General features: G+C 42.6%; 1 protein-coding gene across 1 annotated transcript; it reads right to left on the reverse strand.

Annotated features, from left to right (window-relative positions):
- Nucleotides 1–31,673: 31,673 nt before the first annotated feature.
- Nucleotides 31,674–92,464, reverse strand: LOC147618412 (ATP-dependent protease La (LON) domain protein). Its single transcript, XM_086774851.1, has 9 exons — nucleotides 92,178–92,464; nucleotides 89,782–89,828; nucleotides 89,639–89,707; nucleotides 89,259–89,378; nucleotides 75,609–75,950; nucleotides 39,891–39,965; nucleotides 39,569–39,703; nucleotides 32,562–32,703; nucleotides 31,674–32,445 (listed from the first exon to the last, which is right to left on the reverse strand). Exons 1-9 carry the CDS (start codon nucleotides 92,410–92,412, stop codon nucleotides 32,288–32,290), a joined length of 1,323 nt encoding a protein of 440 aa, XP_086630977.1. The 5' UTR covers nucleotides 92,413–92,464; the 3' UTR covers nucleotides 31,674–32,287.
- Nucleotides 92,465–144,179: the final 51,715 nt, after the last annotated feature.

Genomic DNA, 144,179 nt, shown 5'->3' on the forward strand with positions numbered 1-144,179 from the left:
ATTGGGATCTGGAGCTGTTCAGTGCTTTATGGGCTTATCGTACATCGGTGAAGACAAGCACAGGTTTTACACCTTTTCACTTAGTGTATGGCAAAGAAGCTTTGTTACCTGTGGAAGTTGAGTTACCTGCAGTTAAAATGTTAGAAAAGATGCTAGGGCCATCTAGCAACACATTTAAAGAGAGACTCTTACAGTTACAAGAGGTTCAGCTGGACAGGATGAGTGCCTTGGAACATTATGAGAAGATGCAAAATAGGGCATTGACAAAGATAAATGAGAAGATTAAGAAGAAGGGTATTGAGGAAGGTGATTTGGTGCTACGCTATAACAGTAAGCTGGATAAAACCTTTCAAAAGAAGTTCCAAGTGAAATGGGAGGGGCCCTTCAGAGTAATGAATTGCTTTGCTAACGGCACATATCAATTGGCTGACCTTGATGGGACACCACATGTATCAAGGGTGAATGGTTTACGTCTCAAGTCATATCATGCACGACTGATGATGGTAGACAAGGATGAAAGAATTGAAGAAGTGAAAAACAGTGTCTTTGAGAGCATGGCAATGTCAGATACATTGAGTCTCACGACACTGTTTTCTGCTGACCATGAATGATCTAGCAGGCTAGGGGATGGGCAAACTATGTTAGGTGTTTTTTGGTAATATTTTCTTGGCATATGTACACACTCATGCATGGCATTTACAAATAAAGAATGTCCATCTCCAAGGGCCAAAGGGGGTATAAGGCCACATGTGAACGGATCTAACAAAAATGTGCAATGTGTACAGTTGGTTATTGGTTTACCTGGATAAATAATAAATGGAAGAAGTGAGAGATAAGAATCAGTTTCACAAGACAGATTTTGGCACTATCATGTATGGACAAGGTTGTTGACAAATAATGTGAGCATGCAAAGCATTATTTCTTTAAAAATGGATAGGGACCCGTTAGAGGAGGTCATCTACAGTACAGGTCCTTGGCACTTCATGAGAAACAAGGTATTTGGGTCCACAAGATATTATTTAAAAGGTGCAAGGTCCTCCTTGAATGCAAAAGTCACCATGGAATTAAATGCAAGGTTGGCTAAAAATAGAAGGTGGTATTGGACTACCTTAAAATATTCTTCAAATTGCCTCATTTTCAAAAAGGCGCCGTGTGGAGGTGGGGGATCTATCTGACAAGCCTTGGAGTATTAAGAAAATTGAAATAAACTTTGGTTGAATGGGCAACACTCAATGGTGTATAAAAAGGAGGGGAGCGCAGCTGGAAAAGGGAATGAGAGGTTACCCGCAACTGGTTGGGCTTGTGCGTAGCCCATGCATGGAAGAGTTGCGCCGTTTTTGCATTTCTGAGAGAGGGATGCAGTGTTGTGTTGCTACAGCTGCTAGTGTCTCTGAGCAGCTCGTGTGCGCTGAGGTATTAATGCTGTGGGCTGGTTTTTTTAAGAGAATATGAGGGTGCAGCAGTCGAGATGTAGAAGCTCAGCGCAATCAGGCATTTTTCCTATTAATTTTTATCTTTTTACGTAAAGGCCGCTGGTGTTGTTTTATTCGCTCGCTGAGGAGGCTATAATAGTAAGGGGTAATACCCAATTTGGAACTGTATTATAACTACTATTGTATTATTGTAGTAGAGGTTTTCATTCAAGGGAATCAAGAGAATAATACGAAGGAAGGTGGCAACGGCAGTCTGAGTGATCAAAATTGATGGCTAGCATCGTGTGATGAGTCGGGCGAGAAGCTGGGCAGCAAGGGGAGAGAGAGAGAGAGAGAGGGGGCACCCGTAGTTCTAATGCTCTCCATAAGCTACGTGGCCTATGTGGGGAAGAGAAGTGTGGCCCTGTAGCTCTCGGAAAGCTGCGTGGATATGGTGTTATAGAGTAGGGGTGGTTCAGCTCTACAATTCTCAAAGAAGCCATGCAATACCCAAAGGAATGAATGCATTACTTAAATTGTTTCAGAGAGGAGAGCTACGTAATTCTGTAAGTATATAGAGTGTGTGGGAAGGCTGCGTGGAATGAGTGTAATGGGAAAGCTCGCAGCTCTAATGCTTTCAGAGAGCCTGCATAGCTAGTGTGAGTAAGAGGGGAAGCTCGGACATGTATACAAGGAAAGCTGCATGTACCTTGTATGGTGAAGGAGGGAAGGAGAATGCTGCAACAAGATCTGTATAACCAGGAGAAGGGGGCTCTCTATCATGATGACAAGCCCATGCATGTAAGTGACGGATGGCCAGCTTTTGTGTTCTCTTTTCTTTTGTGAAATAACTCCTATATATAAGAGGAATCACTAGTTGTGGCATTGGAAAACCCACGTACATGATAACCAAGTTTCTGACTTTTGTGGAAAGTTCATTTGTATGAGAAATACAGCCTTCTGGTCTTGTTTTGAGAGAACATGTATGAATGGTGGTGTGCTTCTTCAACAAACAGACTGAAGACCATAAAGTGATTGTGTCTCCAGCCACACACTGCTTGTCAGGTTGGGAGAATTGAAGTTACTTACTGATGTTGTCTTTTCTTGGGAAACTGAAGTATTGCAGAAAGCTCATACTTGATGGAATGTAACCTTGTCATGTCAAGTGGTTCTCTCATCATTCCTCTGTGGTGTTCATTTTGGTTTATGGCTGTGAGCCTATTTCATAATAAGGGTGCACCCCTATATGCATATGTATCAATTGAGTAAAGGGTGGCAGATGTTGATGTGCCCATCTCCCCTTGCATGTCTTGATCAAATGTATGTAGGTTTCCCCCAGTTGCTTGAAAAAAATTGAATGAGGGTAGAGACAAAGTCTCATGCTTGAAGTGTAAATGTTGTGTCAGCTCATTGAGAAGTTGACTGGTGCCCCTTTCTCTTGATGTTGGTGTGTATTCCAAACTGTGGAAAGGCATTGCTATAGAGGTGTTCCGTGTTTCTCCGCCTCCCTTCACAACGCGATTATGATAATTTGAAATTTCTAATAGCTCATCATCGCGTTTTTCTGCAAATACTTGAAACAACATGCTATTGCATCCCTACAGTGAATTCTCTGTCTTTTCAACTATAAACAATATGTATTGAGTTTATGCAAGAAGTATGCAGCCTTGAATAGCCTAGAAAGTTACAAAATCACAATGAAATTTGTGGATGAAGAAGCATTTTCAAATTTGCAACAAAATGCGATTTGGGCTGTTTGAGATTTCTAAAGCCCTCTCCTCGCGTTTTACTGCAAATTCTAGAGGTAGCATACTTAAACATGCCTTTAGTCATTTCAGTGTGTATACAACTTGGTGCAACATGGATTGAGCCTATAGACATCAAGAAGTGATCAAGCTCTCACTCAACAGGCCCAAATAAAAAGTCTTCCTGCTTCTACATGCAGTGGAGAAAATCTAAGAAACGCATATAATATTTATCATAATATCTAACCTACATCACATCAATCAGTACCTTACCCTAATATACTATTAAACAAGAAGAGAAGGAAATAGATTGTCTTACTGACCTGGAAGCTATCTGCAGGTGTGCTGTGCTGATGATGAGTATCCTGTGCTGGGGATGAACCTCTGCTGCTGGTCTGGATGCTGATGGTGTAGAGTAGGGAGGTAGAGATGCAAGAGAACTGAGTTAGGAGGGTAGATTATTGCAAAATACAAATAAATGAGTTATTAAATACCACACGTGTGAAATATAGTCGTTTTTTAACACGTGTGGGTCCCACCCAGATCTTTTGGAATTTGAAATTTGACACGTGTGAAAGTCACTTTTTGCCTTGGAAATTGTGCCAATCATGATTTCATAATCAGATCCATTAACACTCTTCCCTCCCCGTCTTCCATCCCTGCTAGCACCCTCCCATCATCCTTTTCTTTCCCACTCTGATCACTTCCTACTACCCAACACACTCCATCCACTCTGCAACCTGTCTGAAGACTACTACCACTGCCAGATCTCCAGGTTACCAGTGCTGCAGCTCAAGTTTGGAAGAGAGCAGGAGAATCTCCAGGGCTACTCCAACAGTATGGAAGAGGAAAAGAAAGGTCAGAGATCTATACCCTTTCCAATGTTTTCTGATATATATTTCTTCCATCTATAGAATTCTTGAATCTCAGTGCCTAGAAATCTAGTAGATCACCCTAGGATTTGATTAGAGATGGATATGAATAGGACTTAGAATTTTGCAACAAAATGCAATTATAGTGCTTTACATTTTCCAAATGCTCCAAATCGCGTTTTCCTACAAATTCTGATATTTGTTTCAGTTTTTATTTCTTCCTCTTTGTTTTGCTCTCTTTTGCCCTGGGGAATTCCTCCTAATACCATTTACTGTCCTGAACATTGTGAGATGTCCCTAGCATTTGATTGGAGATGAATGTCAATAGAAATTTAGAATTTGCAACAAAATGCGAGGAGAGCACTTGACATTTTTCAAATGGTTCTGCATCGCCTTTTGTTGCAAATTCTTGTGTCCCTTTTGGTTTTTACTGTTTCCTCATTGTTTTGCTTTCTATGTCCCTGGGGATGTCTTTCTTGATGATGAGAAAGGTTTTTGCTTTGGAACAGTTGATTCTCAGGCCCCTCCTTTCAAGAGGAAGCTGGACTTTTCTGCTGCTATACTCAGACCACAGCAATCAGCAGGTGATTCATGTGTGCTCATGAAGAGAGTTGTTTGGTGATATCCTATACATTATCTAATTGCATATGTCAGCATATAGAATTCATGTTATATAAATTTTGGTTCAGGAAAAAGCAAGAGACTAGAGCAGAAAGGTGAGTCTTCCCTTTCAAAACAAAGGGAACCAGAAGAGGACAAATCTCCAGATTTGCTCCTATTTGACTTTCTTCACAAGTGCAAGGCTCAGAGGAACTTCCACATATACCACAGTATTTTCAACAGGGAGTTCACTATGAGCTCTCTTTTGGACCATCACAGAGATTTTCTTTCAGACCATTGGGATACCTTCAAACAATTGACAGAGGCAGGAAGGATTGTGGAAGGTGAAAAGGTTTTTGTGCATTTAAATCATATTGTCTCCATTGTGACAGGCTGAGGTACCATGTGAATAGAAGGTTTGACAGCCTGCCTGAGGAATATAAATTCAGCTGTAACTTGCACACCAGAAAGTGTAGAGTGCTTGAGGAAAACATGGCATTCCTTATGTACATTGTCTTCCAACAGCAATCTCTAGAAGAGCAAGGGCAGGAGACTAAAGAAGAAGATATATCTGTAGCGGAGGTAAAAGAGGATATTCCTGTGGCAACAGATATGGCAGAGCAGGAAGAAGATATCAACCTCGAGGATGAGGGGCTGCAAGTGGCTGCTCTTGACCTTTTTCAACTGAGGACTGAAACTCTTAGGGCAGCACAGCGAGTTGAAGATTTTGATGTTCAGAGCAGCAACTATGCAGTGCCCATGCTTCCAGGTGTCTTGATTGGTGGTAAAGATTATGTTTTCCTCCATGATATAGAGTGTATGTTCAATTTGAGGGAGGACTATGCCATTTCCCTTATTGCCCAGGCTTCAAGGCTTGACAAGGAGGTTGGCATAGAGAATGACCATTCAATGCTAGCTTTGGAAACAACTTTTGATCCTGCAGAGGCCCTTACTATTTGTTTCAAAGAGGCTGAAAATTTCCAAGAGCCAGATGAAGCTGCCTTCCAGCTCACCCAGGAAGCTATGAATCTCTCAGCATTTCATACGGAAAAACTTAAAGAAGAGGCTGGACTGGAGGGGAGAGGAATAAATCTTTGGAAAGATGAACTTCTTGTTGCTAATGAAAATGAGAAGGTATGATATTATTACTTCAAATCAAATACTTTATCTTGTGTTTAAATGTTTTGTAGTTATGTATTATTGTCTCACTCCAATCTTTTGATACATGGCAGCTACAAATTGAGGATGACACATTCCTCCAGAGAACAAGTGGAAGCAGGCCGGCTGGGTTTGGCAAAATGTCAAGCCTAGCTCATTATATTCATGATCTAGGCAGTGCTAAGATCTTGATTTACCATAGGCAATTGAGCAACAATGGAGAAGCCATTGTTTACTTCTTTAAATGTTTGTCTAGGGTTTTAGGTGGACATGATCTTCCATGGCAAAAGGAAAAGATCATTTTAATAGAGAGGTTGTCCGCCATAGATATATTTGGGGATTATGTGAATAAGCAGGCCTCTAGGGCCATAGATATATTTGGGGATTATGTGAATAAGTAGGCCTCTAGGGCCTCTTACTTTTTGTCTTACACTTCTTATGCATTAGCATGTGGTGTTAAGGAGCCCAAATGTCTAGAGGGCTATGGAAAACACAAGCTCATAAGGTTTCGAGAGCCACCCATGATTGCATCAGGCCACACAATCCAAGAAGAAGAACACGTGGAGATAGCTGAAGACAAGGATACCCCTCTCAGACAAGCAACAGAGGCAAGCATTAATAAACAGAAAGTCGACATCAAGCCAATAAGGAAGAAAAAGAGTCCAATCAAGTTCAAAAAGAGAGTTCCGACTTGCAAGCCTTGGGAGTAATAGGATTTAGTCATCAAATATAGCACAAACATTATGTTGAAGTTGAACTGATTTGTACAAAGTCTTTGATCCTCATCAGTTCCTTGTCCGTACAGACGATCAGTACCTTTTTGCATTTGTCCCATCACCGTACGACACTTCAGTACTCTTCCCACACTCAGTAGCTTCTAAAAGCGTTTGACACTCAGTTCCTTATTGGTAAGGATCAATAGTGTGTCTAGCATAATTAAGTAGTATTGATTGATTTTTTTGTGTGTAGCTCATGGATGTATTGATGCTTGTTAATATAGATCACATGTTTCACAAAAGAAATACTTTTGATGGAGTCTCAAAACATATAGGCATAACACCAAGAGTCACTTGTTCCACAGAATAAAAATCTATTGATTGAGTTTGAAAACATGTGGACATAACACCAATAAGTTACAAACTGCTATTCATGTTTACTTGTCCATTTATGGTTTCTAAATATCTTCGAATCCCTCCACTGTCTATGTCTCTCTACTGCCATTGAATTGTCCAAAGTTTGTCTTTGTCTTTGCTTTTGGGCTAGAATAAAAGCAAGCTTGACTTTGGAACTAGCAACTTTTCTTTTAGCATGCAGCCTTTGTAGAATGCCTCGGTAAAACCATTGGAAGACTTCCTTCAGACTATTTGCCTTTTGACTCCCTCCATAGTGTTGTGTGTGTCTGAAAAATGCATTACGTGCCATGTAGTGAGACTTCTCCATGCCTTGGGTAGACCAAATTGCTGGGCATCCATACTTTTTGACAAAATAGGGAAGGTGGTTGTAGATGATATGTTGTTTTCACAAAGACATAAGAATGCATAGTAAGTTATAAAAGAAAAGAGGATCACACTTAAGTAAAAGAAGAAGACATCACTTTACCATGTAGTGAGTTATATTGCAGGCTGTCCATGCGTCTTTCATTGACTTTCCAAAATGTTTAATTGCCTCTTCAAAGTTCTTGTAATCACTCTTTGTCCATGTTACATTGTCACAGAACATGAAGAGTTGATCAAGAGACCTCCACACCTCTGTCTTCACATTTCGTGCTTCCCCATCTGCCTCATGATCTTTCACGGCATTATGGACTTGCTTCCACAATCCATAACTAATCCTTGAAACTGTTCTACCTTGCCTTACTTGCTTACTATTGTGTTTGGGTCGAGACAAGAATCTTCTTGCCTTAACACCACCAATAGAGGGCTTGATTGGTACCTCCTTGCCATTGGTAGACTTTTTAAAATCCTTTGTGATATGAACATCACCTCCATGTAGACCTATATCGGATAACACTTTTTCCAATGCATGAAGAGCATCCTTTCTATTTCTTTCGGGACGGAGTTTCCAAGCAAATCCAATATACAAAAATACCAATTTCTCAATAATTCGACATAGAGCATGCAATGTGCATATGTGAACATTACATAGTGGAAAGTCAAGAACTCGTCAAGAATGGCCTTGAAGTCAGGGTCAACTTTATCTCTATTAGGTGCTCTCTTCCACCATTTGGAATCCATTACTTGAGCTAATTCTTTGCAGTAAAGACAAGGAGACTTTGAGTTACCTCCTTTACTAACGTTATACATGCACTTAAGTGTTTTAAGATCCCCCGCCATATGCCACTCTACTTGAAAATCACCTTTTCCTGCAACATGGAGATTCTCTCCTTGCACTTGTCTTTTAATTATTCTTGGTATTTCCGTCTGGTGAAACACCCAATCTAGTGTTTCATGGTCTTCTGTCTTTACCTGTGATTATACAAAACAAAAGTCTTACTATAAAAGATTTGAAAACATTGACTAAAATCAAGTACGAAATAAAAAATGATCATACCTGGAATGAGCCCAACCACGATATGTGTTTCTCCGACTGCACACTAAAATACTTCGAACTCGCTTCATTCAATGATGTATCAAGTGCTCCATTCATCAATGTGATAGTAATCCTTTCCATTTTCTTTTCCTTTACAACCTCACACTCATCCAGTTTGATAACAAATTTCAAAATGCCTTTGCACTCTTCAAATGTTATTCCATAAAACTCGACCATTCTTCTTTGAAGTTATTGTAGATCTACAAATATATTGTTCCAAGGGTCATACACAGTGGTTCCTTTAGCACCATGAAATATTTCTTCAATATGGATATATGGTCCAATAAACTCATCTATACTTTCATTCAAATGACCTCTTATCTTCCACACTGTTTGCTGGATTTGGCAGTAAAACTCGTTTAATCCTTTGATCTCTCAAAGTTGAGGATATCGCATGGAAAATCGAACTATATCCCTTCCTGCTAACTCCACTAACATCAAGAGCCTCTTGGATTGTAGTACCATCAACTTGATTATTGGATATAAAGTCCTCTACAACATTGCATTTGATTGTTTTGTATTTTTTTTCTTCAATCAAACCTTTTGCTACACCACAAGAAAGCAATCCTTTCATTTGTTTAACTGGAAGAAGGTTGGGATCCATATTTTCTTTTGCAGGCTCCAATAGTTTCCTATAGTAACAATATAGTAACAACACAATATGCCTATATTATTCAACACTTCCAATCCTATTTTGCATTAATGGACAAAATAGATATAGTCATTTGAGAGCATTTTTTAGTATAAAAAATAAAAAATTACAAACTAACCTTGCTTCTTGAATTCTTCGCTTGCATCCACCAGTCCCAGCCTTCAAATTTGCAATGTTTTTAATCTTCCTGCTTCGTTGTCTGTCTCCAAGCACGGTTCTCTTCCTTCTTGATCTTGTCAACTCTTTTTTACTCTTTGAATGCTCCTCAATTTCATTCTGCAAACTGCTGCTCCAATTTTGCACGAATAGCTATCTCTTGAATCCTGGCTCCCTTTTCTTGTAGGTACATTGTTTTATATGTTTCTGTAAATGCAGACTGTGCTGAAATATAACCAAGAAGTCCATTTTGTCCATCGCCCGCAAACCTCAGTAGTGTGGTTGGATTGACAAATGGAGGTGTAGAGTTTTTTACTAGACATTTTGGATATATACTTCCATCACACCATAAGTCAATATGTTGGAGCCCTTCTCTTCTCATATTTTCCCGTTGTTGAGCATTTAGCACCGTATCCTTTCGTCTTTTTTGTGCTGGAGCATATTGTTCTTCTAAGTCGATGTGAAGATGGTATAATCGCTTCTTCTGAGATTGTAACTCACTAGTATCGGCCATTTTTTGTGCTTCTGAGGTTGCAAAGTTGGCTTGTCAATCTCATAGTCTTTTTGTAACATGAATTGTGGAAGTGTGGCGGTATCCATACAATCATTAAGTTCAGTGATGGATTCTTTATGAGAGGCCTGCACACGTCGTCAAAAGAGATGCGAAATCTTCGAGAAACAAAAAAAATTAAGGAGATATTTAATGCAAAATCGTGTTAGTTAGACAAAAGATTATCTTATTCTTTTCTGAACTGACAGTTCAGTGGTCCTTACTGACAGTTCTGAGCCACGTTTCCATATTTTATTATTTTTAAGATCTTTTAGGAGAGAAATAAATCGAAAAATAGTGAATTTCTTACAGGGCCCCAAAATGAGCTCCCTTTTTCCCTAATGAGTGCCAAAGAGGTTACAAAGCAGTTGTTCAGGATGATGTTTGGAATTCTTTCAGAAGTTGTATGATTCCGACGACGGTTCAGTTTTGACCTAGAGGATTTGGGAAGACCATCTCATCCTTATTTTACAAGATCAGTAGCAAGGTGGCAAAGTACACAGCAGGAGGAGGATGACCAGAATCAGGTATTACATGAAGGAGGTGAAGAAATCGGGATGCAAAGTGATAGTTTCGAGGAAGAATTTTCGAGGAAGAAACGGAGCCGCATACAGAAGAATTCGATGAAACGGAGAAATATCGTGGTGAACCATTAGAAAGAGATGTGTTAGAGGAAAATAGGCAGACAATTCCGCAATTCATAGGTGCAGCAGTATTACAACAGGCATTATTGGCTAGGAGGAGATTGCAGTTTAATCCTTTAAAACAGTAGGGAGAAGAGCAGTGTTGGAAGCACCTCGACCACCATCATCGGGGTCAGCATCATCATCATCATCAGCATCGACACAGGTAGGAGGGCAGTTATCCCCAAATACGCTTCAAAACATGGCGGCGGCTAGAGCGGATTTACACGTCAAGTTCGGGACCTTTTCGGGAAAGTCTAAAGAAGACCCTAATTGCCCACGTAACTCAATTTGAGACAAGATGGCAGGCCAGAGGATTTGACAGAGTATATGATAAGCAAGCTAAGATGCATCAGTTTGAGGCAACATTGCAGGGGGCAAAGCCATGCAGTGGTTCAGCAATTTTAATGCAGGACATTTTGCGGATTACAATGCATTGAGGAATGGATTTTTGAATCGGTTTTGAAACGAGAAGACTCCGAATGAAGTGCTTTCCAAGCTTAGGGACATTAAGCAAAAGAGGATGTTTGTGGAAGATTACGCACAGAAGTTTAACCAGTATCTAAATAGGCTCACGAATGCGGAGAGACCTACGTATGAAATGCTGGCGGGATATTTCATGAATGGGTTGCGCAAAGAGCTACGGAATGCAGTAGTAGTGTTCAGTGTGATGAGGATTCAGACACAGATTCAGATAGTTTGGATTCGGAAGAGGATTCAAAACCGGATAGTGATGATGATTCAGACACTGATTTAGGTTCAGATGGGAACAGAAAGAAGAAACACAAAAAGAAGTCTAGTAAGAAGTCTAGGAAGAAGCTAAAGGATAGTTTGGTTGAAAAGATGGTAGAAAAGAAATTGAAGGAACTGGGAGTCGAGCAGTAAGACAACTCACTGTGACATCTTTGATAAGGATGGCCATAAGACAAAAGACTGTTGGTATAATCCAAATTTTAGGGGAGTAATCCCTGAAAGGATACAACAAAAGATTCAGTAGAACATGGCGCAAGCCAATGGAGTTTTTTTGGAAGCTTTAGGAAAACAGAGATCATTTAACAACCAAGGATGGCAAAGGTAGCAGTAGTAGCCATATTCAAACTGGAGACCACCATTCAACTCTAGAAGATCACCATTTAGAGGAAATTTCAATCAAGGAAGTCGACCAAGATTTGGCGGATGGTAAAATTTCAGACCATCATGGGGAGAAAATTGGGGTCAGCAAAACAGAGTTGGCCACAACAACAAAATTGGCAACAACCACCTAATTGGAATCAGCAGGGCTGGAATCCGCAGGGTTGGAATCAGCAAGGGTGGAATTAGCAGGGACCTAGTGAGTAGTTACCTTAGTTACCTGCACCACTTGCGCAACAAGGAGAAAAGGATAAAGCACCACAAAGTAATTTGATAGAAGTAGAGATTCCTCAGGATCATGGGACAAATTAGGTATCGGCGGATTGTTCTCCTGAATGTGATTGTTCTCAATGTCGGCTAGAGGATCCGGAAGTGATGGTTGTTACACGTGCTAAAGCAAAATTAAAATCACCTTTGGATTGGGAAGAGCAGGAGGATGTTCGTGTGATGAGGTAGTAGAAGAGACTCTGAAAGCATAAAAAGAAGATTCGATTCCGAAGGGAAAGACGAAGTTACTAAAGAAGGTGGAGAGTAATGGGAAAAAGTCAGAAGCATTGTTTCAGGAATTACTAAATACCCCAATGCATTTCACATTGGATTGTTGGTTCCAATATTCAGAGAGCGATTTTATTCGGCCGTGAGGAAGTCAAAAGTTTCAGAAATTTTGAATGAATTGGAGCAAAGTGTGGGGAGTTATCAGATCAGTCTCTTGATGATGTGGATTTTACTATTCCAACTATTCAACTAGAATTTGATGATCGAATGTTTTGCTAGATGGCGGTTTTGGAGTGAATATTTTGTCAGAAACTGAATTTTTGAAGTTAAAAAATGCAAAGTTGGAACCAGCATCATTTCAAGTGAGGATGGCGGATCAGCAAAGGGTTCAACCAATTGGAATGCTTAGACACCAATCTCTCAAAGTGCACGGATTGCAGTTTCAAGCAAATTTTGTTGTCTTAAAGATGCAAGATGCAAGGAATGCCTACACAATGTTGTTGAGAAGGCCATGGTTTAAAATAGCAAAGCTCAAGCAGGGTTGGGAAAAGAATGAAGTAATATTGAAAAAGGGGAAGAATTTGGTAAGATTTTCGATGGGTTCTAGGAAGAAGTTGTCGATGTCATTGAAGCTGACGATCAATTTGGCAGAAGAAGTCGAGGATGATGAAGAGGCCTGTTTCTTGGCAGCTAATCCGACTGTAGTTCTTGTATTTGAAGTAGATGTGGAACAGATTATTGATCAATATGCCTTGTAGGAAGAATCAAAGATGGTGTCTAGTCAACCTGTGGAGAAGGGTTCAACACAAGATCAAACGTAGAAGTCAGATAAGGGTTTCCAAGATAACCTGAAGGAAGATGGAGATGTTGCACCAAAGGAGGCAATCAGTCGAGCAGAGTTTTTGTGACAAGTTGATGGACAAGATTTCAAGAGTCAAAGAAGATGATCTGCTGGATCTAAATCTGGGATCAGAGGAAAATCTAAAAGTAGTCAAAGTCAGTGTCCATTTGGATGAGGAATTCAAGGAGGATTTGAAGGAATTGTTACAAGAATTCATTGATGTGTTTGCTTTGGATTATTCTAATTTGAAGGGTATGGATCCTGAGTATAGGTCTAAAAATTGATCTTTTAATAGACTTTGTTTAGTTTAATTGGGAATGGAGTTATACAGTATATAAATATTAGCAATAAAAGATTTCTTGCTAAGTGCATCAGCTGCTACTGCTACAGTTCCTTTTTCCTAGCCTAAATTTAATTTCAAAGTCATATTCATGTAGAATTTTGATCCATCATCTCTGGTTGAGTAAAAATCCATTTTAGACTCTTGTGGGTGGGTAGGCACCAAAACATAAATTTGTTGTCTAAGTAAAAAGATCTCTAAAGTTTAAGAGCATGAATCACAACTAATAGCTCCAAGTCATGAGTTGGATAATTCTTCTTGTATGGTAAAAGCCTCCTAGATTCATAGGCTAAAGGATGGCTATCCTGTATTAGATTCATGGGCTTTAGGGTGACCATCCTATATTAGAACACCACCGATGGCCTATCCACTCATGTCTACTACTACGGGGTTTGAGAAGTTGGGAATTTTCAAGATAGGGAAGTTACTAAAATGACTTTTATCTTGTCAAAGATACTTTGATGCTCTGAAGTCCATTTAAAAGAAGGCAATTCCTTTTTGAGCATTCTAGTAATAAGCAGAGCAGCTACCTTGGCACAATTTTTATACAAAAATAAGGCACCAGTCTGTTAGTCCCAAGAATCCTCCAACTTCCCTAACTAACTGAGAATTGACTTTGGGATCGGCCAACGGATGACAAATTCAACCTTTTTAACCTTTTCTAGGCTAGGAGTGAGTACCAAAAATCCCAAGTAAGCAAGCTTATTGGCAAAGAATACACATTTTCTTTTCCAAGCATGAAGCTAATTTTCTTATAAGATCTCTAGTGCTTTCTAAACATGATTCTCGTAAGATCTCTAGTGCTTTCCAAACACGATTCTCATGATTCTCGTAAGATCTCTAGTGCTTTCCAAACATGATTCTCATGTTTGGTCTCATTCTTAGAGTAAACAAGAATATTGTCAAAGAAAAATAGAATGAGACGATCCAGTTTGTTCTCAATATATATTGGCCATTGATCTGATTAAAGGTTGCCTATGCATTTAACAATCTAAAAAATGGCATATCCAGAAACTCATATTATCCATATCTATACAAATATGCATTCTAAATATATCTAGCTAGTTCCTAGCATGCTCTAAGAATAGAAAATAATTAAATAAATAGATTTACAATAGGTCTAAGGTAAAATAATATAAAACATAGTAAATATTTTCTTTTTCTTTTTATCTTCTTCTTCTCCTTCTTCAATCACCTTTTGCAGTGTGGCAGAAACTAAACACATCACTCACGAGTCACCACACTAGGCGCAATAGAATGCTCTAGAGAACAAAGTAATATATAAGATTGTGGAAGAATAATGGCATGGATGTGTGGCGGAAACTAAACACATCACTCACCACAGTAGGCGTAATAGAATGCTCTAGAGAACAAAGTAAGATATAAGATTGTGGAAGAATAATGGCATGGATGCTTAAGATTTTATGGTCCACCTCTTTAGATCTCTCCAAAACTACATGGTGGTCTCAGATTTTTAAAGAACCACTATACATGGCGGGCCGCCGGCTCTGTGCACCTTTCAAAGAGCCTCTTCACTTAAGTAGAGATTAGTCTCTATTTTCATGACTAATCTAAAATTTTTATGTGTAATTCTCTTCTTACTCCATTTTTGGTGATTGTTGTTTAATGGTTTGTGGAAGCTCATCAATTTTATCCTCCAATATTCTACATTTTGGATGTCCCAAAACAGTGAACTTTCTCACTAAACCACTATAACTGAAGGATTAATTTTTGAGTAACTGTTAATCATGCCCTAATCATATGAATCCTCTAATGTAAAACATCTAAAGCCAAAGAAGAAAGGGAAGAATTCAAAAACAACAAACCCCATGGTACTATCATCTTGCAAAAAGTCAAGGTTTTTCAAAGTTTTTGTCTTCTAACATGTATCTCTACGGTGATGGGGGCTTTTAGTTTCTAGCTTTGCATCTCAAATCAGTGTAAGGTTTTAGACACTTCCCTTTGTCTTCCAGTGCCAAGAGGTAAGGCCTACCCAACATAATGGCTAATACAACTAAACTAGATAAGTTTGAAGGGTACAACTTTCATACATGGGGCAGACAAAAATTAAGTTTACTCTCATGAGAAAAGGGCTATGGGGTGTAGCAAATTGGATCGAAAAAATGTCGGATGAGAAAACTTTATGGATTGGTATGGAGGAAAAGGATTTGGCCATCATAGCCTTGGGACTAGTAGGTGATACTTATATCCATCACATAGATGGAAAGGACTCATCCAATGAGGCTTGGAACACGTTAGACACTCTCTTTGGAGCTCAATCAAAGAAATCTAAAATCAGCCTCCTAATTAAATTCTTTGAGCTAAAATTGAATTCAAGAGCGTCACTCCTGACTTATCTAGACTACATGAAAAATATTCTCATACAATTGGCTAGGATCAAGAAAACTATTAATGAAGATGTAATCACAGCCGTCCTCTTGAAAAGTTTACCTTAAGAGGAGTATGGTAACATAGTTAATACTCTCACTAACTTGCCATCACCAAAGCTTATGAATGTGGAAGCATCCCTCTTAGAAGAAGATGCAAAAGCTAAGCAGAGGCAGGGTATTATAGATGGTGCCTTTTGTAGCTAAGAAGTCCAGCAAAGGGTTATCCAAAGGATCAAATCCAAAGAAATACTTCTCCAAGAAATTATGCAATTTTTGTAGACAATTGGGGCATCAAGAAAAAGACTGTTTCTTTAGAAACAAGGCTCAGAAAGCTAGACTACTTTGGTAGAGGAATAGTTGACAGCTCAAGTGAAGACAAAAAGGATGACAAAGAAGAAGGAGGCTTAACAAAGGCTAACTATATCAAGGATGATTGGGTCTTTCATCTAGGGCCTACCTACGTGTAGTCACCCCTCTATATCCTAAGAGAAATGTAAACATAACTAGAATCCTAGCATCTTTCACATCTTTTGGCATTGTAAACCACCATGAGTAAGACTTACTATGGGCACTTAGACAGTCATCATAACTAGATGTGTAAACACTAACTAGAGCTAGCATTGTCATCTTAGTATCCATGGATATTTTGTTGAGGGAGGGTGTTGAAAACAATACACCAAAATATACATGTGATATCAGGGATAAGGGCATATGGTCCAAAGGTCACTTTAGCCTTAGCTAAACTTGATAGATTGTGGTTTATAGTATCTAGTAGAATCTTTTGAGCATATGCTAGGCCCCTAGAGAAGAGAAAGTGGGAGAGGATATTTTTTGCACTCCAATCTAGGATTTTGGGTGCTCCCTTCGAGATATTATTAGGGTTTTTCTTAGGTGTTAATTGTTGAAGTTAGAGCAATGTGATGAGCTATGGTGGATCAAATACTAGAATCAACATCATTAACAAAGTGATTATCAAATAATGATGTGATTAGTGAGTAATTCAGATGTGATTATCAAATAATTAAGATGTGATTAGTGAGTAATTAGCAAATAGCTTAATGTAGGCATGGATAATCAAAAACTAGCAAATTCTCATTAGGCCAATGCCTCAATTTATAGTGTTTACATCCAAGCATCAAATCCCACTGATTTCTCCTTGATTCTCTCCACCTCTTCACTTTTCCCAGAATATCTCCACACTTCTTAAATCTTCTCATGCTACCCTTTATTCTCTCCCAGTAGATTCTTCTCACCTTTTCACACGTTCTTTCACATTTACAGATTCTCTTTTACAGCCTCTAACCAAGGGCTTTTTCCCGCACACACCCTATTCACTTGTATATTTCAACACCTCCCCTCAAGTGAATACTCCTAGAACACCTAGACCCTATACCAAGTTTCCCTCTTACTTGATAGTCCGCGACCAGTGGTCTAGCACACCTCCCCTCAAGTTAACTTAGCACACCTGGACCCTATACCAAGTTTCTCTCTTACTTGATAGCCCGCGAGCGACCAGTGCCTCAAGTCCCTAAACTCATACTCCTTGACACTCTCTCTCTCTATGTGTCCAAGGCTTACTACAAGTTCCCATGACCTTGACTAAAGTGCTCACACATACATCTACCACGTGGCCTACATCATCGGTGGCTCAGAGGTGGTTTTACTTTGTTGGGGCAAGTTACATTGGGTTGTGGGGTCTCTCTCTCTCTCTCTCTCTCTCTGAGATTTTCACATGGCTCCTCACTCTTTGGAGCCTCACATCTTCTCTTGTCTTCAGTCTTCTTTTCGTGGTAGCTTCTCTTCACGCGTCCATGTCTTCCTTTTCCTTCAGTCTTCTTGTGGTGCAGCTTCTCTTCACGTGTCCATGTCTTCCTTCAATGCTTCCTTTAGATCTTCTTGGTGTGGATCCTCTTCTTGGAAAGAGATATTCTTCTTCTTTCATGGCTGGGGCCATGAGCTTGTCCGTCAGGTCTTCTTGCTCCATGTGAGTAGCATGTTTAAATGTTTTGTTGACAGTTCCTTTGGGTTTTTGATGTTTATCTTGTGTCATTATACAATGCAAATCCAAATTTATGCGGGAGGTCTTACCTCTTGCCTTATTCTGGACAAGGGCAGTGTCTGATCCCATATTTACACTGATGTAATGTGTCCAATACATAATGCATATAGCATTCATTCTTATGCACATTCCCAAATGCAACTCTGATTGTGAATAATCTTGAATTTGAGTGAGATTTACAGGCATTAATCAAGGATTAAATACAAAATGATGATTATCACAAATTTATCAGCATAATTTAACCAGAAATTACATTAAATCAAGGGTAACCAATTTGTACGGAATGGTTGGAGTATCAAACCAACTCCAAATTGCAATCTGAAGTTATAGGGATCTGTATCAGATACCTAATGGTTAATTTGAATCCTCAATTGCACCAAAATATAATGATTAGTATTGATTAATCATTGATTAGCAAATTAATCCACTATTTTGTGTGCAAAAAACAGAGTATGCGGGGAGTCCAGATCTGGGGCCTTAGACTTCAAATGAGCTCAAATGCTTTTCCATCAATAGCAATGAGTCTAGTAGAGGATTAAGCTAAGAAACACAAGATTTGACCAAACATTGAATGCTTAATCTCTGTTTTACCAAGGTCACCTGTGCAGATTTGATGAAGAGCTTGGATCTCACTGTAGACTTGATCAAATTGAATTCTAACTTCACCAGCTTATAGAGCATGCTTGAAAACCCCTGGAGCTATGAGGAATTAGATTGATTTGATTTGATGAAGTAGAGATCTCAATTTTCCTTCTGAAAAACAGTGCCTGCAAAACGTGCTGCCCCCGCCGACATTTTGCATTGAGATTCTTCAATTCCTTTGAGGTGACTGTAGCCCCTTGAGTCTAGTTTGAGTACCTAAAAGGGCTTGGCCTAATGTTGAGTGTGCAAGGAGCTAGAGCTCCTCCACCAAGTGGGGGTACAGAGGCTAGTTGAAAAATAACTAAAATTTTGATTAATTTTTAATTATCTACTAATCCTAATTAATTAGATAATGGGCTCATAAACCTGATGGATTCTAGGCATGTCTCTGATACCATGTTGAAATTACAGCAATGTGATGAGCTATGGTGGATCAAATACTAGAATCAATATCATTAACAAAGTGATTATCAATAAATAATTAAGACATGATTAGTGAGTAATTAGTAAATAGCTTAATGTAGGCATGGATAATAAAAAACCAGCAAGTTCTCATTAAGCCAATGCCTCAATTTATAGTGTTTACATACAAGCATCAAATCCCACCGATTTCTCCATGATTCTCTCCACCTCTTCACTTTTCCCAGAATATCTCCACACTTCCTAAATCTTCTCATGCTACCCTTTATTCTCTCCCAATAGATTCTTCTCACCTTTTCACAGGTTCTTTCACATTCACAGATTCTCTTTTACAGCCTCTAACCAAGGGCTTGTTCCCGCACACACCCTATTCACTTGTATATTTCAACATTAATCACACCCTAATCACTTGTACTCCAACCTATATAAGAGGCTCTCATCTAATTCAAGGGTGCACAACCTCTATTATCCCATCTCTTGTGTTATCATGCTGCCCATTTAGTTAATGATGTGATCTCCATCCCATCTAGCTTGCCTGTAATTATCATGAGTATGATCATGTTGTCTCTCCATCCACCCTAATTCCAACATTCAAGAAGGTGATCTCTTACCAGGGTTGGGGTAAAAAGGCGAGCAGATTCACTACTCCCAAGCTAATAGAGATCACTCGTGCACATATTCCAAATGCAGAGTAAGATCACACATTTTCTATCGACGCATTAAACTTTTATGATATGTAGAAAAAAACATGAAGTTGGTTCACAATGTAGGACATGTAGCCTCATGGACATATTGGCGAGTGTGAGTTTCCAAATGAGAGATGCCCAGATTCCTTCCTTAGATAGAGCATTCTTCGTGTGGATGCATCACCATGTGTACTGGTTCCAATTGACCAAGTACACACTATAGCTGTATGCAAAGTTGGAGGAGGATTCACCCGCCATAGCCGGCATGCACGAGAGCCACCAAACTCTAGGTGGGTATTGTGGACGCCCTAAAAGCTTTTAGGAAGATGCACTTTGAAAAGGCGTCCCTAAGGCGGAAAGGATAAATGTGTGCCACCATGGACCCTGACCACCAACCACACGTCGTGCGCATGGCATGGTGCCTATTGTACAAGTATGTAGTAGCATAATCAATACTTTGTGTCTCATTTTATTGTTAGTATAGCGTATTGAAAGAGTATTCAAATGTTTTTGTATTAGGTGGTGGAGAAATTGTGTGTAATCGGGTATGTATTCCCGAGCACCCTTCAGACACATGGTTGCAGTCTGAGAGAGAGGAGATGGGATTGTATCCCGAGGACTACATTTATGAGCTATGGGGCAAGGAGACATGGACATCTTGCCCATAGTGGATAGACTACACTGATGAGGGGGAGAGTTTTCTCTAGGAGAGGCTAAGCAATTTTAGAGTATCATTGTGTATAGTAGCTTGTTTGTATGAACTTTGAAGGTTGTATAGGAAGGTTATATTTGCTATATGGGTTGGATGCACAAGAAAAGAAGTTAAAAAACCCAAGGAAAAGGGAAAGAAGCTAGCCATAGTAGACGAGTCTCCCATCATCCACAAAATGATGACAGCAATGCCCAAAAAGAGGACACGGCCAAAGTGGAAAGGGGAAGACAATGATGAGGATGTTGAGGAGAGCACCCCTCTTGATGTCGAGGACGATGTTAGCATTGGCAGGAGTCCCATGCAGGGGGTGATGAGCATATGATCCTGAGTGGTGAGAGCAAAGAGAATGGTATGAAGAGTCCAAAGGAAGACAACATAGAGCTATCGGGATTCAATAAGTGTGCTAAACATCTTTGTGTTTTAGCATAAGTTTATTATTTGAACATTGGGAATAACATGTGATTTTTCTTGTCAAAATGAAGACTTTGATTCAGAAGCGGTGGATCCTCTCCACTTGGGTCTCAACTCCAACATTAATCACCTCCGTCTCACACTTTTGGGAAAGCAAAAACACTTGTATGATCTCTTTCCCTATGCCAGCCACTCTCTCCATTTGTCGTGCTTATATAGTTTTGCAAAGAACTTATATGTTGTGGTGTTCCAGGAATCTATCACTATTGACGATTCATGGATTTGTTGACAAGGTTAGGAACCATGGCCGCTTATGATAGCCTTGGGGGCCAATGCTTGGTGTGGGTAAATTTTTTGACAAATCTTGCTTTCTCCAAGAATGAGCATGTGGTTTCCTGATGGAATATATTTAGGGAGGTGCTTGTGGAGTCATCCTTTGTACTCGCTATACAGAGTTTCTACATGATGTCAATGGCATTCTGGTTTGTACTCTACGTATAAAGCACTTGGGGATTGCAGTGTGAGGGACAAAAACTTGTAACTTAACATTGCATAGGACTTAGTTCATGCGCCTCTCTTGCAATACATGTATCTCATGTCAGAAGATTGACAAGAAGAGAGTGAAAGACTAGATTATAATAATTTTATATTTTAAGTGAACAACCATGATTTCCCTAAACGTAGTTGCATGTGTGTGCATGTAGGTCATTGTCATCTTCACGACCCCCCATCACACTACATCTAGTCGATCGAAGTATGACAGGCGAGGAGGTGAGGTACCTATTGATCATCCAGGTTTCAAGGTGGATGATGACGATGTCTTCATAGAGAGAGGGAACCCACCCATACATGTTGGATGAGGATAGGAATCCCACTCGATATGTTGCGAGCATAGTATTGAGTTCCAATTATACTAAAGCATTGCCTTTATTTTAATTAGTTGGGAAATATATATTTTCTTAGCATTGACCCTATGTTTATCACCTTTTGCACAAGGTAAGACTAGATCTTCATCTATGGCACTCACTTAACTGCAATTCGTGTCAAGTAGTGTAACAGTTCTATATTCATGGTATTTTGTATTGTTGTTCGTTCATATATATATATATATGTAAATGAAATAAGTGTGTATGGAAGCGGTTACTTGGGACATTCATCGATCGAGGGGATGCAGACACCATACAAAGATGAAACTTCCAATATATTCCAGGACTTTCACATATTATGACCACCACCTACAAGAGGTTGAAAGCAACAATACAAGAAAGCATTTGAGACCTTGTAATACTATTGGGACTTAGCTATCATCTTTTTCTATCTATCTTTCCTCAATTTACTACAATTTCATTTCTACTTTTTTACAAAGACACCATAGAAAGATGAAACTTTCATTATATTCCAAATTAGCATTACAAGACTATAACATATTATCACAAAAAACCTACGAGATGTTGAACACAAGCAAAAATACATGAAAGCATGTATTTGGGACCTTAACTATCATCTTTGACTACTCCAACTATCCCAAATTTGCATGAAGGTGGAAACTTCTCGAAGAGGAGCCACTTTTTCCTCTTCAATGATGTCAAAGGCTCTCCACATCCCAATGGCTGTTACCGCTTTCTCTTCTCGCATGTTCTTGTCTACAAGGTCTACTACCACCTTCTCTATTGTGAGTTTCTTGTAGAGATCCTGCGCTTTGGGGACGTTGTTGTCCATGCCTCCAAAAGGGCAACCAATATTGGCTATTTTTCTTTTAGGTGCATGAAAGATGCAAGAGTGTTAATTATCCATGAGGGCATCATAAACAGCCTACCAAATGGTGCAGGTGGGAATAACAACCTCACAAGTTTGGGACGTTGTGTCCATGATGAGGGCATCATAAGAGGAGCCAAGAGGGACATATGTGGCATAACAGGTCAAAATGAGGCCTCCAATGGAACACCGAGTGGCCATGAGACGAGGCACTTGACCTTGTTGGGCTCATGGGGGTAATGGGGCGAGTGGAGGAGGGTGGTGAGAGGAACATGTGGAGATGAGGTCCCCATGTCCCTTTGTTACTCCCATCAAGCATAATCACTGATGTCACCCTTGAAATATTGTTGCCCTAAATCTTCAGATGAGAATGTGCAAAAGAGGTCATATATAAGAACATAAGCACATCTCATTCCAGTCCACACTAATGCAATGCCGATGTAGTCCATGAAATTGGAGTGAATTGAGAGAAACCACTCGCCTTAAAACCAAAAAGCACTCGTCGAAAAATGCTCACCAAAAAAATACATGCGATAGAGTGCTACTCCTTTGGATCTACCTCAAGAGAGGAGCATTGGAATGAAATGAGCCATTTTAATGCATATATAAGCCTTTCACCAATGGCTTAGTTAATAACATTGTGAAAAGGGCATTAAACCACCATATCTTTGGGTGAATCTCTAGTGAAGGAGCAAGAGCAAGAGCAAGAACAAGAGCAAGAACAAGAGCAAGAACAAGAGCAAGAGCAAGAGCAAGAGCAAGAGCAAGAGCAAGAACCTCAAGGTTCGCTCCCTTAGTAAATGCTCAAACCATGTCGAGGACACCATAATGTTCCAAAAGTTTGGTGTCAGATCCCAAGCTGAGTTTGTTCCAAGATGGATAGAGTCAACAAGCAGCCCAATGACCACTATTATGGAAAATATTTATAGCAAGATTAGGAACAAGCATTCCACAAAACACTCCGTAAACACACATAGTGTAAGCAAGGGTCTCACATTCTCAAGGAACCCATTATAAAAGCTTCTTCACCATGGAATCGAGTTCTAATTCCTCTCCATTTTAGGAACAAGGAACATGGGAAAGGGTAAATCAATAATAGGGACTACCTCAAACCCAAGGGTTCCACAAGAATAATCACATAATGTGTCCTCAAATGCCCCCACAAGCCTATAGTCTCAAAGCTAGCAACAAGATAAGTGTCATTGGAAATCGCACAACCCAACCAACCCCATGGGGGAAGAAACTCCAAACCCTAAGAAGGGTAGAGAGTTTTGCACAACCATTCCCTTTCCACCGCCACACATAAATATGCAAAAGATATGTTAAAGATGGCTTTTGAAAAAGGAAGGGGGGTTTCCATGAACATAACACCTAGAGGCTCCAAGTTGGGCAAAACAAAACTAATCCACATTTCTCAAAGATAATGACTAGATTTGATGGAACTGGAGATACCATTCTTAGAGAAGTACAATTAAGTTTGCAAAACCACAGGAAGGACTGATGATCTCACCAAGATCTGCTCATTTGGACTTTGCCTTGAAGGCAAAGCATGTTGGTTTATGACATTAAACCCACTTGAAAAAGCTAGCTACTATGGGTTCTTGATGAGACACACCTTCATTATGGTTTAGGGAACTAGACCCACTTAAAAAGGATAGCTATGAGGTCTTAAGACACACAATCATTTTGGGATTCTTACCCAATGGATCCCCATTGCACAAATCTATGACCTCGAAAGCAGTGCATGGACTACATTGTTAGAACCAAGTATATCTATATATGAGATTCAGTCCCCACAAAAGACTAGGGATGATTTATTAATCCATTGATCAATTTATGATCGGTCTTACGATCAAGAGGCTTCATAACCATCCCTACACGTCTAGATACTACATCTTTGATGAGAGGCAATAGACCTAGTGGATAATACGTAACACAGGGATGTAGAAGTCATCCACTTGAACAAAGAGATGAGCAAAGAGATAGGGCATGCATCATCCAAAGCCTCTATGGCTAAGGGTGCCTAACTAGCACCAACAAGAGTCCTAGTCAAGAACATGAGCATGGTTGAGCTAGCAAATAATATGCAATTAGACTAACAATGGCAATGCCAGCGCCCTTAAGGCCGTCCCTAGCCAATTCCTTAAGATGGACACCCACACTTATTTTTACAAAGAGATATGGTTTAGTATGATCATATAAGCATTGAGAGTCCTAGTCAAGGACATGGGCATGGTCGAATTGGCAAAAAAATTGTAATTAGGCTAGCAATGGCAGTGCCGGCCTCTAAAGGGAAACCTCAAGGCTAGCCCCGACCAATTCCTCAAGATGGACACCCACACTTATTTTCACAAAGAGATATGCCATTTGCCATCGAAACCATATAAGCGATGAGAGTCCCCGTTGCTAAGGTGGCATAGATAGCAACAATATTATGCTCATTGCTAGTATGGAAACCACAATTGTTGGTACCAAGGAAAACTAGTAGCACCATGATAGATGCTCCCCGTGCTAAGGCCTTAGCCTTACTAGCCCCACTAGCCCACTCTTCAACAACAACCGGCACAAGCTCCAATGCCTGCCTATGAAAACCCCTTACCGCCGAGAGGTATGTAGAGACCCCCATAATTTCCATATACACCTCCTATATTACCAACTCAACCCATTCCTTCAAGAATTGCATATGTACAACAACAATTTGCATTAACTCTACATGTACAGACATAAACCCATGGACGATAGCAAGCAGTAGTATGATTCCTACAGATATATCCCAAATAGGTTCCACTATAGACTATGCTGAGGCACATGCTACAAGTGTAGATTCAATCATGCTACCTAGAAGGACTATCCTAATAGTGACAATCACCCCAATGGTAGAAGCATCAGCAACCACTTCAAAACAAGCCACCTTAACTTGTTGAGTGTATAAGGAGGACTTATTCATATAGTCCCCCTCAATGCCATCACACAAGACTCCAAGCCAAGAGGATGAAGAAGCTAGGGAGCATCCAAGGTCCTCACCAATAAGTAAAAATCTCAAGCTTTAACTTTAAAGCCAAGGCACATGCTACAAGATAGATTTGATCATGCTTATAAGGATTATCCCAACATTTGACAATTTTCCTAGTGGTAGAAGCATTATCAAACCACTTCAAAATGAGCTGCCCTAACTTGTTAATAAGTGTATAAGGAGGACTTATTCATGTAATCCCCTCAATGCCATCACAAGGCTCTAATCCAAGACGATGCAACAATGGCTAGGGGGACATCCAACGTTGTCTCACCAAAAAGCATAAAGCTAAAACTTTAACTTTGAAGCATGCAACTAAAGAGCCTATTGAGGTGCAAACCCCAATGGCTATAATAGCCCCTAAAAAGGCCCACAAACTAGAGCCACAGGTCTAAAAGAAGAAAATTTGAAAGAGCATGCGACAACATAATGTACGATCAACTATTATTATTATTACGGACAATGACGTTGTGACGTTTGAAAGTGGTTTGGACGAGAGTTTTGAAGCTACCTCACTTGTGCAAATATGGCAAGTGATCTCCCACTTAAACTAGCTCTTCCCAAAGAAAAGAAGTCCATTGACTATGCAAACCTTTTAAAGAAACTCTAAAAGTACCCCAAACTTGGGTAAGAGAAAGAGTGAATGAAACAAGCACAAGCACTTGTAATTTCAAAAGCACAGATCCCTTCTCGGCCTCTTAAGAATGGTCACGGGTTCAGTCAAGGCCCTAGGAATGCTCTAAGGTTCCCTTATAGATTCTATGATTGGCTCTAGCCTTCTTTGGCCTCTTAAGGATGGTCACGTGTTCAGTTAAGGCCTTAGGCACGCTTTCAGGTTCCCTTCTAGATTCTATGATTGGCTCTGCTGGTACAAGGTATTGAATGTGCTCATGTGGGGTCAGTGGTTTGTACTCAACCACTTGCTGAAGTACTAGCTCTAGTTCAACTTGCACCTTCCTCGTAATCTCTTGGGCTTGTTTCATTCTCTCTTTCTCCAGCATAGGGTTGGGGTACTTGAGTTTCTTCAAAAGGTTTTTGAAATCTATACACTTATTTGAAGAGTGGGTTTGAGAGGGAGATCACTTGGTGTCTCTACAAGGGAGGCAACTTTGGAGCTCTTGTCTAAACACTTTTGATATGATAGCATTGTCCTTGAAAGTCGATCGTGCATTATGTTTTTGCATGCTTTTCGAAATATTCTTGTTCACCTTTTTTTGGGGGGGGGGGATGGAGGGACAGAGGGGCTACTCTTGTAGCCCTAAAGGCTACTCCTATATACTAAAGGTTACTCCTATAGCCTTTGGGGCTTATACCTCAAGCTCCTTTGTTGCTTTTTGAAATATTCTTCTTATTCTGGTTTATTAGACTTTTTAGGGGGGCTACTCCTATGGCCCCAATGGCTATTGTAGCCTTTCGGGCTTGCACCTCAAGCTCCTTTTTCGCTTGCTTTGAAGTGGACGTTTGAGATTTCTACTTATTGGTAGCTTTGTGTGTCCCCTTGACTACTGCCCGTCATCTTGGCCTAGAGCCTTGTGATGACATTAAGGGGTAAGTCTCCCTTCTTGTACACTCAATAATTTAAGGCTCGTTGATGTGATAATTGAATCTTTTTCCATTAGGGAGATTGTCACTTGTAAAAAATCGTTATAAGCATGGTCAAATCTGCACTTGTAGCATGTGTCTCCATAAGGAATTATGTTGGGGTTTGATATATTAAGATTTAGAGTACTTGTCACGTGTGTCTCCATAAGGAATTACGTGTGTCTCCATACGTGTCTCCATAAGGAATTACGTTGGGGTTTGACATAAGATTTAGAGTGATTGGAGCACTCCACATCTACACTTGTAGCACATGCCTCTATAAGGAATTACATATGCCTCTATTTAGAGTGATTGGCACTTGTAGCATATGCCTCCCAATTACATTGGGGGATTTTATGCATGAGGGTATTTATGAGAGGACATCCCATAATACGGTGTGTGACTTTGCACCAAAAGCATTGCATTGGTGGCCTCCGTACCATATTATTGAGGTCTGTATCTCTTTGTTATACCATGGCTTCGAAAACAACAGAGACGCATAGTTTATGGATGAAGTCTAATCTGGATACCCATAGGGATCATATTGTTGTGTTGCTTATATGGGTCTTGATGTTCATAAGACTCACAGCTCTCTTGTTCCTTGGTTTCTGTCTCTTCAGGCATAGTCACTGAGTATTGTTGTGTATACTAGTGTAGCTCTTGGAGAAATTGATTGAGGTGGTAATGCCGGAGGTAAATATGGCAATTGTGGGGGTCTATACGTATCACCTCTCGGTAATGGGTTTTGATAGATAGGCACTGGATCTTGTGCCGGTTGAGGAGTGACAGATGGGACTAGCAAGGCATATGGTTACCTTGGCACAAAAGCATATGTCATGGTGCCAAAGTCCACCCTGCTAGGTTTCTTTGGTACCAACAATGAGTTGTGTCATGGTTCCCGTACATTGGCAATGAACACAAAATTGTTGTTGTCTAGGCCTCGACGACATAGAACACTCTCAACTTGTATAATTTCGGTGGCAAATTGGCAAATTGCACAGAAAAGCATATCTCTTTCTGGAACTAGATGTGGGTGTTGTGCTTGTTGAGGAACTTGCTAGGACTAAGGTTGTCCTTGGGGTAAACCATGCCAACTACTAGCCTTAAAAGTTATGGTTGACATTGTATTGATGTGGACACTTTAGTGGCCACATAGATGATAGCATGCAAGGAGCCAATTATTCTTGTGGTGATCGAAAGCTCAATAGAATTATATTACGGTGGTGTATTTGGAGATCATTTGCATGGGTGACTTTGAAATGAAAGTTATGCTTTTACCTTGAGTTTTTCATTATTGTTTAGATTGATATATATTGATTATATATCATCGTTTTGCAATGGGTTTTTGCTAATTACTATAGATCCCCTTAACATAAATTTGATGACACAATGCTTTGGAGATGATACCATGGGTGTGTCTTACAAGAAAAGCATAATTTGACCACCACCTTATTCAAGTTACTACATGATTTTGGGAAGATATTGGGGTTTAGCTATAATATAAGCAATGCCAAGATTATATTTGTATTCAGAAGATGAGGATGTGGCTTAACCTATCTATGATTGTATATTTTATCTAGGGGGAAGGTTTCTAGAATGATATCATAGAATGGATATATCATAGATTTTCATGGTCTTAAAGGATTCTACTAATGTCAAGCAATTCTTGTAAAAAAAGTTATACTCTCATACTTGCAATTCTAAACTTTAATCTTGCCATGAAAGAAATCTTGCTAAATTAGGTTTGTATCCATTTCTCTAGGGTTAAGATCTGTTTTAAAAAATTATTTTGGGATGGGAGAAATAACTATAAATTGGCAAGGTTGGGATTCTAAACTTACTAATGCTAGGACTTCCCTATCTTCACTCCTAATGCTTGAAAGAAGTTAGCCGTGGGATTTTTTTTTGGGAGGATATTCTTAAACTTGCCTTTGAAGATATTTAGAGATGGCAAATTATATTGTATAGCTGTGGAAGATATACTTGCAATGTGAAGCCTTTGCTAAGTCTATGGTGGTGCAATAGGTGCATGTTGGATTGTTAACTTTTTGGTTAATGGCTTTCCACCCAAGGAGCTTCGTAAAGATCTAGCTTGAAAGCTGATCAAAGAATGCGAACCCTATTGCCTGATAGCCGGGACTCTTTATAAAAGAGGAAAGGATGACGTTCTTAGGCGTTGTGCCCGAGAGGATGAGTATCTATACATTTTGCAAGAGGCACATATGGGTGTAGCCGGTGGTCACTTCTCAGGAGACTTAACTGCGCGAAAGATCTTACAATCAGGGTATTGGTGGCCCACTATGTTCCAAGATTCATCACTCTTTGTGAAGGGTTGTGATGAATGCCAACGATACAAGAAACCCCAGCAGAAAGATCAGATGCCCCTACATCCGATCAAAGTAAACCAACCATTTGAAAAGTGGGGTTTAGACTTTGTAGGTCCAATTAGCCCAGCGACCCGAAACACACAATCTCGCTATATTATTGTGGCCACTGACTATATGACCAAATGGGCTGAAGCGAAAGCGACACGTAAGGCAGATGCGAGGACAACAGCCAAGTTCCTCTTTGAAAATATAATCACACGCTTCGGTTGTCCTTTTGAACTTGTGAGCGACAATGGGACGCATTTTATGTACAAACACACATAGTGCAATGGGTGCATGTTGGCAAGTACAAACACAAATGGTGACAAGGAAACGGGCAAGTACAAACACAAATGGTGACAAGGAAACGGGTGGGTTTTCTACACAGTTGCTACATACCCTAAATTTGTCTCCATGAGACATTGTCGTAAATGACACAGATCAAGTTGATAATATGAAGTCCACACTTCAAAATAAATAAAATAAGAAATCCTTACAAACATTCTGTTTGAAGCGTATTTCCTCAAGAGATCCTTTCTTGGTGATTGAGGCCATGCCATCTTTTTTGTGCTAGGATTATGGATATAACCCCTTAAATCCATGACATGCATCACATCATTGAATTTATCACTTGTGTTATTATGATTAAAGCCTTCAAAAAGAAGGAACTCTATTCGGATGATGTAGAGGATGAAGGAGCTTGTCACCCTGACTGTGTAGATGGCATTCTTGTATGAATCTCAAATGGGTGATATAGACTGAGCTCTACCTTAAAAGAAAGAGCGTTTACTTTGGGATAAAATCACAAGGCCCTTTTGGAGAATGTTTAATTTACGGAAACACACACAAAAAATGCAATTTGAAGGGGCACCCCAAGGTATATGAAATATTCTCCTACCTTTAGGGGAACCTTCTTATGTTTAAATATTTATATACATGAGAGCTATGTGCAAATGATTTTTCTGTGTAAAATACTAGAGAAAACGATGAACAAAAAGGGGTAGAAAAGAGACTCTTTTAACCCATACTCAACATGCATCACCTACGTGATTTAACACTAGAAAATATCCCAGTATTGCACTCAAACCTAAATAAACTTACAGATACTTGTCAGGACCATTAACACTCGGAAATAATGCCAACCAAGCAAGAGTTGAAAAATGAATGATTTTTTGGGTAGGATGGTCATGACAAGCGAGCAGTTCAAGACTTTCCTTGATGTACCAGATGGCTATATGCCTTGCAATGAAAGTGGTTGGAAAAGGCAAAAACTAGTGTTATTACAAGGAGAGTGTTGCTATAATACCTCGCACTACGCTTTGATATCTCGCAAAAAGAATGACATATGTGTAAGTTAACATATACTATTTGAATCACTATTCCATGTTTGTAAGGCTAATAAGAGTTTGAAGGTAGCCTTGCAAGCATCCTCTTCTTTATCATTTAAAGATAAGTTACAAGCTTGCAAGGGATCTCGTGTTTGGTTCAAATTTGTGGAGCTATAGTACAAGAGTCATATTCGCAAGCAACCATGCTTAAAATCACTCAAAAAGACAATGTTGTGCTATGCAATTCATATTTCATGTGTATTTGCTAAAATTTGGCATTCATGTGCTACTTGCTTTGGTCATATTTCATGTGTATTTGCTAAAATTTGACATTCATGTGCTACTTGCTTTGGATGTCAGTAAACATCCCATTTGAAAATAATCTCTCAACCACCACTATGCTTCTAGAATGGAAAACTACAAAGTGGTGTTTATCAACACAAGCAATTGATCATTTAATGCTTTAGAAGTATTTAAATTTGTCCAACTTATTTAGTTTAGTATTAAGTATCTTAATCACCATTTAATACTACTAAATCTACTATACATGCATTGTGTAAAGGTGAGCCGTTAAAGTGCCATCATAATATTGGTTTACTAATATATCCATCTTTGTGAGGACGTCATACAGCATTGGAAGGAGGTGGATGGACACAAGAATGGATGATGAGAGGAGCAAGGACTCCTCACTCCCTAAACTAACAGAATTTTCTTAGTTCAAGAATTTAGAGAGGACATTTATCACAAAATGAGTGGAAAACCACTCATATAAAATTGCCCAAGATCATAAGATTGTGCCTCTAAAGTATGAACATGGTCTATCAAATAGAAGCCAAACACTATCAACTTATGCAAAAGCAAGCTGAGTTCTAGACAGTATATGAAGGGATAGATCCAACATGGGACCAAGAAAGAGCATCCCTAGGCTTCCAACTCTTGAAGAGCCATGCTACACGCATACATATCTTTGGTGAATCTATAGAGCCAAGCTTGTTAATTAAAGGTCTCAAAGAAAAAGGACAAGCTAAGAAAGGAGATTTAAAAATAGTTATTTTCAAAGGGAAGACTAGCTCATGTAAGCTTGGGTTCTCATTCTCATCATTACGTAGACTAGGATAGGACCATGACTTTGATAGCCTAGCCAAGGCTAATGAAGAACACCTACTGTCTAGTAAGACTACTTGCAAGATGCTAGAAACCACTTTTCAGTAAGTGTCAACATTACAGCATCTGCTAATCTTATTAGTAGTAATTACAAATATTAATAGCCTTTCTATCAGCTCAAAGACTCGTAGAAGACTTCACACTTGTGAGATGGGCTTTGTTTTCCTTATGAGAAGCATGGAGGGTGAGGTGGCTGGGTTGATTAAGCAGACAAGAGGACTAGAGGGATGATGTGAACCAGAAGTGGGCCCAGTTACATAAAAATCTGCAGTGGCATTGATTTGGCTCCAAAGCTGTAGAAAGAATGGGCTTGTATTCCACATATCTATTCATTTGTGGCACATACATCATATAATGGCATATACTAAGGTGCCTCGGAGACTAGATGTATCATCTTGTGTTGTGCTATGCTTTTCCACCTGAGTGCCTTTTTTGAGCAATTGAGGTAATCAACCAGCTAGCTTAACTGATCCTGGTATCAAATGTCCGGCAGTAGAGGTCATTGCCTACAAATTTTGATCACAACCCTTCGTCATCTATAACTGCAGGGATTGCAATGCAACTTTCGCTGCAAGCGATGACCTATTCTGCTCTGCATGTTTGATTACTTTTTGTAAACGCTGCAACGTGTCTGTGACTTCCATCGCATGCATCCGCTCCTGCAAAAGCGCATGCAGCTCTGTTGCACTGGCACCTGATCAAAAAGGTGGTAAAACCTATGAATATTGGGATGTGCAGCAACAAAAGAGAGCAAAGATTTTCCTTGATATACTGAAGCAGAGATTGAAGCCTGGTTTCGATGCTCCTTACTTGTCACTGGTTGCAAGGCGGCAAATGAGAGGCTTTCCGCTCTAGAAGGTACAAAACTCTTAGCAACATCTTGTATCGCCCCTTTCTCAGCCCATTGCAAGGCATTCTCTAAAGGTGTCTGAAGCAACTCATCTTTTGAAGTCTGTCACAATTTTCCAAAATCCAAAGATAAGAAATCTCTCTCTCTCTCTCTCTCTCTCTCTCTCTCTAGACACCACACCCACCTGGAGTACAGAATGTAGCCACCTGGTTCATACCATGAATATAAGGTACCACCCTTGGTATGATCATTGTGCAGATCATCTAGGACCTCGTTTACGCTCTCTCTGTCCATCTTCTGTGGTAGGTCCTCCTTGTGTCTCCGAAGGATCTCAGGGTCTGGAGCTCCCACATGGATGGTTACCTAGGAATTGGAGGACGTCTGGTGCGCTGCACCTGATGTGCTCTGTCCAAGGTACCCAGATGGTTATCTTGTCTCTTCACATAATCACTTTTGTGTATGCAGCCAGTGATTGATCCTATCACATTGTATCGGTTCTAGTTGGTTTTTTATGTGTTTCTATGATTTAGTCACTTCATTGATATATTATAACACTTGTGGTCTTAAAGACTCTTTGATCTTTTGTAGACGTTAATAGGACTCTCTCTCTTTCTCTCTCTCTCTCTCTCTCTCTCTCTCTCTCTCTCTCTCACCTGTGTGCTCGCCTGTTGAGATGACCTGTGTGCTCGCTGAGAAGTGCACCTGCTGAGATGACCTGTGCGCCTCTGCTCTATGCGCACCCACCTGCACGCCTCTGCCCGCCTCCGTGCGCACCGCCTCGCTGCCCTGTGCGCAGGCCACCTCGCTGCTCTGCTCTGCACGCCTCTGCCCGCACCTCTGTAGGCTGCCTCGCTGCCGTTTTCCCACCTACCCTTGCTCAGGCCCCCAAGGCAGCAACTAGTAGGGGAAAACATGTCTCAACCCCTGGAGGGGGAACAGGATGGTGAGACAACCTTTCACACCCCCACGAAGGCACCAAATGCCTACCGCAGAAGACTGAGGGAAGGAATCGTGTCCCCTGGCTCACGAAGGATTACGAAGATGGCCCGACGAGATGAGGCCCTTTATGAGGAGATACAGCTTCACATAAGGACAGAGATGAACACCATGCGACAGGAGCTTGAAAAGGAATGGACCGAGCAGATGCATGCCCAAAGGAAAGTGATATACGAAATGCTGAAGGAAGAGATATATGTCCAATTGAAGGGAGAAATGCAAGCCCAAGTACGGGTTGAGATGGAATTAGCCCAAGCCTTGATGCACACGGAAATGAAAAAAGAGATGCAGAAATGGAAGGATGACATGCTCCGAGAGATTGGCACAACAGTTGCATCGTACGAAGGCACTTTGAAGACATGTACAGTTGACCGCGAAAAAGACATCACAGAAATGCAAAACACTTTGGAATCATATGGCCCTTAAAGGGGAAAAGATTTATTTGGATGAGGACCTTACACCGGCACAAATAGCACACCGGAAGGAACACATGTTGTGTGTGCTTGAGGCAAGGAAAGAGGGGAAATGGGCGGTATACAGAGATAGCCGAGTCATCATTACGGAGAGGAGGCCCGCTTGACGGTGCGCGGCCTATGAGACTTTGCGATTCATGGTGTGGAATTGCAACGGAGCCCTTAAAATAAATGCAGGATGCTTTGAGGATACTTTTAGACACAGTGATATTGCTATGTATACGGAGACCCATCAGTGCACAAACAAGAGGCTTCCTGACGTATGGGGTTATAGATGGGAATCAGTTTTCCGCCCTCAGCCATGCACAGTGGGAGGTACCAGAAGATCTAGAGGAGTGGCAATACTTTACAGGGAGGAGCTTCGTGACAAAATACATGTGGTACATAGAGATGCAGATGCGAGGTACATGTGGGTCCGAATATGCAGAGGGGGGCTCCGCGAGCTATATGTGGCGGTATGCTACTTTCCCCCAGCCCACTCCAGGTTTGCACCATCAGGAGAGTCGCCCTATATACCACTATATGATGATATCACGAGGTTTGCCAGCATGGGAGACATATTACTATTGGGAGACTTTAATGCACGTATAGGCACAGAGCAGACAGAGCTGTATGATACTCAAGAGGCTATGTACCGGGAGATCACGGCAGAGGATGTAGGGTTGTAGAGATCAGCACAGGATGAGGGGGAGATTACAGATTATGGTAGGCATTTTCTCACACTCGAGAGTGCACATGGGTTGGTCATATACAATGGCTCATTGAGATTCTCACACATTGGAACTCTAAAGGGGGAGCGAGCACAGTGGACTACTTGATGGGATCTCCTTCATTGATACCTGATGTGCAGGGTTTCACGATTTCCAGTAGGCCCATTGGCATAGCAGCCGATCATGCATACTTGAGTTTCACACTAGTAGGTATATCCTCGAGAGATGGGCCAGCCACTCATCTACCTAGGTATCCGAGATATCATTTTACACGTGAGACAGTTGGGGTTTACCGAGATGCAGTATCTGATGGCTTGTTCGCTTTAGAACCGCATAGCCCTCTGGTCGAGATCACGAGAGGATTGACAGGTGTACTACATGCATCCGCCTCATATGCGTTTCCCTGCACTATGATCCCTTCCACCCACCCCTGCAACCCTGCCCCACAAATCAGTCGGTATGATGATGAATGTCGTGAGACACGAGCACAGCTACAGCGTGAGATTGCCATTGGGTCTCACACGCATAGATAGGCCAGGATGATGAATGTCGTGAGACACGAGCACAGCTACTACAGCGTGAGATTGCCATTGGGTCTCACACGCATAGATAGGCCAGGATGATCTTTCTGCGCCTTGTGCGGTCTGGCTAAGCTACAGGAGGAGATCTACCAACTCTTCCTGGGGAAGGACAGCAAGAGGGCATGGAAGATGTTTCAAGAGAGACAGCCTGGTACTCCGATTACTGCACCTAAGGCATGGCATACTTATGCTAGAGAACTATATGATGCACCAAGACAACCCCCCACCCCCCCTCCACTGGGAGCTAGACCGCCGGCTAGTAGCACCTTTTTTACTATGCGGATGGTGCTAGATGTGATAGACAGGTTACAGAATGGAAAGGCACAGGATCATGATGGGCTAGTTGGAGAGCAGTTCTCATATGCACGCGACACTTTGGCTCCGCTCATCGTACATGTGTTTAATCGTGCCATTTGTGAGGGTTTCCCGACAAGTTGGACAGAGCATATCATTGTAACACTCTTTAAGAGTGGGAACCCCATGGTACCAGGCAACTACACGACGATCATGATTGGTCATTACTTGGCCAAACTATATGGCTCTATATTGGAGTCGGAGTTGAGCCGATGGGCAGAGAGGCATGGTCATCGAGCACATGGACAGGCTGGCTTCATGAGAGGATTTACTACCTTAGATCACATACTAACACTTCGGGCACTTATTGAAGAGGGCAGGGCACAGAAGAGAAGGATATATTGCTACTTTGTGGACTTCCACAAAGCCTTCGATACCGTACCACGTGCCAGGCTTATGCACAGATTGCATGACATTGAGGTACCCGTGGATATGCAGTGGGGGATATATGCTTTGTATGAGGCTGTGATAGGCCGAGTCCGAGCTCCAGGCGGACTATCTGATAGGGTGACCAGCACGATAGGGGTGAAGCAGGGATGCCCGCTATCGCCCACCCTCTTTGGACTGTACATTGATGCGGTCTCTGATTACGTAGACAGATTGGGAAGCCCAAGGGCATGCCTGGCAGGGGTGATGATACCCATCTTGTTATATGCTGATGATATTGTTCTAATCTTAGACTCTCCGAAGGGATTACAGAGATACCTGATGCATTACAGGCTTTCTGTGCAGATAGAGATCTGACAGTGAACCTTGGGAAAACCAAGGTTATGGTGTTTAACACCACACAGGCATGGGTGACGAGATCAAAGCCTCAGTTCACTTTCCGAGGGGAGCCGGTAGAGTACGTCAAGTCATATGTCTACTTGGGAGTTACTTTCACAGGACCGTGTTTCTCCCTGAAGGAGGCAGTAGCAGCTAGATTAGCTCGAGGGCATGCAGCCTTGGGGGCACTTGAGAGGCAGTGTGCACACATACAGTTTCAGGAGCCACGCACCAAATTGTGGCTATTTGATACGCTTGTCACACCGACCCTCCTGTACAGAGCTCCAATTTGGGGGCCCAGTATACATCACAGATCTCAGAGAGGGACAGATGAGGGATGGAGGCAAATGGACATGATGATTGCCCGCATGATTCGGAGAGTTGGGTGCCCCACCACTGACCAGTAGTAACCGAGGTCCTATTCCAGGCAGTTACCTTTTTAAAGTGACTATGGGAGCTCCCTCAGCAAAGGTACTCCTGATTGGCATTGACCTCATCCATACAATTGGCAGAGGATGGAGATACTCATTGTTGGTACGCTCAGATGAGATCATGGTTTGACCTACATGGTTTGCGGATAGAGGCACCCCCACCCTTTCAATACAATCTGGATTGTCCATTTTTGGATCTCACCCGCTCAGAGCAAAACCGCGTGATCAGGATGGATATCATCAGAGTGTACACATCCCGCCCACGTACGCCTCCTGTGGAGAGAGCGCTGCCGCTCGGCTGGGAGGTGGTGGCACCTTGGGCACTAGTGCCGCCCAGAGTGGAGGCGGAAACGGACGATCATGAGCTGGAAACGCCGAGACGGGCGGGAGGTGTCGGAATGCGAGCGAATGCGCTGGACGGAATGGCGGGCACACTCGGCCGACAAAACCATAGCCAAACCGAACTTAAAGTGGAGCTAAAAAAGCGGCGGCGATGGCTTGCACGACAAGGAGAACTAGGCTCTGTTACCACTGATAGGGTTAGGGTTCCACAAAGACAGACACACAGAGAATCAGTAGCAAGAAGCAAGTAGATGGTGATTGATGCTCACACAATAGATTGCATTGGAATGTGTGGAGCTAGAGAGTCAACTCCATATTATCCTTTCACACTAGATATCCAAGGGGGAAACCCAAAGGGCGAAAAGTGCCTTTGATTAGCCCATGTTCACATGTGGCACTACTCATAGCATATATGCCAATAAGCCTTTCTATCTGGTTTTGTCTGCCATAACATTCCAAAGCTTTGTACATGAAACTGTCAACACCCTTATTTGACCAAGGCACAAGAGGCAAGTGGAACTGAACATAGGCCATGATGATGGATTGGACAACACAACCGTACATGCAATGGCCATGTCGATAGTTTCCAATACTCAATCTTGTGATTTAGCTTATCCATAACCCATTGCCTTTCTTGCTTGAGAGACGCTTTTCATCCGATCGGCTATCCAAGATGCCGTATTATCTGGTCTGAAGGCAATATGAGTCTTGGCCAAAGAATGGAATGCTAGTCACATTCTTTAAGAGGCAATAGCTTCGACTTAGTGAAATTAACCTTTAATCCAGTAACTAATCCATATAGCTTCAATACATCCATGATTGCATTGACATCATGTTGTGTGTTCCTGGGAAAGAAGAAGGATCATCTGCATACGCTTGACTAACAAATTGATCGGCTCTTGTAATGTCAATACCATGTAGCCTTCCTTCTACAATCAAATTGTCCATGTACAAGAGCATTGGGTAAGTAGCTGTTAAGATAAATGAGGTGCTACAGCAGACTAGTCACTATGGGGGATCATACATATTGATCATCATAGCAATGTTGAACAACAAAACATATTTGTGATGAATAATCAGAGAGGAACACGACAATGGTCCAAGCTTCCAATAATACATTGGGTTGTCCCTTCCTCATACAGCCAGTATATGATATTCCTCATTTTTGGACCAAAACCCATTTTCTCCATCACTTGAGCTATGAATGCCATTGAACTGTGTCAAACGCCTTTTCAATATCTATTTGCATTATGAGTACATCCTGATTTGTGTATTTAGCATATTCAATGCCTATATAGGCATTTGCAATGTTATCCATGATTTGTCACCTAGGCACAAAACCATATTGAGCAGGGTGTAGCCCATCATGAAGGACATCTTTCAATCTGTTGACCATCATTTTAGCAACTAGCCTATAAATGACATGCTTAAGGGTGATAAATCTCCAATCTATCATTTTATCACATAGCTATTTTTAGGAAGAAAACGCACCAGCCCTTGCTTCCAAGATGTTGGCAGCACACCAGAGTGCCAACAAATATTAATCATATAAAGCACTTCATTTTTTAGTAAATCCCAATACTCAAGAAAGAACTCTACTATAAAGCCATCCCAACCAAGGGATTTCCATTTCCCTAAACCACACAGGGCATCATGCAACTCTTCCTCTATAAAAGACACTTCCATTTCTATTGCTTTCTAAGGCGTAACAATTTGGTTAACCTGCTGCAAAAAAAAACATGACACGCATGCAGGGTTTGCTGCGATGGCTATGTAGGGGCAGCAAAAAAGGCAATAAAATGGTTCAATACTTATGTCTCTAGCTGATGTTTATTTTGAGTCCACTGCCTATTGTCCTTTTTGAGTCTATGAATGGACTGACTCAGCCAGGAAGTATGCAGATTCTTAAAGAAGGCCTTTGAAGAGAAACCTAGGTCATCCACACACACTAGGGTTTTGCTTCATTTACTTCCTAAAGACACATACTTGCATAATTGGGTCTCATCGACCATATTCAGTATCAGAAGACAATAATAAGCACAGAAGCAGAGTATTCAGATTAATGCAGAGAAGGTACCCCTATAGCTCATATTCTACGGTTTCAACTTTCAATCGGTAGTATCACGTACCTTATAGTAGTGTCAATTTCATTTCATCTTAGCTGACCACTTCAGTCACTCTATAGCTAGCAATCACTACTAGTTTCTCATACGCCCGTTCATTTCTTGTCTTTCATTGAGCGTGCAAGAGGTTGATGAACTTCATGCAACATAGTAAGTGCTCTAGAACACTGAAATATGAGCAATTCTATTTACCCTTAGCTTGATCTGCAATCGCTGTACATCGGCCAAGACTAACTTTAGTCCCTCCACTGCAGCATCAATGTCTCTCAACTCAGTTGAGGCCGTGTCATGCACGGGGATTAGGCTGCCTTTGAGAAAGGGCTCCAACTGCCACAAATCCACATTCTCCAGCATGTAAGTAAAGATAAGCTTGTGACTATTTTACCCAAACAAACAAAAGAGAAAGCGTATTATTTGCCATCTCTGAAGTATGTTCATAACCTCTATATTCAGTCATTGAATGAACCCATCTGAAGTTGTCTATGACAGGTAGGACTAAGCTGTAAGCTGTTACCTGAGTCAGCTTGGCTAAATTAACACGTCCAACACCTCTGATTGTTACCAACGCCCCAAACTCCATGCGTCTTACCTGTAAAATGTGACACAGTTTGCATGCTTAAAACACTGGCATTAGGACACTTTTCCACCCATAAAACTGATCTGCATAAGTCCACTGTGAAGAATAGAACCAACTCCTAGAAATGAGAACAAGCATATATGTGAGGACTTCCCCACCAAAGCATTCTACAAACTCATAGGAATTCCTAAGCCACATGAAATAATCTTAGGAACCCCTCAACAACAAGAATCAGAAATGTTCATAAAAGAACACGGCATTTCATCACCGTGGGCGACTCAAAAACCTCAAAAACTGTCATACAACATAAAGCAGAGAAAAGAACATACAACTTCACTAAAGATTTCCCAGATTAGTTCAGGAAAACCTACTTAATGTGGGTAAACCCCATCCCCATTCCCCATTCCCCATAATCATTGTTAGCCTCGGTGTTGTTGCTCCAGCCCCCCTCCCTGCCTCTCCACAAGCCTTAGCGGCAGCAGGAAAACACCAGCTATCACATTGCACAGTTCTTTTAGCATTTTTTTCAGTGTTCTGCTTTCAGCCACAGTTTGGCACGCTTGTACATAGTGCATTTGCTCTCATAAGTAAGACACTTTACAGTAATTTACTTGTCCGAGGGTGCTGGTATATGAGTGTGCTTGTGAATCTTCTCAAGTCTTCCGTTGCTTCTCTCTCAATTGCAAAGAAGTATGTATACCAGTCACCTTTACGGGTCCCAGCTTTTGCATGACCACGGCCACCGCTGATCAACTAGCCAGAGGCCATGCCTCCCTAGCCCATCTAGAGAGACTATTGACAAGCCCACTTCCAAGATCCTCGTACCAAGTGTTGGCTTTTTTCCATCCATGACAACATTTCATGGACACTGTATACATCATTTTGGTTGCATAGACCCTTTGGGTCTTTTGAAGATGTTAATATAATTCTCTCTCTCAGACCGCAAGGCTTTTGACACCGTCCCACAGGCCAGATTGATAAGGAGACTACAGAATATGGGAGTACCAGCAGATATGCTTTGGGGGGATCCTCACACAGTACAAGTCCGTCACTGGCAGAGTACGGGCCCGGGTTTTTTTTTTTTTTTGGGGATGCCCCCTATCTCCTACTCCCTTTGGACTATACATTGATGAGATATCTGACTACATAGATAGACAAGGAGGACCAAGAGCACAGTTGGCAAGAGTCTTGATACCTATCTTATTGTATGCAGATGACATTGTCCTTATCTTCGATTCACCAGAGTGGATGCAAAGGCACTTGGATGCTTTTTGTGAGGATCAGGACCTCACGGTGAACCTTGGGAAGACCAAGGTTATGATCTATAGCACATCCCCACGATGGGTACGCACATCCGCACCTCAGTTTACATATAGTGGGCAGCCCGTGGAGTATGTGGCCTCTTATGTATATCTTGGGATCACTTTTGCTGGGCCTCAGTTCTCTATGCGGAAAGCAGCCAAAACCAGATTGATGCGAGGGTATGCAGCTCTGGACTTACTTGAGAGGCATTGCCCACAAATACAGTTTCAAGAGCCAAGGACGAAGCTCTGGCTGTTTGACACATTAGTCACACCTGCATTATTGTATGGAGCTCCCATTTGGGGGCCCAATTTATACCAAAGGAGGAGACGAAGAAGGGAGTCAGCTGTGACAGATATAGGAGAGGTATATGATGGGTGGAAGCTGATGGAGAGGCCACTAATGATGATGATCTCGCACATGATCAAGAGTAAGCCTTTAGTGCCACATGAGATTGTGCAAGCAGAGATGGGGGCTGCCCCTATCGTGACAAAGGCTCTTTTCCAGACAGTGACATACTGGCACAAATTATAGGAGTTCCCCCAGGTTTGCCCTAGTGTCCTCGAGACAGCTGGCACTTGATGGAGAGACGCAGTGTTGGTATGCACAGATGAGCACTTGGTTTGGTATGCATGGCATGCAGATGGGCCCTGGGGGCACTCCCACCGTTTCGGTACAGCATAGAGGTCCCTTCCTTTGCTCTCAGCCACACAGATCTGAACAGGGTGATCAGGAAGGACATTATGAGATTGGCTACTCAGAGGATTTGGCATCCACCCCTCCAACCCCTAGGGACAAAGATGGCATGATATATCTCATCCATTCAGTTGTTGGCAGAGGATGGAGATACTCATTGGTGGTGGTATGCTCAGATGAGATCATGGTTTGACCTACATGGTTTGCGAATAGAGGCACTCCCACCCTTTCAATACAGCCTGGATTGTCCATTTTTGGATCTCACCCGCTTAGAGAAGAACCGCGTGATTAGGATGGATATCGTCAGAGTGGACACAGAGAGGACATGGACTAGTCCCCTTGAGCCCTTAGGCACGAAAATGGCTCATTACAAGAGCCATTTTCTGCACCTCTCACCAGATGATTTTATCACCCGCCCGGCGTACAAGGATGTACACCTATCACATGGGATACGTTGTGCCATTGGACAGATCCGGACCTCATCACACCAGCTGCAGATTGAGATAGGGCGATATGTGCATCAGTTCTCGGATGACCGCATTTGTCAGCTATGCTACTAGGAGGCAGAGAAAGAGGAGCACTACATTTGCCGATGTACAATCAATTATGAGATCCGAGGGAGATATCATTGCCTCTTCTGAGAGGGTTTTGAGCCATTACGTAGGGTCATGGAGTTTGAGGATCAGAGATGCATGGGATTGTTCCTACTTGAGCTTAGGAGACACAAAGAGACCCTCTTGGCAGATAGGAGACCGACCCATGATGTACCTAGACAGAGGATGCTGACAGATTTCTTCAGCACCAACACCAGCACCAGCACCAGCAACCCAGCCCACACACCTCTTGATACCTCCTCCATTGGGCCATTAGGGCACCAGCCACGCTCCCAGGGAGTCACCACTAATAGAGAAGTCGTCTTATGTCGTGCTCGTCGGCCACAACCACCAGGATCCCGACCACGACATCCTCACCATCGCCAGATCAGAGCCATTATTGCTCGGCATTGGAGGCGCCTACCTCACTTCTACGACCTCTCCATTCTAGACAACCCCATGGCGGAGATATTTAATCTGAGGAGAGGGCAACACTTCAACTCTTCAGCATACATGGATCTAATTGATATACATTTTCGAGTATTTTCTACTCAGTATCATCTAGGAGTCTTACTTACAGTTCTTATAACTGTAAGATAGTCAGTTTATTGTACTTTTCAGTTTCATTTGGTTGTTCTCTTTGACACCAACTTCAGATGTACTCTCAGTTTTGGTCTCATAGGCCATTATGGCCTCTTAGAGACGTTAATATATCATATCATTTCATTTCATTTCATCTCTCTCTCTCTCTCTCTCTCTCTCTCTCTCTCTCTCTCTCTCTCTCTCTCTCACAGCCGGCCGAGACAGATATAGAGGAGGTATATGATGGGTGGAAGCCGATGGAGAGGCCCCTAGTGGTGATGATCTCATGCATGATTAGGAGTAAACCATCAGTGCCACATGAGATTGTGCGGGCAGAGATGGGGACTGCACCGATAGTGACAGAGGCTCTATTCCAAACAGTAACATACTGGCATAGGCTATGGGAGCTTCCACTTAATAGATACCCTCGGCTAGCCCTGGAGTCCTCGAGACAGTTGACACTTGAGGGAGATACAGAGTGCTGGTATGCACAGGTAGGCACTTGGTTTGGCATGCACGGTATGCAGATCCCCCCTTCCAATACAGCATAGAGGCCCCGTCATTTGCTCTCAGCCGCACAGAGCAAAACAAGGTTATCAGGAAGGACATTGTCAGACTGGATACTCAGATGGATACTCAGAGGACATGGAGTTCACCTAGTCGTCCACCACTGGGGATGAAGATGGCCTTCTACAGAGATCACCTCCTATGCTTGACAGAGGATGGGTTCATCATCCGTCCATGCTACATGGACATACACCTATCCTTTGGGGTGAGATGTGCGATCGGCCAAATCCGCACCTCGTCCCACCAGCTGAGAGTGGAGATTGCCAGATATGGGCCTAGGGCAGCCACACCAGAGGACAAGATATGCCAGCTCTGTCACACAGAGCCCGAGACAGAGGGCCATTACATGTGCCGATGCCCTGTATACTACGAGAGCTGGGTTCGGACCACTTTCCAGGATCATGGACTTCCCGGATCAGAGATGCTTGGGACTTTTTCTTCTAGAGCTCCGTAGACACTGGGAGTCCTTAGTGAGATCCAGATTAACTGTACTTGCTCGAGGACCAGCACAAAGAGCTCTCACCGACTTCTTCCATACCAGCACTCCGAGGGCCGATCCACCCATCATACCCACACCACATGCTAGTGTAGGAGCTCGACCGAGAGGTGTGACACTCGACAGAGCCACTGAGTTATGCAAAGCTCGACGCCCCAGACCCCATGGCCCTCGCCCACGGCCATGCAACCGCAGGAAGATCCGCGCCATCATCTCCCATCATCACAGGACCTTCTCGCACCAGCTCAGTTTTACCACCTTGAGCACCATGTCACAGCGGCCCATGAGGGATGTATTAGGGTGATATGAGAGCTCTCTGCTCATGTACCTAGATTAGATTTTAAAGTTCTAGATTTTTTGTTATCTTTCTTTATTACTATTTTGTACCCAGGATGATGAACCTCATGGATATGATGTAACCTTTTGGTATCGTAGGTCATTTTGGCCTTTTGAAAACGTTAATACAACTTTCTTTCTTTCTCTCTCTCATAGATATAGAAGTTCCCCTCCACATGCAATGGATGTGGAGAGCCTCTATATAGTCCTATCTTGAGGACCCACTTGGATCCCCTCACATTATATCATTGTAGAATTGTATCAGTGCACTTACAAGACTATTGTTTCTTCTTTCGGCTCTAGTTGGGTTTTTTTAAATCTGTAAAGTGCATATCGCACTTGGATGCCACATGGACATATCTTTGCAGCGAGTGTAGGACCTAGAGTGGTAACTAGCCCCTTGTGAGCCCTAGTCCGGAATGAGTCAACCACGGATCCACTCTAAGCGTCCAGGGTCAAGTGTACCAGTGTGAGTCACTCTCTTGAATGATGATGTAGTGTTCCAAGCATTGATAGGCTTCTAGCCAGATAAAAGGGCACTAAGGTTGCATATAGGTGCATGTAGAAGCAGAAAGTGCAAGGCAATAGACTACGTCTATGTGTACCCTACACTTGGTGTAAGCCCAGTGGGGCGTGCCGTGACAGGTTCTACCACGTATCCAAGTGATATAAATAAAGAGAGAGAAGATAGAGAGAGGTAGAGAGAAGGGATAAGGGATAGGGGATATCGCACAGTACACAACACTGAGTAGGCAACAGGTCCTGCCCCCTTTCAGGAATTTATTTGGGAACAATCCATGGGCTTATCAAGCCAGGATCAGTACAACAATGAATACAAAGAAAACAGAAATGCTGGTGTAGAATATCCAAGTCAAGGTTGGTGTCGAGGCACGACTTCTCTGATGCCAAGCACACCACGAGGATGACCCACAAGAATCTCTCACCGGGCTAGTACCAAATCCGAATCCAAGTCCAAGTCCAAGTCCAAATCCAAATCCAAGTCCAAATCCAAATCCAAGTCCAAGTCCAAATCAACGCCCAAGTCTAATTCTCTATACAAGGTACACAAGAGATGTATGAAGATGACGAAGTGTATGATGTTCAACACCCACTCTGGAGTAGAAACAGCCCTCAAAGAGGCACACCTGTTGGAATTCACATGGAAATGAGACAACTGCTGTGAGAAAGAAAATGTATAAGCGTATAGAGAGAGAGAAGCTGTATAAACTCTGCTAAATACACTAGATCCGGTACAAAGAATGATACAATGAAGTGTGGGGGGACAAGGTGCTATATATACCACCTTGGGCAGCAGGTCGGCCAGTGGAAAACAGGCCGACAGCCCACAAAAGGTGTCCACCACTGGGAAAATCCAGTCGGCCAGCACCACACTTAGTCGGCCAGCAAAAACCGAGATCTCCTGGTCGGCCAACACAAATATGTGGACCACACCTGGTCGGCCAGTACTACTACAGCCGACAACAGAAAAGAACACCCCCCATGTGGTGCAAAACTAGAAAGGACACAAAAAATGGGAAAAATGGAGACTACTAACTTGGCGAGCACGCCCACAACAAAGGCCCTCACTCCCTACTGAGTAATATGGTACAGACAAGAGATGACTGCTAACACCCCATCTCAGCTCCTAGATGTGGAACCAACCCCAATGAGTTGAAGTGCTGACAGAGCATCCCCTGAGGTAGAGACTTCATGAAGAGCCCACTACATTGTCCTCCGTCGAACAAAACTCTAGCAAGATATCATCAGCCAAAATCTTCTCACGAACAAAGTGACTCTAAATGACCGTGGATTCCACTTGTGGAAACCCAATCTCGCCAAGTAACCTCCAACAACACCACCTCACAAGCAGCACCACAAGCAGCCCGGTACTCTGCCTCAGTAGAAGATGAGGCAATAGTTAGTTGTCTGTCACTCCAACCTCGGAGTTTGACTTGGTCCTTCGTCCTGTGTATGCACCCAGAGGAGTGCTAGTGATCACATCAGTAGATTACTGGGGTACTTTTTACTTCAGTTAGTGGAGGTTTTTTCCCCAGTTTAGCTTAGTTTCACTTATAAGCAGTTTATAGGTGTTTTGGTCCACCTGGCACATTTTATGGCCGGACATGTGAACACGTCTCTTTAGGTCACTTATCATGTGGCTATTGTACTTCACATTTTATCTATCAGCTGAATACAAAGAAGTCGTGTTCTCTCTCTGTTGCTCTCCAGTGTCCATGCCTGTTTGCAGCATCTCCAAACCCTAACCCTAACACTCCTTTTGCCTTCATTTGGTATCAGAGCATTGTAGGCTTGCCCTTGCCCTGCCCGTACACTGCCACCTACAGTCTCAGTACAACCCGTACATCATTGCTCTGCCCGTTCACTGTGCGCCGTCTGCAGTAACCGTACAGCTGCCGACTGTACCTGTTCGCCTAAAGCTGCCGTACCTGTTCGCCGCCGTCAGTAGGAGTACTGAAGCATTCCGTACAGCCCGTACAGTCAGCGCCGACTGTACCTGTCAGCGCCGACTGCATCTGTACTGCACTGGTCGACTGTATTCAGTCGACTCCTTCTGTACTCGAACTGTACCTGACTTCCAGCACACAGTCAATTGCACCAGTTGTATCTGGTCGCCCTGCCCGCTCAGTACAGTGAACGTACCTGCACACAGTAAACATCTGCAGTCGCCTTCAGTTCTGTAAAGTACAAGTCGATTGTACCTGCACAATACAGTCAACTGTACATGTTCTTTTGGTGGACTGTACCTGCATATGTACCAGAACTTGCTCAGTCAACTTGTGGTAAGCATTAAAAATTTTTGTTTTTGGGCAATACTATTTTCTCTGTGAAAATCTACAGGCACTACAGGCAGACTTTCTAGCAAAGAAGTCTACAGGTTTTTTGCACAGTTTTGGGTGCAATAAATTTGGGCATTTTTGGGGCATTTTGGCATTGTGTACGCCATTTGCTGCTCTACTCAGTCATTGGTGCATTGAGCTGCACATTCAGAGGATTGAGAGTGCAGGCATATTTGGGTGAACTGTATTCAGTGGAGTACAGTTGTTTTCAGGGTTCTTGCTATTGGGTTTTTGATACACAGGTACAACATTGTGCGAAGGCATAATGGCAAATCAACAGCAGAGTGATGTATTCACGTATTTGTCTAAGGAAGACAAATTGGACGGCACGAACTACTCCTTGTGGAGTTTTATGCTGAAAAATGTGCTTGTGGCAAAAGGTCTTTGGGATTTTGTTAGTGGTGATGAACCACGTCCAGGTCCATTGGCTCCAGAGACTCCTCCCCAAGGGGGTGCTCGTGGACGAGGACAACAGGTACAGGCTCCAGGGCAGCCAATGCTTGTTCAAAGAACAAATGCTCAAAAGACATGGGATGCCAGGGATGCACAAGCTTTGTCACTCATTGCATTGTCAGTACAGAGGTCTATTATACCTCATATTCATTCAGCTGGCTCTTCACAGAATGCATGGGTGACTTTGGAGCAGATGTATGCTGCTCGTTAATGAGGCTAGGATCTCATTTTTGAAAAGAAAGCTAGAAAATCAGAAAATGAATGAAGGAGATGATATGTCTAGCCACTTAAACAAGCTGCAGGATTTGAGAGAGCAACTCATCAATGTGGATGAGATTATTCCTGAGACACAGCTTGTGTCCACCATCTTGCACTCTTTGCCAAGATCTTACTTGGCTTTTCATACCTCTTTGAACCTCAGCATGAGGAATGCTGTTGAACCCCTCAAGTATCAGGAACTTGTTGCTCTCTTGCTACAAGAAGAGCAAATGAGGAAGAATATGAATATGAACACAAATGCTGAACAAGCATTTACTACAGGTCAAAAGGGGAAAGGAAAAACTCAGCCAAAGAGTTCAAATCAGAATTCAGGTGATGGTGGTTCTTCACAGGATACCAAGAAAGGTGATGGACAGCCCAAGAAGAAGGGCAAATGTCATTACTGTAAGAAGCCAGGTCACTACATCACTGAATGTAGGAAGAGGATTGCCAAAGAGAAGGCAAAGGAAGCTGGGATGTCTGTTAATGATGCTTCTAAAGCTCCTCCAGAGACTGCTTCTTTTGTTGAGGACAGGGATTACTGTTTTTATACATGCAGCTATGATGCCTCTTGGTCTTCACAGGCACGATCTTGCAAGTCACGATTAAGGAATGCAGATTTTACATCCATCTGATACACTTCCTCTTGCAAGTCATGATTAAGGAATGCAGATTTTACATCCATCTGATACACCGGCCACTGCTGAGAAGAGGCAAGGGCAAGAACTGTCCGAATCGTGGTCATCCTCGTTGTCAGTGCAAAGATGTCCTCATAGTCGATGCCACGCCGCTCAGCATAGCCCTTAGCCACAAGTCTGGCCGTGTGCTTATCCACTGACCCATCAGACGGATACTTAGTCTTATAGACCCACTCGACACCAATGATGACTGACCGTTTTGACAACCTCGGAACCAACTCCCAAGTGTTATTCTTCTCTATGGCTTCAAGTTCCACTTGCATGGCTTTTCTCCAAGTCTCCTGGGAAAGAGCTTCCTTAACGGAAGTGGGCTCTTTGTCCTGAATGATACGAGACATCAAAACATAGTTCTCCTGTAAAAGCTCCTCTAACTGACGAACACGAGAACTGGAATGTCCCTGCCTACTGCCAACATCTGGCAAGCCATCCACCATCTAGTCTCAAAAAGTCCGTCGTAGCGTATCCACATTCAAGTGGCCATGCAGACACTGCCATAAATCACCTAGCTGAGAACCTGTAAGAGAGAGTGCTAAGAGTATAAATCCCATTCTCCACTCCGTCTTCTCAAACAACCTGGCTTGTTGCTTTGTCCCGGAGAGCAACAAAATGCTCATCAAACTCCACCCGTATGCCAGTCTTGCAAACCTCATGCACTGACAAAAGATGAAAACCATGAGATGGGACATAAAGAACCTGGGAGAAATGCTTCCCCCCTCTGCCATCGAGAGAACGATCTCCAACTTGCCCTCACTATGAATCGGGATAGTGGATGCATCACCAATAAGGATGTGACCTGTTTGCATGTGACGATCCTGTAACAACTCTCAGGAAGGAGTCGTGTGCCTGGAAGCACCACTGTCTAGAATCCACTCCCCAGTATCCCAACGGTGAGTCCAACCGCTTCCCTGCTCTCGAAGAAGATGAAACTCCGATGTCCATAATCTCCAAGGGCACAAAAGTTGGAGTCTTCCCGGTTACAGCCGAGGAATCTGCACCTTTCTTGGTGCGAGAACATTTCCTCCAATAGTGATCCTTCTCGCCACAATGATTACAGGCCCACTTTGCCTTCAAGGCATCATGCTCTGGGTCGGGTTTCTTCTCAAAAGACTTCGTCGATGAAGACTTCCCTTTGTCCTTGTTGTTGTTGTTGCGGCCTTTTGACCGCTGGCCAGCCAGAGCCTCAGAACCTCCACCCTGTGGAGGGTTCGTAAACCGCTCTTCTTGATCCAAAACCATCGTTCACAAGCTCCTAAAGTAATGGCCATATCCTCTGACGATATCTCCTTCTCAGCTTGAAGAACCTCCTACTGAAGAGCCTCGAGTTTGTTGATGTGGTCCCGCATCGTTGAAGACTTTGCAGGATTCATCACTCGCATCTGCACTTCCAAGGAAATCCGCTTCATGGGTGATATCCTGTTATACAAAGAAGCCAAGTGCTGCTAAATCCCTCGGGCCAGCATCATGTGTTTGATGTGATTGATCACTTGGGGTGTGCAATTAAGGAAGATGAAAGAACACACACGGACATTGACATGATCCCACAATTGTGTCTGAGCCTCCCACTCTTTCCTAATAGAAGGTAAAAGCTCACCCTCCTCCAACTCTGGCCGTGGAAATCCAACCACAATGAAAATCAGCCAAATCATAAGACTCTAGGACAAACTCCATCATTACCTTCTAGATGCCATAATTGGTCTCGTCCAACTGCCGGTACACTGGGAATGTCGGGAGGGTGGGGATCTTCACATGCTTCTCAGCCATCTCAAGCAAATCTGCCATCTCAAGGGTTCACAAGTGACAAGGTCTTGTGAAGGGAGGGTCGGTGGGAAAAAAAATGAAGAAGAGGCTGCAAGGTGGCCGTCCAGCAATGATGGCCGCCTTCTACCTGTTTCTCCACATCCCGAACAGCCCAAAAACTCTCCAATCAGCACCAAAAAACATCAAACCCTCAAGCTCTCATTGTCTCCAAGCTTCAAGCCACCTGGGGCTTAGATACCATGTCAGAATGCACAGCGAAAATGAGACAACTGCTGTGAGAAAGAAAACGTAGAAGTGTAGAGAGAGAGAAGCTGTATAAACTATGCTATATACACTAGATCCGGTACAAAGAATGATACAATGAAGTGTGGGGAGACAAGGTGCTATATATACCACCTTGGGTAGCAGGTCGGCCAGTGGAAAACAGGCCGACAGCCCACAAAAGGTGTCCACCACTGGGAAAATCCAATCGGCCAGCACCACACCTGGTTGGCCAGCAAAAACAGATCTCCTGGTCGGCCAGTACTACTACAGCCGACAGCAGAAAAGAACACCCCCCACGTGGTGCAAAACTGGGAGAAGGACAGAAAAAATGGGAAAAATGGAGACTACTCCTAACCGGGCGGGCACACCCACAATAGAGGCCCTCACTCCCTACTGAGTAATACAGTACAAACAAGAGATAACTGCTAACAACACCAAGGTGTATATCAATCCCCCACAGGCAGCACAACAGTTCAGGGGAAACAGCTCTCGTTGGTGGGCAGGCAACGCTGGCTTTGGCAGCCTTGTCAAGCTGGGCGACAACAGCTGATGCTAGCGGAACTGGTGCAAGCGACTGAATCATTGCGCCACTGGCTGGCATAGCTAAGCATAGGAGGTACAGAAAAGCGGCAACAGGCAACACAAGGCTGGCAACACTGGTTGAAGCCAGCGCAGGTGGCTGAGGCTGGCGCATACGGCGGCTCTAGTGGCAACAAGCGGAGTTGAGCGCTACTATCATCACATCGCCACCCTCTCCCCACTGTTGTATGGACCTGCTCGCTGCACCACTGTATGGAGCCACCACCTCTGCCAAAGCCGCCTTTAGTCAAGCGTTGCCAGCCGCCGCTAGCCCCTTTTGCGCCATCTGTTGTTGTGCGCCGCCCAACGCTGCTACCCCTCTTGATGATGTTGATGAAGGTGAGGATAATCTTCAAGCTTCAATGAATGAGGAGAAGGGAGTGGTTCAAGACTTTTTAAACCTTGGGGAAGCTTGCTTTTTGCCAAAAATCTTGTCTATGCTTTTGCTTTTGCTTTTCACTTTTTGCCTTTGCTTTTGCTGTATTTACTTTTATCAATAAAATACTTTATACAATGAATATAGTTTGACCAGCTTTTCCAAAGTTTTTTTCCTAGATTCAGGACCTTGCTTTTTGGCCTTGGAGCTGCTTTTTGGAAAGGCAACTTTTTGCTTTTTTGTTCGGTTTAGTCTCCTCTTGCCCCAGTGGTGCTCCAAGCTCATGGTCAACCTAGTTTGACTTTTTGCTTGTCTCTACTTTTTGACAAGATTGGCGCTTTTTCATGTGCAAACTTCATGGTCCCTGTCCCCATGCCTTCTTCCACCTGTCTGGTATCCGGGCAAGGGTTCCATCATGTGAAATAGAGCTAGGAGGGCCAAATAATTACATTGCCTCCCTCTTATATCGCAGTTGTCCTCAACTACGAAATATAATTGTTCCAAGTACATCATCTGTTCCATTTATATCCATATGTTCCAAGTATATACATATATTTCAAGTACATTCTTTTGTTCCCAATACTAGCCCTGTCTGGTGAGCTTGTGCATCTAGTCTTTCCCCATGTCTTTGGTGTCATCTCCTCATCTGGCAACATCTCTATCCCTTATCTTTGACCAATGGCTTTGTTCTTGATGGTACTTCTTCATGGCATGTCATATATGTTAGATAAAATAAATGCATACTTACCTCCTACAAAAACTAGACAGAAGCTAGTCAACAAACAAGTATGCATCATTCGCGTCTATCGGGTAGGCCAAGTAGTCTGGAGCCCACTGGACTATCACATGGCATAAATCCAAGCATTTTTCACACATCAAAAACAACACACAAAGTCAAAGAAATTCAAACATACATCAGTATGCAATGCACAAGAAATTATCCTCCTATTCATGGATTGTCCTGTTTGGTTTCATCGGAAATCGTGCTGAGCTATCTGGCTCCTAGGGGAAACCGCTCAGACTATCCTCAAGGCCATCTGGTCACTAGGATTGCTCGAGAGTTCATCAATACTCATCTGGGCCATCTAGTCGCATTGACCGCCCAACTGTGTTGGATATGATAATTCAACTATGAAGATTGATCAAGCTCCGTACAACAGCTCCTGTGGACCAATTGCTTCAAGATTTGGTATGCTGAATCCTCACATGGTAGCCTTGAAGCACCTAAGAGGAATTAGGCTAATTCGTAGAGACGGCGCTGAATGAACCGGATTAGCAGAAAACGGCCTGTTTGGATGGCGATGACGAATTCGCGAAGATGCGATCAATTTTTATTTTTATTTTTATTTTTTTTCCCGAGAAAAGATCCTTTCATTAGTTATATAAAACGCCCGTAGGGCTACAAAAGATCCTCTCCTGCTCACAAGAAAAACAGAGCAGTGAACAAAGCAAGGCAGCCCGAGAGACTCTCCCTAGGTGCTAAAAAGTACAAGCATCAGTACAAAGAACTGAGGGGCTAAATCATACAATAGGAGGGGGGAAAAGCCAAACAGGTGGCCTGTAATGCCAACGGGGGGACCCCGCGTGTAGGGTATAGAAGGGGCCACTACGCCAGGTGGTGTGACAGGCCTGGCGCCGCAAGATCGCCTCATCCGAGTCGCCCCGGATGCGGTCATACTGTCCTCGCAGGGTGTGGATCAACTCCTGCCAAATCCCCCGTACAGTCTCTGCTGGTGGCTCCAGTCTCCCCTCAAAGGCCCTAAAACACCGGGCCCTCCAGGTGAACCAGATGGTGAGGCTGCTGAGGAGCTCCCATCGTAGATCCATCTCCTGTGTCCAGCTGGCGGACGAGAAATCTGGTGACGGAACAAGGCGAGGCTGGCCCCTAATGAATCTGATGGCCTGGCTGTCATGCTCCGTCTCAAAGCCCATAGCAGGCCCTAAGCAGCGGCACCCCACGTGTACATACCCTCTGGAGAGAGGGGGGCCAGAATACGCAACATCCGCAGCCAAATCTGTTGCGCCTGAGGGCAATCCCATAGGCAATGTCTCTGTGTCTCCATAGGGTGGCCGCATCGGACGCAGGCCGCCGGAAGACCACTGTAGACAAGCCAGGTGCCAACTGCTGAGCCCCTGTGGGCGACCAGCCACTGGAAAGTCGAGATCCTGCGGGCCTGTCGACTAGCCCAGAGCCGGGCCCAAAAATCCTCCAGGAACTCCTGTGAGAGTCCCTGTAGCCGCCAGTGCCCCGCTGCAGCTGGAGAGACCATCCTCCTCATCGTCAAAATATGCCGCCCCAGCCGAACAGTATACTGGAAAAAGGTGATCTCTGTGGCCTCAAGGGATGCATAAGGATCATGCCACTCGTACTCACCAGGGTCCCACTGTAGCCGGGCCCAAGGGCACGCTGCATATGCCCATATGCGCCAATCCGGGAGCACCTCTACAGGGTCTGGGTCAATATGCCACTTTCAAGAAGCGGCTGCCACTACCCGTATCCTCTGAAATGTGCACTCTGCAACCAAAGGTGACTCCACCTCCACTCTCTGAAGTCTGCCCTCATCCTGAATCTCATAGTAGAGGCATCTGCTATCCTCAATGCAAGCTCTGACAGCAATCAGGATCTCCAACTGTGTAAAGGCTCCCATCCACCGTGGGGCCACTAGCTGAGGCGTGAACCACTCCTCTGTGAGTGCCTCCTGAATGTCATCCCTCATAATCAACCCCCCTCTGAAGTGACTCAGCCTCTCCCTGGATCTCCTCTGGGAGACTGCAAAAGGCCTGCCAGTCTCCAAAGCTACGTGCTGGGCTTGCCGCCAAAGGTCCCCAGGCTAGACGAGGCCGAGAACCCAACATATGACCCTGCTCTGTGCGAACCGCTGGGCTCCAGATGAGCGGCTGTCTGGCCCGCTCCTCAACACAAGAAGGAGGTCTCTGAGAGAGCCCCGATCTCAGCAGCTCCCAAGCTCTCAGGATGCTCAAAGCAAATCTGTCCTCCCATCCTCTACTGAGGCCTGTCCTCCTCATCTCTATGAAGATCCATCAAATCTCTGGTGCTCAAGTGCCCCCTGCTGGGGGAGCCTGAGCCTGCAGCCGCTGCAAAAGAAGCTCTTTCCAAGGCTCAGCGCTGGAAGCAGCCCCCGAACAATAAGCTTCCCCAATAAGGCTCTACTCTGATCGACTGGATCTATAATGCCCAAGCCTCCCTGGGCCAGCGGAAGTGTAATAAGTGACCAAGCAACCTTTGCCCGAGCTGGCTGACCGTCCCGCCCGGACCAAAGAAAGTTCCTAATCAGCCTCTGTACCTGGCTGATGCAAGAGCTCAAGAAGATCCAGCGAGACGTAATGTACCACATGGTCGCTTAAAGCACCTGATTTGCCACCACCACCCTCCCAGCCAAGGATAGCCGAGCTGTACTCCAATACAAAAGCTTCTTCCGAATGCTCAGAAGAAGCGGGGCAATCTGCTGCTCAGGTGACAAATCTAGTCCAATCTGGCATCCCAAATATCGCACTGCTGTGCCAGGAGGAATCCATCTAAAACCGGGGTCTGGGCTCCATGCCGGAGTGGGAGCGCTACTGATCCAAAAGGCCACTGTCTTGCGCCAATTGATCAATGCTCCCGAAGCTGCACTAAAAACCTGAAGCGACTGCTTTGCCCGAAGAAGATTGGCCTCCTGGCCATGCAAAAATAAGCTCGTGTCGTCAGCAAACTCAGCATCGAGCAGGTCCTCCCCCCGGACTGGGAGCTGGAGTCCTCTCAAACCAACCTCCTCTGCCGTCAAATACATGCTCATAGCCTCAACAAAGAAGAGAAATAGAAACGGGGCGAGAGGACACCCCTGTCGGACTGATCTGGTCAGCTCAAAACTCGACCCCCGTCCTCCTGCAATCAACACCTGGCTACGAGCTGTGGAATACAGAGCCGCCACCCCTCTAATCCAACCTGGCTCAAAGCCCAGGCGAAGCATAGTGCCCTCTAAGAAACCCCAATCGACTCTATCGTATGCCTTCTCAAAATCGAGAAGCATCACGACCAAGTCCTCACCAAGAAATCTAGCTCGGGCCGTCGCCTCCCAGAAGGTGAAAATGTTGTCAAGGATACTACGCTCCTTGACGAATCCTGTCTGGGTAGCATGAATCAACTCCCCCAGGAAGGGCTGGATCCTCAAACTCAAGGCCTTTGCTAAGACCTTGTAGACAGTATTGAGGATCGTAATAGGTTTCCAATGCCGAATATCATCTGATACTCCCTCCCCCTTGGGGATAAGAAAGATCAAGCCCTCTGAAAAGCTCTGTGGCATCACCCCAGTGTCCACAACATACTGAAAGCCCCTGCGGAGGCCTGGTCCCAAAAGGTCCCAATAGCGCATAAAAAAGGCAGGCTAAAAAAGGCAGGCGTCAATCCGTCCTCCCCTGGGCAGCTATGGCGCGGCAGGACCCTCAAGGCCTCAGCAAGCTCAACCTCTGAAAGAGGCTCACCCAGAACTGTACGCATATGATCTGTGACCCTCCTCTGCACATGGGCCCACACAGTCTGTCTGCAAGCATCCCGAGCCTCAGTGGCTGGCTCCACTGAAAGCAGGTCTCTATAGAGCCCAGTGGCAATGGCTCTGATCTCCCCGGGCTCAGTAGCTACCGATCCGTCCGGCCTCCCAAGCTGACGGACTCCTGTTCGAGCATGGCGGGATCCAGTGATCTCAAAAAACTCCCCAGTCACTCTATCACCAAGCTGCGTCCCACTGAGAGGCCTGGTGACGATAGTAAAACTCATGTCTCTGCTCCTCTGCCTCTCTAACCTCCTGGCGTGCCTGGCTCAGCTGGGACGCCACCCACTCACATGCAGGCTACTGCTCCTGAAGGCGCTGAAGCGAAGCAAGGCTACGTCTGAGCCGATGCTCCCGCTCGCGAGTCTCTCTCAGCCGTGTCAAAGCTGCAGCATGCAGAAAAGAGCTAAGCTCGATGAGTCCCTGGGCACACTGGCCTGCTGCATCCTGGTCAGAGCACTGACTATCATGCCAGATCCTCTCAATGTCCTCAGCGAGACTAGGATCTGTAAGTACCCTCTCTGGGATCCTCAACTGTAGGCTGGGCTCCCGTGTCCTCTCCTCAAGTGTCAAAATAACTGGCGCATGGTCTGAAAATGAAGTGCCAGCGAGAATGCCAGCGGAGCCCCCTCGCTCCCCTAGCCAGTCGCCCACATAAAAGCGATCAGTCCGTGATAGATTAGTCCCTCCTTGCCGGCGATCCGACCGAGAGAAACTAAGACTGTCCTAAGAGCGGGAGAAGGCCCCATGCTGCCATGCATCAGTGATCCTCAGTGACATGCAAAATCGCTCCCTAGCTGCAAGCTCCGTGCCGTGCACTGTAACATGACTGCCTCCCACCCTATCGGCCGGGTCCTCAAGCATGTTGAAGTCTCCCCCGACACACCAATGTGCGGCCTCTGGCAATGCATCCGTAACCTGGGTCCAGAACTCTGCTCTCGCACTAGCATGGTTGGGCGCATAGACGTTGAGCACGCCCAATAGCTCATCATGCATCCTCAGAATGACATACTGTGCTCTACCAGGCACAATGATCCCTCGATCCACAATGGCCTGCCGCCATACATCTGCAATGACCATGCATACTCCTCCCTGTCCACCCAAAGGGCCAAACCCTGTAGACCAAAAGGTGTCCCATCTACCAGGCATCACCGAACCATATCTCCGGATCCTGCTCTCACCCAAGTGGTGCTCCTGCATCATCAAAATATCAATACTGCCACCAACCAAGCATCTCTGCAGCTCTTGCCTCAAGCAACCACGATAGCGTAAATAATGTGCTCCGCCAAGGCCCTGTACATTCCATGAGATGATCCTCATGGTGGCTTGCTGAGGTGGATGCTGTCTCAGCCGTACGGCGGGCCTTCGCAAGCGGCTTGGATGGAGAATAGTCCCCATCCGAGCGGCTACGAATCTGCCCACCCGGTGTGCTGCAAGAATCACGGATCAGGCGCCAGTGGCTGTGTCCCATGGCAACTGCCTCCCGCTCAGACAGAGCAACCTCGTGTATGCATACATATCCAGGGTCGCGTGCTAAGTCTGCCACTATGCGAACGACCAAGTGACGAATCCCTGAGGCATCCACACTCCCGGGATCCAAGAAAAAATGAGCCAACTCCCATAGTCGGCCTATCACATCTGTCACCTCCAGATCGTTCACATGGTGTGAAAACTCAACTGCCTGAGTCTTCAAAGTGCTAAGAGCGAGCTCCAGAGTCCACTCCCGGTCGCATGGGCCACAGAGAGGGAACGAGAAGGCCACCGCTGAATCAAGTGCCTCCTCCCCGCGGGCCGGAGGTATCACTACATGAACTCGGATGGGTGCTGGCTCATGGGGGCCCTCTGCTCCAAAAAGCCGTGTGAAGGAGTAATCAAAAGCCTCCGAGCGCTGTCTAGTGCCGAGGCGACTCAGCCAACTGCGGATAGATGATATCCGTGAAGCCCGAATCGGCATGGTAAGTCTCCTATGCGGTGCTTGATCAAGATCGGTGCTCAGAGCCCTCCGGACTGCAGGTGAACGCCAGGGGACTGCCAGGGCCTCCCGGGGAGCTGAGGCGGGCGGGGGAGGAGGAGGGGGGGGCAAGGGGGGTGGAGAAGGAGCCGCGGCCGAAACCGGAGCGGGGACGGGAGGCGGCGAAGGTGGAAGCGAGGCGGTAGGGGGGGATGGGGGTGGGGGTGGGGGTGGGGGTGGGGGTGGGGGTGGGGGTGGGGGTGGGGGGGTGAAGGAGGGGGTGCTGGCATCTCCTGGTCCTCAGTCGTCGCAGGGGTCTCCTCCTGTAGGGGAGCAAAGCTGTTCCTCACGGGAACCCAGTGATGCTGAGACTGTGGCTGCTGCTGCATCGGTGTCTGGGCTGGCTGTCTCCCTCGACGGCGCCCTTGTCCAGGCTGCCACTCCGAGGTCTCAGTGGCCTGAGCAGGTGTCCCGGAGGCTGCCTGCCGAGCCACATCTGTGGGCGGGCCATCAAGGGCCTGCTGCTGCGGTGAGGGTCGGGGTCTCCTGCGAGGACAGGCCTTGGCCAGATGGCCGACCTGCCTGCAAATAAAGCACTGGTTCGGGAGCCCCGAGACCTCCACTCATCCCCCCCCTATCCTAGGTACCTGAATGACCTTCGGAAGGGAGGAGATGTCAGGAACCAAAACTCTGACCGAAGGTAACCCAGCTGCTCTGGCCACCACTGAAGCTGTTGTGGGGCCAGTCTCTAGCACCGAACCCACCAATGCTCCTAGCCTAGAAGGAGCGGCAGGTACTCACGACGGAGTCCAGGGAAGCAAACTGTAACATGGAAAAGGCGCTCTCCCTGCTCGGCCGCCTGCTGGGTCAAAACCATGCTGCCAAGGTCTGAAGAATGCCCGAGCACCCCTGATGTCTAGGGGACTCATGGCTAAGACCTTGGCCACGCTCTAGGCAGTCTCGAACTCCATCTGGTAGTGACCACGGCCCAGTAGCTGAACGTCCAGGATCTTGCCCGCATCTGCAAGAAGGCGGGCCTGGAGAAGATCCCGGATCTCCCCTCTGCTGGGGCGAGTGCCGACTATACAGCAGATGGTGGAGTGTGCCTGGAGGCGTTCCACCTCTACGACGAGGCTCGCTTCCTCTTCTGGCGAAAGAGAAAGCCTGATGGGGGTATCTCAGGGGCGGGCGAGGGGGCTGCGGGAGAGTCCCTCTGAGGTGGGGCGGGAGGAGCCTCCATCAGTGTTTGAAGCTAAGTCGAAGGCGGAGCGAAAGCGGAGAGTCCTGCAAGAGCCGAGCTGCACACAAAGGACGGAGGGGGAAGGCGGAAGGCAAAAAAAAGGAAGACCCCAGGGGGCGGAAAAATCAGAAAAAAAGGAGGGGGAGGTAAGGCGGCGAAGATAAAAGCCCCTAGGGGGGAGGCGGAAACAGCGTGAAACAGGGAGCGGGAGGGAAGATAAGGCAACGACGGCGAAAGGGGGGACGGGGCGCTGAAGAAAGACGGGAGGGCGCGAAGGAGAGGAGGAGCAGGGGGCGGCGGGCGCTGCAGCGCAGGGGCACGCAGGACAGCCAGCGGCGGGGGAGGGGGGGCGAACACGAATGCAGGCGGAGGGGAGGGGGGGGAGCAGACGCGATGGCGGGAGAGGGGGGAAGGCGTGCAGTCAGCACGAGCAGGGGGGGGAGCGTGAGCTTCAGCGAGCGAGTTCCAAGATGCGATCAAATTGGTCTACGATCTCCGTTTTAGGGCAAGCGTGGGAGCAAAGCAAGAGGCCTATATCAAAATATTGGGATATAATCACCTCAGATGCAAGCATGGAAGCCATCTACAGCATGCTGTCCAAACAGAGAAAAACTGGCTATGGTGATTAAGAGAAAGATTAGGGTTTTTGCTAATAAACTAAACCTAATTGGGTCATGCTCTAATACCAAATGTTGGATATGATAATTCAACTATGAAGATTGATCAAAACATACTCAAGGTGGATCAAAGCTTGTACAAAACATCATGAATATGAGGGACAAAAATTGGTATATGCAGAAAATTGTATTGAGATTAACACAAGAAGACACTAATTATGATTAGGCATGAACCAAACTTACATAATCACTTGATCACGACTTGTACCTTATTTAGAGACTCCTCTACCCTATTTTTAGTTGCATGAGTTGCATGAACAATATGCACCAACCATTTGTAAGCTTTACACCAACCACTGACCACTAGCCTAACCACCACACATTAAATTGGACTAAGGAGTTGGGATTACATTTATCCAACAAACTGTTCATCAAAAGTCAACTGGGCTATCTGGTCGCAATGACCGCTCGACTATGAAGTCCAAGATATTTGGCATCATTGCCGTCCAATGGATCATCTGGAATCATTGGCCACCCAAATACAAATCTTGCTCCTTGGGCTATCAGGCATCGTAGAGCATGTCCAAGTAACCATTATCAATTCCAATCCAATATATATACAATGAAGAGGACTAGAGGTACAATCCCTCCCTCTTGAATCTGTCTTGATCGCAAGACATCTATATCTGTACTTCAAATACATCTCGACCAACCACTTCCTCATAAACTCCTAGTATATCTGGATAGTCCTTGAAGTACTTCTCTAGCATCCATTTTGCATCCCATAGCGAATAATTCTCACAGAATGAAACTCAATCTGTTCTGGCTCTTCCACCCTTGGTGGATCCTTCAATGCAAGCTTCTCTGAGGGTAATCTTGTGTATGCGTTTCTTTATCAAACTTGACCTTCCAATAAACCAAACATTCTTGAACATAAAACCTAATGTTCTTTCTGCTAGGCCAATAGTAATAGCTTCTCCCAAGCTTGAGTTGTATCCACTTTTGGCTTCAAGTCCTTTGTAACACATAAATTGGTTTACTTCATAAAAGAATCTTCTTTGATGACAAGAAAAAGTCACAAAATTTTCCATTGTACAATTTATTCCATAACAATCCTTCAAATCCTCATCTAAGACTTTCATAGGCCACAACATGGGCCTCATGGTACAAGACTGCTCCAATGCAATCTCCTCTTGACAAACTTTTTGGCAGGATGTCAATCTAATGATCTTTCAATTTGTCTGGTTTCTTGCTTTGGCTTGTTTGGACAATTTGCAGCCATATGTCCCTTGCTTCCACATTGGAAACACTTCCCTTGTTTAGCGTATTCCTTACGTTGCCTGAGGGATGATCTTTTTTGAAAGAGTGGAGGTTTGTCCCCGCTCATATCCTTCTTCTCTCGAGACTCGGCTCTTGATGGGGATCGGTCTTTGAACTTCTTCTTTTGAGATGGATCCCGATTGTCGTTCTTTGTCTTGTCGTTTATCCAAGGCATGTACTGAAGGCATCTTACTAATCTTGCTGATTAGTAGTGCTATGTGTGAACATGGGCTTACCAGGGGCACTTTTGCACATTGGGTTTTCCCCCTTGGACATCTAGTGTGAAAGGACACTACACTTTATATCTTGTACTTGTACTTCATCACTTAATATACGTGCAAGTACTTCTCCCACTCCTCCTCCCAGTTGTGTTGCTTCCTGTGAGTGTGTGTGTGCTTCATTGCTATCCATACCCTAACTCTAGCATCCAAGAGGGCCAACATTTGGTATCAAAGCTTCTGAATTTGCTAATTTTAGGGTTTCAGCAATTTAGGGTTTTTTTTATTAAAAAAATTGACCAAACGCTTCATACAAGGGAGTCATTGGACCATTTCGAATCTGACTCTGCAAGCATTTTCAGAAAACCCTAGTTTTTCAGCTGTACGACTACTCTGTACAGTTACACGACCAACCCTACAATCAAATCTAACTTCACATGTGTGTTCACCTCGCTCTGCTGCATCTGTCCGTACAACTCTGAACTGATTTGGACCAGTTCATACAGTACCTGTTGTGCCTATTGTACCTACTATACCTACTACTGCACCTGTTGTACCTGAATATACAGCATTTGTACCTGTTGTGCATAGGTAATTTTAAAAATTTGGGGCTTTTGACAATTTCTGCTTGATGGCGAGCTGCTCAGTAGACTGCACAGCTTATAGTTGCCACTCTAGAGCAGAAAAGGTGGGATGCACATTGTGAGGTTGTTGGATGATAGCCTCTATAACACCACCAGTAGGCACACAAGAAGAAAATGTAAAGGGACTAGAATTACAGGACGGTAAGATCCCAGCTCCAAGGGCACCAATCAATCCGAACTTATCCACAATTCTTCAACTGACACCTTCGGACACCTCCACAATCTCCAATCTGACCCGGATGACTCCTCCAACTATCCTCCCCAGTCAGTTCTAACCTCCAACACCTCCAATCTTCAGCCTATATGTCCCAGTTGACCTCCTCTGACGACCGGCTGACCAAAAGCTGACACACAACTGACTATAAACTGGTCGGAAAGACTGACGATGACTCCGGTCCGAAATGAGTCCTCCAGGCTCTTTAATTGTCCTCCAGCTTCACCTTACCTCAAACCCTCAATCCTAGAACCTCGCTGAACACTTTCCTAATGCTCTAGGGAACTTCTATTGATACCAATCCGACTGATCTTGATGGATATTGATTCAGTTAACTGAGACAGACCCAACCGACTCAGTTGCCTTAGCTGAATCAGAAACTTTCTCTTACTTGTCTGCCAACTCTCTCTGACCCTTAGGCTGCTCTAATCTCAAATAGATATCGCATCAAAAACTCTCTAATGACTCCAGCTGACACCTATCTGACTGAATCTGACTCAGCTTCCTAAATCAGACCTAGTTGATTCAGCTGGATCAGACTTTATTTGCTCCGTGTCCTCTGATACCTTTGGACCCTCACAACACTCAAACCACACAAGGATCCAACCCTATAGACACTCAGTTGATTTCAACCAGCTCGCAACTAACTCTGAATGATCAATCAGCCCACAAACCCGACTGTCTCACTTTTGACAGCTGACTGATGACTGCTGACTACTGTTAGTCTTTTGACTATCAGACTTGACTCAAAACTACTTCCCTTCAACCCAAAATGATCATATCAACCCTTCTACCTCTTCAGCTGATCACCCTTGATGCACAACTGATTGTAGCTGACACCCCTCTGATCCTATCTGACACCGAATCCTCTTAACTGAAGATGACTAATTCAGCTATGAGTCAGCTCTAACTCCCAAGACATTGAAGGAACATGGAAGCTACTGCTAAGCTAGATTAGAAAGCAGGAAGAACTGAGCAAGGCTAAGCTAAGGCGGAAAGAACACAAAGACAAGCATGATGAAGAAGCTAACTACTCAGACATAGACTCAAGTTCAGTTAGGCCACAAGATTGAGACTTGTGTTCATAAAAAGACTTGAGAGCTTGCTGGATGATTTATTCATAATAGAGACCTCACTTATATAGAAGTGAAGTACAAGTGTTACGATGACACCCAACTATATGGGATAATAGAAAGAGTGCCACATGGCAACTCACACACAAAGACTAGTTCCTACACACTAGGACACCTTGACTTCATGTTCCAACACCCCCCCATGAAGGAAAGGTGAGTGATATCATGAGTTTATAAAAGATGCAGTTCCTTGATATTCCCAACAAATCCCCCCTCAAGGAAATGCCTCATACTGCAAGGATAAATCATAGGCTCATGGTCTCTCATGCCAGGGTCTCTGGTCAAGGATAAATCCACGGCTCTAGTCTCTCATGCAAGTTGGACATCCTTGGGTAGGTACAGAATATGGGATATACCAGGACAAACACACAAAATATAATAGATACCTCTGAGAGGTTCAAACAGATAAGACAAGATACATTTGCATACTCATAGCGGTTGCAACAGGTTTACAAAAATCCTTTTTGGAAACATGATCCAGGCAAGGAAACCCTAGAAACAGAAATCTTTATCATCTACCATATATGCTTTTTCATCACTTGTGTCCTCCACCATATTTGCTGAATTTTTCTTTGAGAAACAGTTACTTTCAGAGTGGCCATTCTTGCCACAAATCCCACATGGCTTGATGCGAAAACAATCTTTCTCATCATGATTGTTTTTGCCACAATGTCTACAAGCTTTAAAAGAAATCCTTTTGAACTTGGTTGCCAAAGCTTGTTCTCCCTCCACTTGGTGATCCTTTCGCTTCTCCCGCTTCCTTTCATCTTCCTGCAATGCACTTATGATCCCTTCAAATGAAGGATCGGGACCATATTTCAGTGTCATGACCAAGTTGTCATAATCTTCAGGCATGCTTTTGAGAAGCACTGCCATAGCATCATCTTCTGTTACCGGAGAGTGAACGGAAGCCAATTGATTCATTAGGCTTCGCATTTTGTTGATATGAGCATCCAAAGGTGCTCCAGGTTTTAGATCTAACTCAAAGAATTCAATCTTGAGTGACAACTTTGAATGCTTGCTACTTGCACCAAATAAGTGATCAAGCACTTTCCAAGCGTCAGCAGGGTCTTCAAGATCAGAGATGTGATGCAGATAATTGTCTCCAAGACCCAATGCAATGATTGCGAATGCTTGCTCGAGACGTTGAGGTTCCTTTTCCTTCTCCTTCTCGTTTGATGAAGAAGTTCCCTTGACCAGATTCCACAGATTGTGCTTCATCAAGTGGAACTTGATCTTCATTTGCCAGGTGTGGAATCCTTGGCCATTGAACTTCTCAATGGCAGCGTGAGTATTCATCATGATGAATCAATCTGAGAGATATCTCAACTCGAAATGAAGATTAGATATACGCAGCTCCCATACACGCAGACAGTGAACTGAAAATGGCGGGCTGATTCATGGGAAGATGCTGAGGCAGATGGCTGGAAATGTGGCGCAGATTTTGGGGCAGAAATAGATGGCAGATCTCAGGCAATGTGGCGCATATGTGGGGCAGATTTCCAGCGGAGAATGGCGCAGATCTGGAGAAGAAAATGGCGCAGATCTGGGGCAGCTTATGGCTGGTAGAATGCAGGCAATGGCCGGCAGACTTGAGGCAAAGATGATGAGGCTAATGGCGAGGCAAGGAGAAGAGAATCAGGGCAGCATCAAGGCTAGAAGGAGGAAGACGAGGCAACGTGACGACGAGGGTATCGTGGCTCTGATACCACATGAAGGAACATGGAAGCTACTGCTAAGCTAGATTAGAAAGCAGGAAGAACTGAGCAAGGCTAAGCTAAGGCGGAAAGAACACAAAGACAAGCATGATGAAGAAGCTAACTACTCAGACATAGACTCAAGTTCAGTTAGGCCACAAGATTGAGACTTGTGTTCATAAAAAGACTTGAGAGCTTGCTGGATGATTTATTCATAATAGAGACCTCACTTATATAGAAGTGAAGTACAAGTGTTACGATGACACCCAACTATATGGGATAATAGAAAGAGTGCCACATGGCAACTCACACACAAAGACTAGTTCCTACACACTAGGACACCTTGACTTCATGTTCCAACAGACATCAGATATACAACCATAGTTGTTCTATCTCAAAATAACACAAACAAAGCTCCATATCATAAAATCACATCAATCCAAACACAGATTCAAGCTTTGAACTCTCAGCCTTCTTCACGAAAACAAAGCCAAACCTTGTCTCAACACCCTGAGACATGGGTTCGAACATAACAAAAGAAAACACTAAAAAAACTTGGGGATCCTTCATAGGTAGCCATCAGATGGTATGAAGAGACTAGTCAGAAGAGGATTAAGGCTTTTAATGATACGTTGTGAAGTAAGGATCTGAAGAAGGGAATGTTGGTTTTGAGATACAACAATGCTCTTGATACAACTTTTCAGACCAAATTCAAGATCAGATGGGAAGGTCCTTTTATTGTGCATGAAGTCTTTCCCAACGGAACATATCAATTGCAAGATCTTGGAGGTCAGATGCACTCCAACAATGTCAATGCCCTGAGGTTGAGGCCATACCATATCAGAATCATGGAAGACAGGAAACACACAGTGAAACACTTTCAAGTGTTTCACTGAGGGGTTGGGGAAATATGTGAGAGGAGTCCGGAGTTGAAATCAAACATGGTGTAAATAAATATGTAATGTATATAGGATGGTGTGAAATGGATCCTACGTGGCAGAAACAATGCGTGGCATCCAAGTGGATAAGCACAGGTGCAAAAAAAACAAAAAAAGAAAGTGCATGTGCAATCGAAGGAACCGGGCAGCGCAACATTCTCGATGAAGCGAGGTGGTGACGGGATTAAGAAAAGGAATTAAGAAGTTTTTGAAAAGGAGAGTAGAAGAGAGAAGGGGGGGGGGGGGGAAGAGTGAAGAGAGTGAGAGAAGTGACTACAATGAAGAGGCTACCTGCAGACAAAAGGTCTTTCAAATTTCAAAGGTTACAAAGTGAAGTTCAGCGCAGCAGATGTGAAATTGAATAGGTCAGAGCAGAGAATGTGCCGAGGATCAAAGAATCAGCAAGGAGGTGGTTTCCCTAGAGTTTTTATGTGGCGTCTCTATTAGAGAATTGACTTAGTCTAATTCTTGTTCAAATGCAACTGTTGTCAGTCAGCTGAATGCTGGTTTGTGTGTGTTTGGGAAAGACCTGCAGTTTGTGGTTGTAGATTCATTGCAGTTTAAATTCGTGGGTGAAGTTGATGCTTAGGAGAGTAGTCACTGGGGTCTACCTGTGAAAGATCCCCAAGTTTTTTTAGTGTTTTCTTCTGTTATATAGTTGGATTGGTGTCAGCAGAAGGTGCGCATAGCATTAGGAAAGTGTTCCGTGAGGTTTTGGGATTTAGGGTTTGAGGTAAGCTGAAGCTGGAGGACAATTAAAGAGCCTGGAGTACTCATTTCGGAAAGAGTCAGCGTCATCCTTCCGGATCAGTTTACAATCAGTTGTGTCAGCTAGGAAGGATTTTAATCAGCCGGTTGTCAGAGGAGGTCAGCTGGGACATATAGAACTGACTGGGGAGGATAGTTGGAGGAGTCAGCTGGAGCCTGGGTCATATTGGAGATTGTTGAGGTGTTCGAAGGTGTCAGCTATGAAGAATTGAGGATAATTCGGAGTTGATTGGTGCCCTTGGAGCTAGGATCTTAGCGTCCTGTAATTTTGGTCCCTTTACATTTTCTTCTTGTGTGCCTGCTAGTGGTGTTATAGAGGCCATCACCCAGCAACCTCACGACATGATGCCCTGGCCATGGCAATGATCTCTTTATCAGTGAAGAGATCAATTATCCCACACATTCGGTCATGTAAAACGTCACAGCGTGCATGGGAAGTCTTGGAGACCAGGTATCAGGCCAAGAATGAGACCAAAGTTGAATTTTTTAAGAAATAGCTTGAAAACTTGGACATGAAAGAACATCACAGTATGGTTGATCATCTAATGAAGATCTTGTCAGAATACGCAGCGGAGATGATGACCAAATCTGGGAATACAAGAGCAAACGCAATGTAGAAAAAAACAGCACAAGAGAGAGAGAGAGAGATAGAGGCGTGTAACTCTGCTCTATATACACAAAGAAGATCCCGAAAATGATACACAATGTGGCAAGGGCTGTGGGGCCATTTTATATGGCCCCCATACAGCAGCCAGAGCCTGCAGTAGAGGCAGCCGACAGGCTGTGAATCTCCACGACCAGCCACATATACCAGTCGGCTAGCTGTCTTGAGTCGGCCATCACAGAACTGAAGTCGGGTACTTGTAGGTACAGTCGGCCAGAAGATAGAGCCTCCTACCAGCTCAGGACTGCAATCCAAGCCACAGAAAAATGGCAAAAAAATGGGGTAAAAATACGGGGAGTGAGGAAAAATGAGAACACCTACAAGGGCGGGCACACCCACAACAAAGGCCCTGATGTCTACAGAAAGACAGGAGATGACTTCTAACACCCCCTCTCAGCTCCTGGCTGTGAAACCAACCACAGGGAGTTGGGGACCCAAGAGATAGCGACTTCGTGAAGAGGTTCCATGATCCTTCGAATGTTGCAAAAACCACAAGATACGCAATCCTGCCTCCCAAAGAGTCATCTGCAACCATGAGCTCAACTGGCTCATCAGGAAGCTCACGTCCAATCTGGTGTCCGTCAACCAAATCAATGAACCATTCTGCTCTTCCGAGCCACTAAGGCATCACACTGCTCACAAGGATCAACAACTGTTACGATGCAAAACCAAGTCCTGGAAACCTTCTGAAGACCACGCACGACCTTCTGAAACCTGTCAACCACCCCCTCTGAATCCGGAACCACAAAGCCTAGAGAATCCACCTCCTTCTGCAAGTAATCAACTGCCACCTGCCTGACTTTTCGAGAGGTTTCCGTGGAAAGATCATCCTCATCTACAAGAATTTCTTTGTCCCGAATACTACGAGACATCAGAGCATAAGTTACCTGTTCAGTTTCCTCTGACTGACAAACACAAGAACCACCAACATCAGTACTGGAAAGTTCCTGTCAACTGTTGCCATCAACTAGCAAGCTATCCACCATCTGGTCTCGGAAAGCTTGCACTTGCAGCGTATCCACACTTAAGTGGCCATTACCAAACTGCCACTCATCACAAACCTGAGAACCTGGGAGAGAGAGTGCTGAAAGCTTGTAAACTCCATTCTCCCCTCCGCCTTCCCATACTACATGGCCTGTTGCCTTGTCCCGAAGAGCAACAAAATGCTCATCAAACTCCACCTGTACGCCAGTCTTGCAAACCTGATGCACTGACAACATATGAAAACCAAGTGATGGAACATACAACACCTGGGAGGAATGCTTCCCCCCTCTGCGACGATCGGGAACTATCTCCAACCTGCCCTCACTGTGAACTGGGATAGTGGATGTATCCCCAGTAAGAATGTGACCAGAATACCTGCAGAGATCCTGTAAATCTGAACGGGAAGGAGTCATGTGCTTGGAAGCACCACTGTCTAGAATCCACTCCTGAGTATCCGTAGCGGCGAGTCCTCCAACCTCCTCCCTGCCTGAAGAAAACGAAACATCGGTGTCCATCACCTCCAAGTGCACAAAAGCCGGAGTCTTCATGATTGCTGCTGAGGAATCTTCACCCTTCTCGGTCTTCCGCTTGGGACACTGTCTCCAATAGTGACCTTTCGTGCCACAATCATTACAGGACCTCTCTGCCTTTAGTTTCTCGCGATCAGCGTCGGACTTCTTCTCAGAAGACTTCTCCAATGAAGCCTTCCCTTTGCCCGTGTTACGACCTTTCGACCGTTGGCCAATTAAGGTCTCCGAACCTCCGCCCTGTGTGGAGGGTTCGTGAATCGTTCCTCCTGGTCCAAGACCATGGGCACAAGCTCCTCCCACGTGATGGTGCTAAGTCTGCCACTGGTAATCAAAGACAAGTAAAATGCTGAGTACTGAGAGGGCAAATGCGACAGCAACATTATGGCCACGTCTTCTGACGATATCTCTTTCCCAGCCTGGAGAACTTCCTGCTGAAGAGCCTGCAGCTTGTTAATATGCTCCCGCATCGTCGACCACTTTGCAAGGCTCATAACCCACATCTGTACTTCTAAGGAAATCCTCTTCATGGGCGATACCCTGTTGTAAAGAGAAGCCAAATGCTGCCATATACCTCTGGCCAGCGTCATATGCTTGATATGATTGATTACCTACGGTGTGCAGTTGAGGAAGATAAATGAACAGATCCTGGCATTGACACGATCCCACAACTGTGCCTGTGCCTCCCGGTCCTTTCGGATCGACGGTAACTCCCCTTCCTCTACTTCCGGCCGTGGAACCCCAACAACGATGAAATCAGCAAAGTCGTAAGACTCCAGAACAGATTCCATCATAACCTTCCAAATGCCATAGTTTTTCCCGTCCACAATGACGGTCCACCGGGAACGTGGGGAGTCTAGGGATCTTCACATGCCTCTCGGCCATCTCTAACAGATCTGCCATTGCGGGGATGTACTCTGAAAAAGGGTGGGTGGGTGGGAACAAAGAAGAACTTACACCTGCAAGTGGCTGTCCAGCAACTCAACCCGCCGTCCTCTTGCTTCTCCTCTTCCCAAACAGTCCCGTACAGTCCACCAATGAGCAACACAATAGTCCCCCTCTTGCTCACACAAATCCCAAGAACAATCAAGAGCCTAGGGCTCTAATACCATGTGAGAATACGTAGCGGAGATGATGACCAAATCTGGGAACACAAGAGCAAACGCAATGCAGAAGAAAACAGCACAAGAGAGAGAGAGAGAGAGAGAGAGAGAGAGAGAGAGAGAGAGGCGTGTAACTCTGCTCTATATACACAAAGAAGATCCCGAAAATGATACACAATGTGGCAAGGGCTGTGGGGCCATTTTATATGGCCCCCATACAACAATCGGCCTGCGGGCGGCAGAGGCAGCCGACAGGCTCTGAATCTCCACGACCAGCCACATATACCAGTCGGTCAGCTGTCCTGAGTCGGCCAGCACAGAACTAAAGTCGGGTACTTGCAGGTACAGTCGGCCAAAGGATAGAGCCTCCTGCCAGCTCAGGATTGCCATCCAAGCCACAGAAAAATGGTAAAAAATGGGGGGAAAATACAAGGAGTGAGGAAAAATGAGAACAACACCTACAAGGGCGGGCACACCCACAACAAAGGCCCTGGTGTCTACAGAAAGACAGGAGATGACTTCTAACAGATCCAGGATCTTAGAGCAATTGCTCAATATAGATGAAGTCGTACCGGAAAAAGAACTTGTATCCAAGACATTGAATTCATTGCCAGAGTCGTACCTCAACTTCCACACTTATCTCACCTTGTCATTGAGGGAAAACCCTCAACCCCTATTGTTTGAGAAGTTGGTTGGTTTGCTATTATAGGAGGAACAAATGCGGAAGAATAAGTCTTCCATGGCACATGGCAGTGATCAAGCTTTAGTTCCCCATGATAAGGGCAAGGGAAAAGCAAAGAGTGGCTATCAACCCAAGGTTGATTCTAGACAGCCATCAAACAAAGGCAAAAGTGATGCAGATCCCAAGAAGAAGGGCACGTGTCACTCTGCAAGAAACCAGGGCACTACATTAGTGAGTGCAAGAAGAGACGGGCTAAAGAGAAGAAAAAGGAATCAGGTTTGTCAGTAGACTCTTCCAGTATGCCTGCAGTAGCAAAGGCTGAGAATTCAGCTCACTTTGTGGAGGACGATTGGACATTCTTGGTATGTAGTTATGATGCATCACAGGAGCACTTGTCTCTCAATGTGAATGAGAAATGAGTCATTTGGTACTTTGACAGTGGGACTTCTAGATACATTACATCAAAGAAGGATTTGTTCATGTCATTGAGGAGTGCCCTAGCAGGGAAGAAGGTCACATGTGCAAACCATTCTTCATATCCAGTACAAGGCATTGGTGAGATTATGCTCACAGTTGCAGATGGTTCAGACCTATGCATTTCAGATGTGTTGTATGTGCCTAGAATCAAGAAGAATTTGCTGTCAGTCTCCTTTGCTCTGAGAGGCTATGCTGTGAACTTTGAGGATGACAGATGCACAATGAGAAATAGAGAGGAAGACTATGCTATAGTCACTTCTGGCACAGTGTACCAAGGCTTGTATCATTTGGACACATATAAGAAGAATGGACAGGATGCATGCTTGGCCACCATTTATACTTATGCCATGCAAGAGGCATACTTATGGCATGCCAGGTTTGGTCATGTAAAATTTGGGAGTTTGATGTTGCTTCAGAGGCATAGAATGGTGCAAAGTATGCCACATGTTGAGCTGCCACCTAAACATGTATGTGAAGGGTGAATTTTGGGCAAGATGCCCAGAAATGCCATCCCCAACGATGGATCTATAAGGGCTGTCCGGAAATTACAGCTCATACACAGTGATGTGTGTGGTCCCATGGGACACCATCATTTGGGAAGCATCTATACTTTGTAACATTCATTGATGACTATTCGAGATTTGCTTGGGTTTACCCTTTGAGGGCAAAGTCTAACGTCTTCATGTGTTTTCAGCATTTCTTGCTAAAGCTGAAAATGAGATAGGTTGCAAAGTACAAACCCTCCGCTCAGATTGAGGGGGGGGGAATACATGTCAGATGCATCTAAGGCATATTTGGCAGAAAGAGGCATAAAGCATCAATGTACTTTGCCTAACACAACACAGCAAAATGGTGTAGCCAAAAGGAGAACAGGTCATTAATGGAGATGGCAAGATGCATGGTTGAGGGCAAGAATCTGCCTCACAAATTCTGGATGGAGTGCTACACATGTTTTGAACAGGTGCCCTACGATGGCTTTGAAGACCATCACTCCTTTTGAGGCCTGGTATGATAGGAAACCTACAGTTGACTATCTCAGAATTTTTAGTTGCCTTGCATATGCTCATGTGCCTTCACAGCTTAGAGGCAAGTTAGATGACAAGGCAATCAAATGTCATGTGCAAGACATGCACTGGCTAATCCCAGGCTAATCCTGAAGAGCCAACAAGATAAAGACAGATTAGAACTAGAGTTTCTGGAGCATGGGTTGCTATTGTGGGGGCAAGGAGTTGACTAGTGGTGGACAAGGTTGCTGTCACCCAGCAAAAGAATGATGGAAAAAGACCTATTAGCAGCATTATCTAGAGGAATTTGTCTAGGAGCTGTGTCTAGGAGCTGCTGGCAGTCGGCCAGTTCACTATGTCATTTCAAGCCTATAAAAGGCAATCATTGCTCATCGTTTTGGTCATTCAGTCCTTGCTTGGGCTGGATCATAGCTTAGGCTTTTAGACTAGGGTTTATACCTTTTCAAGGACGCAACCTATAGCAACAGTTGTACCTTTTTGTACTTTATGAATATACAGAATACTCAGCTATATCTCTCTTTTGCATGCATTTTGCATTAGCATGTTCCCGATGGCGTTTAGGGCTGAAAGAAGACTCCCAAAGCTTCCACAAGTAGCACAAATGCATATTTGTGGGCTACAGCAATGGTAGCAAGGGATACCGTCTCTACGATCCATGCAGTCAAAGGATTTTTGAGAGTAGAGATGTTGTATTTGCTGAAAATTCAGCGCAGCCACTTGCAGGAGTTCAGCACACACTTTGAAAATGGTCCACATGATATGTTTGAGGGGCTGATTCCATTGGGCATAGATGGAACATCAGACCAACCGCAAGAAATGCATATTGGACAGCCTATGGGTACTCAAAACTAGCCCCCAAATCAGCCTATTACTCCTCATGTTGTACAAGAAGCTATTCAGGAAGAGCGGACAGCCATGCAAGAAGTTAGAACAATGCCTCGTTGGCTGGTTCGTACTTTGCAAGAGAGCAAAATTTGAGCTCTACCTGGAAGGACACGGGCTGGCTCTAGAAGTGCTCAAGAACAGGTAAATGTATTATGCATGAGTACTATTTGTGATGCAGATGAGCCATATTCATTTGAAGAGGCTCAAGAGAATGAGCATTGGATGGAAGCCATGCAATCAGAGATGGATGCTATCCATAAGAACAACACTTGGGATTTGGTTGACTTTGCCTCTAGGCAAGAAACCCATGGCACAAAATGGGTGTACAAAGTCAAACGGAAATCTGATGGTACTATTGACAGGTACAAGGCCCATCTTGTGGCCAAAGGTTATGCCCAACAAAAAGGCATAGCCTATGATGAGACTTTTGCACCTACTTCTCGGCTTACGACTATTAGATGTGTTGTTGCATTGGCTGCCCATCATGGATGGAAAGTGAATCAATTGGATATAAAAACAGCTTTTCTTAACGGGGACTTGCAAGAAGAAGTTTATGTAAGTCAGCCTATTGGATTTGTTAGGCATGGTCAAGAAGGCAAAGTGTGCAAGCTCCGCAAAGCACTTTATGGTCTCAAACTCCAAGAGCTTGGTATGAGAAAATTCATGCATACTTGGCCAGCCAGGGATTCAACAATAGTCCAACTAAGAGCACCCTCTATGTCAAAGGGATCATGGTATTTTGATTATGCTCATACTCTACGTGGATGACATGCTTTTCACTGAAAATAATGAGGATGCAATTTCAGCTTTCAAAGCTACGTTAAAGACCTCATTTGAAATGTCAGATTTGGATTTATTGCACTATTACTTGGGCATACAATTTGTGCGGATGGATGAAGGCATTTTTATGCTTCAATCCAAATACATATAAAAACTCCTGCATAATTTGGCTTCCAGGATTGTAAAACTATTTCTACACCTGTAGAACCCGGGCTCAAATTGAGCATGTATGATACAGGAGAGCCTTATGACATGAGCCTGTATAGCCAGGCCTCATATACTTGTGCAATACACGCCCAGATATTCAGTTTGGTGTGTCCCATTCAAGCAAATTCATGTACAGCCCAGGGACAACGCATTGGCAGGCTGTGAAACACATTTTTCGCTATCTTCAGGGCACCCTGGCTCTTGGATTGTTCTATCCCTGGGGGGGCAGTTTGCAGCTCCATGCATACAGTGATTCAAACTGGGCTGGTGATTATTATATGACACTCTGTAATCTACCAGTGGGAATTGTATTTTTATGGGTAGTTCATGCATATCATGGTTAAGTAAAAAGCAACCCACTGCTGCCACATCTACCTGTGAAGCTGAGTATAGGGTAGCCTTCACTACTACAGTAGATTGTGTATGGCTACGAAAGTTACTTGCAGATCTTCGTGAGTGTCAGCAGACACCCACCACCATACTCACTAACAAACAGAGTGCTATGGCCGTGGCATGGAATCCAGTTTTCCATGCTCATACCAAGTACATAGAGATACATTATCACTGTGTCACGCAGAGGGTTCATGCAGGGGAGATCACTTTGACCTACTGTCCTACACAGGACAATGTTGCAGCCTCGTGAGAAGTTTGAAGCTTTCAGCAAAGCTTTACGCTTACTCTTCTACAGGGAGTGATCTGCTACCTTATGCAGGTTCACAACATCACTAAGGGGGGATTTGAAGGCATCTTACAGATCTTACAGATTAGTAGTGCTATGTGTGAACATGGGCTTACCAGGGACACTTTTTGCCATTGGGCTTTTCCCCCTGGACAACTAGTGTAAAAGGACACACACTTTATATCTTGTACTTGTACTTCATTTTCTCATCACTTAATATACATATACGTGCACCACTCCTCCTCCCAGTCGTGTTGCTTCCTGTGAGTGTGTGCTTCATTGCTATCTATACCCTAACTCTAGCATCCAAGAGAGCCAACATGTACAAGGCCTCGGCTTGCAAAGCTTTGTCTTGAGCTTCCTCCAAAGTTTTCGGACCAACCATATAAACTGCTTGCATAAGCTTTGGTTGTAATCCATTCACAAACTTAACGCATTTCCATTAGTGGTGGAATGAGAGTATAAGAAGTAAACTTTAATGATACGGCTGAAAAGTTGTTAAGGTAAGCTGCCGCATTCTCACCGAATTTTTGCTTTACCTCATCCCATTCTTTTTGCACGTCTGCTTCAAAGTTTGCGGGTAGGAACTTCTTGTTGAACATAGGCTTGAAGTCGGTCCACGTCTTTGGCTTGGTCCAGTCTTCTATCACTTTTAGCCACCAATTCAAGGTGGCAACCTTCAAATGCATGCCAACCATTCGAAGCTTCGACTTTTTGGAGTAGTCGTCTCCTCCAAAAGTTGCATCAAACTGCTTAACAAAAGATAATGCTTTTTGTGTATCCCGCAAACCATGTCTCTCATCCACATACTCCATCTCTTCTGGATCAAATGGCAGCAGCATGTCTACATCAATATAGCTTTCAGCACCTTCTTGACTGCTCTGCAGTACACCAAAAACAAGGTTATCTTGTACAACATTCGCCACAAGCTCCTCAAGTATATTGTCCACCACTGCATCCTCAGTACTTTGCAAGCACATATTGTAAAGACTAGGGCTCAAAAACCCCTCTAGTGCATCATCTAAAATAGCAATCAGGTCTTCATCAACCTCTAGGTCATTTCCCTACATATAAGACCCCACATACTTATCTTGCTCTATCTCATCAAGACCCAACACCTCATGAACATCATCAAGATCACTTTCTTGGCATACACAAGGAACATAAACCTGCTTGGCCTCCATACATGCAAAATCCATCAGAGCATCATCCAAGATCGCATCAAGCTCAGCATCACTCACATCATCAACACCTTGCACCTGTTCTACTATATTTTCGTCACACATAATCCAACCCAAATGCACACAAACAATATCAACCTGTGAAGACTAATGGCTCATAATCCCGAGAGACTCCTCTGACAGTGCATTATCCAGAAATATGTCGAACTCCTCATCTGTGTCTCGGTCAACTAGGACACCTATATCAACACCCTCACCACATGTGTGCGACTCCATGTACATAGCCTTAAGATGCATCTCCTCACTATCTTTCTCAATGATCTCATGGTTACCACTCCCTGATGAGCAATCTGACAACATCACTTGGCTTTCCAACTCCATGGGCATCTCTCTTAGAAGTCATCTCCTGTCTATATTTATACACCAGGGCCTCTGTTGTGGGTGTGCCCGCCCTGTATAAGGTGTTTTATCATTTTTCCACACTCCCCGTATTTTTCCCTATTTTTTTCCTTTTTTCCTAGTGGTGGGGAGGGTTGCCAGAGGGTGGCAGGAGCACTCCAGAGCTGGCCGACTGTCCCAACAGCAGTCCTGCTGCTAGCTGACTGCATACAGATGAGTCGTGGGCAATCTGCTCTGCTGGCCGACTAGACACAGATCAGTCGTGGACATTCTTCTGCTGGCCAACTGCATTTATGCAGTTGTGGGCACTTCTTATGCTGGCCGACTGCTCTCCCAGGGGCATATAAATAGGCCCCTTGCCCCTACCACTCATTCATTCAGTTTTCTCGGGATCTTGTGTATAGAGAAGAGTTTACACATCTATCTCTCTGTGTTTCTTGTGCTGTTTATTTTCTGCAGTCTACTTGCTCTTGTCTACCCAAGTTTGGTTATCATTTCCGCTGCATATTCTGACATGGTATTAGAGCCCTAGGCTCGAGATAGATCTTGGGAGTTTTTCTGAGCAAGAGGGGGAGCGTTAGGCTGCTGATTGGTGGGACTGTTTTGGGCTGAACGGGAAGAGAAGGTGCAAGAGGAAGGCGGGCTAAGTTGCTGGACAGCCACTCGCAGGTTTACAGATTTTTTTTCCCATCCACCCACCCTTTCAGGTTACTCTCCGCGATGGCAGATTTACTAGAGATGGCTGAGAAGCACGTGAAGATTCCGACTCTCCCCACGTTCCCAGTGGATCGGCAGCTGGACGGGTCCAATTACGGCATCTGGAAGGTCATGATGGAGTCGGTGGTGCTGGAGTCATATGACCTTGCTGATTTTATCATCATCGGGGTTCCATGGCCGGAAGCTGAGGAAGGGGAGTTACTATCGACGAGGAAGGACCAAGAGGCACAGGCACACATGTGGGATCGTGTCAACGCCAGGGTCCGGTCGTTTATTTTCCTCAATTGCACACCACCAGTGATCAATCATGTGAAGCACATGACACTGGCGAGAGGCATATGGGAGCACTTGGCTTCTTTGTATAACAGGGTATCACCCATGAAACGGATCTCCTTGGAAGTGCACATGCGGGTTATGAACCTTGCAAAGTCTTCGACGATGCGGGAACACATCAACAAGCTGCAGGCCCTTCAACAGGAAGTCCTACAAGCTGGGAAAGAGATATCATCTGAAGACATGGCCATCACTTTACTGTCCCACTTGCCTGGTCAGTATTCTGCTTTCTACTCCTCGTTGATTACGAGTGGCAGGCTCAGCACCATAACCTGGGAGGAGCTTGTGCCAATGGTCTTGGACCAGGAGGAACGTTTTACGAACCCTCCTCACAACGGAGGTTCGGAGGCCTTAATTGGCCAACGGTCGAAAGGCCGGAATAACCACAAGGGCAAAGGGAAGGCTTCACCGGAGAAGTCTTCTGACAAGAAGCCTGATTCAGAACGAGAGAAGCTGAAGGCCGAAAGATCTTGTAATGATTGTGGCGAGAAAGGCCACTACTGGAGGAAGTGCCCTAAGCGGACAGGGGAGGAAGAGTGTTGATTCCTCAGCCTCAGCTGCAAAGACTCCGGCATTTGTGCACTTAGAGATGGTGGACTCCGATGCTTCATCATCTTTGAGCGAGGAGGCAGTTGGCTTCACCGTGAAGGATACCCGGGAATGGATTCTCGACAGTGGTGCTTCCAGGCACATGACTCCATCCCGTGACTTCTTTCTGGATCTGAAACAGCAGTCAGGTCGCATCTTTATTGGCGATAACTCCACTATTCCGATACATAGTGAGGGCCGAATGGAGATTATTCCCGATGGCAAGGGGAGCAAGCATGCTTCCCGTGTTCTTTATGTCCCTGCTCTGGGTTTTCATCTTCTGTTAGTGCATGAGGTATGCAAGACAGGCTTTCGGGTGGAATTTGAGGAGCATTCAGTTGCTCTTAGGGACCGTGAGACTGGCCAAGTTGTTTGGGAAGGCGGTGTGGAGAATGGTATCTACAAGCTCTCTGCACTCTCCACTTTGACAGGTTCTCAGGTCGGAGATTTGTGGCACTTTCGTATTGGCCACTTAAATGTGGATGCTTTGAGGCGCGCCTTCCGGGACCAGATGGTGGTTGGCTTGCCAGATGTTGGTAGTAGGCAAGGACGTTGCAGTTCTTGCATACATGGTAAGCAACACAGGGAATCCTTTCCGAAGCAGGCTTTCAGGCGGGCTTCGAAACCATTGGAGTTGATTCACACTGACCTGTGTGGACCTTTGCAGATACCATTGGGAGGATCTCTCTACTTTATGCTGCTTGTTGATGATTGTACCAGATTCACGTGGGTCTACTTTCTTTCCCATAAGGACTAGGCTTTTGCTCGGTTCAAGGATTGGCACGTGATGGTGGAGAAAGAGTCTGGATATCAGGTTAAGACTCTCAGGGCTGACAAAGGAGGTGAATTCTCCTCGACTGTATTTCTTAGGTTTTGTGCAGATCATGGCATCAAAAGGGAACTGGCCAATACTGGATCGCATTCGGAGAATGGAGTTGTTGAACGCAAGAACAGGACTGTGGTGGAGATGGCGAGGACCATGCTGGAGCATCGTGATCTTCCTTGTCCACTTTGGGGTGAGGCTATGGCAACGGCTGTCCATACCATTAACCGATCTCCGACGACTTCAGTACCCCATATGACTCCATTTGAGGCATATTTTGGCAGGAAACCCAATGTCTCGCACTTCCGTGTCTTTGGGAGTGATGCGTATGTACATATTCCGAAGAAGCAGAGGGGGAAGCTTGACTCCAAGTCCCGCAAGCTGGTATTTGTGGGGTATAACTCTCTTTCCAAGGGATACAGGTTGTATGATCCAGATAGGAATGAGATTGTTGTCAGCCGGGATGTGGTCTTTGACGAGCATGTTCCAGCATCCACTGTCGAGGAGCCGCCACTTCTTGGAGATCCAGAGGAGTCTGATGATGATTCCCAGTCTATCATTCCAGTTGATCCACCTCAGTCATCATAGGAGGTTGAGCCCGCAACTGGAGTAGAGCCCCCGCGACCACAGGAGGCTCCACGATCTGTTCGAGTACCTAGGTGGTTGTTAGACACCCTTCGGGAGTCAGGTGTCACGGAGCTACCCTCCGAGTGGACCACAGAGGACGGCCCTCGAAGATCACATCGAGTCCGAGATAAAAGCAACACGGCGGAGCTTCTTCAGGTGAACTATGCTTTGATGTCTCGTATCATGCGGGATAAAGAGCCCACTTCCGTAAAGGAAGCCCTTTCACAGGATACTTGGAGGAAAGCCATGCAGGTAGAACTTGATGCCATCGAGAAGAACAATACCGAGGCCGTCGAAGCGGTCTGTCATTGGTGTCAAATGGGTCTTTAAGACCAAATACGCGTCTGATGGGTCGGTGGACAAACACAAAGCCAGGCTTGTGGCTAAAGGTTATGCTCAGCGGCCAGGCATCGACTACGAGGATACCTTTGCACCGACAGCGCGGATGTCCACGATTCGGACCGTTCTTGCCCTTGCTTCTTCTCAGAGGTGGCCCGTGTATCAAATGGATGTAAAATCTGCATTCCTTAACGACCTGCAGGAGGAGGTGTATGTTGAGCAACCTCCAGGCTTTATTGTTCTAGGATCGGAAGGGATGGTTTACAGGTTACGTAAGGCCTTGTATGGTCTTAAGCAGGCTCCCAGGGCTTGGAATCAGAAGATTGATTCCTTCTTTATTCGGACTGGATTTCAGAGATCGGTTCAGATCCGAACCTGTATCTCTTTCGGGAACGCGGCATGGTCACACTTATCATCCTTTATGTGGATGATCTCATCCTCACTGGCAGTCATGTGGAGCACATTGGAGTGACAAAGGCTGCCTTGTCAAAGGAGTTTGAGATGACCGATTTAGGCTTACTCCACTTCTTCTTGGGATTGGAGATCTGGCAGACCCAGAGGGGGTTTTTCGTCTCTCAGCAACGGTATGTTCATGAGTTGCTTGAGGCCTTTGGGATGGAGAACTGCAAGCCTATTACTTCGCCGATGGACCCGAACACAAAGTTAACCGTTGCAGATCCTTGTGAGCCAGTTGATGCCTCGCAGTACCGGAAGTTGGTTGGTTCATTGATCTAGTTGCTGAACACCAGATTGGACTTGAGCTTCTCCGTGGGGCTGTTGAGCTCTTTTATGCAGACGCCATTGAAGTCTCATTGGGACGCAGGATTGCGGATCTTGCGGTATCTGCAGAGTACGAAGGATCTGGGACTCTTTTACACAGGAGGGAATGGAGTCAAGCTCCAAGGTTGGAGTGACTCAGATTGGGGAGGAGAACCAGACACGAGGAGATCTACTTCAGGATACAGTTTTACCCTCGGCTCAGGAGCAGTTTCTTGGACTCTTCATTCAGCCAAACACAAGGCTCCTCTGGCCCGACCTCTGTACATAGCTGCATACACAAGCCCAAAAGGTCTAGATCTGGCTCCAGCATCTGGACCTCTTCCCCATCATCTTCTGAGCTAACTGAAGGAGATAGCACGGGCGGATGCATTAAACACTAAACATATGAGGGAGTGCAAAGAGAGATTGAGAGAGTTGGACAAGATCACCTTTTATAACAGCAATAAAGCTTTACAATGGCAATGGCCAGCAACTGAATGTTGAACTATGTGCAAGGGAAGCGGATGAAGGAGTGAATAATGGGGAACTCCTTATATAGTGCAAGAGGGAACTGGCTGACTGCCTCTAGGTCTAGCCAACTCGCCTTGGACAAATAATTAGGAGAAAATCCAGTAAAATCCTAGATAAATAGTAAAGCCCCAAAACACTGAGATGCACAATTCTAACACCCCCTCTGCAGCTCATAGTGTGCAAGAGTCGGAAGAAGATAAGTCGATGAAGATGCAACCATGGACCCTCCAGCACCGCGAATACTGGAATCACCTCGGAGAGAGCACCCACCAACCTGTTTCCTCGAAACAAGATGCCACCAGTGAACTCCAAGAATAGATGATGAGCTGCTGGACATACCGCGCCCATAATCCCCAACAGTGGACAAAACACATCACGTCCCAAAAGCCTTGAACAATGAACTTGGAACGGATCCAGTTCATAATCTCTGTTGTACCAAAGATAACCATGTCCTGCCAGATATCTAATGCTTGGAACTCTGAATCACGGTCCCCATGCACCAGTAGGTGGAGCTGTAATCAGCCCCCTCTCTCGCCCACAAGCCTCTTATGGCTGGAAGCACATGGGGGTAAACTGTATGTGTACTAGAGAAGCACACCATCTGGGGTCTCCTGAGCAGGAAGCACCCTGGGAGCCCTAGAAGTGGTTCTAGAATCTGTATCACTATCATGTCACGTCTTTGCCTTTTCTCTGAGATGAAGCCTTGCCCTTGATCTTGTCCTTCTTGGACAAACAATCCTTGGACATATGTCCTCTTTTCTCGCAAGTAAAACAGGGACTCCGACCTTTCTTTTGAACTGAGGAAAGTGCCTGGTCAAAACTGTTGACTAACACCTTCAACTTACCCTCTGAGATGAGAACGGACTCCTCCAAAAATAGGGAGCTAAGATCATCAAAATCCAACTGAGTGGATGTGACCTGGCACCGCAAAGATCGAGAAATCACATCATAGTCCGGAGGAAGCTTGGTGAGGATAAGAGCAGTTAGCTGAGAAGAGGACAAAGCAGCACCCATAGCCAGTAACTGGTCATGGATAACCTTGGCCTTCATGAGAAAAGACTGCATTGAATTGCCTTCAGGAAATAACAAGCCGTAGAGCTACCCTTGCAAGGTAACTACCCTCATTGATGAACCTCTTGCAAAGAGATCCTCCAATTTTGATCATATATATACCTTCATAAGGTCAGAAAAATCTGAACTTACGAATTGAGAGATTTGAGAAAGAAATAATAGTAAAGAAGGACAAAGACAAAAACAAAGCATTTGAAAGATCAAAAATAAATAAACTAACAAACCTACTAAGGAGAGGAAATCAAAAGATAATATCAAACAAAGACTTTTAATTAAGACATAAACCAAAAAAACAAAAAACAAAAAACAAAAACAAACAAACAAAAAAAAACAAAACAAAACAAAACAAAAAAACAAAAAACCAAAAAAAAACAAAAAACAAAATAACAAAACAGAGAACTGTAAACTCTAGACCTAAAGCACTAAGAGCCAGAACCAAACATTAAGCTAAACTTTAAAAAAGACTTCGACTCAAAAGTGCAACCATCAACTTCAATGTCTGTCCGAACATGAAGTGTAGGTTCATCAACTCTATCATGCATAGCGTGGACAATAAGCTATGACATCCCTACTCACGTCATCAGTGCCAACGAGTAGGTGCAGGTTTGTATAAGGTTAGTCCAAAAGAACATGCTTTATAAAACCAACGAACTGAGTTTCTATCACTCTCCGGAGGTGACCATACCTGATGAGCACTAGTGAGAGTTGCACTGCCGGTGAAACCTCCTCTGTGATGGTCCGCACAAGCACAGGATGCACCTTCGAGTCCCGATTCTCCCAGTCTTGTAATTCCACAACAAATTCATCCTCCTGATCCTGAGTCCACCGCCTAGAGTTTTGAGGACGCTCGAGCTTCCTTTCAGTGCCCTAAACAATGTCCCACAAACCCTTGTGGATGAACCAGCCAGATCCGCATCTGAAGCTTCCAATGAGCGTAGTTGGGTCCTAGTTGGGTCCTTTCAACTTGTCATCCTTGTTCGTACAGGGGGGGGACATATCCACAACAGCAAAGAACAAATCTCAGCTCTCAAACACTTCTCTCAAGTGCTTACCAACCAAGCGAGGCACCATGAACAATCAGCCCCCTCTCAAACCGTAGAGAGAAAGAGGCGGGACAGCAGCAAAACAGTCCAAGATCCACCGGGAACCACCTACCGGAAGGGTAAGGACTCGTGGAGGAAGAAGACAGTGACGAGCCACTTGTCTAGCAGCATGACGAGCAAGAAACACACCACCAACAGATGTTGTAGTAGAAAATACAGTCAAAACACTTCAAAATTTGCCTCTGAAGAGCAAAACACAGCCTGTAGGGCTGGCCAACAGCAACCAGAAGAGGGCTGGACCAGAAACGCAGCAAGGTACTGAAAACACAGCTACTGTATGGACTGATCTGCAGCCGGAGAAGTGATGGAAGCAAAACGCACAACAAGGTGGGCAGATTTGCAGAGTTTGGAGCAGCCTGGACCTAAGCGTATGATACCATGAAGGAGATAGCATAGGCGGAAGCATAAACAGTAAACATATGAGAGAGTGCAAAGGAGATTGAGAGAGTTGGACAAGATGAAGGAGTGAATAATGGGGAACTCCTTATATAGTGCAAGAGGGAACTGGCCGATTGCCTCTAGGGCTGGCCATTTGGCCCTGGACAAATAATTATGAGAAAATCCAATAAAATCCCAGATAAATAGTAAAGCCCCAAAACACTGAGATGCACAATTCTAACACTAACTTCCTCAGTTTCTAAGTTCTCTCTAAAGCTGGTTTCTTCATCCTCTTCCTCTGATGTACTCCTCTCCTGAATCAGCTCCCTTCCCTTGGCCATATCACACCTAACTTGTCTTCTTACAGGCTGGTCCTCTCCACCAGTCTTGTCCTGCCCTCATAGCAATCAACCATGGCCTCCCAAGGAAAGTGGGTAAGCTTCTGACTTGGCTGGCATCACATGTACATCTCATTCAACTTCATGTCCCAACACATTCCCCTGTAACTTCTTCACAATTCCTAAGCATCTAACCTTTCCGTTGTTAGCCATTCTGACTCTGAATTCAAATGGTGCTCCTACCTTCAATTTCAGGCTTCCATTGTCTGCTAGGTCATCACATACCTGTGCACCACCATCTACATACACTTTTGGGACTCTGTGCTTATTCACCCAGGCATCCATAACTGGCAGATAATCTTTATCCCCTTTCACTTGCACTACATTAATCTGACTTCCTCCTTTCTTTTCTTTCATGGATCCTCTTGTGCGGACCAACTTACTCCGCATTCTCCTAAGTCTAGGACATAACTATAAGAATTGGGGCCAAGTTAGACTAGGTCCCTTCTATTGAAGATCTTTCATCAGATCATATGCTTCCTCATGAGCAGCACCTAAGGGAAAATCTTGCATATCAACATGTCTTCTGGACACCTGGTCCTCTTTTTACCCTCCTTGGGCTGATCTTCCACCTCCTTCTTCCTTCTGGAAGGTCCTAGCTCATCCTCAACCTCTATTCCTTTGGTTCTCTTATTGGCTAAGATGTCCACCTCTTCATCCATCCCAATCAAATTCATCTCTCCCTACCTAGAACGATTCCCTAGCTGTTGTTCAGGCTGTGGCACCTGCTGGTTTGGCATCTCCTACCCTCTCCTAACATCCTGTCCATCTTCTCTCCTAGGTGCCAAAGGATAGATATCACCTCCCATCCTCTTGGGGTAAGGGCAGTGGGGAGATATATGACCCCTCTCCATATAGTTGAAACACTGAACATTCATATTTGGTCCTCCTCTTCCCCTACCTCTTAAACCATCTCTGTCTCCTACCCTACGAGCATTTCTGCCCCCTTGCAAGACTCTCCATCTGCTAAGTCAAATGGTTGATTCCCTTGCATGAGTTGATCTGTGACCATTGGGACCACTGGAGCGACTCGGCCTTCCTCTACTCTTCTCTCCCCAGGCATAACTCATCTTCCTGCAACCTGAATCTCTCTTTGCTTCTGAGCCATCCTTGCAGGTTCCATTCTTTCTCCCTGGCAATCCTCAAGGTTACTTCAAAAGTCCCTGGCCTCTTCAGCTCCACTTGAAGAGACTGAATAAATATGTCCTTTAGAAGAACTGGTGGATGCTCTGCTCCCAAGAATTGCCCCATCTTCCCCACAAATCTTCAAAATGGTCTACAAACCTGTCAAAGACATCAAATAAGTTATGCTTTAAATTTTGAACTTCCTGCCATAAAGCATCAGGGGATTCACTTTGCTTATAGTGCTGCACCAAAGCCACTTTAATGTCCTCATATGTCTGACCCTGTTTTGGTTGGGCTCTCCGTGTCTGCAACCACCTTTTAGCATCTCCTTTCAGCAACATAGTCAGCTTGTATTCATCCCTCTCCTTACAAAAGGTGAAGGCTATAAGCGCCATACCTGCCAAGAACTCCTCTAGATCTTCACCAGCATGACCATGAAACACAGGATAGGTCATCATAGCAGCCATCTCAACTGCTGAGACTTTCTCCAAGTCTGTAAGTAATCTGAAGGGTGCTTTCAAAGCCCTCCTCAGTGGGGGCACCAAAACAATAATGTGTTGGGGGAGTCTGCCTCTATAGCTCGTCTGAACACACCACCGTAGGGAGGGCTCTATAAACTAACATCACAACATCAGCACAACACAAATCCAAAGTACCAATCCACTCAGCTGATATCCTCAGTCCTTCAGCAGACAGTCGGACACCTTAAAATCCCTCAAACTAATTCAACTAAGGTCGACTGACTCCACCAGCTGTCCTCCCATGTCAAATCCAACATCCAATGGCTCTAATCTTCATCCCTAACCCCTCAGTTGACCTTAGCTGACACCCAACTGATCAGTTTGCTGACTATAACCTGAGTTGGATGCCTGCTGCTACTAACCCCAGTCAGAAATATGTCCTCCAAGCTCCCAAAAAATCCTCCAGTATCAGCAAACTTCAAATACTTGCCTCAGGACCTCATAGATTCTATCAGCACCCCCTACTGACTTCCTGCTGACTCTCGCCTTCTATTCTGCAAAACTGATTGCTGACTGACTGAAAATCTGATAATCAAACAAAAACCCTATACCACTTCCTTTCAACCAAAAAAGATCATATCTACCCTTCTACACCCTCAACCGATCTCCCTTGGTGCGCAACTGACTGGCTGACACTCTTCTAACCTGAATCAACCCTCAGCTGACCCCTTTTGACACTGTCAAACCCTGCTGACTCAAAATCAAAACTATCCGACACAATTCTGATTCAACACAATCCAGCTCTTCACTCACAATTGATTCTTTTCAACAAACTCCATCAAGACAATACAGATAACACCAAAAGCATAGGAATTCCTCAATCCAACACAAAATCAATCCTTCTGTATATAAAATTGAGCCAGTCTCAACAACCCTGAGATGTGGGGTTCCAACAAAGAGAGAAAACACCAGAAACCAGAGGGATTCTCCACAAGAAAAATCCTTGCAACTCTTTAATACAACAAAACTCAACACCACAGATAGGAATGATTGAGCAAACCTATGGAGAGTTCCAAGTTCTTACAGAGATGCACTTCAGAGATCCTAGAGCATCAACCTCCTACAAGATCCTCTGTCACCCCTGCACCCTCTGCTCTAAACAAATCCAAGCTTCCTCACATCAATTCCCGCCTCTTCTCAAGACAACCACTGTCGTAGCAACGATCTTCAATCCAAGCAGACCAAATAGCAAAAAACTCCCTCCAATAAGCTTCTATAGAGCTTCCCCACAATCCCTGGCAATCCTCTCTCCTGGCTAATTTACTCTCTTCTCTTCTCCCAATGCACCCCTCTGCTCCTATGTGCTTCCTTGTCGACTACTCTCCATTCCCTATGCATACAAAAGTTCCTCCTTCACTTAATTGGACTGACAACATTCAGTTCTTTTTAGAAGGTGGCCATGCAAAGACCACTTATTTCCTAAGGTTCTAACCATACTCTATATACTTGTTCTTATTCCTGGGGTTTGGGCGGGCACATATCTTGGGCATCAGCATTTGGACACAAAAAAACCTATCACCGTGCTTGACTACAATGTAAAGAGAGGGGTGGTCCTTGTTGACCCACCCAAGTTCAACCGGAAGATGGATGGTGAGAGCCACCATTTGGGCCCAGGAGATGTCAGCCACTCTCACCACATCAGATGATTCAAAGATGTTCCAACTTGACAAGACCGGCACTCCTTTAGTGGGAGGACTAGCTCAAGCACCATTCCACCTGTGATTGGGATGCCTGTCACCGAGAAGTCTTGAAGGAGTTCACACCGCTGCACTACCAGTGACGCTTAGGGAAGCACTAGAAGGAGTTTCTCTTGGTGTGCCAGAGAGCATGAAGCCGCCCTTGCATGCATTGGCTTCGTGCACTCTAGCCCAACAATCTCTCAAAGGAAGATCGCTTGGCAATGACTCTTGACACCCAGGAAGGTCCCAAGCTGGGGAGGGTAATATTAGGAAAACACTAATGGGGAAGCCTCACTTGGCCGTCTCTCTCCCAAGGAGGTCCGGCTGGGTCATTGCCTTTATTGTGATTCCACTGTACCACATTGGGAAGTTCTACCTAAACAATTCAAGGAGGCAGATTGGTAAGGGCGAGAAGAAATAAGAGCAGCACTTACCACAGCGCATGTTGCTTCTATCAGTTCCTGCCTCACCTACTTGAAGTAACACAACTGCTCTACCTTTGACCAAGTCATACTGTAATCCCATTCTCCAAGAACAGCAAGACAAAATGATGTGTGGGGACTCAAGGCACCATTCATAGGCATTCAAGGTCCATTTTGTTTGATGGTGGGGCCTCTAAGAAGATGATCGATACGCAGTTGGTTCCATTGTTCAGGCTGTCTTACAGTGGGTGGCATTGCAGCCACAGCTCTGTGCATCAAGAAGGAAGAATTCAACTACTTTCAGGTTTTAGAGTTGTTGCAGGACAATCCTTTGGCTTTTGGGGATCTTTCCAGGATACATATGTTCAATGTGGCACCCTTGGATCAGGCAACTCAGGTGGACATCATCTTGGGTCATCCGCCGTTGTTTGATCATCAGCCGGTGGTCTCCTAGAGCACGCACAGGTTGACCTTCTGGGATGCTTCCAGTCAGCACCAGTTGGAGGTTTCCGGGGAGTCTCTCCCTTCTCTCATAGGTCCCTTGCTTGTGTCTTCGCCATTCATGCAAAGCAGTTGGGTGCACAAGGGTGGACATTGTTGCATTGGCTCTCCCAAAGTCAAATCCCACATGAGATTCTGCAGTCTATAAACATAAGGAACAAAGAAGTGAAATATGAGATTCTTTGACAACAGCCTAGAATACACCTTTGCAGCTGCATCATCTTCCAAGACCCGCACTTTGTTCAGCCTTATCTAACAACATGATTACGTTGCAACTTGCCCCAAAAAGTGACTGCTCTTTAGTAATCAAAGAGAGAAACTTGGCTTAGAGTGATGCAATGGGCCTTGAAGAAAGCAATACAGTCAACTAACCTTTTCTTTGTAGAAATCAATGTTCCCCTCTCTATATGTACTGCACATGTACCCGCTAGCTCATGTTTGTAAGGCCCCCTTTATGACACATACCATTTTTTGAGCAGCCTGGACCACATTTTCTTCCTCTATGAACTGCACTGAATCTTTCCAAAGTCCAAGTTCTTTGAAACATATTTAGTTTCTTGCATCACATGTGATTAAAGATGTGGATTTCTCTTACCTACCAAGGTAGTTCCATTTCTTGAATGTAGACACTTCACTTTAACCAAACAAATACCCAAAAAAAAAAAACATCACTGCTGAGGCTGAAACAACATACACTCTCAATGTGAGCCAAGCATCCGTACTTTGTAGCAAAGGAAAGCACACCTTCTTCTACACCATCAGAGACGGGCTCAATCACAATGTGCGCAAACATGTTATGGTATTTCCCCATGGCCTGCATGGAGTAAAAGAGCATATAAGGATGCCTTGTAGTAAGTAAACAGTAACGCCAACTTAAAAGTGAAAAACACAAGCCAAATTCTCAAACCAAAACAAACATTAATTGCATTGAAATGTTTGTCTTGAGCATTGCCCACATGCAATAAAACGTAGGGAGGGGTGTGAATGTGTGCCCAAACACGTGTTTTGTAAAACTAGAACTTGTAAATCAAGTAAAAAATCCAAAGCCTCTCTGCAAGGTGTGAAATGGCTTACCTCCTCTAGTAAAGCTAAAAACCTCGCCTCATACAAGTGTAGGGTTTTGGTGGCTGTAGGAATAAAAACCTGCAAGAGTCTTATGTAAACCAAGATTGGCAAGATGAAAGCAAGAATTTCACAGGTTAAGAAGTGTGCCTTGCCTCAGCTGGATTGAATGGCAGACATGGAAGCTCCATGATTGCCGGTTCTGAAAAAAATACAGGCTAATCAAGACAATGAATAAACGTGTGCTTAAAGCACAAAATCAGAAAACTAATTGCTAAATGTGTAAGGTAAAATTTGGATGATAAATATATACCAATGGAAAAGTTTATTTCCCAAACTTAACAAAAACTAAAATGCGATCTTGACTCCATGAGAGTCTCCTCGCAAAGATTCAAATTATCAACTCCACCATGCATAGCATAGACTATGTGCTAAGGCATCCCCACTCACGTCATCAGTTCACAAGAGAAGGTGCATGGTCATGCATAAAGATACGTCACCATAGTGGACAAATCTTCATATATAAACAATTGAACAGAGGTTCTATCACTTCTTTGGAGGCGAAGGGTAGTAGACTCAACCATGATGAAGACTAGCACTAAAGAGAACACACTCATACACCGTAGCTGGTTGGGCTATTGCACCACTTTGGATAAAAGGAATTTATATAAAGCAGCTGGCTTCAAAAGAAATCAATATGGCATACTGATTTACCAATGAAAAGTTCAAGCTATTTCCCAAACTTAACAAAAACCAAAGTGCAATCTTGACGTATGTCTACTCACAAAGCTTCAAATCATCAATTATATCAAGCTTAGCATAGACTACATGCTATAACATCTCCACGCGCGTCATTAACAACCAAGAGTAGGTACAAGTTCAAGCATAAAGATATGTCACTGAGTAGACAAATCTTCATAGATGAACCATTAAACTAAGTTTGTGTCACTTCTTCGGAGGTGAAGCACATACTCAACCATGATGAAGGATAGCACTAAAGAGAACACATACAGTGGTTGGTTGGGCATTGCACCGCTTTGGATAGAAAGAATTCATATAAACCAGCTGGCCACAACTTGGGACGAAGACTTCAAAAGAAATCTGCATGTCCACTGATAGGGCAGAAAGATATACCAATCGACCCAGCTAATTTCCCACACTTAACAAAAACCAAAGTGCGATCTTGACTCCATGAGAGTCTACTCAGAAAGCTTCAAATCATCAACTCCATCATTCATAGCATAGAGTACGAGCTATGGCATTCCCATTGACAACATCAGTGCCCATGCACGTTTATACATAAAGGCATGTCCCTGTAGTGTACAAACCTTCATAGATAAACCATCGAACTGAGTTTCTATCACTTCTCTAGAGATAAGGGCAAACTCAGCCATGATGAAAGATAGCACTAAAAAGGACACACACACGTGCCCCCCCCCCCAAAACACACACACACACACACACATCGGTGGCTGGTCGGGCAATTGCACCGCTTTTGCACCCAAAAATATATATAAACCAAGCAGGCCACAACTTGGACAAACACTTCAAAATAAATCTACATGTCAGTAATGCAGTAGAAAGACAAACCAATGGAAAGTTCACATCATTTCCCAAACTTTTCAGAAACCAAAGTGCAATCTACATGTCAGTAATGCAGTAGAAAGACAAACCAATGGAAAGTTCACGTCATTTCCCAAACTTTTCAGAAACCAAATTGCAATCTTGACTCCATGAAACTCACAAAGCTCAAATCATCAAGTTGATGATGAAGTCTTTAAACAAGTAATTGATCATTTTTTTATCAATCATTTAATAAGTGGTTCATAACCTGCTATTATATAGAAAACAACTAGTGAAGCAACACTATGCACGAACATCATGTGGGATATAAATGCTCCATCCTAGGGTCATAGCCAATCAGCATGCCACCACAGCAGCTTACCTGAAATTCTCAAAGTTTCAGTAGTCCAACCGAATTCTGCAATCAGGATCTCAGGAAATGATTGAAATTGAATTCTCCAATGATCTTGCATGATAATTGCGTCCAGTCCTAGTATTGACAGCTGATCACATAACTGATGACATAGGTTGATTGCTCAAATCTTGGCCAACCGGCATGATGACAACCAGGAGCGTCCTTGCCCTAACTGTTTCCGGATACGGCGTCGACATGCCGGAGTCCACATGTTGCAATTGGTAATGGGGGCAAGGGTCCTAGTCCTTTCCTAAGAATAGTTACCTCCTTCTTGAGAATTGAGATGGAAAAAATGCGATAAGATAACCTGAAGAGCATGCTATTATATGACCTAAGTCATTTTCTGATTATGACAAATGTGACAAGGTAACCTACAGACCGTGTTAATACATGAACTAAGTCCCTTTCTAATTATATTCTTGCTTGTAATGTAAGCAATGAATGTGATTAGAAATGAGGTTTAGAAGGCAATTAATGAGACCATTATTGTTGGAATAAACACCACTTTGTAATGAAGGGTGTGTAAAAAATTAAAATAATTAGAGACGCATTAGCAAGGTTTAAAAAGCTAACCGTCCAGTAGAGGATTGTCGAGGGAGGAGGCGGTGCTGCGAAAGCAAGCTCTTCTTATTTTTGTTCTGTGTTGCAGGGGGGTGGAAGAGCAGTGCGAGGTCCGTCGCAACAGGCCCATATACAAGTGGAAACCAGAACAAGAAGTAATTGTTGCTGTTGTGTTGGCAATACAAGAAGAAGAAGAAGAGAGAAGATGATGAGAGTAATGATTGGCGCAGAAAAACGCCATGGCCATTTCCCTCCACTTTCCAAAGTGGATTCCTATAGTTTTGAGATATGTATGTATGTATGTATGTATGTACGTACGAGGTACATATTTACATGTATACATCTATATCTATACACGATTAACCACAACCCCACCTCCTTCCAAGTGGGCAAAGGAGGTGGGGCTATTTCAAAATACCCCCTCCTCCTTCAAACCTGAGGAGGAGCCAAATCTCACATCTTCCAATGCAATTTTGAATTTGAATCTAAGAAGATCTCATCTCACATCTTTCAATGAAATCTTTGTATACATGCTTACATACCTATAGATACACACACTTATATATATTATGTATGTATGTGTATCTATAGGTATATAAGCATGTATATATAAATCATGTACATGTATGTGTGTGTGTGTGAGAGAGAGAAAGAGAGAGATTACATGAAAGATGCATTTATTTGAGAGTGAGCACACCTCACCACTCATCCCTACCATTAAAATTTAATCTAAAATTTAATTAATTAAAATTATATATATGTGTAAATCTATTTAAGTGTGTGTGTGTGTGTGTGTGTGTGTGTGAGAGAGAGAGAGAGAGAGAGTTTTTATGTGAGAGAGTGTACGTGAAGAGAGAGAGTGTGTGGGAAGAGATAGTGTGTGTTTTCATTAGTGTATGTGCAGTGTGTACATGTGTGTGTGTGTGTGTGTGTGAGAGAGAGAGAGAGAGAGGCGACAAATAATTTCTACGTAGGAGATAGTTTGTGTGGGAGGAGAGAGTGTGCGTTTAGATTAGTGTATGTGCGGTGTGTACATGTGTGTGTGTGTGTGTGTGTGAGAGAGAGAGAGAGAGAGAGAGTATATGCATGCATGTGAGGGAGGGTGAAAAGAGAGAGAAAGAGAATAAAAAGTATCTTTTAAAAAAATATAAATTAAATAGAAAACATATATGTATATGTGTGTATACATGTGTGTGTGTGTGTGTGTGTTTTTATTTACATTTATATATACATACATACATATGTATGTATATATATATACATATATATGTTTGTGTGTGTGTGTGTGTTTAGATGTGTGTATGATATATCTATCTATATATTTAAAAGTGACCACAACTTATCACCCATAATCAAAATTAATTAAATTATGTCGATGTTTGTATTTATATTTTTAAATACATGTATATATGTATAAGTATATGTGTCTATGTATAGGTTTATGTATCTAAAACATAATATTGTAGGAAAAAATAGTATTTTTAGAGATAAAATGCGCGTGCTTTTGAGAAAAAAATAAAATATTTGATCATTTAAAAATTTTCCTAGAAAATGAAACGCTGTTTTTCTTTTAACAATTATGCCTCGACAAGATAAAAATAGTTAATTACGACGAAAGACTCTCTTTTTTTTTAAGGCATTTAAAGAAAAAACATGTATATATAAATAGTGTGCATGTGCATGTGCATGTGCATATAGGCAGTAGTAGCCATTAGGGTTTTTTAGTGTTCAAATTTATAGGCAAGCATTAGGCCATTAGGGTTTTATATCTTAACCATGGACATTAGGTATGAAAACCCTAATATAATGATTGGCTAAATGAATTTTTATTTATGTCTACACCTATATGTTTTATACATTTTCACCTATCTATACAAGATTAACCACAACCCCACCTCCCTCCACGTGGGCAAAGGAGGTTAGACTATTTCAAAAAAACCACTCCTCCTGCAAGCGTGAGGAGGAGCCAAATCTCACATCTTCCAATGCAATTTTGAATTTGAATCTAAGAAGATCTCATCTCACATCTTTCAATGAAATCTTTGTATACATGCTTACATACCTATAGATACACACACTTATATATATTATGTATGTATGTGTATCTATAGGTATGTAAGCATGTGTATATAAATAGTGTGCATGTGTGTGTGTGTGTGTGAGAGAGAGAGAGAGAGATTACATGTAAGATGCATTTATTTGAGAGTGAGCACACCTCACCACTCATCCCTACCATTAAAATTTAATCTAAAATTTAATTAATTAAAATTATATATATATGTGTGTGTAAATCTATTTAAGTGTGTGTGTGTGTGTGTGTGTGTGTGTGTGTGTGTGTGTGAGAGAGAGAGAGAGAGAGAGAGAGAGAGAGAGAGAGAGTTTCTATGTGAGAGAGTGTGCGTGAAGAGAGAGAGAGAGAGAGAGTTTCTATGTGAGAGAGTGTGCGTGACGCCGTGAAGAGAGAGAGAGAGAGTGTGTGTGTGTGTGTGTGTGCATGAGAGAGAGAGAGAGAGAGGCTCAGAATTTCTATGTAGGAGATAGTTTGTGTGGGAGGAGATAGTGTGTGTTTTCATTAGTGTATGTGCGGTGTGTACATGTGTGTGTGTGTGTGTGTGTGTGTGTGTGTGTGTGAGAGAGAGAGAGAGAGAGAGAGAGACGACAGATAATTTCTACGTAGGAGATAGTTTGTGTGGGAGGAGAGAGTGTGCGTTTAGATTAGTGTATGTGCGGTGTGTACATGTGTGTGTGTGTGTGTGTGTGTGTGTGTGTGTGTGTGTGAGAGAGAGAGAGAGAGAGAGAGAGAGAGAGAGAGTGCAACCGAGATCTTATTCTAGGAATTGATTGTGGAAAAGTAGAGAATTAATTCAATCATAAAAACCATTGCTTGTAAGCTTCAACTAAATCAAATCAATTAAAAAATTAAACACTTAAACAAAAATACTTAGCTCCAAAAAGACCATATTGGGTGCAATCTTCCCCCCTCTTGTGCGTGGCCTCTCCCCACACAAGAGTATTTCTTTATTAGCTTTCTTTTTCACCAAAATTAGGCCATAGCCCCCAAAATATACAAGATGTGCTTTTTAGAGAGCACGGCACTCTTCTTTAACAAAAATAGAGTGTCAAATTGGGACTAGGGTAAAGCCATAGGCTTTAATAAATTCCACATAAATAAATGTATCTTTCCTAAAGTTCAAAATGGAAAAATCATTTGATAAGGTTACAAGCTACTATGCTTGCCAAAAATGAAATGTGATGAACCAAGACATTTCTTCCAAAGTAAACTCTTCAATTCCCATAGTCTTCATCACCTGAAAATATAAGCCCAATTAATTATTAAATTAATCCCACAAATATTAAACAGGCACAAATCATCACCAACTCATGACTACTAGGCGTAAGTACCCCAGGAATCACCCTGCCATACAAACCTAACTGAAATAATCATAGGTGGCCTCAAACATACGTCATATACCGCACGTATTAATATTTATAGTGGTGTCACCCATGATATTAACCTAGCCGGCATGACGCAAGAGTAATCTAGGCGTCCCCAAATTACTCAAGAGGGGATAAATAATATTTTTCTAGAGGACTTAAAATATATTCTCATGACATCCCTCTTGCTTGAGTTTGCAATTGTCCTCAATTGCGGATTTGCTGGGTTTGAAAAGAATGAAGAATTTCAGGGTAAACTCGGAAAAATTTCTCAGGCATCCATTTAGCATCTTCTTGTGGATGATTCTTAGTCAAAAGATACTTGAAGTATTGATTACCTGTCCTTGTTGTTGTTATCTCTTGGTCAATGATAGCATCAGGAACTAAGACTTCTTCCTCTCCTTCAATAAGAGGTGGTTCCTCATATGTTGGGTGAGTAGGAAGTGTTCCTCGAAAAGGTTTCAAGAGATGGATATGAAAAGAATTGTGGATATTCCAATTAGATGGAAGCTCTAGTCTATAGGCCACATCATTAATCTTTTGAAGGATTTTAAATGGCCCATAATATCTAGGCGTTAGCTTCACTGCAGGGAATTTTTCCACACTCTTTAATCGACGCTTTTCAATTCTCAAAAGTACATAATCACCTTCTTGAAATGAAAAATCTTTGCGCTTCCTATTTGCTTGAGATGTATACTTCTCTTGAGCTCTTGCAATACAATCACGCACTTCAGATAGAATGCGATCAAAGTCTCTAACATATTGGTCGGCTACTTCAATCTTATGAGAGAGTCTAGTAGCCGGAATAGGCAATGCTCTTCCATAGATAATCTCAAATGGTGCTCGACCAGTAGCAGTATGAGGAGTATTATTATAAGCAAATTGGAGTAGGTGTATGTACTTATCCCATGCACTAGGTTGCTGGGAAACATAGGCTCTAAGCATATCTAAGATAGTGCTATTTGTGACTTCGGTTTGTCCATTCGATTCCGGATGGAAAGCCGTGGAAAAATCTAACTTAGTGCCTAAGTTTGAGAAAAGAGCAACCCAAAAGTGACTACAAAATTTAGAATCTCTATCAGAAACTATCACTTTGGGTAGACCATGATGAACAAAAATTTGCTTGGCAAATATGTTCGCGGCTTGCTGAGAAGTTAGTGTCTTTTTACATGGAATGAAATAGGCTTGCTTACTAAATCTGTCCACTATTGTCCAAATCATGTCATGGTGACTGGAAGTAGTAGGAAAGCCAATAATGAAGTCCATAGACACTTGTTCCCATGGTCTATAAGGAATAGGTAGAGGCATAAGCAAAGCTTTGCCTTTGTAGCTTTTAATTGTTTGGCAAATGTTACATTCAGCTACAAATTTAGCTACATCATTCTTCAAATGAGGCCAATAGAATTCTCGAGAAACTACTTGAAGTGTTGCGGAAACTCCTCTATGTCCCACAAATGGTGGTTGGTGCATCTCTTCCAAGACAAGTTGTCTATAAGGTTGAGTAACACACAATCTTTTCTCAAAGAAAAGATAGCCATCATTATGAGAATAACTTCCTTGAGGTGTCCAATTGTTTTCACGCAATTTAATCCATATTTGAGAAAAATCTGGATCAACTTCATAAGTTTCTTTCATAAGTACAAATGGTTCACTTTCAATTATGGAAATGTTGTTGATATTTGGTCTTCGACTCAAAGCATCGGCAACAACATTTTCTTTTCCAGGTTGATATTGAATCATAGGTTGGAAACTTTGAATGAAAGCTGCCCATTTGATATGCCTATCTGAAATAAGAGGTTGCGTAAGCAAATGCCTAATGCTTTGTTGGTCTGTCTTGATAAGAAATTTCAGAGCCCATTAGGTAATGCTTCCAGATTTTCAAAGCATGGACTACTGCTGCTAATTCCTGGTCATAAGTGCTATAATTTTGCTCTGCAGGCTTAAGCTTTCTACTTTGATAAGCAATAGGATGGTTGTCTTGCATAAGAACAGCTCCAAATCCTTTGCCACTAGCATCAGTCACTACTATAAAGAATGGTCTTTGAAAATCAGGTAGTGTTAGAACTGGTGCTTGTGTTAAAGCATTCTTGAGTGTTGCAAAAGATTTATCTTGCTTATCAGTCCAATTGAAATTTGTAGCTTTCTTAAGGAGTTCAGTCAAAGGATGAGCAATACAAGCAAAATTCTTGACGAACTTCCTATAATAACTACATAAGCCAAGAAAAGATCTAAGATCATGTATGTTTCTAGGCGTAGGCCAAGAAGCAATACACTCAATTTTCTTAGGATCTACACGAATCCCTTCGGCCGACACTATATGACCTAAGTATTCAATCTCTTCTTGAAAGAAAGAACTCTTTTCAGAATTGACATACAATTCATTTTCTCTCAAAAGATTGAACACTTGTTTCAAGTGTTGTTCATACTCTTGTCGATCCTTGCTAAAAACAAGAATGTCATCAAAGAACACTATAACAAAACTTTGAAACTTAAGGAATATGCGATTCATCATACGGCTGAAAGTAGCTGGAGCATTGGTCAAACCAAATGGCATAACCAAAAACTCATAATGACCAGTTTGGGTTCTAAAAGCTGTCTTGAAAATGTCAGATTGAGTCATACGAACTTGATGATACCCAGACTTTAGGTCAATCTTGCTAAAGACCTTTGATCCTCTAAGCTTATCAAGAAGATCATCCACCCTAGGAATAGGATATCTGTTCTTGACAGTAATCTTATTCAAGGCATGATAGTCTACACACATTCGATAAGTTCCGTTCTTCTTCTTAACAAGAAGTACTGGAGCTCCAAAAGGTGAACTACTAGGTCGAATAAGGCCTCTCTCTAGCAAGTCTTCTATTTGGCTTTGGATTTCTTTTTGCTCTAAATTGTTGACTCTATAGGGAGCTTTACAAGGCGGGGAATTTCCAGGCAATAAGTCAATACTATGATCCTCAGGCCTAGACTTAATAATCCTGGAGGCAGATCTTCCATGAAACAGTCACTAAATTTGGAGATAAAAGAATCAAACTTTGGTCTTTTGGATGTGTCCAACTCAGCATCAAGCTGGTTAACCCATACCATATAAGTCTTGTCTCTTTTTCTTAGAGCTCTCTTTGCTTGAGTGTGACTCAACAAAGGACTCATTTCTCCTTTGTGACTTGACACTGGAGGATAATATCTTCATTGTCCTTCCTTAGAGAAATGCTATGAGTGTCATAGTCTATAATAGGATTGTATTTGTGTCTCCAAGGCATACCCAAAATTATATCTACCCCTTGTAAAGGTGCAACTAAGAAATCCATCTTTTCCGTTAAAGGTTTGATGCATAAATCCAAATCTTTCACCTCTTGCATGCAATTATACTTTGTTCCAGTAAATGCTGCTTTGACTTTATAGTGCGTAGGTGAAGAATGAAGATTTAGTGCGTAGGTGACTTTATAGTGCGTAGGTGAAGAATGAAGATTTAGTGCTTTAAGTACCTTTTCAGAAATGAAATCATGTGTACTACCATCATCATGCAAAATAAGAACTTCATGTCCATTTATCGTTCCTTTTATTTTAAGCAAAGAATGAACATGAGGTTTACCTTCTTGTTCCGAGTAATCTGGATCGGAATTACCCTCTTGCTCGAATGATTCTTCTTCATTGTCGTCTTCTTCAATCATGTTGACTCGAGCTGCTGCTGCTGCTGGTGTTGAATTCTTGGTACGCTCCGGACAATTCGGTGCTATGTGACCTTCTTTGTGGCACTTGAAACATTTGATAGGAGATGTCTTCGGTTTGCCACCATTGACTTTCTTATTGGTACTCATGTTGCCTTTAGCCTCGTCCTTGCCTTTGTCATAACCTAGTTTATACATCTTCTTTGAAGCATAAAAAGATTTAGTAAATGGTTTAGAAGAAGTACCCTCATGTGCTTTAATCTCTTTGGGAAAACCATTTTTACATTCTGAATTAGTTGCCAAAGATATTGCAGAAGATAGTGAATGAGGTCGAAACATATTCACATCGGCCCTAATGGTAGATCTAAGGCCCGATATGAATTTCCTTTTTTGATCCTTCTTGCTGACTCTATCCACAACCTGCACCTGTAATAAAGTATTCTAGAACTTTTCTACATACTGTGACATAGTTTCCTTTTCCAATTGATGCAAAGTGTCCCATTGGTGCCTAACTTTGGACTTGAATTGTGAGGGTAAAAAGTGCTTTTTAACCAGCCGTTGAAATCTTTTCCAAGAATCTGGCTTGTCACGACCTTGCTTTACTACACTCCACCATAAAGCTGCACTATCTACCAAATGATTGACTGCACATTTAATCTTATCATTCTCTGAAAATTTTTCTCCAGAAAAATAGTCATCTAGTTGACTAAGCCAAGCTAAAATGACCCTAGCATCCTTCTTTCCATCATAATTTTGAAATGTGAAAGCTTTCCGACTAATCTTAGATTCTTTTTGTGACCTTTGTGCTTGCAATGTAGCATTTACAGCCCTTTGAATAGTGTCATCTTCGTCATCAAAAGATAGCGAAGAGTCACGCTTGCGTCTACGATTCGAGAGCTGTCTCTCCAATTCAATACGCTTCTCTCTTTCTTCTACAATTTGATGTTGTAAAGAAAGGAGTTGCTCTTGAATTGATGGCGAGATAGGCAAATCTGCCATAGTGCTTGTGCAAATGATGTAGATAAATAAAATTTTACTTTATTTGATGTAAATAAATAAAGCAAAAATGAGTACTTATCTTGTCTTTCTCCCGCAATTTGATCTTGGTTGAAGCTGAACAAGACGTTGTTCAATGGCTGAATTGAATTCTCGTTGCCTCAAACAAATCCCGAACGATTCCGCGCGATTCAAGAGTCTTGGGCTAGTCGAATTGTTGATGAAATAATTTTTCTACACTTTGAAACCTACTGAAACAGTCTTGTAAACCTTGCCCAATCTTTGTAATATTTTTCTGAAATTTTCAAAATTTTTCAGAAGCGATTTCGGAATTTTCTGGCCTTTTCTAGGCAATTTTCAAGCTTTTTAAAACCTGTAAATCACTTTTCTGCACCCAGAAATTTTCAGAATTGGAAACCTTTGAATTCCTCTTCAAATTTGAAAATAGGAAAAAGTAAAGGCTCAAAAAGTGATGTGACTTGCATAGGGATTGGAAAAAGTGAGCTTGATTAGAAAGAGATTAGCTTATGGATTTAAGCTTGATTAGGCTTGTAGTTGTTTTTTTTATTTCTCCTCTCCACGCAGTTTTGCGCCGGCAGGCTACCGCCGTGCGCCGCCTCCTTGAAATTTCTTTGGAGAATTTTTTTTGATAGCTTTTACATGCTTAATCTGCTCCATCCATTATAGATTTGTTCATCCTTGAAGCTTTCTGATTTCTGAGAGATACCCGTGAGGTTTTTGGCTATGAGGATTTCATCCATACGGTCAGATTTTGATTTCACTGAGTGTTTGAAAAAACCGCTTTTTGATAGAGAGGGATGGTTTTGCAGGGTGGTGAGTGGGTTTGAGAGTAGATCTAGTTTTGAATCTTTGACCTTTGGGTAAAGACCTACAAAACACCCTTCTGTCCACTGGATAAATTCCTGCACTTTCTTGATTTTTGAGAAGTTGAAGCCCTTTCCTACCTTCTCCACAAATCTCCTAGCCCAAGCTCTGATACCACTGCAACCGGAATCTTATTCTAGGAATTGATTGTGGAAAAGTAGAGAATTAATTCAATCATAAAAACCATTGCTTGTAAGCTTCAACTAAATCAAATCAATTGAAAAATTAAACACTTAAACAAAAATACTTAGCTCCAAAAAGACCATATTGGGTGCAATCTTCCCCCCTCTTGTGCGTGGCCTCTCCCCACACAAGAGTATTTCTTTATTAGCTTTCTTTTTCACCAAAATTAGGCCATAGCCCCCAAAATATACAAGATGTGCTTTTTAGAGAGCACGGCACTCTTCTTTAACAAAAATAGAGTGTCAAATTGGGACTAGGGTAAAGCCATAGGCTTTAATAAACTCCACATAAATAAATGTATCTTTCCTAAAGTTCAAAATGGAAAAATCATTTGATAAGGTTACAAGCTACTATGCTTGCCAAAAATGAAATGTGATGAACCAAGACATTTCTTCCAAAGTAAACTCTTCAATTCCCATAGTCTTCATCACCTGAAAATATAAGCCCAATTAATTATTAAATTAATCCCACAAATATTAAACAGGCACAAATCATCACCAACTCATGACTACCAGGCGTAAGTACCCCAGGAATCACCCTGCCATACAAACCTAACTGAAATAATCATAGGTGGCCTCAAACATACGTCATATACCGCACGTATTAATATTTATAGTGGTGTCACCCACGATATTAACCTAGCCGGCATGACGCAAGAGTAATCTAGGCGTCCCCAAATTACTCAAGAGGGGATAAATAATATTTTTCTAGAGGACTTAAAATATATTCTCATGACAGAGAGAGTATATGCATGCATGTGCGTACATCTGCATCTATGTGTAGAATGTGCTTGAGAGAGAGAGTGAGATGGGGCAAACCTGGAGAGAGAGAGAGAGAGAGAGAGAGAGAGAGAGAGAGAGAGAGAGAGAGAGAGAGAGAGAGAGAGATGTAATGAGGGAGGATGAAAAGAGAGAGAAAGAGAATAAAAAGTATATTTAAAAAAAATATAAATTAAATAGAAAACATATATGTATATGTGTGTATACATGTGTGTGTGTGTGTGTTTTTATTTACATTTATATATACATACATACATATGTATATATATATATATATATATGTGTGTGTATATATATATATATATATATATATATGTATATGTATGTCTATATATATATATATATATATATGTTTGTGTGTGTGTGTGTGTGTGTTTAGATGTGTGTATGATATATCTATCTATATATTTAAAAGTGACCACAACTTATCACCCATCTCTGCACATTAAAATTTAATCAAAATTAATTAAATTATGTCGATGTTTGTATTTATATTTTTAAATACATGTATATATGTATAAGTATATGTGTCTATGTATAGGTTTATGTATCTAAAACATAATATTGTATATACGATATATTTACATATGTGTATGTGTGCGTGAGAGAGAGAGAGAGAGAGAGCGATTGAAAGAGAGAGAGAGAGAGAGAGAGAGAGAGAGAGAGAGAGAGAGCGCTTTCATGTGTGGGAGAGTGTAAGAAGAGAGAGAGTGTGTGTGTGCATGTGTGTGTGTGTGTGTGTGTGTGAGAGAGAGAGAGAGAGAGAGAGAGAGAGAGAGAGAGAGAGCAAGTGTGTATATGTGTGTGCATGTGAGAGAGAGAGAGAGAGAGAGTTTCAACATTTGAGAGTGTGTGTATGTGACAGAGAGAGGGAGAGGGCATGTGTGTGTGTGTGTGAGAGAGAGAGAGAGACAGATGGTTGTAGAGAGGGAATAGTTCTTTTTTGGAACCTTGGTCGGCCGCCGCAGCAACACGCAGGTGCAATACTCGTATGTATTTATATGAGATGTGTATGTATGTATGTACGAGGTACATATTTACATGTATAAATACGCTTACGTATCAATATAAATATACCTTATGTGAACTACTTGTCACCGGCCACGATTTTTTCGAAGTCTTATTTCGGTTATGGTCGACCAATCAGGTTGGAAGTTCCCTGCCTGACCGCCAATTCAGAACCGCTCATGATAGATTCTCAGGGTTTATTTTGATACATGAACCCGTCAAACCATATTACTATATACTAGTGGGGACGCACTATGCTTGCCAGCAGTCTGTCCCCCTTGTACACTCGTGCCCCACAGGGTGGCCACAAAGAGTATACTGGAGTTTTTTGCCTAACCACTATGTTGTAAGAGAGATTGCAAAGTCTTGCCACTTTTGTCTAGCCTAAAAGTAGTCGCCCCAACCTCTCAATGTAGAGGCCTTGGATTCAAATTTACCCATAACATGTCTTTTTAGTCCTCCCTTCTACAATGCAAAACTTACACTTTTAGTCGCATCCAAATTTTTTTTAAAAAAACATTGCCACTTTTGTAGTATCCCAAATCTCTGTAGACCATATACTACACAAAAATCAGCATTCGATTAAAGCAGCATTTCAAAGATACACATGACAAGGACATTTGTCCTCAAAAACATGGTGCCTCATATATCCAGCTAGACACAATTTTATCACACTCAAAGAGAGGGGGAAGAGGGTGGTGTTGTCTTCATTGTTGAAGCCCAAACTCATGCTAGTAGATTCCCAACACAGAGAGCCAAGGAAGAAAAAACACAAAAAAAGGTCCAATTGACGGTAAGAAATAGTGTGAAAGACCTCTACCAAAACACTAGACCTTCATGCTCACAAAGATGGCATTACCCTCAATAGAGCACACAGAACAACATCATATCTATTCTAGATGTACCTAGCCAATGATACAAATAGAATCACCACCATGAGCCACCTGCTCCATGAGACACCCTGTAAGCAACACAAGGAAATCACACTGTGAATGGTAACTCACTACGCTCACTCCCTCACTCTTACATGACACAACTCACAAGTGGGGACCTTTGCACTAACCACGCAAAGCAAGTAGCAAACAAAGATAAACATGTGCATGCATTGCCTAGACAAGTACCATTTTCGACGCCAATGGCATTTCTTGAAAGCTTAACGATGCATAGTAGTAGTGTCAAGCCAACAATAATCACCATGGCTAGAATTTGTAACCCTTATGATGAAGGCTCCACTCCCATTATACCTTGAAAAAGAGGAGGAAGTGGAGAGTTGTGTAGTGGGGTGTCTACATATACAAGAAAGAGAAGGAGTCATCTCATTAGGTGGAGAGTGGTATAGACAGGGGACAATCTTCCTCAAGTAGGGAGACATCACAATCCTAGTGAGGATCTGCCTATCGGAAAAGAATGAAGTGAATTGGGAATATTTTTAAAAGTTTGGCAAAAATCACCGATTTTATATTTACATAACTCACACACCCTACTCCACACTGTAGCGAGCAGGATTCAAACCTGCGATCAACTTGCTAGGACTTGATCCTTTAACCACTGCACTAGAGTTATGTGGCAAATAGGGAATATCACTCATATCATAAAGAGGGGGGATGATGTATGTACAAGGTGGCAATGGGTGGCTTAATAGTAAAGTAGGCGATTGGTCAAGTCAATGAGTGGTGAGTTGGTGAACAAGTGAGGTGGGGTTAAGGGGCCTAGCGATCAAGGGGGGGAAGGGGGGAGCTATGACTCACAGAGTCAAATGAGTGAGCTAGATGGGGACAAAGGACTCGAGTCCAAGGATGATTTTTGATGGGCTCGGTCACCCTTCAAAATGATGGGTTTAGTACAAATAATGCATGTCTTTTCAACCACTCAAAATAAGTGGTTTGAATGAGAGAAAGTTCTTGAAGGGGTAGAATGGGTCATAACATTTTTGTCACTGTGTCGATGTTAAACCATTTTGGGGTTAACAAAAGCGCTCCTTACCATGTACAAGAGTAGTAATAAGTGTCATGTGAAAAGGCATTATAAAGGTTGTAATTATTATGAGAAAAGCTGGTCATAATCAAGCTTAACTAGTTAATTCTTTAAGTTTTGGATGCTCAAGTGTGAATAAGGACTAGACAAAATAGCCATATGTACAAGACATTTTCTCACAATGGAAACACAATCCTCCTTTGTGGTAATTGAGCTAGGAAAATGGTCTACTAAATGCTTTTTTTTTCTTTTTTCTAATCAAAATAAGTGACTATATTTTATGGCCGAAATTTCTAAAAATAGGCATGATACTCGTCAAAAAGAAACCTTGGACTTGACGATGAGTGAAGTAGTAGCCAAGGGGCTCATGAGTGATTGAGGGAGGCAATTAACTGATGATGAGAGACTCGACGATTGAGTGAAGTAGTAGCCAAGGGGCTCATGAGCGATTGAGGGAGGCAATTAACTGATGATGAGAAACTCGTGAGTGAGCCAACAATCAAGGGAGTTGATGGTCAAGTGAGAGTAATTATTGGTGCAGAAAAATGCCATGGCCTTTTCCCTCCAGTTTCCAACATGGTATCCTAGTTTTGAGATATCTCTATATGTATGTACATACATATTTACATCTATGAACATGCTTAGGTATCAATACAAATGTACCCTATATACAATATACTAGTAGGGAGTCTATCCCCCCTTGTACAATCCTGCCACGTGGAAAAATGAGATGGCCACAGAGAGTTACACCATGCGGGTGTGGCAGGGGCAAGAATAGCAAGATATATGTGTATATTTGAGTTTTTTTCCCAAAGTCTTGCGACTTTTGTCATTGGGCCCAAGGTATTCACCCCAACCTCTCAATGTAGAGGTGCCTTGAGTTAGAATTTGCCCATAACATGTCTTTGTAGTACTCTCTTCTATGATGCAAACCTTCGACTTTAACACTAGTTCTGTAAAGTGTCCCGAGGACACTAAAGTGTCCTAAAAAGTTAGCCATTTTCTTGAATTTTTGTGGGCAATCTATTAAGAGTTTTGAAATGCTTAACATCCACAGATGTTCCTCAAGACCCAAAAAATCCTTGAGATTTTTTAAATTGCACTTTTCTTAGCTTTTGCAAGGTAATATTTTAATTTTCTTAGACACATGCTGATAAAACACATGATTTTTGCTGTTTTCAAAATAGTAGTAATTTGGACATAACTTTTAGAAGGGACATAGTTTGATCATGAAACTTGGCTTGATGGAAAGCCCATGATGTAAACTAAATCCTGGAATCATCAAATGATAATTATTGGATAAAATTTTGACTCGCTAATATTGAAATGACATTTTTTATACAGGTGGAGCATGAATTTTTCTCCTTCCATATGCAAGCTAATAATGTAAAACTTGAGGTGCACCCATGTTATATAGGGGAAATACTACTTTGTTTTGAATTTTCCAAAACTTTATAGCCACTTTTTGGGCCTCTTCTCATACATGGCCTTTTGCGCAACCTGTTTTTAATACATAAAATGTCTAATTATGAGCCTAATTTTGATTTTCATCAAAGGGGAAAGCTGTGTAAGTGCATTATTTGTTGTAACTATAGGTGTAGACTACTTGTGCAAGCATAGTTATGATTAGTTTTTGATAAAAGGTGATCAAATTTTGCATTTTTATTTTTTACAGTTTTTTTAGAACTAGGTGATAAGAATCTACTTAAGTGGAGGCTAAGTTAGTGTCATACACATCAAATTATGGCTTATTTATCTCATCTCAAGCATGAAAACCAATAATCAACATTCTCATTGATAGGGCTACATTATTTTTTAGTGGCGTGATTGAGTTTTGATAATACGCGTTACTTTTGCTGATTTTATGCAACTTTTTTGGGAAAAATTCTAGGAAAGGAAAATGATTTTTTTGGTGAACTTCTACCTCCTTGGCCTGATGTATGCTATCAAAATATCTTGGCAAAAATGCTATTGATATCATTGGATTTTTTTTTGAGAGAATGATGCTTGCATATTTGGAAAAATCCTGAAAAATGTTCATTTTCAAGACATATGCTACTTTGTTGCTTATGTACTTCCAAATAAAAAGGCATTTTATATGTTTAGCATTTTTTACATAAGCATAGGGTTATGTTCTACATGCCCAATGAAGAATTTTGGTTTTTAAAGCCTACATTAGGAGTTTGATTTTTTTTCGCAACCCCCAAAAAAGGACACTCAAGTGTCCTGTTTTGGTACCAAACTAGTGTTAAACGCATCCAATTTTTTTTTAAAAAAGCATTGCCACTTTTGTAGTACCCCAAATGTTTGTTGACCATATAATCCACAAAAATCAACATTTAATCTAAGCAACATTTCAAAGATCCACATGATAACAAGGCCATTTGTCCTCAACAACATGGTGCCACATATGTCCAACTAGACACAATTTTATCACACTCAAAGAGAGGGGGAAGAGGGTGGTGGTGTCTTCATTATTGAATCCCAAACTCAAAGAGAGGGGGAAGAGGGTGGTGGTGTCTTCATTATTGAATCCCAAACTCACGCTAGTAGATCCCCAACATAGAGAGCCAAGGAAGAAAAAACATAAAAAAAGGTCCACTCAACACTAAGAAACGGTGTCCAAGACCTTGCCAAAACACTACACCTTCATGCTCACAAAGATGGCATTGCCCTCAATGTAGCACACAGAGTAGCATCATATCTACTCTAGATACTCTAGGCGGGACCTAGCCAATGATACAAATAGAATCATCATGAGCTACTTGCTCCATGAGTCACCCTACGAGCAACACAAGGAAACCACACTCTAAATGGTAAGTCACTATGCTCACTCCCTCACTCTTACATGACAAATCTCACAAGTGGGGACCTTTGCACTAACCACACAAAGCAACAACAAACATTAGTAACAAAGAAAAACATGTGCATACATTACCTAGACAAGTACCACTTTTGACACCAATAGCATTTCGTGAAAGCTCATCAATGCTTGCACAATAGTAGTGGCAAGGCAATAATAACAAGCAGCTAGAATTTTTAACCCTTATGATGATGGCTCGACTCCCATTTTACATTGGAACGAGGAGGTAGTGGAGAGTTATGTAGAGGGGTGTCCCCATATCGAGGAAAGAGAAGGAGTCATGATCAAGTGGAGAGTGGTATAGATAGGGGATAATGTCCCTCAAGAAGGGAGAGATCACAATCCTAGTGAGGATCTGCCTATAGTAGCCAACAAGCCTCGAAAAAGAGAATGAAGTAAATAGGGAATATTTTTAAAAGTTTGGCTAAAATCACCGATTATATATATACACAACTTATGCACCCTACTCTGGTTACGTGGATGTAACAACATTGTAGAAGCAAGCATGATTCGAACCTGTGATCAACTTACTGGGACTTGATCCGTTAACCACTACACTACTACAACTTTGTGGCAAATAGGGAATATTATTCATATTGTAAAGGGGGGTGCATGTATGTCAAGGTGGTCAACTTACTGGGACTTGATCCTTTGACCACTACTACAACTGTGTGGTGGCAAATAAGGAATATTATTCGTATCATAAAGGGGGGTGTATGGATGTCAAGGTGGCAATGAGTGGCTTAGTAATGAAGTGGGGTGATTCGTCAAGTCAATGAGTGGTGAGTTGGTGAACAAATGAGGTGGTGGTGGTTGAGGGACTTGGTGATTAAGGGGTCTATGACTAGTGAACAAGTGACCTAATGGCCAAAGCACTCAATGATTGAGCGAAGTAGTACCAAGGCAATCAGTGATAGAGGGAGACAATTAACCAATGAGGGACTCAGTGATATAGGGAGGCAATTGACCGATGAGGGACTCATTGGATGAGTGAGTGAGCCAACAATAGGGAATGGATGGTTGGGTGAAGTTGGTGGCAACAATCAGAGTTAGGCATTCTTGTTGTTTACTAGTCATTCACAATCTCAATGAATGTAAATGGGGTATCGAGAAGCCCAAGAAGATTATGGAAGTCAACAAAGAGGTAGAAGTAAAACCCATCGAGAAGAGGATCACTCACAAAGAAAAATATAGGGGCCATGCCACACAACCACAAGTGTTGGCTTGCACCCCACTAAAGAATCACCACAATATAAAGAAAGAATGGGCCATCATTCTTGGCCCTCCAACTAAAATATGCATATCATACAACCATCATTGGACCTCCATAGATGCCAATCACCAATGTCCATTAAAAGAAAAGACAAATAAGGCTAATCTAGTTCACAACTCAAAAGAGAAAGCCTTCAACGAGGCTTATAGTGCACGAAAAATTAATCATAAAAGAAACCTAAGCCAAGGCACCTCAGGTAAGCTCGTGGATGAGGGAGGGATGCACTTATAGAGTGCTAACATAAATCAATGACATGTTGGATATGTAACAAAGCTATTTTCCACTAGCACATGTTCACATTGGGGTTGAGACACATGTGCTTTGGGCATGGTCTTGTGTGGACATACTTTAGGGTAAGTGGCTATATAAGTCACTTGGTAGACAGGTATTGTGCCTTTTGGAGATATATTTGATCTTTCTTGGAGTTACTAGCTTTCTGTACAAGCTTTTATGGATTTCTTCTCATGACCCTATGGCTACTCTAGGCATTGAGGAGCAACTTGTGTGGACTTGAGCCATTTGAGTCTAGTTGTGAGGACTCCAACCATTGAATTCTATCCTCCCTAGGTTCACTTCATTGCATTGCTATCAGAGCTCTAGGCTTAGATCTTGATATTTTGATTAGAGAGTGATTAGTGCTTAATCCATTTTTGGATTAGTACTTTTACATAGTTTTTAGATTTTTCTTTTGATTTTGTTTTGAGTAGATAAACCATTTTCAAAGTGATTTTCTTTAAACTTTCTTGCTAAAAGTCCTTGACTAGTAGTTCCTTTCATTAAATATATTCATAAACCTTAGTTTCCTTCTATATTTGCCTAGTTTCTTGGGGTTCTTGGCAATTTGGAGGATATTGAAGGTTGTTGTGTAAGTCTTGGAGGAGTTGTCATCAATAAGTGAGTAGTTTGCATTTAGTTTGTGCAAAATATAGTTCAGTTGGCAAATCTTCTGGTGCAGAATCTTGTAGATTGTGCAGAGTTGATGAGAAGACTGTAATTTGACAAGATTTTGATGTAGTGTGCAAAGATACGTGTGTAGAATTCAAGTTCTTAGTATTGTGATCAATATTCATTGAAGATCTGTGTAAACTTAGAGTAGTAAGAGTGTTTTCAAGCTTAATCTGCTATTACTTTACATTTCTTGTTACTTCCTTGTAAGAAGTTGGACAAAGAACTCAAATCTATTGGATTAGAGCTAATCTACAGATTAGTGTTAATCTTGATGTACTACAAATAAAGATAGCAAGAAAAGTGTTAAGAAACACTATTTATAAGCACACATTATGGACAACAGATTTTTGATACATTTTTCATCAAGAAAATGTATAGAATGTAGTTTTATTAATAGATCTATGCAAATAATGCAATGTAGAGGACATATTGGTGAATTCTTGATGCAAAAGTATGAAAACTTAACAGTTTTGTGTGTAAAATTGACAAACTTTGATGCAAAAGTGAAGTTCAACACCTAAGGCAAGACAGAGCAGTAAAACACAACAGGGAATGGATTTGAACAAGCTTGTGGAAATCAAGCATATCATGAGAAGTGTTTAAGGGATGCAAAAAAAGGAAAAAAGTAGCATCCATGATGTAGTGTTGGTGAGGGGGCTCTACTAGGGTCCCTTACATCAAGAGGGCATGAAAGCTAAGGACAGTACAAGGCTCTCATGGTGGCCTATGCTTGAGAATCAACTCATGTCCTCTTATCTATCCTACCACCATTGAAGTTGAGCTTCAGGAGGGTGGCACATGAGAGGGTCCCAAGCTCAAGGTGGTGATAGCTTTCATTAGAAGACTTCTACCAAATCACACACAAATGGTCCGGGTAAACGTGCAATGTATGTGCTAAAACCAAAGCATCATAAGAGGCATATAACGACACTAGGCCAGGGAGAGGTGGCATCCTCCAAGCCTTGAGAAGGTCGGAGAGCCACGATGGCAAGGATTAGACTGCTAGAGTAGGCCTTGAGGCAGTTCAGGATGCGGCTACACACCACACAGCAAAGAACTATTTCAAAATCTTGATTAAAAAAGAGCAAAAATTGTTCCAGCATAAGACCTTGCTCAGGAGAGCTTGGCAAGCTTCTCTGCCCTTTTGTACGACTTCCTTAATACCACCAACCATGTAAAAAGGAAAACGGATTATCATTGCTTGTGCAAGGATTAAGGTTGAGAAGTTCAAGAAAAAGACTCAAGAAGAAGATAGAGGAGCCTACACTGCAACCTACATGTATGTGTGTTCTCGAATCCTGACCTTGTTGATCATTGCCATTGCCATGAGTGCAATCAACAATAGTTCATAGCAGGATCAACAATAGTTTATACATCATGTATAGACAAAGGTCATGTGGTTTGCCGGTGTTGGACGTGTGATGGTACTATTCAACACCAGTTTTTTGTAGAGCTTGCTCCCAAATCTAACCTCTTTGATGAGAGCTACCTTGCACGGTGAGGAGAATGCTGGGAGCAAGCAGTTTGAGAAGTAGGAGCTTAGCATAGTGTGGAGGCTTCATCAGTAAAACTTCCTTTCATGTGAGAGAGGCCACTACCATCGTTGCTCAAGCAGCTCTGAGCACATAAGGAAGAGGAAGAGACTGAGGGGAGCCAGAAGGTGCAGAAGCTTTAGTAAAGGCAGAAGCATCCTTTTAGCTGCAGCTTGATAAGCATAGTGGCATAGTGGCAGCCTACTTGCAACAAATCACGAGCTGTGAATGAGAAGTGTAGAGTTACACACAATATACATGCTAGTGTTCTATCTTTTGTCCCTCATTAAGTGTTAGAGAACACAGCAGCAAATTGCGGGTTTTTTGTGAGTGACAGGCAGTCCCACATATGACTAGGCAGTCCCACATATGACTACATATGACTAGGCAGTCCCACATATGACTAGGCAGTACAATAAATGTTGTTTTTTAAAAACCATCAAAAACAAAAATATTATGGATCATCGCCCAACAAGGGCTCACCAAATTACCTTTTAAGAAATCTTTGTTTCTAATTTTCTTTAGCAGGGCCAGCATGAGAAGTGAAGCTTGTGGGGGCTTCATCGAGCTCATGGGAGCTCTCAACTGAGCAGTTGCCTAAGCCCCATCCAAACGTAGAGAAGGAAAGTGAGAAGCTGATGCGTCGTGAGAAGAATATTTTGAGAAAAAAAAACAAAGGAAAATAAACCATCCAATTCTAGGGTTTTTTTTGCTCTTCCTTTCACACGCACTATCCCTCTACTTTTTTTATCCTCTCACACAACCCCCAAATCCACATTTTAAACCAAGCCTTTTGTATGGTCCCTCTCTACATTTTCTTGGATCGTGAGGGAACTTTGTGTGTAGCATACATTGTTTGGGCTTGTTCACATGACGTGTTGTGTAGGGTATTCATTCACTTAGGGATTTGTTCATGCTCATTGGAGCATTGTTGGCCTTATTTGCACAGTTTGGTGCATTGTGGGTTTGTTCACACACATTGCTATAGTATTTGGGCTTGTTCACGTGCCTTATACATCTTGTATTTTGTGAGGTGTGTTCACATACTTCTCATGATGGGTTATTCTTTCTACTTTTACCTTTCATTGGATTGCCATGTTGTGAGTTTACATCATCGTTATCGACATCATTATATTACCATCTCAGATCTTGATCTTAGGAGTGTTGCTCATGCAATGACTGTGGCTGTACCATCGATATTTTGCTCTATTTTGAGTTGCCATTTTATGTCATGGTTCACATATCTTTCACTGATTTTACATACTTATTTGGTACTTCGAGGCTTAGACCTTTATACTCTCATTTATAGACTTTATGATATGACAAGGTGGCATACTCATGTCATAGTTGGATGTTCGAGCTTACGGGTTTGTTGCCTAGTCATATGAGGTGTTATTTTCATGAGGAGGATATATGGTCCATATGGTCTACATATAGCGACTTCATCAACTCGTTGGTTGGTTTGGCTTGGTTCACATGTGAAAAGTCTTTTGGTGACTTGTATGAGTCTCTCACCCTCTTGAGCTGCATGATTATGTTCTTGATGGTGGTGTAGATTACATCGACACGGATTTAGATGATGAGGATGTATTTGATACTCATACACATGAGGATGTTCAATTGGACTTGACAAGTAAATCATGAAGGCAAGGCCTATGACCAAGTGGCCACTTGGACTTGTCAAGTAAATAATGAAAGTAAGGCTAGTGACTAAGGGTGTTTGTTCACTTGGACTTGTCAAAATAATGAAAGTAAGGCTAGTGACTAAGGGGCCATAGGGTGTCTATTCACATGGACTTGTAAAGTAAAAAAATGAGGATAAGGCCTATGATTGAGGGGCCATATGGTGCCTATTCACATCGACTTGTCAAGTAAAGAATGAGGATAAAGCCAATGACCGAGGGGCCATAGGGTGCCTATTCACACCGACTTGTCAAGTAAAGAATGAGGGCAAGGCCTATGTGATAAAGGGGCCATAGGGTGTCTATTCAAACTTTGACTTGTCAAGTACATAATGAGGGAAAGGCCTCTGACCGAGGGGTCATAGAGTTTCTATTTAAATGGACTTTCCAATTATATAGTGAGGACATGTGCTATGATAGAGGGGAAATTAGGGTGTCTATTCAAATGGACTTGTCAAGTAAATAATAAGGGCAAGAAGCATGTATATTCAATTGGACTTGTCAAGTAAATCATGAGGGCAAGGCCTATGACTGAGTGGCCATAGGGTGTCTATTCACTTAGACTTGTTAATTAAATAATGATGACATTTCCTATGATAGAGGGGGTAATAGGGTGTCTAATTACATGGACTTCTCAAGTAAAGCATGATGGCAAGGCTTATGACAGAGCGGCCATAGGGTGTCTCTTCACTTGGACTTGCCAAGTAAATAATGAGGGCAAGGAATGTGACCAGGGGGTCATAGGGTGTCTATTCAAATAGAATTCTTAAGCAAATAATGAGGGTAAGGCCTGTGACCAAGGAGTCGTATAGGTTGGATATTTTCAATTGGGCCTCTCAAGTAAAACATGAGGGCAAGGCCTATGACCGAGCGGCCATAGGGTATCTATTCACTTAGACTTGTCAAGTAGATAATGAGAGCAAGAATTATGACCGGGGGGTCATAGGGTGCCTATTAAAATGAACTTATCAAGTAGATAATGAGGACATGTCCTATGATAGAGGGGGGAATAGGGTGTCTAATTACATGGACTTATCAAGTAAATCATGATGGCAAGGCCTATGACCGAGTAGCCATAGAGTGTCGGTTTACTTGGACTTGTCAAGTAGATAATGAGGCATGTCCTATGATAGAGGGGCCAATAGGCTGACTAATTACATGGACTTGTCAAGTAAAGCATGATGGCAAGGCCTATGACTAAGCAGCCATATGGGTGTCTATTGACTTGGATTGTGTCAAGTAAACAATGAGGGTAAGGCCTGTTGGTCGCGGGGCCATAGGGTGTCAACTCAAATGGACTTGTCAAATAAATATTAAGGACAATTCCTATGATAGAGGGGGCAATAGAGTGTCTAATTACATGGACTTGACAAGTTAAGAATGCTGGTAAGGCCTCTAAGAATTAATTATGAGGCCTATTCACATGGAATTGAAAAGTAATGAATGGGAGAAGGCCTATGACCAAGAGGCCATAGGGTGTCTATTACTAATTTATTATATGGCCTATCATGATTACAAGAGGCCTATGACCAAGGGGCCATAGTGTATATATTTAGTTAGACTTGTCTAGTAAATTATGAGGGCGAGGCCTATGACCTAGCAGCCATATGATGTTTGTTCATTTAGACTTGTCGAGTAAATAATGAGGACAAGTCCTATGCTAGGGGGCCATAGGGTGTCTAATTACATGGACTTGAAAAGTAAAGAACAAGGGCAAAGCCTATGAACAAGGGGCCATGGGGTGTCTAGATCGACTTGATAATAAGCCATATAAGACTTGATGAGGCCCATGACCAATGGGTCATAGGGTGTCTATAAAGGCCTATAGGACTTGACTGCAAGAGGCCTTTGACTGGGGGGGGGACATAGGGTGTCTATTCAATTAGACTTGTCAAGTAAATAATGAGGATGAGGCCTATGACTGAGGGGCCACTGGGATGTCTATTCAGACTTGATTATAAGCCCTCCTGAACTTGATTATAAGATGTATATGATCAAGGTGGTAGTTCAATTGCAGGTAAAGTATCAAGGCAAGGGCTATGACCGAGGGGACATAAAGTGTCTTCAAATTTCATCACATGGGTTGGCTAAGTGAAGAATGAGGGTAATTCTTGTGAACAAGGGGCCATATGGTGTCTATTCACATGGGGTGTCAGAATTGTTTATAAGGCCTATCTTGATTAGAAGAGAACTATGACCAAGGGGGCCATAGGGAGTATATCTAATTGGACTTGTCAAGTAATTCATGAGGCCAAGACCTATGATCGAGCAGCCATAATATGTCTGGTCACTTCGACTTGTCAAGTAAATAATGAGGGCAAGGTATATGATTGGGAGGACATAGGGTGTCTATTCACGTGGACTTGCCAAGTAAATAATAAGAGTAAGTCAAGTGACCAATGAGGCCATAGGGTGTCTATTCACAGGGACTTGTAAAGTAAAGAATGAGGATACGACATATGACCAAGGGGTGCCTATTCACACAAACTTGTTGAGTAAAGCATGAGGGCAAGGCCTTTGACCAATGGGGCCAGAAGTCATCTATTCAGACTTGATTATAAGGCCTCCTTTATGTAGAACCCTTAAGAATGGTTGTCTTGGTTCATTGTCATAACTTGCAAGGTAACTATTAAGGTTTCTTATAAACCTTTATAGTGATCAGAACCTAAGAAATCACACTTTCCAAATGTTTCACAATTTGCTTTCTTTATGTAGAACTCTTAAGGATGGTTATTTTGCTTCATTATCATAACTTGCAAGGTAACTATTATGGTTTCTTATAAACCTTTATATTTATCAGAACCTAAGAAATCACACTTTTTAAAAAGCGAGCCATCTACTTTAACAACTAGATTCCTATTTCAGTACCTCGCATTAAGGTGGCTTGTAAGGTAGTTATTAGGTTGTCCATTTACTTGTATAATAAGATTCACATTTTAGTGCCTTACATCATGGTAACTTGCAAGGTTTCTCTTATAAACCTTTAACCACAACCCAAAAAAGTACACTTTTTGAAAAGCGATCCATTTATCTTCCTCTACTTAGGGGGTTACTTGGATTATTTTTCTTAGCCTATGAAAGTATGCTTTCCAAAAGCTTCACAATTTGCTTCCTTTATGTAGAACCCTTAAGAATGGTTGTTTTGCTTCCTTCTCATAACTCTGAAGGTCATTGTTAAGGTCACACTTTTTAAAAAACAAACCATTTACTTTTACAACTAGATTCGTATTTCAGTACATTGGGCTGAGTTTTTTGCTTTAGATGCCTTCCCTACCCTACTTCGCAATGCAATTCTCTATTATCTATACCTAATCTTGCTTAATTATTGATTAGTGAGGGATAAGGGAGAGGGTTTATATTCTTAGCTAGAGGTTCCCATGAAAGTAGGTTTTTGACATTGCAAGGGATTTTGCAACACTATTACTCTCAATTGTGCACCAAATCAATTGTTTTTTAGAGGCATTTTTCTTAATTAAGATTTAAAATGGCTATAATTAGTGATTTTTAAGATTTTTGGCATGCAATTAAGGAAATAATGATTATTAAAGTTGTGTGACATCATAATATGTTAATTTCATAAGTTATATCACTAATTAAACATGTTTAATATCTTAATTAATCCACTTAATTAAAAATTATATATGGAAGTTAATGAAGGAACCCTAACTTTAAATGATAATTTTTAAATGTGGTTCAAAATAAAGAAACAACATGTTGAATGAATGCTATTTTGAAATTTTGAGAATTATTAGGTATTATTTTCTATTTATTAATTAATTTATAAAATTAGGATAAAAATAGTATTTAATTACTATAAAGAAGGTAATTATAGAATTATCAGATATTTTTTATGAGCTAAGAATTTAATAAATATTTTTTAATAAATAGTAATTATTTTTTTATTTCAAAAATTAAGGGTAGTTTTTAGGGTGAAGTGTCAAGGGAGTGAGAAATCATCAAAATGTCTTTCCAATAGAAAATAATTAATTTTCTTTATTTATAGTGATGTTTTTTTTAAAAATTGATATTTTAAAATATATAATGTGAGTTTAGAGAAAGTTTAAAAATAAACTTAGATTTATTTTTTTGTGTTATAATATCTTTATAGTTGGAGTGTAAAATGGGTGTAAGTGTTTATTTAGTGGAGGATTAATAAGTAGAGTTAGGTAATTAATTTCAATATGATTTCTAAAAGTAATATGCTATTTACACTACAAGGGAATGATGGTTTACCGACGCCTGGTAAATGCCACGAACGTCGATATACCCCTCGATACATAGGTACCGGTATATAAGTCGGTAAAAGTAAAGTTTCATCACAGATACCGGCGCATATATCAGTGTCCTGTGTAGGAATTTATTTTTGGGTAGAATGGTGCAGCTAGATTGCAGCTAGCTACACCATTTCGCCTGTTGGTAAGTCGGTAAAAGTAAAGTTTCATCACAGATACCGGCGCATATATCAGTGTCCTGTGTAGGAATTTATTTTTGGGTAGAATGGTGCAGCTAGATTGCAGCTAGCTACACCATTTCGCCTGTTGGTAAGAGTACTTGTCCAACTGTACTCAGAATTGAGAGAAAACCTGCATTTTGTATTAATTCAAAAAGATGATTACATTGTTCGTAATTACATGCTAGTGTTGATCTAAGGCATGGATAACAACACTCTGTATATCCTGGACCATCATATGTACATGTAAAAATGGTAGCCTAAAATACGTTGTGAAGGGAGGCGGAGAAATACAGAGCACCTCTATAGCAATGCCTTTCCACAGTTTGGAGTACACACCAACATCAAGAAAACGGGGCACCAGTCAACTTCTCAATGAGCTGACACAACATTTAACATCTCAAGCATGAGACTCTGTCTCTACCCTCATTCCATTTTTTTCAAGCAACTAAGGGAAGCCTACATACATTTGATCAAGACATGCAAGGGGAGATGGGCACATCAACATCTGCCACCCTTTACTCAATTGACACATATGCATATAGGGGTGCACCCTTATTATGAAATAGGCTCACGGCCGTAAGCAAAATGATCACCACAGAGAAATGGTGAGAGAACCACTTGACATGGACAAGGTTACATTCCATCAAATATGAGCTTTCTGCAATACTTCAGTTTCCCAAGAAAAGACAAAATCAGTAAGGAACTTCAATTCTCCCAACCTGGCAAGCAGTGTGTGACTAGGAGGCACAATAACTTTATGGTCTTTAGTCTGTCTGTTGAAGAAGCACACCACCATACATACATGTTCTCTCAAACAAAACCAGAGGGCTGTGTTTCTCATACACATGAGCTTTCCACAAAATCAGAGACTTGGTTATCATATACATGGGTTTTCCAATGCCACAAACTGGTGATTCCTCATATATATAGGAGTTATTTCACAAAAAAGAGAACAAAAAAGCTGGCCAGCCGTCACTTACATTGCATGGGCTGTCATCATGACAGAGAGCCGCACTCTCAAGGCGTGGCACCTTCTCTTCATTCATACAAGTAGCGTTGTAGCTTCTCCTCCCCTCCCAAACTGGAGTGCCGTGGGCTGTTCTGAGGGTACTTTTCTTCAAAGAAAACGAGCTCGTCTCCTTTCTCTCTCAAACACAGAGAGCAGCTTCTTTACTCATAAGGAAAAAACACGGCTTTCACACCTTGAAGACGGTGCCTTCTCACACAAAGGCTACGCTTCTCCCCTTACTCACATGGGCTGCACTTCTCAAAGAACATTAGAATTATAGCTCCCCTTCACACACTGGAAACTACGCAACTTTCTGAAACACATGAAAACTACAGCTCCCCTACATCAGCTGCGTAGGATTTCTGAGCTTTAGAGTAATGAACTCTCCCCACACACACTCTGCGCTACAGCCACGCTTCCTCTTTTCTACACAATGGGCTGCGCACTTTCCTCAAAATCTTAAAGAGGCGAGCTCTCATTTACAACTCTGAAACTACACAAGGCTCATTCCCTCCTCTCTACACACAATGGGCTGCGCACATGTGTTGCGCAGTTCTCTGAAAAATCATTAAAGCAATAAACTCATCCTCTGGGTATTGCGCAGCTCTTTGAGAATCTTAGAGCTGAGCCCTCCCACATACTCTATAAACACTATAGCCACGCAGCTCTCTGAGAGCTACAAAGCCACGCTTCTCTCCCACACATGGGCCACGTAGCTCATTGAGAGCATTAGAACTACGGGTACCCTCTCTCTGTCTCCATGAGCTTGCTCCCCTTCTCTTCTTATACACCAGCGTGCGCTGCCCGTTCAACCAAAGACCATTATTTTATTCATAATACTCCAAGGCATGTCAGAGAGCTCCCCCACCTCCACACGGCGCCCTTTTGAAATTGAGGCAAATTGAAGAATTTTTTAAGGCAATCCAAGGCCACCTTCTATTTTTAGCAAGCCTTGTATTAAATCCCAAGGTGACTCTTTCATTCAAGGAAGACTTTGCACCACCTATACCTTTGTTTCCCATGAAATGCCAAGGACCGGTACTGTAGCTGACCTCCTCTAACGGGTCCCTATCCAGCTTTTAAAAAAATAATGCTTTGCATGCTCACATTATTTGTCAACAACCTTGTCCATACATGATAGTGCTAAAACCTGTCTTGTGAAACTGATTCTCATCTCTCACTTCTTCCATTTATTATTTATCCAGGTAAACCAATAACTAACTGTACACATTGCATATTTTTGTTAGATCCGTTCACATGTGGCCTTATACCCCCTTTGGCCCTTGGAGATGGACATCCTTTATTTGTAAATGCCATGCATGAGTGTGTACATATGCCAAGAAAATATTACCAAAAAATACCTAACATAGTTTGCCCATCCCCTAGCCTGCTAGATCATTCATGGTCAGCAGAAAATAGTGTCGTGAGACTCAATGTATCAGATATTGCCATGTTCTCAAAGACACTGCTTTTCACTTCTTCAATTCTTTCATCCTTGTCTACCATCATCAGTCGTGCATGATATAACTTGAGACGCAAACCATTCACCCTTGATACATGTGGGGTCCCATCAAGGTCAGCCAATTGATATGTGCCATTAGCAAAGCAATTCATTACTCTGAAGGGCCCTTCCCATTTCACTTGGAACTTCTTTTGAAAGGTTTTATCCAGCTTACTATTATAGCGTAGCACCAAATCACCTTCCTCAATACCCTTCTTCTTAATCTTCTCATTTATCTTTGTCAATGCCCTATTTTGCATCTTCTCATAATGTTCCAAGGCACTCATCCTGTCCAGCTGAACCTCTTGTAACTGTAAGAGTCTTTCTTTAAATGTGTTGCTAGATGGCCCTAGCAGCTTTTCTAACATTTTAACTGCAGGCAACTCAACTTCCACAGGTAATAAAGCTTCTTTGCCATACACTAAGTGAAAAGGTGTAAAACCTATGCTTGTTTTCACCGATGTACGATAAGCCCATAAAGCACTGAACAGCTCCAGATCCCAATTCTTGCCCTGATGTTCTGTCACCTTTGCAAGAATGTGTACAAGTTCACCATTGAATCTTTCATTCAAACCGTTGCACTGCGGGTAATAAGGAGTAGTAAAATTATGCTTAATCCGCATTTTGGCACACAAGTATTCTAGCAAGTCAGCTCTAAAACCAGGCCCTTGATCTGAAAGAAGCTCCAAGGGCACCCCAAACTTATAGCAGATGTCTTCATAAACAAACTTTGCAACATCTCTTGCAGTAATTTGCTTCACTGCTCTAGCTTCTGCCCACCTGGAAAGATAATCCACAGTTGTCAAAATATAACTCTTCCCCCTGTTGGTAATGGGTAAGGGTCCTACTGCATCAATTCCCCACTTTTCGAAAATGTCAAAGGCCAAGATTGTCTTGCGCAACTCTGGTTTTAAAACTCGTTTCCCAAATGCCTGGCACCTTTTGCATGAGCTACACCAGTGATGCACATCTTTTTGTATACTTGGCCATATGTAACCCTCTTGTAAGATTTTGTGCAATGTGATTTTAAATGCAAAGTGGCCACCGCATGCTCCTTCATGATTCTCCTCAAGCACTTTGTACAGCTCTTCCTTCCATGGTACACGCCTTAACACCAAGTCAGCCCCTTGCATGTATAAGGTGTCACCAATGAGCTTGTATTTGCACGCTCTGCGTACAAACCCATATTTCTTTGCCTTCTCAATGTCCTTGGGAATGACTCCTGTCAACAGAAACTCTTCTTCCAGTGTCAGACTTTCACGACCCCGATAAAGTGGCAGATCTGCTTTTAATACATATAGCTCGCCAATCATTCCCTGTGCTGCTTCATGTGCTTCTGTATTAAGAGAACGCTCCACATGCCGAATGCCCCATGCTTCAAACTCCTTCAACAAGCTCTTGATCTTGAAACACTTGTTTCTCAGTGCAGGGTTCTTGCTCTTCCATACTCCTAGTATTTGTTTTACCACTAGTAGAGAATCACCTCTTATGCATAGTCTCTTTACACCATGCTTAATGCAAATGTTTAGCCCTGCTTCCAATGTAGAATACTCTGCTTCATTGTTAGTATGAGCATCAACTTTGAATCCCTTTTTACAAATCAGCTTACCTTGCTGGTCATAAAGAGCTATACCACCAGAAGCTGCATCATGGCTCTTCCTGTATGAACCATCAAAGAACAAAACATGAGCATTGCTTACTTCTGCCACATTTTCTACCTTTCTAACACTTTCCTCTTTGACAAGCAGAGGGTTTTCCTTATAAGTTAACAAGTCTGCCAAAGTAGCTCTGTTGCTTTCTTCCACCAAGAAAGAGAACTCAAACTCCTGCAATTCAATCACCCACTTTTTCACTGCCTTAGACATGTTTACACCATTGATGAGCTGAGGCAAGAATGTGTAGCTAGTTAGGAATACAAATGGCTTTGTCAAAAGATATTGGCGAAACCGTCGGCAAGCACACACCACACTTACCATTACCAATTCTATTTCTGACAATCCCCTCTCTGCTACTGACTTTACCCTACTAGCACAATAGACGGGGTGCATATATTGGCTCCCCTTCCCTTTTTGCAGCAACATAGCACCAATAGCATCCTCTCCTACTGAAGGATTCACATAAAAAACCTGTTCCCAATATGGAGCCTGCATCGCTGTCATCTCCCCTAAGACTTCTTTGACTCTCCGAAACTCTTCTTCACACTTGTCATCCCATTGCAAAGGATCGTGCTTTGCCACCTGTTGTAATGGATATAAAAGCTGTGAGGACAATGAAATGAATCTTGACATGTACTTTACCTTCTGAATAAATGTTGCCAACTGTTTTGTAGACTCTAGAGAAGGAAGAAGCATGATTGCCTTGACCTTGTCTGGATCAGCCTCAATGCCATTTTCTGACACCATATGACCCAACAATTTTACCCTTGGTTTTGCAAAGAAACACTTCTTGGGATTGAGTTGGCCACCACAATCATTATATCGTTCTAGCACCATTTCCAGCTTTTCACAGTGATCCATTCGTGTGCTGTAGACACAAAAATCATCAATGAAATCCTGTACACATTTTCCAATGAATGGCAGAAGCGCCCAATTTGCTCTCTTTTGATAGTGAGCTGGACCATTTGTTAGCCCAAATGGTAGTACTGTATAGCAAAAGCAGCCCCATGGCGTAATGAAAGTAGTTTTCTTCTGATCCTCTGGAGCAATCTTCAACTGGAAATAGCCTGAAAACCCATCACACACACTGTATCTTTCATGACCCGCCACTAAATCCAGGATTTGATCAATGAAAGGTAGTGGGTATGGATCCTTCTTTGTAGCTGCATTCAAAGGTTTGAAATCCACACAAACCCTCCATTTTCCGTCCTTTTTTGGAGTGGGCTCACCCACTCTGTTGTCTCCACAGGGCATATAAAACCAGCCTTTAGTAGTTTGTCCACCTCTTCTCGCAAAGCCTTCATCTGTTCTGGACCCATTCTCCTTAATCTTTGACGTAATGGCTTGGCTCCTTCCTTTAGCTCTATGTGCAAATCTTCCCCTTTGAAGCCCCGAACTTCTTCATACGATGTGATGAATAAATCTGGATATGTTGACAACATCTTTAAATACTTCTCCTTCTCCATGACTGAGAGATCTGTGCTAATCATCCTGGCCATCAATTCGTGTTTCTCGTGTGGCTTCACCTGGGGTTGCATTAGCTCTTCAATCACCTCATATGGGCCCTTGGACTCATCTTCAATCCCTTTCATGGATGCGACTATGCTGGTCTGTTCAAGGATCCTGTCCACCATCAGAAATGCCACATTTACCTCTCCCTCACTACTAGTGGTGGTGCCACTGTCCCCATCTGACACAGTGGAAGACTCTTCACTACTTGAATTCTCCCCCTCTTCATAATCTTCATCTAGTGGCTTCCTGCTACTCATGTCAAATAATCTTTTGCCCCCTGTCTCCCCATATAAGCTGATTGTACCGTGTCTCAAATCTTGAACGGCCCGCACTGCGCGTAGCCATGGTCTTCCAAGGATGATAGGATAAGCCCCTAATCCTGCTGGCATTACATGAAAATCCACTACCGTTTTAACTGCATAGGCTTCGATTTCCAAGCTCTTCACTACCCCTAAACACTTGATCTTTTGATGGTTTGCCAGTCGTATGCGGAATCCTGAGACTCCTTCTACAGTCAGGCCCATCTTTTCTACACATGTTTGAGTGATTACACAAATTTGTGCACCACCATCCACGTATCCCTGCCCAAGATTCTTCCTCTTGTGCCAAACATCTACTATGGGACAAATGTCTGAAGACTCATCAATGGCCAACACTCTCACTGACCCTCTGTTGGGTTCCTTCCCCAGCGGACTGACTAGTTTCTTCCATTGGCGCTTCAGCTTCGGTATCATTTCCACTAGTTGTCCAAAGGTCACGTCTGCCTTCCTATTGCTCAGGTCGTGTTTCAAGTCATAGCTATCCTGCCCTTCCCCTAGTGGAAAATCTGAGACGTGAAATTTTCGGCGGGCTCTCCTTTTCCTTTTAGCTTTCACATCTTCACCCTCATGACTCTTCCCTTTCTTCCTACTGGGACCTGCTTCATTTCTTCCTTCTTTATCCTCTGTGGTTCTCTTCCCAATAGGCATTACTAATGTATCTTCCAACATTGCTGCCTTCTCCAAGGTGACCACACTTAACACTTTTGTCTTTCCCTTATCCTCCTTGGTCAATCCACTAGGTCCTGCCTCACCCTTAATCTCTATGCCATAATCATTTGACCGGTTCGACAACTGTGCAGGCAATGGATACATATCTCCACCCATTCTTGGTGGTTTATCACATTGTGGGCTGATGTGGCCAAGCTCTCCACAGTTATAGCATGTGGGCAACTGCCTCCAACCCCTGCCGTTATTCTGTCCACCAAAACCATTCTTTGGTTGTCCTTCACCTCCTGGCTGATTTGCAAGTCTCACACGACCTCGATTATTTCCCACATTACTTAACATATTTAGGCTAAGATTCTTTATCAAATCAACCACTTGCCTCAAGTCCTGCCTCAGTTCATCATCTTGTGCTGCAGTAGTGACCATTGCTTGCACAACTTGAGTAGCTACTGAAACCGCATCTGCCGGATGAACCTCCTCTGGAACCCGACTTTGCATGGAATCCATTTGCTTCATCTCTGACACCATAGGTAGTGAGCTCACTCCCAATTGAGTTAGTCTGTTCAACTTCCACTCTTTGTTCCTTGCCACCTCCAATGCATCCTCGTATGTTCTTGGCTTCTTCAATTCTACCCTCCAACGCAGGTTTTCCTTGAGGCCAACCAAGAACCGATCCTTCTTCATCATATCTGGTGGGGGCACTTGTGGCTGCAAGGCTTGACACAAGCTCTCCCATAATATGGAAAACTTCTTGATGTAATCCTCAATGGGCTCCGCTTTTCTTTGTCTCAATTCTTGTATTTCATGCCAAACTTTGTCTGGATCTTTCTCCTTCACAAACTGTGCTGTTAAAGCTTGTCGGACATTATCCCATGTCAATGGCATAGGTGGATCAGCCCTCTGCAACTCCTCCTCATAACCCTTACACCAGCTCCGTGCATCACCCTTCAAACAGATTTGCAAAAGGCGTAACATTTGAGCGGGTATCTGGATATGGTTGCTTATGCACGCAACTTCCATGTTTTCTAAGAACTCTTCCACACTCTCATCATTTTTTCCATGAAACTCTGGATACGGGAAAGCCATTGCTACCCAAAAAAAAAACCCTTTTGTCACAGATGCAAAAACAAAACCTTCTACTAAGTCAAATCTCAGAAAAACTTCAAAACACTTCCGGTTTAGAAGAGGATGAACACATGCACATCAAACGAATTTGCATAGTTAATCATTGGAATTACCACCGGCAAAGGAGACTCCAATATTTCCCTCAGTCTTTCTGGCCCAAACATATATGCCATACGCTGTTGAAAGAAAATTTTTCTGTCCACATGAACATTTATCTGAATTCTTTGGGTAAAATGGAAAGGAGTAAATTGAAGTCCGTTGTGATTATCCATTGAGAGTGGCCATCCAACTCCCAAGAGGCACAACTGGCTAATTTCCCGATTCTACCAGAATTTTTAGGCAACACATCAACTATGAAACGGCACCAATCCCAAGAATTTCAGCATGTAAACCATATTTCAATTGGCTGTCAAACCAAGCTAATATAGCACAGATTTAGAAGGCATTTGTCACACCACTGTCCTGGCACAGCAGTCATTCACTGAGATTAATCACATGCACATGTTTTCAGTCTTGTAAACTGAAGGTTCTTGGAATGCTCCTCAGTGGGGGCACTAAAAACTGTGGAGGCGGAGAAATACAGAGCACCTCTATAGCAATGCCTTTCCACAGTTTGGAGTACACACCAACATCAAGAAAACGGGGCACCAGTCAACTTCTCAATGAGCTGACACAACATTTAACATCTCAAGCATGAGACTCTGTCTCTACCCTCATTCCATTTTTTTCAAGCAACTAAGGGAAGCCTACATACATTTGATCAAGACATGCAAGGGGAGATGGGCACATCAACATCTGCCACCCTTTACTCAATTGACACATATGCATATAGGGGTGCACCCTTATTATGAAATAGGCTCACGGCCGTAAGCAAAATGATCACCACAGAGAAATGGTGAGAGAACCACTTGACATGGACAAGGTTACATTCCATCAAATATGAGCTTTCTGCAATACTTCAGTTTCCCAAGAAAAGACAAAATCAGTAAGGAACTTCAATTCTCCCAACCTGGCAAGCAGTGTGTGACTAGGAGGCACAATCACTTTATGGTCTTCAGTCTGTCTGTTGAAGAAGCACACCACCATACATACATGTTCTCTCAAACAAAACCAGAGGGCTGTTTTTCTCATACACATGAGCTTTCCACAAAATCAGAGACTTGGTTATCATATACATGGGTTTTCCAATGCCACAAACTGGTGATTCCTCATATATATAGGAGTTATTTCACAAAAAAGAGAACAAAAAAGCTGGCCAGCCGTCACTTACATTGCATGGGCTGTCATCATGACAGAGAGCCGCACTCTCAAGGCGTGGCACCTTCTCTTCATTCATACAAGTAGCGTTGCAGCTTCTCCTCCCCTCCCAAACTGGAGTGCCGTGGGCTATTCTGAGGGTACTTTTCTTCAAAGAAAACGAGCTCGTCTCCTTTCTCTCTCAAACACAGAGAGCAGCTTCTTTACTCATAAGGAAAAAACACGGCTTTCACACCTTGAAGACGGTGCCTTCTCACACAAAGGCTACGCTTCTCCCCTTACTCACATGGGCTGCACTTCTCAAAGAACATTAGAATTATAGCTCCCCTTCACACACTGGAAACTACGCAACTTTCTGAAACACATGAAAACTACAGCTCCCCTACATCAGCTGCGTAGGATTTCTGAGCTTTAGAGTAATGAACTCTCCCCACACACACTCTGCACTACAGCCACACTTCCTCTTTTCTACACAATGGGCTGCGCACTTTCCTCAAAATCTTAAAGAGGCGAGCTCTCATTTACAACTCTGAAACTACACAAGGCTCATTCCCTCCTCTCTACACACAATGGGCTGCGCACATGTGTTGCGCAGTTCTCTGAAAAATCATTAAAGCAATAAACTCATCCTCTGGGTATTGCGCAGCTCTTTGAGAATCTTAGAGCTAAGCCCTCCCACATACTCTATAAACACTATAGCCACGCAGCTCTCTGAGAGCTACAGAGCCACGCTTCTCTCCCACACATGGGCCACGTAGCTCATTGAGAGCATTAGAACTACGGGTACCCTCTCTCTGTCTCCATGAGCTTGCTCCCCTTCTCTTCTTATACACCAGCGTGCGCTGCCCGTTCAACCAAAGACCATTATTTTATTCATAATACTCCAAGGCATGTCAGAGAGCTCCCCCACCTCCACACGGCGCCCTTTTGAAATTGAGGCAAATTGAAGAATTTTTTAAGGCAATCCAAGGCCACCTTCTATTTTTAGCAAGCCTTGTATTAAATCCCAAGGTGACTCTTTCATTCAAGGAAGACTTTGCACCACCCATACCTTTGTTTCCCATGAAATGCCAAGGACCGGTACTGTAGCTGACCTTCTCTAACGGGTCCCTATCCAGCTTTTAAAAAAATAATGCTTTGCATGCTCACATTATTTGTCAACAACCTTGTCCATACATGATAGTGCTAAAACCTGTCTTGTGAAACTGATTCTCATCTCTCACTTCTTCCATTTATTATTTATCCAGGTAAACCAATAACTAACTGTACACATTGCATATTTTTGTTAGATCCGTTCACATGTGGCCTTATACCCCCTTTGGCCCTTGGAGATGGACATCCTTTATTTGTAAATGCCATGCATGAGTGTGTACATATGCCAAGAAAATATTACCAAAAAATACCTAACAACGTGTAACAAAGTTATATCATTTACATGAAAGTGGTGATCCATTGATGAATAGCAACACAACAAAAAAACATGTGTACAAGACTTATGTAAACCTAGTTAGCACCACACTGTTAATCCCATTTTGGATTAACAAACATGATCCTCAATTGAGGACATTAATAAGTGTCATGAAATGGCACTATAAAAGTTGTACATTATGAGATATTGGCCACCCAAGGCCTAGTAAGTAAGTTTTGGGCACCCGTGTGAATAAGGGCCAAATGTATATAAGGCATTTTCTCATAATGAAAAGACACAATCCCCTTTGTGCTATAGAGAGCTCTCCCTTGTGTCTTAAGAGAGATTAAAGGAGTGAGAGCATTCTAGCATTGTGCTTCTTCATGCTTGTGTGTGAGAGAGAGTGATTACCTTATGGTAATAAGTACCCTACGACAGTTGTGATCTATTGCTCATCCTTTAGGTGAATGTGTATAGTTCCCTCTTGGAGGTGTGGTAGCCCATAACATTTTTGGTGCCGCTACCGGGGAAACCCCTTTGTTTCTTCCACCCTCTTGGAGTTTCAGCTCCCATTGCATAGGATTCATTATTGCCGTTGCATTCTGGTAGTGCATTGTGTGGAAAATGAATGGATAAGATGTGTGTGGTAGGAAGAAATTATGAGAAATTGGTTGTGATGTTGTGTATGTTTGTGGTGGAGTGGTTTTAGGATAAAGCTTCACTGTTTGTTCTTGTTAATTTTGATATTCGCATCATTGAAAACACTAACGTGAATGAGCAGGTTGGTGTTTGGTTTTTCTTCTTTTTCAAAAATTCATAAAAATAAAAAACATAAGATGTGTGTGGTAGGAAGAAATTATGAGAAATTGGTTGTGATGTTGTGTATGTTTGTGGTGGAGTGGTTTTAGGATAAAGCTTCACTGTTTGTTCTTGTTAATTTTGATATTCGCATCATTGAAAACACTAACGTGAATGAGCAGGTTGGTGTTTGGTTTTTCTTCTTTTTAAAAAATTCATAAAAATAAAAAACATAAGGGACCATTGACTGTGCCAAGAACTTGCATTCCATTCCTTAGGAGTGGCACAATTGATTTGGTATCAATTGGATAAGCACCCAAAACCACATTTTTTGATGCGGAAAGTTCCACGTGAAACTACAGAAACACGTTCATGCCGTGAACCATTTCTTGCAATTTCACGTCGCAAATTTCTCACGAAATCAGTGCTGCAATTAACACCAAAAATCACGGGATTGCCTTGCCAAAAATAGGCAACCTTATCTTGACACCTCTGACACCGCGAAGTCTATCAAAATTTTTGAGCATGTGAAAGTTTAGCAAAGCGTTCACAACGTGAAACCTTCTGAAGTTGTTCACGGTATGAAACCCTTCCTGGTTCACATCATGAAACCTTTTGAAATTGTTCACAGTGTGAAACCCTTTCTTGTTCATGACGTGAAACCTTCTCTGCAGATTCATGGGTTGGCCAAATCTAACGATTAGTTAGACCAAGGCCATAAGGGTCGATTAAGGAGGGCAGTCTATATCAAAAAGAGGGGATCTAACTCGAAAGGTAAATTTTTTGAGCACGTGAAAGTGAAGGATAACATTCACGCTGTGAACCATTTCCTGCAATTTCATGTCGTGAAACATTCTCTGCAGTTTCACAGTTTCTGAAACAGAGCGATAGAATCGGAAGCAAATCAAATTGGGTTGACAAATAGCTTATCAAATCAAACATACATGCACTTTAAGATCTGGAAAACTCATCGTCGGAGATGATCTTACACCTGTGACGATAGTGCATCGAATCACCTAGGATCTTCCTATCAAAGAAGTGTGGGATCAAGACATTCCGCAAGCACACACCTGAGTGTTTTAAGAAACTTGACAACCGCTGAAACTAGTAGTGAAGAGTCCATGGAATAAGGGGGGCTGAGATACGCCGAGTTTGGGGAAAAGGAGAAACTACCCTTCCCCCAACCACGTCCAGTGGTATCATTTATCGCCCGGATTTTTCGGTCTCCAAACCAGTCATGATAAAGAAGTGCAATCTGTGGGCATAGGTCCGTCAACTAGCACTGGACTCGGTCCACAACAAGAAGTGCCATTCCAAACGTTGAATTCTTGGTTGTCGAATACTAACAACCCCCGAATAAGATGGGACATAGAAAGTGCGGCTAGGATGGGTCAAATATTCTTCCCCACCACCGAGGAAGCAGAGTTAGACCTCAAACGGAGTGAGGTGGAACGTCAACTATGAGAATTGAGCTTAAGGAAACAAGAGCTCGATACTCGAAGGACGAGAGTTGAGCAAAAGGAAACGAGAGGTTTTAACCCACTCACGAGAGGGAAGGAACCAGAAATAGCTATGGGTAGAAGTGAGGGAGAAATTCCAAACTTGGAACCCATAAACGAGGAATCTAGAACGGAGGAAGGGTCTACAACCATAGAAGAGGAGGGTAACCTAGCAAGCATGGCAAGTGAAGTAGAGGACCATCTCTACACCAAAAAGGATATTGAGTAGATGATCAATCACCCTACGTTCTTACAAGACATGGAACTCTTGATTCTGCAAAGACGTACGGAGGTGACTAATGGGGAGTCACTCCAAGGTACAGCGGCTTGACCATCCCATGGACCAGAAATACCTAGAAGGAAGGGGACAAGGTCTAGGAAGGGGGGGAGCAATTCCTCAAAGGCCTAGGATAGATTCAACCATGGACCTTAATGTAGCCACAAGGGCAGACCTGATAAATATGGCGGCAGAGATGGGCCGAGGGATGGTTAGAGAACTAGGCACTGCTCTAGAATCCTGACCTTCCCAGATGAAACCACATATCATTTCAAAACTTGTAGAAAAATTCTTTGGGGACGGGGATCCTATCCAACATGTAGAGATTTTTGAATTCACATGTGAAACCTGCGGGCCAGTTAGTGATGTGACAATGATTCATGCCTTCTCACTGACCTTGGAAGGAAAAGCTCATCAGTGGTTCTGAACCCTTAAGCCTAAGGATAAGGTTAACTTCACAAGGCTAAAGAATGATTTTGTGTCCAGTTTTGCCCGAAGTGGTGACAGATGGAGCCCTGTGGCACAATTACATAATATCAAAACAAAAGGAAGATGAGCCGATGAGAGACTATGTTTCTCATCTTAAGCACTTAAATTCAACATGCAAACTTCGGGAGAGGTTAACTGATGATTAGTTGTTGCCTTGCTTCCGAAGAGGGGTTAGAGTCCATAAAATGCATGATTATGTGGTACTATCCCGACTTGCTACTCTTGATGCATGTTGCAAACTAGCAATCGAATATGAAGATAATATGTTGGAATTGGCACAACCAGAAGATGTAAAAAAATCTTCAGCATCTACGACTTCGTGTGTCTCGAGCCACCGAAGAAATTGGAGCTCAAAGAAGCAAGCAAGTCAGAAACATGATGGTGGATGAGCTCAGTAATGCCATATTAGAGAAATTGAAAGTCAAAGAGGGAAGAGAAACATCTGGGCATGGGGATAATCACCTTTATCCCCGTAGGGAATTGGTGTGGTGCTCTATGTGCATATTAAATCACACTACCACTGAGTGTCCACAGTTAAGAGCAAGGCCATGACTCTATTGTGCTCACTATGTAAAATTAGAAAATCATGACACTTTAATGTGTAGATATCCAAGGTTTCAAAATGTTGCATAGCTACCAGCACTTAGAGCCCCATTGGCTTTACCAGTGTCACCCTGTACAGATCACCGCTACTGCTAGATAACCCAACTCTTCCTACTTACCTAGGGGGATGTTCTGGGTACAAGACGCTTCACCTTTGCTGCCCACTAGTTCTACCACCACAACCACCACATGCTAAGATCAATCAAGTATTGATCGAAGAGCCGTTAGAAGATGTTAACATGGTACGGGAAATAGAACTTAGCAGGGAGTACTACGATGAAATGGCTAAGGTTACGTCGAAATACTACATTCTATAGAATAACATGCCAGTACTACCTGTGTTTACAATAGAAGGGCAAGGACATGAACTTGAATATGAGAAGAGGACCGCTACAATGCTTTGGCTGTGCGGAGGGTCGGATCGAGTTGCCGAGTGCCCAAACAAGAATATGGGTCATACACATCAACCACAACAAGTGGCGGCTTCGCCCAATGACATGCTAGTGCTCACTTGTACTAAATGTGGAATTGATCATTTGATCAAGGATTGTCCATACCGAGCAAGTGGCTCTACTTCTACTACCAATCAGGCCACCATCCGGACCATTAGTGTACAATCTAGGAAGATCACACCGCTCAATGTCCTAACAAGAGCTCATGCTCAACTAGGAGACAGGAAGAAATCGAGCGGATGTGACTATTTCCAAAACTGGCCATAGGAGAAGAGTGAAAAAAGTAGGTAAGGGTGACACAAGGGTCACAATCCAAGACGGATCTGAGAAGATACAATTGACACCGGATCCACCCAATCAAAGGAAGAGGGGTGTTAAGGGATTAATCATAGAGGATCAGACCAGGAAAAGCAAAGAGAGCAACCAACAACTCCTAAAGGGGTCGGTGAATACCCCAATGCCGACGAGGAAATAAGAAAGCTCGAAGATGCCAAGGCCTTAGTCAAAGAGTGCCAACGGCTTCATGAAGCCAAGCTCCAACCGGGTAAGGGATACAATTTATCCACGAAACAAGCCAACCCGGGATAGGGAATTGGACGTGCCAACCCCAATTCTGGAAGGAACAGAAGAGGAGTCCCAAGCAAACACACTGTCTAGAATGTTTGAGGAAAATGGGTTGGGGGAGTCCATCCATTCCTTCTCTATGGAAGAATACAAGACACCTACATGGGAAGAACCCTCTATCTCCAAAGAACCTAGAGACATAGGAAGTCTCACAGCTATGCTGTCCACGCCTGTCCGAATGCCTTTAGGGCAACTATTACCCAATTCACTAACCCTATGGATAGACGTAAAAGAATGGGTAGAGGGCAGACTAAAGCCAGCCGATACTATAGATGAGATTTTGCGACCTCTAGCCAAAAGAACCTTGAGGCATACAAGGAAAACCCGAGTTGTTCAGATACCAGTTAACCAACTGGGACGCTACTACGAAAGCGACGACACAAATGCTACCATTCCGATTCATCATAATGGGTACCAGGCACAGGCTATCCTAGATGGTGGGGCAGGGGTTAGCATCATTACAAAACGTTGCTAGAAAAACTGGGGAAAATCGGATCTAAAAAAAGCAAATCTGATCGTTAAAATGGATGACGGAACATCTTCGAGGCCCATTGGGCTTCTGGAGAATGTTAAATTTAGGCTCTTTACATTTCGCTATCATCATGTACATTCGTGTGGTCATGGACTTTTTGCGCCAACCTGATACATATGACATCATATTGGGGAGACCCTTCATGAGGGAATCCAAATTGGTGCATGATTGGGCCTTGGATCATGTGTATGTACGTAGGGATTTGCAAATCTTAAAGATTGATCCGAGAACATGGAAAGCACACCCCATGGAGGGGCAGTTGTTTGGTAACGATTCGGTCACAACGGGGCGAACCACATCTATAAGATATGCCAACCGTCAGAGGGAGATCCCAAGGATGAAGAGGAAAGGAAAATGTATGCATCACTTCCTCCTTCGGACTTTAGTGAAAACTGGATGCATGTATTGGCCACCGTTGATGTGATGCAGCCTACGGGAACCCAGTATTTGGAATCTGGAACCATCCCCACACGACCTCTATCTGCATGGTTAATTGGCAGATCATTGATGAGGAATTAGGAGGGGAGACATCAAGTACAGAATGTACTATAGCACGAAGCCGTACTAGTGCTCAACGCCTCTCAGACAGTGGCAGAAATAGAAACGGTATATAGCCCAACGAAATGCCCTATTTTACGAAGAAAACCCACAGATGCCCAGGGCTGAGGTACCCTGAGGCCACTAAGGTACACGATGAGTTCCCAAAGGATTGGGGCGAGGAGTTGAGTTAGATATCGTTGGAAGGAAGGTACAAAGAGAAAATCGTCCTTCAAGAGCCAGGAACACCCAAGCTTACAAAAGCTAGGCACCAAAAATGCAATAAAGCCCTAGCAGAGGCAGAACGTGAGGCTAAAAAGATCATGGGTGGCTAAAGCCAAAAGTGACAATGAGGACAAACCAGACTTGCTCTCAGTACTCGACCACTTCAAAACCTATACTGTTGGTGGCAAATGGAAGGTGGCCCGACTAACAGCTACAAGGGTGAAGGAGGATGGACTGTCCACATCATACGATGGCCCAACAGAAGTCAAGGAAGTGAATATTGTGAGACTAGGGGAAGAAGCTTGGCCCTTATACATTGCTAAAGATTTGACTTCGGCTCTGAAGAAGATGAGCTCATTGCTCTCCTCAAGGAATTTAAGGATTGTTTTGCTTGGAATTACAAGGAGATGAAGAGGGTACTGCCTGAGGTGGTACATCATACGATTGCAATCATGGAAGGTTTGAGACCAAAACCAGGTAGAAACCATACCAGATGAATCCTAAGTATGCGGCAATTATAAAGGAGGAAATTGACAAGCTCATTGCTGCGGATTTCATCTATGAAATCAAACATACGGATTGGTTGTACCGATCGTGATAGTGCCAAAAAAGAATGGAAATCTCAGGGTATGTGTTGATCTTAAAAAGGTTAATGCAGCCACTAGGAAAGACCATTATCCATTGCCTTATATAGAACACGTTTTGGAAAGAGTGGTTGGGAGAGAAGCTTACAGCTTCTTGGATAGATTCTCCGGCTACAATCAGGTGTCCATAGCACCAGAGGACAAGCACAAGACATCTTTTAACACAATGTGGGAGACATTTGCATATAAAGTTATGCCGTTTAGCCTCACAAACACCCCAGCAACCTTTCAACGGTTGATGTGCACAGCCTTCAAGGACTACTTACAAAAGTGGTTGGAGGTATTCATTGATGATCTATGTGCACACTCTCGATGGGTAGACCATCTGGCCTTCTTGAGGAAAGTGTTCGAGCGATGTCGATTATATTGTATATCACTGAACCCTTGAAGTGTCAATTTTGGGTCAAGCATGGTGTGATATTGGGACACATTGTCTCAAAGAATGGTATATCCACAGACGATAGCAAGGTCAAGCTGATATTGGAGCTACCACTACCTACTACCAACTACAAGGGAGTGCAAAGATTTATGGGCCATGTGGGGTACTATTGCCGCTTCATAAATTTTTTTATGTAGAAATAGCCAGACCCTTGTACAAGCTCCTCATTGTCTTTCAGTGGACACCGAAGAGTGTCAGGAAGCATATGATCGATTGAAGCAAGCATTAGCAAGCATGCTAATTCTATGACCCCCAATTGGGATCTCATATTTCATGTGCATATTGTTGATGCATCAAATTTTGCTATTGGTTGCATACTAGCCTACTAGCCGAGTGAGTTCAAATTGGACTATCGAGTTTGCTTCGTGAGTCGGTAGGCTGAATGATGTAGAGGTGAATTACACCACCACAGAGAGAGAAGGATTGGCCATGGTTTACGTCGTCAAGAAATATCGACATTACCTCTTGGCCAACAAATTTGTATTTTTTCGTGGACCCTCAAGCCTTACTATACCTAGTAAATAAACCTTGCACCACGGGGAGAATCACACAATGGTTACTATTGTTGTTGGAATTTAACTTTACAGTCATGGGGTAAGGAAGGGAACACAACATGTGTTGGCCGACCACATGTCAAGAATTCCAAATGGGGAACTAGCAACAATTGGTGTTAATGATGATCTCCCTGATGCTTGTTTATTCAAATTGGTGTTAATGATGATCTCCCTGATGCTTGTTTATTCAAATTGGACATGCTACCCGAATGGAGTGTCTGCACCATGCTCTGGGTGCCTGCTTCAAGCCATACAAGGCTTTGCGTAACCTGTACAAAAAATCTAGACGTGCATCACTCTCATAACCTGGTGGTTGCATCATGTACACTTCTTCTTGCAAATCACCATGCAAGAAAGCATTCTTTACATCCATTTGATGTAAAGACCAACCCTTTACTGCAACCATAGCAATGATAGCTCTCACGGTTGCCATTCTTGCAATCGGACTGAATGTCTTCTCATAGTCTATGCCGTAAGTCTACGCATAGCCCTTGGCAACCAATCTTGCCTTGTACTTGCTCACTGAACCATTAGCATTTTGCTTGACTTTATACACCCACTTCCATCCAATTGCCTTCTTTTCCTTAGGCAAAGGCACTAACTCCCATGTTGCATTTGCATCCAATGCTACCATCTCCTCATCCATGGCATCCTCCCATTTCTTATTTCCAATTGCCTACTCAAAGCAAGTGGGCTCAACCTTCTGTATTGCTTTTACCATGTAAATATAATGATGGGCTATATATCCATCATATCTCAACCTGTCAACATGGTATCTAACCCTCGTAGGCCTACTTACACCTGGATCACTGCCAAGTGTCGTCAAAACAGCCCTGGTTCTCCTTACACTAGGAGTAACCACCACAGATGGAATGCCAAGCTCCTCATCAAGGCTTTGCTTAGAGCCACTAGATTTACCATCCACATATGAGTGACCTGCTGACAGATCAGGCACAAAAGGTTGATCTACCTTTTCCTTCCCTTTCCGTGATACATGTGTACTTGCATCATTCCTCAACTTGCTTGACCATGGGCTAACATTAGATCCACTGCTTGACCATGGGGTAACATTAGATCCACTGCTCGACGAGGACTCCCTAGGTCCACTCAGCACTTGTGTTTGCTGCTCTACATGTGGTGCAACATTAGGAATTCTTACATCTACATCTTCTGTCGCCTTCACTACTGGTGCATACCAGCTACTCATCTCATCGAAAACAACATCTCTGCTTACTCGATCTCACGAGTGGTAGGGTTATAGCATCTATAACCTTTTTGCTCCATAGCATAACCAATGAAGATGCATTTCTCTGCCTTTGGATCCAACTTTGTTCTCACTTCATCAGGAACATGTACATATGCAATACACCCAAACACTTTCAAGTGAGACACATCCGATCTTATGCCTGTAAACATCTGTTCAGGAGTCATACCATGAATAGCGGTAGTGGGTGTCCTATTCATAATGTACATAGCAATTGTTACTGATTTTGCCCAAAAGTAATGTGCCATATTCTTTCCAGCCCACCATCAAGGCACGTGCCACTTTTGCAATGTGCCTGTTTTTCCTTTCTACAACACCATTCTGTTGTTGCGGAGTGTACCTACATGTAAACTGCCCCTTGATTCCCTGATTTCTCAAGAAATTGTTGAACTCATTGGAGAAATATTCTCCCCCACCATCTGATCTTAGGCATTTTATTTGCCTACCTTTTTCCTTCTTGACCAAGGCTTTAAATCTCTGAAAGTAAGCAAACACCTCACTTTTCTCCTTCATGAAATACGCCCACACTTTCCTAGTGTGGTCATCAATGAATGTAACATAGTGCTTGCAACTTGCAATTGTTGTAGTCTTGGTTGCCGGTCACCATACATGACTTTTCTTGCACCTTGACTGATTCCAATCCTTGAATGCTTTTATATCTACAGGAGTGGCATTCTCCTCAGATAACTCTTGAGGCTCATCATTGTCTCCTTCTACATAATCCCAAAATCCTTTACCCATTAGGAAATTGGTCATTCTAAACTTCCAGGCATGGAAATTATTCTTATCCAACTTCTCACTAACAATCTGATTAATTCCATCAGGCATGTTTTCCTACAGCAATCAAATAGCCTACAAACAGACAACTTCTATATGCAACCTATAATACAACATTATCTCCTGTAACTGCTGTAGTAGCGGTACTTCAGCACAACCTGTGTGTTACTAAATGTGACCAGAGTACATGTACATACACCTAGTATCAACAATACATGTGCAAACCCTGTCTGCACTTCTAAAATGCACTGCTCCACTGCAATAACCAGATTTCGAGCAGAAACAGTTCTCTACTAGAACTTCCAAAAAACTACCGAAAATACCTTGTAGTGACAAAACGGGGCCCGTAACGTGAATCTAGCTGAAAAAACTTGTCCAATAGGATAGAATACCTACCCTCTTGTAGCTCCGCTTCTGCGAAGATAGCTCCTCAATTGGAGATATGTAGCTCCCAGAGCTACTGAGGGGGTGTTGTACCTAAACTAAGAAGGGGAAAGAGATGATGGCGCTCTTACCCGTGTAGTACCGCTTCCTTCCTTCCTTGTTCTTGCCTCTTGGTTACCTCCTTAGCTCTCACACAAACCAGGCTCTGATACCATAAAGAGAATGTGGGGGAGAGGGAGAGCTTCAAACCCTAGCAAGCAAACACACACACACACACAAGAGAGAGATAGATAGCTGAATTTTCATCTATCTTCTTCTTCTCTACTCCATCAACATAACATAAAGATAAGAGTACACACTATATGGGTTAGTACTCAACTACTACATTATACAAGGGTCGGTCCATAATGTGAACTTGACTAAATGAGCTGGCGTTATAACTATGCCAGTCTCTAGTAATCCGAAATGGCTATCACCACACAGCCTGTTATCCCACTAGTCGCATATCACCCATAATCTCACCAACCATGCCAGTGGTGTAGATGGGGAAGCTATCACCTAGACAGATCATCAATGTCTGCCATAGCACTAGTTGAGCTCGATATCTCAACACAAAGAAAGAAAGGGACAAAGGGATGATTTGGTGGTTGCAGGTCATATGGAAGAATTGTGGCCACAACCACGACCTGATGGGAAGGTGGTCCTACCTAAAGCACCCTGGGTCTCAAAAAAATTGGAGGAAAAAGAAGTAAAGAGGACCATTGCAGAGTTTTACATCCCAACTGGATGTATGCATAGCCTAAAGGGTGCATTCACAAAAGATGACAAGATTACATGATTGGCATAAATTTCTATAAATTTTGCTTCCAATTGCAATAGAGGGATGCCTCACTAAAGAAATAAGAGTTACCATATACAAGATTAGTACATTGGTGCGTTGGATCTCCACTAAGGATATAAGGCAAGATACCTTAGAGTTGACACATCTAAACTCCTTGGAATCCATGTACATTGTAGAAAAGTTTCTACCGACAAGCATATTGACCATTTAGATGCACCTCTTAGTTCATGTCATTGATGAGGTTGCAATTGCAAGTACTATTCATAGTCAATGGTTTTTTCTAAAGAGATTCATGAAAACCTTAAAGGGATTTGTGCGGCAACAAGCTCAGCCAGAGGGTAGTATGGTTGAAGGATGGCTTGTACAAGAATCTCTTGTTTACATAACATAATTTCTCAGTACATCTTACCCATAGATGCCTTGGCTATGGAGCCATCTTGAAGATTATAGAATAGTTGGGGAAGAGCCACGAGGAAATGGGCTCGTAAGAAAGGTGGAAAATATCTTATGAGATAAGATCAATAAATTTTGCATCTTGAACTCAAATGCCATGGTTAAATGGATTGAAAGATATGAAGAGGTCAAGGCACAACATATCGTAGCCTGACAAAATTTTAGGAGTCAAATGACAAGAACCCTACCATACCCTCCGGAGCTTGCAAAATTGCCTGCCTTTCCTTTGAGTAGATGGCTTGATGCAACAATAACACAAGAAAAGTATAATGGTGAGACTATCACAAAGGAGGAGGAGGAGCTTGCAAAAGGTTGTCATTGGCATGTAAGTAATCGTTCTCCTTGACCACTATCTCATTAATAAAAAAAAGAGTTTATTTATCATGCATCACCTTGCATGTTGAATCACCTTGTGCTTGTAGTATTGTAAATATGGTACACTTTGGTCACACGGTGTCATTTTTGAGCGGAACAAATAGATCGTAAAAGAATAACTTTTGATAGTGGATCAAAGCTAACTTCACGTAAGAAAGCCAGTCAAGTACAAGTGACTTGAATGTAGAAGTTGGCATGCTTGATTATTGTGGAACTATTCAAAAAATCATGAAAAATTCTTTTAGATGCTTTCACATGTTTATTTTTGATGTGAAGTGTTTCAAGGTCATAACAAATGGACCAAATGCAAGTGTAAGGAAGGACAAGAGTGGGTTTATCCACATTGACTCCACAACGTTTTGGATCGACCAGAGGGATACATTTGTCCTGCCATAACATTGTGAGCAAGTCATCTTTAACGTAGATCCAAAGGATCCAAGGTGGGTGTTTGTAGTCCAAGTTGATCCATGTAAACAAATTTTTAAAGGCGAGTAACTAGAAGAAGAAAAACATAGTCATAATGATGGAGTTGATGTTATTGAAATTGAAGAGCCAAATAATAGAGTTGATGTTGAAATCCAAGAGCCAATTGCCTTGAGTATACTAGTTGTGGAAGGCTACGCTACCTAAGAGATAAATTCAAGAGCATATGAAAGAAATGTACTCATCGAGTTCTGATAAACCTTGATCCTATAGAAGAGCAAGCCATTGACCAAATGGTTCAACACTCTTTTGGTGACACTGAAGAGGATATAGAAACATTTCTTGAAATTGACCTTTTTGGGGCCATAGATCTAGCTAAGGATGATAGAATAAATGATGATCTATGACTTTGTAACTTTGATTATAAATATAAGCAATGAACTTTGAATTTGTAAATATGACCAGTGAATTTTTCTTGAAGTCTATTACACAAATTTAAAAAATTATTATTTTTTCATTGCCAACGCAGATACTGACACCCGTAAAATGACATTTTCCCTTTGGTTTACCACCACTTATACCGGTAACTGACTGTCGGTAAACCAACCATTCCCTTGTAAGTGTTATAATGAGTTCTTGTGGCATGTAAAGTTTGATATTTTTTACATTTCATTTGTGGGTACATGCTTTGTAAAATTGAGCCAGTTTGTTACATAATAAGAAACATTAATGCATGTGAAATTGTTTTGAGCATTGGTTAAGTGAGTTAAATGTGATTAATCCACCGTATCGGAAGCTCACCATTTAAATCGAACCGAGACTGGTCAAGACCTCGGCCGACCTTGCTACTCGAGACGTCCTCCATTGACTCTCTGTCACAGCAGTTGCAACTTTATCAGTTAGGTCTCCACGACCTTAATCACAAGATGGTCAAAATGCTTCCCCAGCATTCTTGACATAATACAGTCATTTACAAACAATTTACAAATACAGTTTCTATAATGAACTCTCATCTTTCCACATTATCTCTCATCAGTCTACATTACTTATTCCACATTCCATTTATGTATGTACTCATTCTTATCCAATCACATCATTTTCCATCTCATCACATCAGATTCATTCACATCACATATCATTTATTCACATCCCAATTTACATGCCATCACATCTCATCCATTCACTCATATCGACGTCACATCATTTCACATACACATTCGCATTCATTATTCCACATACACATCCACATTCGTACTTCCACATCCATACATCCACTTCCACATCCGCATTTACACATACATATCCATATCCACATCCATACATCCACTTTCATATGCATACATCCACATTCACATTCATACATCCACATCCACATTCACATTCATATATCCATTTCCACATCTGCATTCATACATCCACATTCACATCCACATCCATACATCCACATTCACATCTATATCCAAACATCCATTTCCACATCCACATTCATACTTCCACATCCATACATCCACACTTCCATTTCCACATCCACACATCCACATCCATACATCCACATTCACATCTACATCCATACATCCATTTCCACATCCACACATCCACATCCACACATCCACATCCATACATCCACATTCACATCTACATCCATACATCCATTTTCACATCCACATCCACATCTATACTTCCACATCTACATCCAGACATCTACATTCACATCCATACATCCACATCCACATCCTTACATCCACATCCACACATCCACATTCACATTCATACATCCACATCCTCATTCACATCCATACATCCACATCCACACATCCACATCCACATCTATACTTTCACATCCACATCCATACATCTACATTCACATCTATACATCCACATCCACATCCACATCCTTACATCCACATTCATATTCACATCCACAGATCCACATTCACATTCATACATCCACATCCACATTCACATCCATACATCCACATCCACACAACCACATCCATACAACCACATCCACATTCACATCCATACATCCACATCCACACAACCACATCCATACATCCACATTCACATCTACATCCATACATCCATTTTCACATCCACATCCTCATTCATACATCACATCCATACTTATCACATACATATACATCTTTCCTTTCCCATACATCCTTCACATACATACATCTACATCCATTCTTTCACATACATATATCTACATCCATTCTTTCATATACATACATCTCCATCCATTCTTCGTTCTTTTTCATCTATCTGATTCATTTCACATTCTCATATCTATTTATAGAATACAAGAGAATTCTTATTTTTTATATAAGATTTCTTTACGCATCTATTTATGCATAAATTCCATTTTAAGGAGAATAACACTTTTGAAATAAAAATCAATCTTTTATGCATCTTCCTATGCATAAATTCATTTTAAATGAGAATGACACTTTTGAATTAAAATTCAATCTTTTATGCATCTTCTCATGCATAAAATCAAAATTGATGAAAATAACTCTATTGAACTAAAAATAGATTTCTTTATGCATAAAATCAAAATTGATGAGAATAACACTTTTGGGTTAAAATAAGTTCTTTATGCATCTTTCCGTGCATAAATCCAATTTAGTAGGAAGTACACTTTTAGAATAAAAGAATTTCTCTTATGCACCTAATTTATGCATAAAATCATTTATGATGAAAATCACACTTTTAATATAAAAAATATCTTTTATGCATATGTTTATGCATACAAATCATTTATGATAAAAATCACTCTTTTAATATAAAAGAATTTCTTTTATGCATTTAATTTATGCATAGAATCATTTATGATAAAAATCACACTTTTAATATAAAAATATCTTTTATGCATATGTTTATGCATACAAATCATTTATGATGACAATCACTCTTTTAATATAAAAGAATTTCTTTTATGCATCTAATTTATGCATAAAATTATTTATGATAAAATTCATACTTTTAATATAAAAAATATCTTTTATGCATATGTTTATGCATACAAATCATTTATGTATGAAAATCACTCTTTTAATATAAAAGAATTTCTTTTATGCATCTAATTTATGCATAAAATCATTTATGATAAAAATCACACTTTTAATATAAAAAATATCTTTTATGCGCATATGTTTATGCATACAAATCATTTATGATAAAATCCACTCTTTTAATATAAAAGAATTTCTTTTATGCATAAAATCATTTATGATGAAAATCACACTTTTAATATAAAAAATATCTTTTATGCATATGTTTATGCATACAAATCATTTATGATGAAAATCACTCTTAATATAAAAGAATTTCTTTTATGCATCTTTCTATGCATAAAATAAAAATTGATGAAAATAACACTTTTTGGATTAATTTAAATTCTTTATGCATCTATCCATGCATAAATCCAATTTAGTAGGAATTACACTTTTAGAATAAAAAAAGTAAAACTTATTTTTACACAATTTTAGAAAATTTTGCCATAACCTCCTTTGTATGACTGACCATTTTTCAATTTTTAACTTCCTAAAATAACTAGAATTTCACCAAGAGTATTTAATTCATTCTAATGTAAACGATTTCTACTAATTTAAGAGAAACATTATGAAAAACTTGATTTTATCCATTAATCATTCATCTAGGATAAAGAATGGTTGGATTTACTAAAGAAGAGA

Source organism: Cibotium barometz, chromosome 35 (genome assembly GCF_041138505.1).
Source record: "Cibotium barometz isolate CiBa-2024 chromosome 35, ASM4113850v1, whole genome shotgun sequence".
Taxonomy (NCBI): Eukaryota; Viridiplantae; Streptophyta; class Polypodiopsida; order Cyatheales; family Cibotiaceae; genus Cibotium; species Cibotium barometz.

What these genes read in the sequence shown, in the direction of transcription:
- LOC147618412 (XM_086774851.1), bottom strand. Translation starts at nt 92,412, where the DNA reads ATGGCCATGGCGTTTTTCTGCGCCAATCATTACTCTCATCATCTTCTC. An exon ending in TGCAAAAAGAATGGGATGAG is followed by an intron (nt 39,966 to 75,608) that starts GTAAAGCAAAAA and finishes CACATTTTACAG; the next exon opens with GTAAGACGCATGGAGTTTGG. An exon ending in CGCCTTGCAACCAGTGACAA is followed by an intron (nt 32,446 to 32,561) that starts GTAAGGAGCATC and finishes CTTTTTGATCAG; the next exon opens with GTGCCAGTGCAACAGAGCTG.